Source organism: Protobothrops mucrosquamatus, unplaced genomic scaffold (assembly GCF_001527695.2).
Source record: "Protobothrops mucrosquamatus isolate PMUCROS unplaced genomic scaffold, P.Mucros_1.0 scaffold_168, whole genome shotgun sequence".
NCBI lineage: Eukaryota > Metazoa > Chordata > Lepidosauria > Squamata > Viperidae > Protobothrops > Protobothrops mucrosquamatus.
The window spans coordinates 1,275,959-1,414,487 of NW_015386244.1; the positions used below are offsets into that span (position 1 = coordinate 1,275,959).

At 38.1% G+C, this 138,529-nt stretch overlaps 3 protein-coding genes across 3 annotated transcripts; 2 read left to right on the plus strand and 1 right to left on the minus strand.

Annotated features, from left to right (window-relative positions):
* Positions 1 to 29,839: 29,839 nt before the first annotated feature.
* Positions 29,840 to 50,830, plus strand: LRP12 (LDL receptor related protein 12). Its single transcript, XM_015821835.1, has 7 exons — positions 29,840 to 30,020; positions 34,900 to 34,980; positions 41,439 to 41,574; positions 42,777 to 42,979; positions 44,396 to 45,494; positions 46,301 to 46,433; positions 48,342 to 50,830. Exons 1-7 carry the CDS (start codon positions 29,840 to 29,842, stop codon positions 49,200 to 49,202), a joined length of 2,694 nt encoding a protein of 897 aa, XP_015677321.1. The 3' UTR covers positions 49,203 to 50,830.
* Positions 50,831 to 56,577: 5,747 nt separating this feature from the next.
* Positions 56,578 to 96,325, plus strand: DPYS (dihydropyrimidinase). The gene is made up of 9 exons (XM_029285200.1): positions 56,578 to 56,823; positions 64,770 to 64,928; positions 67,069 to 67,248; positions 70,029 to 70,218; positions 76,724 to 76,880; positions 83,844 to 83,985; positions 87,070 to 87,212; positions 95,453 to 95,660; positions 96,254 to 96,325. Exons 1-9 carry the CDS (start codon positions 56,578 to 56,580, stop codon positions 96,323 to 96,325), a joined length of 1,497 nt encoding a protein of 498 aa, XP_029141033.1.
* Positions 96,326 to 100,536: 4,211 nt separating this feature from the next.
* On the minus strand, positions 100,537 to 118,028 carry DCSTAMP (dendrocyte expressed seven transmembrane protein). Its single transcript, XM_029285208.1, has 3 exons — positions 117,015 to 118,028; positions 101,143 to 101,469; positions 100,537 to 100,623 (listed from the first exon to the last, which is right to left on the minus strand). Exons 1-3 carry the CDS (start codon positions 118,026 to 118,028, stop codon positions 100,537 to 100,539), a joined length of 1,428 nt encoding a protein of 475 aa, XP_029141041.1.
* Positions 118,029 to 138,529: the final 20,501 nt, after the last annotated feature.

Below are 138,529 nucleotides of genomic sequence, written 5' to 3' on the forward strand. Positions count from 1 at the left end.
TCTATGGAGATTTTCAATCATCCAGGTCATGATTGTCTCAAAGGTGATTTTCCAAAAGGCAACTGGACTTTCTTGTTCTTTTTTCCTTGAAAACATTTTGCTTCTCATTTAAGAAGCTTCTTAAGTTCTCCTTCAGCTTCTTAATAACAGAATAACAGAGTTGGAAGGGACTTTGGAGGTCTTCTAGTCCAACCCCCGCTCAGGCAGGAAACCCTATACCATTTCAGACAAATGGTTGTCCAATGTCTTTCATATTCTATCGGAACCATGACAGTCTTCTTAAATGTTAGAGCATTCACAACTTCTGGAGGCAGGTTGTTCCACTGATTAATTAGTTTTAGGTTGCTTCTCTCCTTGTTTTTTATCTTGCCTTCAGGTGCTTTGGAGAATCGCTTGATTCCCTCTTCTTTGTGGCAACCCCTGATATATTGGAACACTGCTATCATTTCACCCCTAGTCCTTCTTTTCATTAAACTAGACATACCTAATTCCAGCAACCAACCAAAACTGGATGCAGTATTCCAAATGTGGTCTTACCAAGGTATTATAAAGTGATATTAACACTTTACATGATCTTGATTTTATCCCTCTGTTAATGCAGCCTAAAATTGTGTTGGCTTTTTTGGCAGCTGCAATACAATGCTGTGATTGTCCACTAGGACTCTAAGATCTCTTTCAAAGTTACTATTATTAAGCCAGGTACCACCTTTACTATACCTGTGCATTTGGTTTTTCTTGCCTAAATGTAGAAGCTTTTTCACCATTGAATTTCATTTTTTTAAATGGCGACCAATGTTCAAGTCTGTCAAGGTTCTTCTGTATCTTAAGCCTATCTTCTGGAATGTTGGCTATCCCTGCCAGTTTGGTGTCATCTTCTCATTCATCTCTTGGATGAGAAGCAAAATGTTTTCAAGGAAAAAAACCAAGAAAGTCCAGTTGTCTTTTGGAAAAGCACCTTTGGGTCTTCATATAGCACATTGTTTTTATCCATGTGAGATAGATGAGGTTGAATTGATTACCCATTATTTTTTACTGTAGATTTTGTTAGAGAAGGTGTCAATATCATCTTATCCATCTTCAACAGCAATCTCCAACCATTCAGTTTACTTCTATATTGATTCATTTCTTGCAGACAAGATTTTGTATGCATAATGTGTAACTTCAAGACTGCATCAGGGCATCTGCAGTGAATAATAAGCCTAAAATGTGTATATACTTGCAGTGTATTTTATTGTTTGCTTTTTTTTCCTTTGATCTTTCCATGTTTTTGCATTTAGTTGCTAGCAAATGGCCATAATAAATTGAAACTGAACTGACCATCAAGAACATTTTCCTTGTGTTTAAATGAAAATTAGGTAACCAGAATGTATTTAAAATACTTTAAGATGCTTAAATTTTAAACCTATCCTTAAGAGCACTTTCTGTAGACCTCTGGTATTTGCACCATTTGTTCTGATATGGCAATATATATGAGAAAAAAGCTTTTCTTTGGGGAATCATTTGCCCAAAGGGTTACATAATCCATCCACAAGTGAATATATCTTTAATTTTAAACATGTTTTGATTCTGTTGCTTCATTTTGTTTGCTAATTGTTTGGGGCTTCTTTTGTACTTTCCTTTTGCTGGTTTTTAAAAGACTGATAATTTTGTTTTAATGATGGATTAAAGCTGCTGTAATCCAGGAGCTGCTTAATTAAGTCTGAAACTAGAAATGCCAGCTGCTAGATTGGCTCTCATAATCAAAACTTCTACTTTATATTCCTAGTTCTAACCTGCTATATATAGATTAATTTATAAAGATTCTTCCTGTCAGACTGATGATTTTCAAAATTTGTGTATATTCAGAATTAATGCGAACCTTACTATTGATGGAAATTACAAATGTTTGGTTTTGTGCCCTAGACTTAAAACCTGAATTTCCCTGTATTCAACCAACATTCTCCTTAGGCAAAACCAGCTCCACACTATTGGGCATAAATCATGGCAATTAAAAGACCCGGAAAATTTCCTTTAAAATCCAGTGTTAATTTGAATTTAAATAAAATTGTTGACTAACTGGCATGAGGGTCCTAATTACAGAGGTAATGTGTTGCTCTGCATTAATTAAATGACTTACCTAATGTCCTTCGGCAACTGCAAGGCTCATTTTTATATGTTGCTCAGAATTCACAAAGGATCTTAGTTGCTGCGTTGTCCTTCTTTCACATCAGGAGAGCCCATTATTTTCCAGCTGTCATAAAGGTTTTTGTTGCCAGATCTTTGGCATAACTCTCTTGTGATGGCACTTAGCCTAGAAAGTAGGTCTGTGTCTTGGAGGTCATTCAGACCAAGTTCCTATGCAAAGTTTTTAAAGTCTTGCATTGTTCCAAGTGCTGCACTCTGGTAAGAAGCTGTCTACGCCTTCTCTACTAGCACTTTAAGCTGACTTTTTTCCCTACAAGGTCTTGGTCCCTAATATTCAGATGCAGGAAAAATCAATTCCCTTTTGCAAAAACTAAAAAAAAAAAAAAATTCTTCTGTGGACTAAGAATGGTGGTCTCTGTAATTTGTTGTTCAGTTGCTAAATTGTGTCTGACTTTGTAATGCCCTGGACCAGGGGTCTTCAAACTTGCCCCTTTTATGACTTGTGGACTTCAACTCCCAGAATTCCTCAGCCAGGCACGCTGGCTGAGGAATTCTGGGAGTTGAAGTCCACAAGTCATAAAAGGGCCAAGTTTGAAGACCCCTGCCCTGGACTGTAGCAAGCCAGGGTCCCTCCTCCATTTCTTTTGTTATGGATAGTTGTGAAGACATTAATTCCTACAGTATAATGTCTAAATTCATTAAAATTCTGATAATTTTTATGTCAAATACCTGACAACAAGATCATAATATTATATCACAACTGGCAAAATTTTGTGAGACCACTGCATAGAAGGCATGATAAAAAATAAATGAAAGAAGACTGCTGTATAGAATTGGCGTGGTAGTTTTCTAGTATTTTTGTAGTTTAATATGACAGTAATTTAGCAATTTAGATTGTATTTAAATTCTATTCCATCCTGTCACTATTAATATTATTTTTTTATTTTTTCTTCTGGAGGATTAGTTATCCACCTGATTTTTTTTCACATGCCATTTTGAAGCATTTTTTCTGTCTTGTCATTTAAATAATTAAAGTGTCAAAGAATAAAAGATCCAGAAAATTGGTGCAGTTTGATGAGAAAAAAACTGATGAATACTATTTGATTAGTTGTCATACCATCCAACCCACATCTAAGTACAGTGCAGCAGATTGACCAAATGTCATGTATTTCTGGAGAATTACTTTGCTAAAAATAAAAATGTCCTAAGCATTCTCATAATAGTATAAAGAAAATGCCTAATGAAAAAAGGAGATAAGGTGAGCTGTTGGTGAAGATTCATGGTGAACTAGATGTCCTTGAAGGAAGAGGAACAGCACTGCAGCAGAAATGGCAGCCAGATTTTGAATTGTGGTTAGCAAAGTCTCTCCATGAAAGAGACAGATCATGAGATCACCCACTTGCACTCCAGACAGCTGCTCCTCATGAGTAGACTAAAGTTTTTGCAGTTGACTCATGAGTTGAGCAACTGACAGTTGAGGCATTTTAATGTAGCCATAATTCAACCTATATGAATATAAGGTTTACACAAACTTCATTTCTTAACCACTTTCAGATATAACTAATTTACAGCTAAACAGATTTTTCTGAGCAAAAGGATAAGAAAATTCCACTTTGTGAGGGTTTTTTTTCTGGATTACAAAGGAAATAAAGAAAAAAGGTTTTAAAAACTTTTGTGAAAAAGCTTAACAAAAAGTAAATGTAAGAAACCTTTTAAGGGGACAGTTAATTTGAAATTTATTTTCGGTGAAAGTGCTTTTGAAAAATCGAAATTAAATTAGACAAGCAAACTGAATCTTTATGGAAATGTTTTTGTTTACTGTTAAAGAGTGCAGACAATAGTGGATTTTATAAACACACCCCCCAAAAAATAAAGGTAATACGAGCCAGATTGTGATGCTGACTATATAACTATGGAGTTTCATTTCTGATTAAAGAATTAAGGGCATAGAAAGACAAAGTAAAGAGGGAAGCTTCCCTCCCCCCCCCTCTTATTTGACACATTTTCAATTTTGGATTATAGCTTAATGGCAACCACCAGAAATGTGGCAAGAATGGAGGGCGGGAGAGGATTGTTGAAGCAACTGGCAGAGTGAGGAATCACACCAGCTTTGCTTCGGAAAATGCATGAGCAACTGGGCAGTAAGTTAGATGAATCACTTGATACTAACTTGACAGCTTTTGAAAAAAGTGGATGAAAGACTTTTAAAGATGAAAGAAATTAAGAAGATGGGAAGCCCTGTAAAACTAGAGTCTGGAGATGTAAAACAAATTAATGACAAAGTGGAAATTTTGGAGAGTAAGACAGAATTTAAAGCCACAGAATTGGAAAGAGAACTAGATACTCTGACTCTGCTGGAATTGAGGGAGAATGATTTTTGTTTGAGATTTAAAGAAATCCCAGAGGATTCTAGTGAAAATAATAGAGAGGAGATTATTAAAGTCTTAGCAAATTTGCCTTCTTTCTTAGCAAATTCTTCTTGGACTGGGGTGAGAGAATATAGAGGCAGAAATTGACGTATAGAATAAGAACAGAAAATGTTCCAAGGAATGTTTTGGTATACTTTGCCATGGAAAAAGCAAGGGGACAGATATAATTATTCTTTAAAAAATTCCTATTAGAATTTTGCATAAAAGAAAATAGTTTCTTTTTTGACTAAGAGATTACAGCAGAAAGATCCTATTTTGATGAGAGAAATTGGAAAGTGTGATTTTTTCTTTTAAACAGCAGAGGTTTTGATTGAATACTGTCCGGAATGCAAGGGAATTTCTAGAAAAATTCAAAGAGGAATTGAAGGAGATTTAAATGGAGGTATCAGAGGAGGTTATTCAAAACTGCAACAGGTGCAACAGGAAACAGAAATGATACTGAATTAGGCACTACAGGTATTAATTTTTCTAAACTTTGGACTGAATTATGGATTACAATTGCTTAACATAATATATAAATGATCCCTAAAACAGAAAAAAACAATCATTATTTTAAAAAAATGAAAACAAGTTATAATTCACCTATAAGAGACACATATTAGAAAAAAGGGCATGAAATATTTGAATTATACAATAATTTTGAATAATTTATTTCAACATGTACAAAAAAAGAAAGAAATTGAGTTATTTTGTATATAAACCCCCAAATAAAACCAGAAATTGTACTGAATGATGCACTTAGTAGATTTGTTGGGATTAAGGCTTTGATAAGGGGAATTTATGCCCCAAATATCTAAAGAAACAAAATTTATCAAGAATTACAGAGGAACAGAGACAGAATATAGATAGACTAACAAGTAATCCTTGATTTACAAGCATTCGTTCAGCTACCATTTGAAATTACAATGATGCTGAAAAAAGGACTTATGACCCATGCCTGAGGTTATGGCCATTGCAGCATATCTGCAGACATATGATCAAAATTGGACACTTGGCAGCCCATCTGCAGTTCCAATCAAAGGGGCACAACAACTTCCCCATCTACCTATCTCCAATGATCTTTGCCCTTTTGGCCACCCTGACAGCGGCACTTGGTCGCAGGAAGGGGGCAGAGGCTAAAGTCCAAGGTTTTCTGTCCTTAAGCCTCTACTTCAGTTCCAGCACTGCTGGTGCCACCGCCACTGAAAAATGCCACCTCAAGCCCCACACTGCAGCCAGCCATGCCAGCACCATTGTGCAAACCCCCTGCTGCCCTGCACTCCCAAGGATCTGTCACACCCTACTGAACTTTGCTGCCTCACACCCACACCTTTCTCCAAACCTTCCATCCCATTCTCATAATCCTTCAGAAACCTTCCTCCCCAGGTCTCACAAAAATAGGCCTGCAATTTGTTCTTGCAGTGCTTTGGAAGACCTCATTCTGCAAATTCTTCCATTTCTTCTCCAAATAATCAGTCTATTTGGAAAAGGAATGGTACATGCAATTTGAAGAATCACAGATCACAGCAGCACCTCCCACACCTTGCGCACAGTCTCCCAAGGATTCCCCACCACCCACAGCCCCCCCCCAAGCTCCTTACATAGGATTCTTTCTGCTTAATGACCCACAATTTTCTTGGTTAACAACAGCAGCCAGGACTCCTGGGATTGCAGTTGCTAAATAGCGTAGTCATGTGATGTCTCTCTTTATGTCACTTAGTGATCAAAATTCTGGTCCCAATTAAGTCTGTAAGTCAAGGACTCCTGTATAACACTAACAAAGTTTCTGAAGCTATAAAAATTAAACTAGACAAGTTCCTAGGCCAGATGGAATATCAGGGTCTTATTATAAATGTTTTGAAGGTGAACTTTTGCATACTTTACAAAAATTATGAACACAATCCTACCTGGAGGAAATATATCAGAGAGCTGGAAGAAAGCCAGTAGCATTAATACTCAAAGAGGGACAAGATCTGACTTTAACAAGAAACCATAGACCAATATCATTATTGAATAATCATTACAAGTTGTTCACAATTATTCTAGTTGATAGACTGAAAATAATTTTGCAAGAATTTATTCACGAGGATCAATGTGGGTTTTTACCTAAAAGACAATTAAAGGGCAGTGTTAGAAATAAGTTGGACATTTTAGAATATTTGGAGCAACATAACGGAAAACAGACTGTATTGATCTTCTTAGATGCAGAGAAGACCTTGGATAATTTGAACTGGGCTTTCTTGTTCAAGGTTTTGGAAAATATGGATTTTGGAAAAAAGTTTATAAAATGGGAAAGATTGATTTACACGTCACAGAAAGCACAAATAATTGTTAATGGAGATATAACAAAACCCCATGAGATACAAAAAAAGGAACAAGATAGTAATACCCACTGTCTCCTCTTTTATTTTGCTTCTTGAATTACTGAATAGAGATATAAGACAATATTTATTTATTTGTTTATCTTATATGGCCGCCCATCTCCCCATCAAATTATTTTGGGCAGCATACTACAAAGTTGAAAACAATACATATAAACTTTAAAATTATAAAAGGCACAAATCAAGATAAAATCAGATTGGGCAAGGAGCAGATGTTAATATTTTGCCCATCACAATATTTTGCCCATCCCTTAGTGTCTCCAGGCTGGATCACATAACTAGGTCTTGAGGGACTTCCAGAAAGTTAAAAGGGATGAACCCAGTGTCACTTTGGGGGAGGGGGAGCATGTTCCATTAAGTGAAGACCACAGGAGAAAACACAGATATACAAAAAATATGAAAATTGACATTAATTAATAAATATTATAAAAACAACTATACAAACCCTAGGTAAAGAGAGCAGAAGAATGGCCATCTCAACATTGGATCATCTAAACACATCTTGGAAGCCCCAAGCCTAATGTCATAACCAGGTCTTGAGGACCTTCAGGAATATCAAATATCATGGAGCTAATTTAATTTCATGGGAAAGAATATTCCATAATGAACACCACAGCAGAGAAGGCATGGGCTGATGTAACTGGTGAGAGGCAGTCTTTCAGGTAGCCCAGTCCCATGCTATGAAGGGCTTTAAAGTTTAAAAAGCAGTGCAACCCCATCTAACACCAAAAATGGCATAGCTATGGAACTAGTAGGCCACCAGATCTAAAGCTACTCAGTCTTGCCAGGACTCAGCTGAAACTCATAGATTCCAGACACTAGGATAAAATGTTCAAGGCATCACTTTGATTCTACTTATCATGACATTGAGTTCATTATAATCTGCTTTTTAAAAAAAACTAAAATTACATTCAATTACATTTAGTTTTGTATCTCTTAAAATCAAGAATTCTGCCATCAGATGGTAATTTCCCCCATGTTTATTACTTCTGTCTATTAACTAGTATCAATCAAGGACAGCTGTTTCCTATTGTGATTTTATATTCATTGTATTTACCTACCTTTTCTTTACTCTCCTGTTTCTGAGTTCCCATACTCTGAAGATTAGTATATAAATCACAAAACAGTAGATTTCAGAAACCTATTAATAGTGATGGCTTAATAAGCCCTTCTACCGCAATACTCCCCTTTCTTTCTATAGCACACAAATCTTACATCAGAGTTTTGATGTCCAACCTCCATAGGATTCAGTTTAAAAAAAACCTCAAAATCAAAGCAAACAGATTTTTTGCCAGACCTTATGAAGATCAGTTCATTTACCCCAGCAATCCATTATCCAGTTCTGTCAGACCACAGATCCAGAAACAAAGCTTTCCTATCTAACACAACCTATCATTTACCTACAGTGTTGTTGGTTTTTTTTTTACCCTTTCCAGTCCTCGGCCAGGCAATGCAGGAGAATACCAAGTGAACCCCCAGGATTTTCAGCTTCTTTCCTAGATCTTCAATACCCTTATATAGCGATATTACTGTACAAATAATCTTCACCTTATGGCCACAATTGGAGCCAGAATTTCAAGGCGGTTGCACCCAATTTTATGACCTTTTGCGCCACAACATTAAGCAAATCACTCTGGTTATTAAGTGAATCACATGGATGTTAAGTGAAAATCTGGCATCCCCCATTGATTTTGCTGGTTAGGCATCCCTTTAGGAATGATGATCATATGAACCCAGGATGCTGCAATTGTTGTAAATACATGCTGGTTGCCAAGTGGCAGATTGACTGTGGGGATGCTGCAATGGTCATAAGTGCGAGGACCGATCGTAAGTCACTTTTTCAATGCTGCTGTAACTTTGAATGGTCACTAAACAAATGGTTGTAAGTCAAGAACTACCTATATAGTTGCTTCTCCAGTATTAATTGTCCCCATTTGGGAAGAATAATTGTCAGTGGACTTAATAAACCTTGTGTGTTCTTTTGCTACTTCCCTGATGCATACCTAGTAAATGATTCTGGCTGGTACAATTTGTTGAAGTTCCTCATAGTAGGGAGTCACTAATTGCCAGAGCTTTATTGTCTTCTTGCACAGTATAGCTCCATCTTCTCTATTCTTTCCCCTGTTCAACAATGTGTCTTTTTCTTCTACTGAAGACAATCGTAATTACCAATTCTCAGGACACCCACCCACTGCAAACAGAGCTCTTCAAAATATAATCTTTTCTTCCCACACAACTGAGCTCAGTTGTTCAGAACACAATTCCCTAGTCATTCATTTGGCTTCTTGACTCTTCTTCCTATTGAATTCTGTCACCAAAGTCCTGTTCATTTGGTTCGCTTCTTCAGAAAGTTTGCTGCTGGAAAACTGTGTGAATTTGGCTATTTTTATATACATTTTCCCCTAACATAACCCTTTTTAATTGTTAGTGAATTGCATTGAAAAATCTAAAGAATTGTGTGTCTTGCTTATGAATTGGCTTGAAAATATAAAATTAAGGAGATTCCCATTAAATTTAAATTAAATGAATTTCTCCTGATTTCTATTATAGAAAGTCTATAACTGTCATCACATTTATTGCTTAAATAATACAGATGCCACATTTTATATTTTGTACATTACTACAGTAATGAAAATTGCATGCTTCAATTCCTGCCCTCCCATGCTCTCACCAGACTAACAAAAGTGATGTTTAAAAATAACTATACAGAACTCAAAGCAAGAAAGCATACATACCAAGTGAGTACATGCCTCAGAGCCTCTTAGCAATATATTCCTCCCTGTTGTTTAAATTGTCTATATGTATAATGAAAATTCAGAAATAGCTTTCCAAGAAAATGAGACATGAAATGATTATATCATCAACACCATCTATAATACTGTTCATTTAGCACCAAATGGCCATGAATTTCAAAAAGATGCTATTGTTTGAATTACACAGAGACAGAGTCCATATAAAAAGGAAACCAAACACAAAATGCTACTTATTTATACTCTGTCCATCACAAGATTTTATTTCTCTTTTACTTCATCATCATCAAATAAAACAGTTCTTCTTCAACACTATTTTTTCTTGATTTCAGTAATATCCAGAAAACCATAGAAAATAGAATGGGATCCACTGATAGACCTCTTGATGATTTGCATATCCAGGGATTAGATTACCATAATGTAGTCTTTATCAACCTGAGGAATCCTTGAAATAATTTTCAAGTCTCAGAGACCACCTGCATAAAAATTGCACACACACACACACACCAAAACATCATGATGCAAGTATCTTCTAACTTACACAATCTGTGTTTTTCAATATTTATAACAACAGCCAAATGGCAGGTAGTTGTGGTGCATAAAAAAATTCACTATTGTGTTAGTAATGTGCAGTGCACAAAAACAATACTTTGGTTGTGTAATAATTTCAAAAAACAATAATTTGGTTGTGTTTATTGTTGACTTCATGCAGAATCCGTAGCAATCTCCCTTGGATCTTTACAGCACTAGGGAACCCTCCACTAAGAAAGCTTCTGTGATAGAATCCCCAATCTATCTCAGTGACTTTTTTTTTTCATTTCTACATCTACATTATCACAATCATGGGTTCTAGCCCCTAATTTGTAACTTGTTAATCAGAATTATCATGGAATGGAATGGAGTGGAGTGGAGTGGAGTGGAGTGAAGAGAAGAGAAGAGAAGAGAAGAGAAGAGAAGAGAAGAGAAGAGAAGAGAAGAGAAGAGAAGAGAAGAGATGATTTTGTGATCCATTTTAGTAATTCCTCTGTCTTTTAATGCCACTTAAAATTAAAAAGATGGTTAGTATATCATCTAAATTTTAGAGCCAAAAGTAATCTATTTTCCATCAAAATTAGGTCTACTAGTATTTTGGATACCACAGTTTCCAAAAATATTAAAACTTTTACCAAGAAGCTGAGTCACTCACAGAAGAGCTGCTATTAGTACAATATGAAAATGCTAATTCTGATCAAACAACAATTTCAGGATTAGATTTGCAGCAGGAACAGAACCAGGTTTACCAATATAAGCCCTAAGAAATTCATCTGGAACCAATTAAACCAAGGTCTCTCATTTTGCCTATGTTTCCATAAAAATAATTTGTTGTGGTCACATTGCAAATCTGCATACCACGTTCATTTAAGGAGCGATCTTTATTTGCTTCCGTTCTGTACAGCAGCTGTGAATCATTAAAGTTGTTTGCATCATTAACCCAGACCTGAAGATTTGGATTTAATCAAGTGATATATGCATGTGAAAACTTGAGAAGTGTAGTGCGGGAGTAGTATTTAGAGACAAAGATGTTTAATTATGCCCCACTATTGTGATGCCAAAGATTACAGCTGAATTTTTGGTCCACCTGATCTGGCAAAAATTACAAAAAAAGAATAAAGGTTTATATTAGTTCATAAAATGAGACTCACATTTAGAATATATAGACACTTACAAGATCTATAAATGATACTTAGACCTTTTGTTCAACCTAAGTTCAAAGACAACTGTAACTGTGGTCTGGATCTGATACCAACTCTTATCCTATCTTTAGTACAGGTAATCCTCAACTTACAACAGTTCATTTAATGACTATTCAAACTTACGGCACTGATAAAAGTGACTTATGACCATTTTTCACACGACCATTACAGCATCCCTGTGGTCACGTGATTTACATTTGGATGTTTGAATACTGACTCACATTTATGACGGTTGCAGCATCCCAGAGTCATGTGATCACCTTCTATGACCTTCTGACCAGCAAAGTCAGAATCAGATTCACTTAACAACCATATTACTAATTTAACAACTGCAGTGATTCACTTAACAAACGTGGCAAGAAAAGTTGTAAAATGGAGCAAACTCACTTAACAAATTTCTCAGCAACATAAACTTTGGGCTCAATTGTAGTCGTAAGTTGAGGACTACCTGTAATGGCTTCCATGTTTCTTCAACTTTCCAAGAATTTTTACGAATAGATTTTCCTGTCTTTACCTTTATTCTGAATAACTTCTTTTATTGCATTTTGGCAGTTGTTTAATCGATATCATAAGTGAAAACTGTCCTGAACTGTGCTAACTCAGCAAGAACCTTCCTTTGCTGTTCTTAGCATTTCTATTGAGGATTGTACTTCGTTCGGCTTGATTGCTTTTCTAACTATTCACCATTATTAAACCCCTTTTCATTTTGGTTATTTGTGTGCTTTCTGTCAGACTAAATTAGCTACATACGTATAAATAAAAGCTCATTCTTATTTTTAAAATAAAATGTTTTTACTAATAAACAACATTCTTCATAGGTGCTCTTTCTTACATTATTTTATTTTTAGAAACAGAGCGTGAAAAGGACTTACAATCTCCTGTTGGCAGTCATTTGTACAGAAACAGATAACTCACTTCCTGGTCTTTGGGTAAAATCCAAGGTAGAAGATTGATCCTTCCCCCATCTTGTTCTTGGTTCCAAAAACCATAAAGAAAAACCTACCACTATCTTTGCTGTTTCCATCCCAAGCAGCCACAGACAAAAACAATTCAATACTAATCAGCTAAGCCAGTATTTGGATACGAACAAGGCAAAAATGCTTCATATCTAACATGGGAATCCTCACTGTGTGTTTTGAGGTTCCTTGAATGAGCCATGCCTATTCCTAAGTTCATACAGTACTTATGCAGATTTCCAACAATAGATATTTAAGAATGTTTATGGAGATTCTCCATCATCCTGGTCGTGGTTGTCCCAAAGGTGCTTTTCAAAAGGCAACTGGACTTTTATTTTTCTTTTAAAAACATTTGCTCCTCATCCAAGAAGCTTCTTCAGTTCTGACTGAATGATGAAGAAGAGAAGGATTTTATATTCTTTCCAGTCATCTGGTTGTTAGCACTCTGAGAGTTGTTGTGGCCACTTGGGAATTTATCTGTACCCTCAAGTTCATCTGAATCAGAGTGCAGATGGGCGTGGAAGCTTCTTGGGACTGCTGAAAGGACTGTGTTGTAGACAGGAAATATGCCTCCGCCTCCGGTAGTGTCATATGCCTCCGTCTCTGTTGAATTTTAACATAGATGGCTTTTTTGACTCCTCTTTCAAACCAGTGGTCCTCTCTGTCCAGAATGTGGACTTTGCTGTCTTCGAAAAAAATTACCTTTGTTTTTCAGATGCAGATGGACTGCTGAATCTTGTCCTGATGGGTTTGTTCTCCTAAGTTGTGTGATGCATTTGTGAAGTCGTTGTTTGGTTTCCCCAGTGTAGATGAAGTAGTTGTTTTGTTTTCTCAATGTAAATGTGTAGATCTACATTGCAGATCTCTACATTTGGGATCAGAATAGCAGATTGTTTTATTTCATCCTGGGCTCTAACATATACATTGTTAGCAGAACCGCTAGGTTTATAGATAAGGTGAGAAACCATTATATTGAACAGATCAGGTTATCATATAAAGGCAATGTATTTATCTGAATGTTGATTCTTTGTGTTTAGCATGTATGTATTTTATTACTGCATTTTCGTTTACCTCTTTTATCCTGGAAATAGATCTTGTATTTTACCTTTATTTTTTTAATATGGTTGTAAGGCTAATCAACCAATAAACTATATATTCCTATTTAATTTTAAAATATTGCACAGAATTTAAGCATGACTTTATAATTTGATTCTATTTTGAGAACTCTGGAACTAGCCGTGTCTTATATAATTAACTAAATCCTCCTCTTTATCCACATAAATCCTTGCCTGGAAAATCTAAGGCAAAGATCTTGCACTCAGTGATATATAAGACCAATTTAATTCTATAGTGCTAGAAGGAGAAATATCTTTCAGCCAAGTACTTTATTTCTAATACAGACAAGATACAATAAATGTTGTGAAAGCTACATCCTCAAGGTTTCCTCAAGGCAGTTGGAGGCCTCTTGTGTCCTATTTCTTGGAGACTGACATGGAGATCCTAAAGGCTTTCTAAACACCCAGTGCATATTTTTTTGTTATTGTAAAGAAACTGTCAAATGAGGGGAAAGCCTTATCGTTGAATTCTGTGAGCACAGGAATGAGAGAGGCAATTTGCAAAATATTGCAGGGCCATAACACTTATATTTATTTTCTTTATCAGATAAACATTTTTTGCCCTGATGCAGATGGCTTAAGAGAAAAGGAAGTCTTCTCTGAATTAATGGTGAAAGCACCAGTAGTTTTTGAAGCACTTGAATCAACGTATAGGCAGAAACTGCTTAAATCAAAGGATTCTTCCTGATTACATTTAACTGATCTGAAGCCAGAAATCTAGATAAAGATTGTCGTCTTCACCACCATCACTTCTGTTACCTAATAATTAATCTTGGATACTTAATGGACGTGCTGGTCATCCAAACTAGGAGACAAGGTTAACCTAAAACCTGATCAGATTGCTCGAGACGGACTGGACATTAAAAAAAACTTCCCTGCAAAACTGATTCATATATTTGCTTATAGGCCTTTGGTAAGGAAGAAGGAAACTGAGTCATTTTATTAGTCTTGCCATCTTTTACCTTTATTATTTATGGTTGATTTTATTATGACTTCTTTGTTTGATTGTTGTAAGCCACTTATAGTTGTGAGTCAGGAGCAAACAAATTTAAATAATAATAATAATAATAATGGTAGTAAAATATATATTAAAAGAGCAGGCAATATCCAAAACTCTTTTTTTTAAATCTTGCATGAAATTACTTTGCAGTGACTGGACGTTCCTTATCAGCTAAGTTCTGGATATCAGTAGGACTCCTCTGGTTAAGTAACTCCATACAAAGTGTTTGCTTTTTTTAAAAGAAAAACTTATTATTTACTGAGTTCTCTTAATACTGTATAGTGAAAGTCAGAGAATACAGCAACAATGAATCAGCATTGCTATATGAAGTAGGTGAATGGGGAGTGTGGCGACTGACAAGCTGTCACAGTAAACAAAATTTAATTCTAGCACAGGGTGTTTGACCTGTATAGCCTATACAGCAGTGGTTCTCAACCTTTTTAATGCTGCGACCCCAACCAGTTGTAAGTCGAGGACTAAACCGGTTGTAAGTCGAGGACTACCCAACCGGTCATAAGTCGAGGACTTTCCCTGCCCGGGAGCGCCGTGCATGCGTGGTTCCGCTCCCTGCGCCGGCCGAGGCATAGCTGGCAAGCGGCAGAGACGGAGCAGGCCAACCACCAGCTGGCCCAGCCCAAGGGAGGTAAGGCACCCGCCGGAAAAGGGGAAAAAAATGGCGGACAGCCTTGCTTGGCGACCCCCGTGAAATGGTTGATCGACCCCAAATGGGGTCCCGACCCACAGGTTGAGAACCACTGCTATACAGGTAGGCCTAAGCGTACGATCACAATTGAGCCCAAAATTTCTGTTGCTAAGTGAGATATTTGCTAAGTGAGAATTTTGCCCCATTTTACGATCTTTCTTGCCACAGTTAAGTGAATCACTGCAGCTGTGAAGTTAGTAACATGGTTAAGTGAACCTGGCTTCCCCACTGCCTTTGCTTATCAGAAGATCACAAAAGGCTATCACATGACCCTAAGACACTACAACCGTCATATGAGCCAGTTGTCAAGTATCTGAATTTTGAGCACATGACCATGGGGATGCTGTAATGATTATATGAAAAACGGTCATAAGTCACATTTTTCAGGGCTGTTGTCACTAAATGAACTGTTGTAAGTTGAGGACTGCCCATACTTAAGTATTTTACCCCCCAAAGGATGCTTTACACCAGACATGTCAAACACAAGGCCTGGGGGCCGGATGCAGCCCGCGAAGTGGTTTCATGTGGCCCGCGAAGCCATCCTGGAAACAGTGAGGGAACGGCCCCCCGCTGCCTTGACCCTGGCCCAGGGCAGCCAGGAGCCAATGTACAATTTTGTGGTGGCCATCTTGGCACTTGCCCCGGTGGACCATGCCTTGGCACTTGCCCCGGTCCCACCCCCTTCTGCCAGAGACCCTCAGATCTGTCCCACTCCTGCCCAGGCCTCCATAGGCACCCTTGACACAAATGATGTAGAACTGGCCACACCCACCCAGGCCACACCCACTCCATCCATGCCCACCCAGTAGGCTGCACCCACTCTGGCCACACCCACCTGCCCCCCCCCAGGGCAACCGCAATGCTGATGCTGCCCTCAGTGAAATTGAGTTTGACACCCCTGCTTTACACAGAAATGACAAACTAAGCCAGGGAAGTTAACTGTAAGGATGTTATGTATCTACTTATACAGACTTACAACAGTTTATTTAGTAACCGTTCAAAGTTACAATGGCACGGAAAAAAGTGACTTATGACCGTTTTCACACTTACAACCATTGCAGCATCCTCACGGTCACATGATCAAAATTTGGACACTTGGCAACTGAGTCGTGACAGATTGCAGCGCCCCGGGGTCACGTGACCACCGTTTACAATCTTCTCACAAGCAAAGTCCACAGAGAAACCACATTCACTTAAGAACCAGGTCACCAACTTAATCACTGCAGTGATTCACTTAACAACTGTGGCAAGAAAGGTCGTAAAAATTCACTTCACAAACGTCTCACTTAGCGACCAAAATGTTGGGCTCGATTGCGGTCCTAAGTCGAGGATCACCTGTATTTAATATAGCAAATTTGGAGACTGCCCATCTCTCCCTCGGTGAGCCATTCTTTAGCTTTTGGGAAGCTACTTCAAAGTAATTCCTACGACCTGGGGACAATAGAGGGAGAGGGGGGAAGGATGACCTACGCTGAACTCCAAGCCATCTGGAAGGAACCCGGAGGCGAAAGGCTGCCGCAGACAGAAAGAAAAGGGCTCCCTTCGAAGGAGCAGAGACCGAGTGCACAGGCGCGGGAACAGCATGGCATGCCTGCCCTCCGGGTGGAAGGGCAGGTCCAGGCTGGCACCTCGGGCAGCAAGACAGACGACCACCACCCACAGTGAGGCAGCTGAACGGAGAACCCAGACACGCGCCCTGCTCGGCGGCCGAAGCCTTCATGCAGCTGGCGCCGCTGCTCCTCCTCCTCCTCCTGGGAAAAGCGGGGTTTCCCCCGCCCCGGCCGGCCCTTCGGGAGGCAGCGGCTCGGCTTTGTCATGCGCAGCTGCGCCGGCGGAGCCCCTCCCGTCCGTCGGAGGAGAGCGCTCCTGAGACGGGCGAGGAGAGGAAGCCAAAGAAGCCGGCGGGGGGAGCGGCAGTAGCGGCAACGGCGGGCAGCTCATGGCTCCCGGAGCGGCAGGAGGCTGAGGCGGAGGGGGAGGAGGAGGAGGAGGAAGGCGGGGCGCGCGCGCGGCGGCGGCGGCGGCGGGGGGGGGGGCTGCTCTTCCCCGGCCAGGCGACGGCGAGGCCCTCCCGCTGCGGGGCTCGCGACGCAACTCCGGCTGGTCTCCTCCTCCTCCTCCTCCTCCTCCCCCCTCCCCCGCGCGGCGGTGTTATGGCCTCTTGCTGGGGCGCAGAAGGGTCCCTTGCTTGGAGGTCAGCGCAACTCCTGCTCCTCGTCGCCTCCTGTTGCGGTAGGTGATGTCCTTTGGGTCCGCCCGGGAAGCCGGCCTGCTGGGTTGTCCCTGAAGGAAGCGCCGCTTCTCTTTCGGCGATCCCCCCCCCCCGCTCCTCTCCAAGCCGGCGGGACGAGACTTCCTGGCCCGGCTTTTGTTTCCGAGGAAGTCTGGGACGGCGGCGGCTGCCCTGCCTCTCGTGCCCCGCTCTCCCCGTGTTGCCAGGCGCAGGAGTCGCGGGCCGTCCCCGACTTTCCCAGGAACGATGGTTTTTCGCTGTGAATGAGTCAAAGCCTCCTTGGGTTAAAGCAGGGCCTGGCCGCGCTGGAAGAAGACTTCCCTTCTTCTCCCTCTTGAAATGGGGGGGGGGGGATCCGGCTGTCTGAGATGCAAGCCATCCATTGTTAGTGCTAAGACAATGGGGAGGACCCCTTAAACTTCGGGGGGGTCTTGGTGCTCCCCCCCCCTAGACCTCTGTTTTCTGAACTGATTTTCGTTATCCCATAAGCGCTTTCATCCCATTTGTGTCAGCAATTACAATGCAGTACCGGAACTGTCTCTCTCTGGTGCCCGTTAAGTTCAGTGGAAGTTAAATCTAGAAGTATATCTAGGGCACCAGCCTTTGCAGCCTATTTTAAGATCATTATATATAATCCCTTCTCTGAGTGGCCGAATTTCCTCAGGTTTTTATATTCTGCGGGGGTGGGGTGGGGTGGGGGTGCTAAATGTCAAAACATTTGTTTGCATCCTTAACAGAATAGCTGTTTTTAGTTTAGAAAATTGCCTGGGAGGTGTATAAATGATCTCTAAAATATCTGGTTCTGCATCTTAACTTGGTACCGGTATTTGGCAGGAATAGACCTGGTGTTTTTTTACAGGTTCTGCGACAGGAAGCTCTTTCTGAGTAAAATTTTCAGTATTGCATTTGGAAGAAAGTTGATACTATATTCTTGAGGGTGGTCTCAAGGGAAGAGGCTGTAAACACAACTTTACTTTGCTAAATATTGAATTGCAGTTTTTAAAGAAACACTACAATCTAATGAAGCGGCTCCCAAGGTTTTCTGTACCCCACATCCCTAGAATGCTTCCGATATATTCTCGCATCCCTTGCAAAAGTTCGAAATAAAGGCAACATGTTATGCAAGTTTTTGCGCCCCCTGGAATATTGTCTCACCCCCAGGGGGTGCGAGCATATCCAGTTGGGAACCCCTGATCTAATAGATTGTAGCAGGTGACAGCAGTTATAGCTTGAACCATTGAAGGAATTGATTTCTGTTATTAGGAGGTCAAAGGAAATATGTTTCAAAGCATGGCCTTTCTGTCAATACTGTTTTCACCCAGTAGATCTGACATAAAATATGACGTGACTGAATAATTAGAAACTACTCTTATCTGAGTTTTTGGACATCCTGTTTGTTTCTCTTTATGAGTAATAAATGATTTAAATCTTGGGTTTCCAGGGTGTCATTTGTGCCTTTACAGAATAGAACTGTATATTAATTGGCTGCTATAACAGTTAACATGTTAGTTTTCCATTGCATAAAATCTGTATCCTTCCAGGGAATGTAATCTAAATCCTGTGATGTTTCCTTTTGTTTTGCAACTTAATTACATCAAGATGATAAGACAAACAACCTTGAGTGCAAGACATGGATAGAAACTGAAAATGAAGAGATAATTATTTCCCCTTGGGTCTGTGCATCACAGTTAGACATGGTTAGTTTTAAACATATTCTGTTGCAATAGAAGAGTTCACTTACTGTATTAAGCCAAAAGTAAGCTAACCACATTATGGATTAATGTGATACATGGATTCAATCTTGTCTATCATTTTCTTGGAAGCCAAAACCCACAGACCAATACATTTAATTGGTGGGTTGTGGCCAAATACATAAAATCAGCTTCCTCAAAATGGTACAAATAGTTGCATTGAATTCAATCCTGTTAATTCCTAGGCAGTAAATTGGGGAGATCTGGCCTAGAATTTTGAGTAAGACTATTGCTTATAGAATTTAAGTATACGCTAAATATAGAATTAGTGTTCTTTGATTAGTTGAAAATTGTTCATGCTGTCTCATTACAGCTAAAAACACTGATATATTGAACTATAATATTCATTATGCTTACCTTTATTTTAATGCTATAGATTTTACACCAACATCCTTTAATGTGCTTTGAACTGTCAAAATTCTGTTTTAAAAGTCATTTATTTCATTCTCAAAGAAGGATGTTATTAATATTTTAATCTTCTTAATTTCCAATATTTCTGCTTTCAGATTATGGAGGGGTGAATTTTTTCTGTGTTCATAAATATGAAGTTTTTGGCTCCTTTAAAACATCTTTATGCAGTATGTAAATATTTCTGTTACTGTAGTTTACCAAATGATTAAAAGTAAAGGGTGTATTGTATGTGGTTGGCTTTGCCCTCTGCTTCTTAGGACTGCCAAAGTCTGGGGAAGTGGAAATAGTGGGCCTCTTGTTTACACATTTGCAAAAGATCTTATGTATTTACATGCTAAATTGGCTTAATAGTAATTACTTCTTCTCAGAAAACACTCATGTTTATAGTAACCTATCAAAAGGGCAAGGCTGTAAGTATCTCTTAACCTCTTTGTTTCTATTTATCAAAAAAAATTGAAAGCATTCTTACTGTTAAATCCAACCTTGCATATTTCTGCAAATGATTTTTTTTCCTGCAGGGAACTTATTGTGAAACCTTGGTTTATTCTCCACAAAATAATTAATGTAATTGGCAGATCAAAAGAAATCCAACAACTGCACTATGATGTTCAAATAATGAGTGAACCATAAATCATATGATTAGAATTGGGGGGGAGGGAATTGTAGGAGTAATATTTGGGTAGAGGAACATTGTAGTCTACTAATAATACCAGCTCTCCAAACTAAGACCCAAAACATGTAAATAAATTGCCAAAGTGGGAATAATTGCATGGGACAAAATAGATTAGAAATTAGAAAAGATAGGGAAGCAACACTAGCCCAAAACACATACCAATGTTGACCAATTACAAAGACCATAATCATAATCTAGAGATCATCAATAAGTAAGTTATCAACTATTGTCTTTCTGGAAGTAGGTAATGAAAGTTTTAGGTTCTCTGCAGCATTGAATACAAGCAGTATATAATGGCATTGTTGTTGAGCTGTGATTCATTTTAACTCTGAATAAGCTAGCAGAATGACTACTGACACATCGACATGTATTTATTGTTTCACATGATCTTACCCAGAAGTTATTATTCTGATGCCTAGAACAGAAGTCCCCAATCTTTTGGGCACCAGGTTACATGGAGAAAGGTTTTTCCTTGGACCAAAGGGGGCATGGCTTTGTGTGCTGCCTTCATTCTGGCTTTCCTTATTTGTGTGGACTGGTTGCTAGCATGCCGTGGCCCGTTACTGGTCCACGCACCGGGGGTTGGGGACCCCTGGTCTAGAATGTAGATAAAATTGTCCAAGATTTCCTAATTTTATACTACTAGTACATCTGATAAGTTTACAGATCATTCTTTCTTTCAAAATCTTACTATCTAGGCTGCTTTCTCTTTTTATTGATCCAAACATTCCTTAATACAATGAAAGCTTGTTTATGGAGTTCAACATGGTGAACTTCACAAGCAGTGAAACGTCATAAAATGATGCATGATGGCAACATTACCCAGACAACATAAATTACTATGGTGGTGGTCTCTCCAGTTTAACATATTGTGAATAAATAACATCCCCTCCTATAACAAGATTTAACTATAGTGTTCTTTGGTAAATATCCAATAATTTAAATCTTTGCTGGAAGATTACACTCAATGCTTTTATTAAAAGGTTTGCTATGAATCCTTAAGATAAAGAAGTGAGATACCTCCCAGTTATCTTTATAAACCTGTATTGCTTTTGTAATAATAATTCCAATTTATTTAATGTATTAGATAGTCTAACAATGATTAAAGCTAATTCTGAGTCACGCTTTTCAAACGTTTTAGTCACCAGTATTATAAATGACATATGCCACTTGTCAAATATTATGGGGAAGGTGGATGGGTAGGTTGAAGAAAAGCTCAACAGCTGCTTTTGCTCCATGGCAATACTAATTATGTCATGCAGTGTGGCAGAGATTGCATTAAATGCCTTTTCAAGTTGTCTTGCCTTACCGCTTTCAGTGCTGGTGTTCTGGACGCTAAACAATGGAACAGCATGATGGCACACTTCAGCCATGGCTATATGGGCCTAGTGTTCCTTTTCTTTAATGTTCTTTGTCCTCCTCTATTTCACAATACTTAATATGCACTGTACCTCTTTCAAATAATGAACTGTAAGTCTGTCATGCTTTATCAGTTCCTTTTGGCCATGAAAACCTGCTATAAAGACTGTGAGCCTAGCTATAACACAGTTAACATGAAAATTATCCTCAGAAACCTCAGTAAAACTGCACAAAAGGTAATTTCTTTTAAGGCTTTCTATTTTAGATCACATTTATGTTAGAGCTTGCGTGGTTGTCTGTCATAAATAAAAGATCAAGATATAAAACTTATTGCTGTTCACAAATAGCCAGTATTTTATAATTACTCACAAAAATAGTAAGCAACTTTGGGGACAAAGGGATACTGTACATCAATCATCTCTCAGGCCTTCAGAGTATATCTGCCAGGGCACAAAGGAGTATGTGCATACAAAAACATCTTTCTATATAACCATGTAAGTATGAACACATATTTATACACCCTGATTTCTTTGGAGAAAAAGGAATATAAAATTGCCATGTTTTTCTCTTAAAGCCTGGAAAAATAAGAGCAGCAGTATTCTTCCCATGTTTGGATTCCACTTTTCCCCCCTCTACTACCCTTTTCTTTACTTCCCTTACTCAGTGTCCTCTTTTTTATACTTTTCTCCCCCCCCCCCATTCTATACTTTTGTTTCTTCCTCATTTAAACCCTCTTCCTGTTCACTCTATGCCTTTTCATGCTTGTTGCCCTAGCTAACCAAAATTTCAACTGAAGGCACCATTTCAAGATAGCTTGCATTTTCCTTGTTGGGGATATATTATTATTATTATTATTATTTATTGAATTTATATCCCGCCCTTCTCCTTGCGGACTCAGCCATTTATTACTCTTGAACTAAGAAAGATCTGCTCCAACCTTGCAGAGCTGCTAAGGATCTGTAGGATGTGTAAGCTTTGGGTGTTCCATGCCTCTTGTTCCACCTGTACCATGTTTGCTTGGAGCAGAGACCTGGAGCATTCATGTTCTGGGCATAGGACCAATAAAGAGAAGCCAGCAAATATAAGGAAGGTGGTAGAATCATTTAAGTAAAGGGCAGGTGGGCCGGTTGGCTTATACCCCATTTAAAATCAAGCTCAGAAGCAGAAGAGAAGGCAAGTTCCTGGGAAGAGGCAAGTGGGCATGGACCAATTGGATTTGACCCAATTTGGGGAAGGGACCTTCTGCAAAAATTGGTGGGTGGATTGACCCAGAGACCAAACGGAGGAGGAGAGAGACATGAGGCACATCAGATTTGCTGTACTCAAAGTTTCCTAGAGGCAGTTCAGCTGGAGAATGACTTGTTGGGAACAGGTCTGGTGAACCCCTGCTTCTTTGTGCATGGAACAAAACATATTTTCTGTTTTCTGCCATGTTCCGGTTTAAGAGTCTTGCATACAGAAAAGGGACCTTGTGAATGTTCATCTACCCTACATTATAATTTCATCAGTTGCATTCTTCCACAAATTTATCCTCAGCTTTTAAAACATGTACCACCTGTGGATATGTGATTGATTCCTGTTCCCACTAAATCTAATTAAAGATTTTTGTAATCTGTCATTCAGTGAATGGAATAGGTTGTTCTTAAAGTTGGCAAGGATATGGCAACAGGAATTTTCATTTGGGATGGGAGAAGACTTGGTGAATGAAAGCCAACTAAGTGCTTATAAATGCAAATATTGGTGAAAATATTTTATTACAGTTTCCTATAATGAATTAGAGTTTGTAACCTTTTATGTAGATAGTCACCTAAAGGCAGAAAACATCAAGAAATATAATTGTTTTAAATTTTAATTGTTTTAAGTTTTAAACAGATTTGCCATTGAATCTTCAATTCTGCATGGATGAAAGATAGAAATCAGGAATGCCATTCTAGTATTTTGATAAAACTTAACTATATTATCTAGTTAAAACTACAACTTTTTACATCACAAAAGGAGTCAGAAGTGCTTTGATTGACATCTACTGTGTTGCTCTTGATTGGTAAATTTTTGAGGAAAGAAGTGGAGAAGCAATTTTGCAAACAGATTTTTAAAAAATTTCAAAATATCTAAACATATTAGAAATTATTAAGAGACAGAGTGATAAAATGAGAAGGTACATCAGAGATCATTTAGCCCAATGTTTTGCAGATATAGGTTGCCAACCTGCCTTGGCTTATGCATCACAAGTGATTAGTAATAAAGCTATTGCTAATTTCTCCCTTTAAAAAAAGAAAACATCTTAAGTGCCTTGCAAATTTCTTTTTCATCGTTCTTGGGCAACACTCATTTTCTATATAAGACTTTGTATAATTTTAGCTACTTCCATTTTCTAAAACTAGCATACAGAAGAATCTAGGCTACCTTTCTTGTAGAAACCTCAGTTTTTCCTTGTAGCTGTGATTAGTGTTAAGAATTTGGACAAATACAGATCCTAAACTGAAAACCAAAAACATTTCCCACTTTTTCTTAAGTGTTCAACAGAGTTCCTATTTTGGTATACATAGTTTGCATGCTAATATATAAAGTATTCTGTAGGTCTAAAACCTAATGTCTGTGGACAGAATCTGATTTTTTTTTATTTCAGACTTAAAAATATAATACCTCTGAGCATAACGAACTGGATAATTTGGTATTAAATTCAATAATAATAATTTTCATCCTGTACTGTAATAGAAGAGACGTATTTCAATTCTTCCCTCCTTAACAAAAGGAGCTGCTTTAGTAGAGGTTAATAGTAGCACATACATGATTTGTTGTTCTTTCTGAAAGAGAAAATTGGGGCGTGCTTGAGGGTCGGTGAACTGTGGTTTTAGTTTGATAATTATGTGTGGCAAGGTGTGTGGACAAAGATTTCATTGAAATGCATCTTTGTCCTGATAGACAGTCTTAGATATCAATTCAAGTATACATAATTTATTTAAGAGCAGTGCCTCATTGTACAGTGTACCTAATGTATAGTTTACTTGAATGGATGCACTAGAAAACATCAGTAACTTTATAAATAAAATATGTTTGTCCTGTGTGGAAAAGGAAAAAAAAAACATCCTGTAGTTCAGAACTTTAAATGTTAGAACAGCAGTAGCAGATAATAAGAATTAACGGTCATCTTCTATATTCACCTGAGTGAAATAGGCAAAGCAAAACCAAGATTTCTTTTAGAGAATATCCTTGTAATGCACGATAATGCTACATTGCAAATATCCATCATATCCAACCATGACTAAATCTTATATTTTCAGATGTTTTCTTATAAATTACACTGAGTTTCTGAAAAGAAAAGAAATCGTTATTCTGGGATCTAGAATTCATCAGCTGTGTCTGTCTGATATAGATGCCAATATGTGTTCTAACTTTAATACCCAAATACAGATACCAAATCAATATTATATGCAGAGAGTATATACAAATATTGCATAGCATGGTATATTGGAAATTTAACATACTGAACAAAATGAACTGCATAATTGTATGCAGTGAATTTAACAAGTGCAGATTTTTAAGTGTTAAAAGCATTGCAAAGACTAGAATTTTTAACAAACTTAAACTCAAATTGAATTGGAGAAATTGTAGAAGGAGTGTATACTAAAATATTCCCTATTATTTTGTTTACTTAGTAAATTGAAGGGAAATGAACTTTTGAAATAGTATAGTATGGTTTTTATTATGAAATAGGGGTCAAATATGATATCCAAAGTTTTATGAATTTCTTTCTATAATAACTGCAGTTTGAAGGGTCCTGTTATCTGTTAAGACTAGTGGTGTTGTAAGAATGGCAAAATTGGAAAAGATGACCACTGGAATCAGAACTAGAAGCTGAAACAATAACATCTGAAATATAAAGATGGAACCCTGCTGAAAGCAAAGAAGACTTAGAAGAGCTCATTATGGAAGCTTAAGATGGGTTGAATGTCTTCTTAAATATTAAGACAAAGGTGACACCAACCTTCTTGCTTAGTGAATTTGATAACAAAGAAATGAATGTGGCAGATAGATTTTCCTTTTTTTTAGAATAAACATGAGGATCCTAGAGAAGTAAAGAAAAAAGGAAGAGAATATGTAAATGTAGACAAGTTTACAAGGGATTAGGACAGTTCAGTGAGCAAACCTCAGAATAGTTGAAACAATGATAATGCATGGATGTGGAAGGTAGACACTTAAAAAGAAAAACAACACAGACACCTTTAAATTATCAATTTGAAGATGGTTACTGAGAATAAGATGGGTAGCAAGAAGAACCAGTTCCTCAATCCTGATCCAAATAAAGACCAACTAATCTCTTGAGATGCTGTTGAATAAATAGAAACTCATATGCTAAGTATGTAATGCAAGCATATGACTGTGCTTGCCAAGTTTGATGGAAGTAGAAAAGAAAGAAAACAGACAATTACTGAAATATCTTTGAAAGAGCTGCAAATTATTACTGGAAACAGGTAGAGATGGCAAACGTTGATTCATGCCATCACCAGTAGTCAGATTATCAATCTATAAAGAGACAATACCACAATGGAGGACCAGTTCACTTTTAGCATTGAAGGGATCCAATACAATCTATGGATTTATATTTTAAGGATTTTTATGTATAATTTAATAATAATAATAATAATAATAATAATAATAATAATAATAATAATAATAATAATAGAGTTGGAAGGGACCTTGGAGGTCTTCTAGTCCAACTCCCTGCTCAGGCAGGAAACAGACTTTTCAATAAGTCTGTGGGGCTCAGCTGCCTTTTGACCATGAAAAGACCTGAAATGGGGTAACATTCCTCTACATCCCCTCCCCTCTCAACCTTCTGGTTTTAACTCAAAATAAGAGTCTTATAAAGATATATATGAATGAACAAGGGCTACAAGCTAAAGTAAAGTTGTAACATGTGTTTTAATGAGTTTTAAATTGAAACAGAAAAATCGGTCAGCTTGAACAAACTGTATGAGTTAGTCATAGACAACTGGATTAGATAAAGCTTTGTGGGGTTAAAGTTTTGTAAAAAAAGAATAATTATTCCATAATAATTTTAGTGTGCTTATTTTTGCGCATACATTTTATGAATAATTCAATGCAGGCTTGCCTAAACAAGATATATTTTCAGCGCATGCATATCATGGACCAAGTGACAAAATCAGGGGCACATTTTCATATTGAAAAAATTAGACCAAGATCAAGGATAAATCTTCCTGAGTTGTCCATATTTGGACCATGAGAAATAAACAATTTCTCTCACATTATTCTTATAAGATGGACTATTGCTGATCTGCAAGTAGTAGTTATTATTTGCATATCTAATTTTGTTCATTCTTTAGAAATATAAGAGTAGTTTATATAGGGTTTACATAGGGTATCAGGTAGTCTCCTATCAAATCACAGTTCAGGTTTCTTATTTACCATACATCTTTCAGCAAAGCACATAATAAAGAATTCAGAAAACATAAATCAAACAACAAATCAGTGAAAACCTAGAGACAAATCATGACTAAAAGCCAACATGGGTTTGTCAAGAACAGATCATGCCAGACAAATCTTATTGCATTCTTTGACCAAGTGACAAAATTAGTGGACCAGAGGAATGCTGTGGATATAATTTACTTGGACTTCAGTAAGGCATTTGATAAAGTAGATCACAACCTACTACTTGATAAGATAGAAAAATGTGGGTTAAACAGCATCACTACCAGATGGATTCGTAGCTGGCTGAACGGCCGTACTCAATGTGTGGTCCTCAATGGAACTGCATCTACATAGAGGGAAGTGTGTAGTGGGGTGCCCCAGGCTATGTTCTAGGCCAGTGGTTCTCAACCTGTGGGTCGGGACCCCATTTGGGGTCGATCGACCATTTCATGGGGGTCGCCAAGCAAGGCTGTCCGCCATTTTTTTTGTCCGCCATTTTGTTTTTGTCCGCCATTTTTTTCCCCTTTTCCGGCGGGTGCCTTACCTCCCTTGGGCTGGGCCAGCTGGTGGTCTGCCTGCTCCGTCTCTGCCGCTTGCCAGCTACGCCTCGGCCGGCGCAGGGGGCGGAACCACACATACGCGGCGCTCCCGGGCAGGGAAAGTCCTCGACTTACGACCGGTTGGGTAGTCCTCGACTTACGACCGGTTTAGTCCTCGACTTACGACCGGTTGGGGTCGCGGCATTAAAAAGGTTGAAAACCACTGTTCTAGGCCGAGTGCTCTTCAACATCTTCATCAACGATTTGGATGAGGGGATAGACAGGGAACTCATCAAATTTGCAGATGACACCAAGCAGGCAGGAATAGCCAACACTCCAGAAGATAGGCTTAAGATACAGGAGGATCTGAACAAACTGGAACACTGAGCGCTATCTAACAAAATGAAATTCAATGCTGAAAAAAGTAAAGTTCTACATTTAGGCAAGAAAAAACAAATATACAGGAATAGTATAGGGGGTACCTTGATCAATAGTAGCAACTGTGAGAGGGATCTTGGAGTCCTAGTTGACAATCACTTAGATATGAGCCAGCACAGTGTTAGGCTGCATTAACAGAGGGATAGAATCAAGATCATGTGAAGTATTAATACCACTTTACAATGCCTTGGTAAGGCCACACTTGGAATAATGTATCCAGTTTTGGTCACCACGATGTGAAAAAGATGTTGAGACTCTAGAAAGAGTACAGAAAAGAGCAACAAAGATGATTAGACGTCTGGAGGCCAAAACATATAAGGAACGGTTGCTGGAATTGGGTATGTCTAGTTTAATGAAGAGAAGGACAAGGGGGGACATGATAGCAGTGTTCCAATGCCTCAGGGGCTGCCACAAAGAAAAGGGAGTCAAGCTATTCTCCAAAGCGCCGGAAGGCAGGACAAGAAGCAACGGATGGAAACTAATCAAGTAGAGAAGCAACCTAGAACTAAGGAGAAACTTCCTGACAGTTAGAACAATTAACCAGTGGAACAACCTGCCTCCAGAAGCGGTGAATGCTCCAACACTGGAAGTTTTTAAGAAGAGACTGGACAGCCATTTGTCTGAAATGGTATAGGGCTTCCTACCTGAGCAAGGGGTTGGACTAGATGACCTCCAAGGTCCCTTCCAACTTATTATTATTGTTATAATTAAAACATCAGAATATTGATGGCAACTAATAGTTATACATATTTACATATTACAGTTGAAAAAGCACAACAGCCTTCTTTATAAAAACTATAATCACTAAAACAATAAAAATAGCTAACATACAAAGAACCTAATTCAAATACATTTTTAAGGAAGTTATAAACATTAGAAAATCTCCTTTTTTCCTACTTGGCAGATATTTAGATTTTATAGTATTGTCCGGTGCAGTAGAATAAGGATAGTCTGAGTCTTCCATTTTCTTTCGACTGAAATTCCCCTATATTAAGGCTGTTAAAAGTTAAATTTCAAAACATCTGGAGGGAACCAGTTTTTTTTCTTTTCTTTTGGATTAGATATTTAAAACATAGTGATTTAGAAAAAAACACCAACATAAAATCTATCAATAAATTCCAGTCATGCCAGTAAAATAACTTGGAAGCATTTAGTTCAGTTTTTCAAACTTGGCAACTATAAGATTTATGGCCTTAAATTTCCAGAATTCCCTTGGTCACACATTTTAAAGTTGCCGAGCTCTTGAGGGAAGTAACAATAATAATCTAGCCATCATTCTGATTTTATGAGGAACTTTGTGGTTCATCATTATGTATATATATAATGCAGAACTAACCAATCATCATTTGATATCACACAGTGTGATACATGTCGAAGAAAGGATGGATTTTTAAATTGACAAAATAAATTATAACTTTACAGTATGTAATCTCTGTCTGGCAGGAGAAAACAAAAATCTGTTGGAAAGGATTGAGCCTTCTTCAATCTATCCAGTTTACAATTCTAGAAGCCAAATGTCAGTGTTTGAAAATCTGACTTAACTGAGGAATTATCTGCATAAATATTTATTTGGAATGCATTATCTGATTTGGAATAACATTGAATAATGAATAGAAAGGCAGCTGAGTAAATATTTATGATGTAAAGCAGGAGTGAATTGTTATACTGGATTCAAATAAGAATCCAGAACTTTCTTAGATCATTATAATGGAATACTGGTGGTTATGTTTGCTGGTATTTTCATATAGAAGCACAAATTCAACAGGTAGTCCTCCACTTACAACCACAATTGGGCCTAAAATCTCAGTTGTTGAGCAAAACAATTATTAAGCAAGATGCCACTTATTCACTTTGTGAAACATCCACAATCCCAGCTTACCCAGTTGCAGTCATTAAGCGACCACATGAATCAACAGAGTACTGAGAAGAGGCCATGGGACTCCTGGGTATGGTGCGGCAAGGAGAGGGCCCAGACTTCCTCCCCAGGACCTCTGAAGCCCCACCAGGATAATGATTGTGAGAACAATGTCATCCGCTAGTGCTTTGCCAATTTGAGATCTGTTCTTCCAGTAAGCTGAGGGATTTCTTTAATTCCTCAGTGCACAGGAGAAGTAGATCACAAATCTGGTGAAAAACACTAGCCAATACCACTGAAAGTCTCCGTACACTGTTGTTCACTAGCGTTTTCCCCTCTGAAGAGGCAGAAACAATAGCATTTGCTAAAGCAGAGGTCACCAACCTTTTTGGTTTGGCGGCAGGGAAAGGGAGGCAGGCACCATTACCCATGCGCATGCACACACAAATGGGCCACACACGAGCGCACATGCACGTGCAAACCACACGCGAGCACATGTGCACATGCAAATGGCAGTGCGAGTGCTGCAAATGGGATGGTGCTAGCACCAGCGGGATGCTCGGGGTGGCGCTAGTGCTGGCAGGACACTTTGGGGCGGGGCAGTGCTAGTGCCAACTGCTGTTGTGATGTTTGGGGGCAGGGCAGAGGTAGGACTGACAGGAAATTCGGGCAGCAGTAGCATGAGAGGGGGGGTGGGTACATGCACACGCGCATGCACTGGCCATCCTTTCACGTGGCCCGGTGGCCAAGAGGCCACGGCCCACAGGTTGGGGACTCCGATGTCAACACTGTAACATTGGATGTTCCTGGTCTGACAACTGATGAAAATTGCAGCCAATTTTACTTTGCTTTTAATATGCTTTTTCTTCTGTTTAGAAATTAAGTGTTGAAGGGAGGATGGGGTGAATGCTTGAGCTCAGCTAGCCATAATAACAATGCAGCTCCATGGGAACTCAAGGACACAAACCGATAACATTTTGGCGGGCTGAGGAGCTGGGGAGAGAGCCCGTGCTCCAGCTAATTGGAGAATGTGATTTATGACTGCTTCGTGGAGGTGGAACTTGCAACTTGTTACTTTGTATCTGGGGGAAGGGAATCTAGTTTTGGGTTCAACTATGTAGTGCTGATACTTTGTTTCCTGAATAAAAAGTTCTCTAAGGAAGAATTCTTGCCTTAAAGTTCTTTAATGGGTTTCATCTATCGGAACCATGACACCCTCTACTAAAGCATTCATGAAGGCCAGTGAGGCTCAGAATGATGGCATTTGCTAGCATTTTCACCAAATTTGAAGTCTATTCCTCCAGTGTATGGGAAGATTTTCCCTGCCTTGCAATCTTCCCTGCCATTTTCCCATTGACTTTCTGGAGAAGCCAGCAGAGAAAGTTGCAAATGGTGACCACATGATTGCGGGGCACTTGGCAATTGATTGAAAATACAAACAGGTTGCCAAGCACATGACATGTGATCATGTGAAGAAAATGGCAGTGATGTTTTACAATTGCCAGAAATGCTTTTTGGGCTGTTGTGACTGCAGGTCATAAGGCAAAAGTAAATGCTAAAATAGGTTTATTACAAATAATAACCTATTTATCAAATTTGTATTTATCTAACTTTCATGACTCTGGGCAGCTCACAACAATAAAATATAAAATAGGTAATATAGGTAAATTAACCAAGAGAGAGACAGAATTGCCTCACTCTCTAAAAAGAAAAGAAAATGATAAAGAAACCTGCTTACAGAACCTGTCCTAGCTTGCAATATTGTCTGCCCCCAATATAGAATTGCCTGTGCCTGCTGTTAAGTTTAGCAGAAACCTTTGATTTCACAAAATACAATAAAAGGTTTGTCTTCATTTCTATTGTTATAATGGGAAGCTTATATGATTTTTATTACTTAGCAGTCAAAAAACAACTACATTGTTCCAAAATGTTAAGATTGTTCATAAAAGGAAAATGGATCAGTGCTTAAACAGATTTTAAGGCAATTTGAATTATTGTTTCTATTTCTTTCCCCTTCTTTTAATATGTAGATTTTTCAGATTGTGCTGCAGTACAAACCCCAAGTCCTATCCTGACTACCTAAATCATTAATTTTTCCCCTAATCCACTGTGCCTGTAAGCTTTATTGTATATTTATAGGAATGAAATCTTTTAGGGGGAAAAGCATATTTTAAGAAAGCAATCATATAATATACATTTTTTGTAAGTTCACTCACCATCTCTCTCTCTGTGTCTTAGGAAGGAAACAGTGGCAAACCACTTCTGAAAAAACCTTGCCAAGAAACTTTGCTAGGGTCTTGTTCAAGTAGCCTCAAGAGTCAACACTGACTAAAAGCCATGCATGCATGCGCACACACCCTCACACACAGACACAAACTAATTGCACAGCAGCTAGAATTCATTGGCAAAATATAAAAAAGAAGCTTTTCTCCCCAATCCACCCCTCCATCAGCTTTATGTTACTGGAATTTATGGAAAATGGAAGTGTTTTATGGAAAAGAAGTATATTTTAGGAAAGTAGTCATAACACTGTACAATCTTTTCCATCTAGGTATGGGATTCGGTTATGTAGCTAAATATTTCTGAAGTAGCAGTCTTTCTTTTTCAAATAAAACTCATTGCAACAAACAACATTGTATCAGTTATGCTAATAAACACATGAAGTTACATTTCATTACATTTAAATTGAAGTTGCCTACATTATACATTTCTCAGCATAATACTTAATGTAGCTTGTGAATTGTATTGAGCAATTGTTGACAACTTTAAAAAAAGGTATTACAATATAAAATGTTCAATTTTAAGTAAGTGTTTACTGAGTGAAGGAGATCATGCTAAGAAAGATAGCTAGTTTTCTGCAGGTTTAGAGTCAACCAATGGTGAATGAGTTGTATTTCTTTTATAATACTTTTACAGTATTTTTAAAGCTTCTGTTCAGTTATATTAAATAACTTTCAGTACAATATTGTGCAGTACATCCTGTTTATGAGACCTTGTTTATGTAAGCCAAAGATAATATAGCATTCTCTAATGGACTCAGTGAGGATTATTTATTTTCCTTCTAGCATCTCTTCTGATGTTAGTGATCATTTTGAGTAGTTGCGTCAATTCTACATTATCCTTCCAAATATTATTACTCATTGCTAGCTCAAAGTTTTTTCCTTTATATCACTTATCTAAAAAGCTGCTATTTTGTTACGGTTTGTCATGATTTATTTATGAGCAGCTAACATAATGTTTTTGCTGTTAGATTTGGTCATGAAAATTGTTGAAAGTTAACTGAGAATTACATTTGTTTAACTAAAACACCTCAGATTCTTTTTAGCTAAATTATCATGTTTTTTCCTCCTATATCTGATTTTCCCAGCATAGTACCTTGAGTGAGGAACCACTATATCTGCTCAAAATCTCTCACCATGTAGTCATGAAATGAGGACAGGTTTAATTCAACTCAGTTTTTTCATCATTCATCTTGTGCCCTTTCCTTCTTCCCCCAAAATAATTCTGCTCTGGGAAGGTTGTAAGTCTCTCAAGCAGTTGGTGGGGGGTTTAGAGGACCAAAAGTTCTCAAGAGGTTTAGAGGGGTATTAGATTTCATCTGTTTTACTAAGCACTAAGTGCTTTCTTTATGCCTCCTTTTTTTTAGATTTTGAATTTTTTTAAGATTTACATATTGTACTGTGCAGTAATGTTGGGAAGAAGGACCAATGTTGAAGTCCAGTTTGCCAGAGATTTCAGTTCTGCAGTTTCAGACAGAATACAGAAATCCATAAATATTTGGAGTGTGCCGTGAGGTTCTTTTCTGGCATAGGATAAAAAGGTTGAAGCAAATGTTTTCTCCTTAACTGTAATAAATATATTATTCCTAGGTTAGCTGCTGTCTTGCTGGACAAAAATCATGTTCACAAGAACATCCCCTCACATTCATGTATGTAATAATAAAAGAACATTAACAAGGGGGGGGGCGACCCAAAAATAGTTGTTGTTTTTTTAAGGCAACTGGACTTTCTTTTTTTTCCTTTGAAAACATTTTGCTCTTATCCAAAAAGCTTCTTGAAATTCTTCCTGAAAAACTAAAGAAGCTTCTTGGATAAGAAGTGAAACATTTTCAAAGAAAAAAACCCCAAGAAAGTCTAGTAGCCTTTTTTAGGGTGGGGGGGAAGAGTACCTTTCAGACAATTATGACCCAGAAGAATCGCCATAGACATAGGGGGAAAATATTTAGAATCCATGGCCATGGGAACACAGCGCCTTAGGCAATAGAAAATACTACTTTAAATTCTGTTTGGACGGGAATTCATATTCTTACTGTTTTTATGTAATAAATATTATTTACTTACTCATTAAACTTATATGCTGCCTGATTATCAATGGTGACATGATTTATGTTTTTGGTCACTGAAACAAACCACTCCGCTTGTTGTCAGCCATCGCAGTGTGATATGTGTAGCTGCCCATCTAAAAATGGAACTGAGATGCAGTGTGTACCTCAATATCATACAGATGATGCTGTTAAAGCACCTGGCAACCTTTTTTTTTTTAACTTGGCAGATGCTAGCTTATTTCAAAAGCAATTAGTATCTGCTTGGTCTGGGTTCATATACTGGCGCCCTAGAAGAAAAAAATCTGAAAAAACTTCAGCCATTGAGGTTTTTCATTGTATTATCTTTACGTGTCTCATTATATTCTTCCCTTAAAAGCAGGAAGGGAAGTATAAAAAGAGCGAAAGAGCACTGGAAGACTAAACTAAACCAAATAGCTCAAATCCCTTGTCTGTTGCAAGCTAACTTGGTTCTTTGTATAACCTATACATTGTATAACACAGATCCCTTTGGTTCTTTAATTATATCATCATTTTATTCCCACCCATCATTTCTTTTTCTTTTAAAAATACAGCACAAGAGACCTAGGATTTGCAGTATTTGAAAATTAAATGTTAACGTAGTATTAAATTAGAATATTAAAGTAGTTCACTTTTTTGTTCTTTTCTGCAATACTGTATCTGAATTTTTTTTATACAAATTTTATCTTGAAAATTAGTTTATTCATTATGTTTAATTTTAGGAAACAGTGCTCTTGCAGAACGTTCTGAAAATGTGCATATTTCAGGAAGCTCAACTGGTAAGTCTCTCTTTTTTGTAATGTTTAAATTTCATGCATGACTTAAATAGTAAATATTGAAAGCCACCTGGTATCTTATGAAGAGATATTTGGCTATAAAAATTATTACTGCCTTTTGCAGCATGTAATAAGGAGTGAAGCAACTGGAACATGGAAATTTTTTTTCATAAGATAAATTTGATACCACTACCATGGTCACAAACAGATTATTCTTCTCTGTTTAATTATATTTCCATAGAAACATTAAAAAGAAAAGTTAGCTAATTTGATTTCTTATATCAAAGTTTTGTACAATTAAATGTTTTGAGTCTTTTTAAAGTGTGTATTACACATCTTAAAACAGGATGCAACATATGAGTATGCTGTTCATTTGACTGCACTACTATCTACTCTACAGAATAATAGGGTGAGGTCCTTAAGGTTTGTCTACTTCTTTGTAGCCCAAAAGGAAAAAAATACAAAGAATTCCTGATGCTTGGTTGTATTGTTCTGTGCATGTATGTGTGTACTTAAAATAGTAAACTTCCTGACAGTTAGAGAAACTTCCTGACAGTTAGAACAATTAACCAGTGGAACAACCTGCCTCCAGAAGCGGTGAATGCTCCAACACTGGAAGTTTTTAAGAAGAGACTGGACAGCCATTTGTCGGAAATGGTATAGGGTTTCCTTCCTGAGCAGGGGGTTGGACTAGATGACCTCTAAGGTCCCTTCCAACTTTATTACTACTACTACTACTACTACTACTACTATTATTATTATTATTATTATTATTATTATTATTATTAAAGCCATCCAGGCTTCTTGCATCCTAAAGAGCAAAATTAATAAAGTATGTTAAAAGAGCAGTAATAAACATTCCTATTCATAATTAAATAATTGAAGGAAATTTCCTTTGCCAAATAAAACACAGCAAAAGAAAAGAAAAAAATAGAAGGGTATTCAAAGATTTTTTGAAAACCTATAATGATTGGCTTTAATGGACTTCAAGTGGGAAACTGTTGCACAGCTAGGCTATGACTACAGAAAAGGCCATCTTCTGTACACTTGTTATTTTAGTTGTCTCAAAATGTAGACAAGCAAGAAGGACCTCTACACAACACAAACAGTATAAACAGAGTGAAAACAATCATTGAAAAATTTGCTTTAAAACCAATCAGAACACGTTTTCAAAAAATTTCTGAAATGACATTTTTTTTAACCTTTCTTGCTTGTCTACCTGATAGATAAATAGCATGGACATCTGCAGCTTCAGCTTTATATTAATGATACAAGCATAGTCTGGTTGCTATGAATAGAATCTGAATTAAGACTAATCTTGCATAGTGAATCAATTTCACCTAAATTCTAAGAGAGTCAGTGGATTTGGTGTAGTGGATAAGGTGCCAGGCTAGAAACAGTAGACATGAGTTCTAATGCTTCCTTTGGAACAAAGCCTGCTAGGTGGCCTTGGTCCAGTTACAAGCTGTCAACTCTAGGAAGTAGACATTGGCAAACTTATTTCTGAAAGACCTTGCCAAGGAAACTTGCAAGAACATAGCCATGAAAAACTGACTTGAAAGTACAAAAACAAATGCTATTATATATATGAAATAAAAAACCAAGTGGCAATCCAATTGTCTTTAAAAGAAAGCATAAATATTGAGGATGAAGCAAAAACAATTGTGCAAGGACATGCTCCCTGGACATCAGCAGGAAGATGTATCATAACATAAACCCTTCAAGAGGAAACAGAGTGGAGAGTGCTGGAAAAGGGCTGACGAATGATTTGTCCAAACTTTCTATATTTAAATTTTGTGTATAATAGTAATAATAATAATAATAATAATAATAATAATAATAATAATAATAATAATAATAATAATAATAATAATACTTTATTATACTTTATTATTATTATGGAGCTACTTCTTCTGTACTTTGACTTTTTTTAGATAGTGAGCAAACATAGGAAAAAATATATCACCTTTTAAACACATAAAAGTGTAGCTTTTTTTGCTTCAAAATCACTCTCAAAATCTACAGCTGACCCAAATTTGTTTATTCATTCAGCCAAATCTCTTCAAAACAGTATGACAAAGTTGAAGGGGATCTTGGAGGTCTTCTAGTCCAACCCCCTGCTCAGGCAGGAAGCCCTATACCAGTGATGGTGAACCTTTTAGAGACTGAGTGCCCATTTAGATATGTTTTTAAAAGTCATAAGAATTCTGGGAGTTGAAGTCCATATGTCTAAAATTTGCCAAGGTTGAAAAACACTGACTTATATGAACATAGAACATTAGAGTTGGATGGGACCTTAGAGGTCTTCTAGTCCAACCCCCTGCTCAAGTAGGAAATCCTATACCATTTCAGACAAATGGCTTCCAGTAATGGAGTACCCAGAGCTTTTGAAGGCAAAATGTTCCACTGTTCTCACTGTCAGGAAATTTCTCCTTAGTACTAGGTTGCTTCTCTCCTTGATTAGTTTCCACCTATTGCTTCTTGTCCTACCTTCAGGTACTTTGAGAATAGGTTGACTGGAGAATAGGTTAATAGTTCTTTTAAGTTCTGGAATTAAAGTTCTTCCAAACCAAATGTACATTTCTACTTTAAAACAAATATATACTTTATTAATTCAATGTATCCGGTGTGCATTCACTGAACTATGTTCAAATTGCCAGGAATATTGTATGACTGGAAATCATCATGATTCTACAGAATTTAATAGTATCCATCCTAATTTAGTGGGGCTCTTTCATTTTTTCCTGGTAATCTTACATTTTAATTATTATAGCTGATACTAGCCTCTGGCATAAGCATTGTGCCACCAACCCCTTCCCATATATAATATGGAGATAATAATGCTGACTTACTTCACAAGCTATAAAAAATTGAGTGAACATACGCTGAAGGCATTAACAATCTGAAAATTCCATAGAAATCAGGAATTGGGAATACTGGAATCACTGTATACCCAAAGTATTTAAATATTTTGGGCTTTAATTTTAATAAAGATAGAAAGACGATCCTATAAGTGTTTTGTGAATATTATTCAAAATGAATAAAGAACAACCATTAATAGTAGAAAAGTGGGGAATATATTTTTCCTTGGTCTTTTTCTTTCTAACAAAAGCATGAGGCGAGCAAAACAGTATATAGTAAAGAACTGCAAATGAATCACAGTGTTTGATAGTACTATAATCAATTGTCCACTCCATTAGCTTTATTGCTTTCAAATCCTGTATTGTAATTTTGGGGTTATGAGTTATAACCCCCCTAGGGAGTTTCGAGCAAATTTGCAGGGGTCCTATCTGATTTGTCTGTATAGAATAAGAATCCTATCAGACTACATTCTAGCACTGAATCTATTTGTACTTAGAATTCTTCCTGCCTTGTTTTGCTCCTGTGTTCCTAAAACTCCATCCCAAGATCCTCAGTCCCATATTTTCTTTATCAAATTTATATAGCCACCCATCTCATGAGAAATTAGTTTATGCAGTGCCCAATAATATTGCACTTGTTGTAGAGAGCAGTTTGTCCCACTAAGGCAGCGGTTCCCAACCTTTTCTAGATCCCGCACCCCTAGAAAGCTTCTGATATATTCTCGCACCCCTTACAAAAGTTCGAAATAACGGCAGTGAATTATGCATATACACTATAATTTTGAAATTTCTAAACCCAAGTCTTTGCACCCCCCCCTGGAATATTATCTCGCACCCCTGGTTGGGAACCCCTGCACTAAGGAGATGGGCAGAAGTGAGTCAGCATCCTCTTTTCTATCTCAGTGGCATTAGTCAATGCCTACTCTTAAAGGCAGACAGGGAGATTTTAGTGGCAAAATTCCTGGGTAAGTTCAAATAGCATCTGGAGGCTCAGATGTCTGATCATTGCTACCCCAGATGGACTTGGATCCCAGAAAAAACATAGTGATGGCTTTAAGGGTCTATTGCCGTGGTGGCGAACCTATGGCACGCGTGCCACAGGTGGCACGCAGAGCTCTCTCTGTGGGCACGCACGCCGTCGCCCCAGTCCTAGGCCTTCAGCTGGGTTTTATAAAACCTTTTCGCTTTAGGCCTCCGCAAAAAAAAAAGGTTCAATCAATCAATTTCAACTTCTCGCGGGAAAAAAAAAGATCTCGCAAAGTTGGAATTGATTGATTGAACTTTTTAGTCCCACCCAGTCTGCTGTTACTACTGCAGCCATGCCTACCCAATGGGCCATGCCCATCCAATGGGCCACGCCCACCTGGCACCCGACGATACATAAGTGGGTTTTGGGTTGCAGTCTGGGCACTCGGTCTCTAAAAGGTTCGCCATCACTGGTCTATTGCTTTAGGGTCTTAGTGATGTCATGGACTTGCAATCTGCCATTAGCTTCTCTCAGGGTGTTTTCTCAAGCCTACGTTTGGTATTTCCTATAGGAAGCCCATCCGAAGCCTAACAAGTTCATTTAGCTTCTGAGTCTAGACGAGTTCAACCATCTGTTGCCCTCAACAGGCTGAAGGATCTTCCTACCAAAAGTTTTATCTAAAGCATCTAATATTCTGGCCATATTGGGTTTCATAAGCAAGTAGCTTGAATTAGACTTAGGGGTTTTACAAAACGAGGGATAACTTACCATTTAAAAGATAAGAACAAAATAAATAATTTTGAGTTTTTTTCAGTGTTTCTATTACTAAGGGTCTGTTGGGAGAATGATGTTTGAGAAACTTCTGTTTTTGAACAAATTGCATTTTTAAAACAACTAATATTAATGATATAGCTGCAGTTTTTAAATTACAATTTCAAAATTCTTTGGAAGGGAAGTGATTTGTCTTGACGTTTGTTGACCTTTATATGAAGATGAAATCATCTGTTCTAGCTCATATCATGAATTCCCAAAAAGATTAAATATATGTAAATAAATATAGAAGTTCCCCCAAAATGGTGGCATAAGAGCACCACCTATTGGGTAGTTAAACAAAAAATATATAAACTCAAATCATTGCTATATATTTTTGGAAAATCTGAATTCTAAATTTTGTAAGGTTTGCATTTTTAAAGAAATCCCTGTAATTATCATATTTGATGAGCATAAACTTCTTTACTTTATACCATGTGCCTATTTATAAGAAAACATTTTTCTAGAGATTTACCTATAGCCTGTTATCTTTATCATATTACATTTGTGCATACTGTATTTTCCATAATACGGTGTTGGATCTTACGTTGTTCATACGTAATAGGGAGATGCTGCATTTATATTTATTTTGTTAACAAGATTAATTTTCACTCCATTTTCTTTTTCTTTTTATTCTTTTATCATATAGGTCTTGTATTTCTTTTCTTGTTCTCTTTAGAATAAATAAATGAAATATTAAATGTATTTCACTATTTTTATCTCATTTCTGAGCACTTGTTTATGTGAGTTTGTATAAAGTTTTGGAAAATATTTGCAAAGGCTATACATTGTACTGACATTTAAAAGATAAATATCATTTAACTGTTGCTGCCTTCTAACAATATCTCTTGACATATAGATCTGGACAAGTGGCATTTTTAGCTTTAGAGACACTTAAATTATTAGAATCAGTCATTTAAATGATACCTAAATTAGTAGATGTAATTATAAGATATTTAAAAATCTGCAATTAGTCATTATAAGTACTTGTTATTGATTAAGCAATTTGATGCAAAATTTTTAAGAACTGAATGGAACATGGAATTGGAGATCCCATTTTTGTCAAAACAATGCTGTATATCTTAGTGTTCAGCCTGTTTAGCAACAAAAATAATAAAATTTCAGAGTTACTCAGATTCTATTACACTATGGAAAAACTATGAATAGTTCATGTTGTTAGAGATACAATGAAAATAATATTAAATTAAAACATGTTTTAATGTCCTACGATTAGTTTACATACTGGATTGAAAATCTGATACTATTTGTGACTTACAAACAACTTCTTTACCTATGTAGATTATATGGATTATTATAATAAAAGCTACTTCTTTACTGAAATTAACTAAAACATTTATATGAATTTATATATGTGCAAGAATATACTCCAATGTATAATATAATAATTGTTATTTTGCTTTCTCTTTTTCATTTTTCATCTTTATGTTTTGTTTAAATAATTACATATATGTTCCTTTTAAAATTATTATAATATGCTGACATTTCATCTGAATTTTAATGATTTTTTGTAAAAAAAAATTTAGCTTCATTTCTGTGAAAATCAAAAATGACCATCTAAATATTTATGAGTTTTATTCAGTTGTGATAATAGTGGAAAGTGACCACCAGGGGACAGAAATGTTATTTTTGGTAACCTCCAGTTCTGTATGACAGATCTGGAAATATGTGTTTGGCTTCAGGTGGCAAGATGGTGTACTAGATAGAAGGACCATTATTGGGTTCAGCTCCAAATGTTCTTTCACTTAAACTTAAGTAACAGAATGCTCTATGACTAGTAACATCAACTCTACATATTTTTTCAGGTTGTGGAGATATTCCAGAACAAATTAAAGGCCCAAGTGGGATAATTACAAGCCCAGGCTGGCCTCTTGAATATCCTGCTAGATTGAATTGTAGCTGGTATATCCAGGCAAATCCAGGAGAAATTATTACAATAAGGTAACTCATATATATTTTAGGGATATAATGTGAAAAGTATAAATTAAACTTCTTGGTTAGGTGCTTCTCTACTGAAAATTAAGAGCTTTACAAATACTTTGATTAATTGCATTTATCTTCAGATTTTATCAGTATCGCTTGATTATTTTAAAAAAGCATCCTTATGCTAGACTTTTAGATAGAAATCATTCCATTGTTAAGACAGAATGTGGAATCCTAAAGTAAAAATGAAGCCCAATAACATTTCCCATAATTTCACATATTGGGTTCTGTAGCAGAGTTTAATAAGCCAAGAAGTAAAATTTACAAGGTAAATATTTGTAAAAGGTCAAGCAAAGCTGGTCATCATGTACTTCTTTTGCTTTTTCTCCATGTCCCATCACAATTTTGTTTTGAAAGCAGTTTCTTTGTGGCTAGGAGTCTATTTGAACAAACTACATTCAATAGGCAAAAAAAAATATTGTAATTATACTGAATATATTTTCCATTCTTGCGTGTGCTTATTTATTGGACCATTGTATAAATTTTTAACTTGCTGAGGAGAGATGTGACAAGTTTTCAAAACTTACAAAGTGAAACAAAATTGAAAAATGTTTCCAATTTATCTGTCTTGTGCACAAGAAGGAATATAAAATTTGCTATGGTTCTTAATAATAGTCTATCCAGCTCTGACATAGATACAGATTGCTTGCTTAGGATGGATAAAACAGAGAAAGGAATATATTGCCTGACATCTTGCTTTTTTGACAAGTTAATTTCCCTCATAAACTCTGTTTTCAATTAAGCCAGAGAAGTGGAATAACTATATTTTTATAATGATAGAAAAAACTGATAGATGCAGATAGTTTTTAGTTATTATAGCATGCAGTTGTTTAGTTTAAAAACAGGTAGGGCTTTCCAAGGTTTTCCTTTCCCTTCAAAAAATTGGCAAAAGGTTTAATAAGGTAAATGTATTAATTATTTTATAGAATATATGTAAATAATTAAATTTTGTAAGCCACCCAAAGTCACCTATATGTGAGTGGGCAGCTATTTAAAGTTGCTTAATAAAATAAATACATAATCTTGTGATAATGTTATAAATATTTCTTTAAGCCTTGTTAAACACTGTCATGTCAAAGGTTTATCAGAAATGAGTATGAAATTGCCTTTTAAATAGTGATGGTAATTCTTAACAAAAGAAGATTCTTTTTTTTTCATAGTTTTCAGGATTTTGATGTTCAAGGATCACGGCGATGCAGTTCAGATTCCTTAACAATAGGGACCTACAAAAACATGGAAAATTACAGAGTATGTGGATCCTCTGTTCCATCTCCATATATCTCTTCACAAGACCACGTTTGGATCAGATTTCATTCAGATGATATCATATCACGAAAGGGCTTCAGATTGACTTATTTTGCAGGTATGTTTAAATTTAAAAATGGCATAGTCAATATGTTACCCATTTGTGTAGAATGTGGGCTCAGTATAGTTTTATATGGAAAGTGTAATGACTAGAGTCAAACAAGTCACTAGGCCATGATTTTGTTTAAATGGCATTTATCAAATTACACAACATACAAATTCATAAATTGTGATTTACAAACAAAAATGGTTCAGTTAACATGAATGGCTAGGTCCAAACCCAATGAATTTCGTTATCATTGGCTTTAGTCTATATATAAACCCCCTTTATGATAGAAATCTATACTTTTTTTAGTATTTAAAATACAAAATCTGCTAACAAGTAATTATTATTTTTTTACTTTTATTTTAAAAACATTTGAGGATTGTTAGGCATTTTTAATAGTTGATCTACAACTCAGGAAGAGTACCTAATCTTGGCAATATTGTGAAGATATTCTCTGAAAAATAAAGTAACTGAACTTACATTATATATCAGTAGCCAGCACTATCAAATTGCTTAATGCAATTTCCAGATCAATCATTCCTGTATTAATTAGTGAAAGTTTTATTAATTATGGATATTTTATTTCTTGTGCCTTTATGTCAATTTTGACTCTTGATGACTGCCTCAACTAGTCCTTGCAATTTTATTGGCAAGGTTTAAGAAATAGTTTGCAATTGCCTCCTTTCTAGGGCTGAGAGAGAGTGACTGGCCCAAGGTCTTCCAGGTAGCTTTTTGTCTAAGACAGGACTAGAAGTTACAGTTTCCTGTTTTTTAGAACGATTCCTTAACCATTACACCAAAAGCGCTCTTAATTATGTCAAAATTAAGTTACAGGATTGTTCACATATGAACAGGAATAAAGTATTTAGAAACAAAAGTGATTTTTCATTCTGAGATCTCCTCTCAATGTGTAGGGAGCCTTAGTCCCCTTGGAGAAACTGTTAGGAAGCAGGAAGTGCTGAAGCATACAGTAAGCAGTAGAGGGGAAGAGTAGAGCATTTGAGACACAGAAGGCCCAATCTAGCTCATACTTGCTAGATTCTGTGCTATAAAGTTTACATTCAATAAAGTACAATTCTACTCTTCACATAGAGTCAGTTTCCTGATTGGATATACCTTGTAGAGCTGACAGTTGGTGCTAGTTTCCAACCCCTCCATCTGGCCAAAAGTCATGAAAAGGATTCTATTCTTGATTTTATTACATCATGCATGCAAAAGTTTAGGGGAACCTAGTTATTTTAGGACGGCCTTCCAAACCTCAGATATCCACAGAAATGTGAGTAAGCAGAAACAAAACCAGGTCTTTATACTCCAGTTCCCTTTTCTACAGTTTATCTTATAGACACATGGAGCTAATGTAAAATTAGAAAGTAGTAATGGTAGAAAGTGGTTAAATAATTAAACGTTTCTTAAATATATCGGTTTCAGGGAAATCCAGTGAATTGAGTTGTGACTGTAACCAGTTCCACTGTGCTAATGGGAAATGTGTTCCGGAATCTTGGAAGTGTAATGACATGGATGAATGTGGAGATAATTCTGATGAAGAAATATGTCCCAAGGCTAGTCCACCAACTGCTGCTCCCTTCCCACCATGTGCATACAATCAGTTCCAGTGTCTCTCACGTTTCAATGTTTATACTTGCATTCCAGAATCTTCAAGATGTGATGGAAACCTTGACTGTCTTGATTTAGGAGATGAAATAGACTGTGGCATGCCAAGTTGTGGGCAGTTACTAAAATATTTTTATGGTACTTTCAATTCTCCTAATTATCCAGACTTTTATCCACCAGGGAGCAATTGCACTTGGCTGATAGATACAGGAGATCACCGCAAAGTTATTTTGCGTTTCACTGACTTTAAACTTGATGGTACTGGTTATGGGGATTATGTCAAAATATACGATGGACTAGAAGAAAATGCACACAAGCTCTTGCGTGTTTTAACTGCCTTTGACTCTCATGCACCTCTTACAGTTGTTTCGACTTCTGGTCAAATCAGAGTGCATTTTTGTGCTGACAAAGTAAATGCTGCAAGAGGGTTTAATGCTACATATCAAGTAGATGGTTTTTGTCTGCCGTGGGAAATACCCTGTGGTGGAAATTGGGGATGTTACACCGAGCAGCAGCGTTGCGATGGCTACTGGCATTGCCCAAATGGAAGGGATGAAACCAACTGCACCATGTGTCAGAAGGAAGAATTTCCGTGCTCCCGAAATGGTGTCTGTTACCCACGCTCTGATCGCTGCAACTACCAAAATCATTGTCCCAATGGTTCTGATGAAAAGAATTGCTTCTTTTGCCAGCCAGGGAACTTTCACTGCAAAAACAATCGCTGCGTGTTTGAAAGCTGGGTGTGTGATTCCCAAGATGACTGTGGGGATGGTAGTGACGAAGAGAACTGTCCAGTGATTGTGCCCACCAGAGTAATTACAGCTGCTGTCATTGGAAGCCTTATCTGTGGGTTGCTTCTTGTCATTGCATTGGGATGTACTTGTAAACTGTATTCATTAAGAATGTTTGAACGAAGGTAAGCAACCTGTTTAAAGTTTAAACTGCTGGGTTTGTTTTTTCTTTGTCGGAAAATATTATACAGGTAGTCCTTGACTTAACAACCATTCATTTAGTGACCATTCAAAATGATAATGGCACTGAAAAAGTGGCTTATGACCGTTTTTCACACTTATGACCGTTGCAGCATCCACGTGGTCACGTGATCAAAATTCGGATGCGTGGCAACTGGTTCATATTTATGATGGTTGCAGTGTCCTGAGATCATGGATGACCTTTTGCGACCTGACAAACGAAGTCAATGGGGGAAGCCAGATTCACTTAACGACCGTGTTACTAACTTAAGGACTACATTGATTCACTTAACAACTGTGGGAAGAAAGGTCATTAAATGGTGCAAAACTCACTTCAAGGTGTCTTACTTTAAGACAGAAATTTTTGGGCTCAATTGTGGTTGTAAGTCGAGGCCTAACGGTAGTGTGTATATATATATAATAGCTTTTATCACTGATGAATTCTACATGTTATTTGTTAAAGAAAAAGTAAAAAAAAACTTGACTGCTTGAAATACATGAAAAAATAAGACATTGACGTTGATAGGCTTAACAGTTCTTCCTTTGATAAAATTATTATTGCTCTCATAATTATTTTTGCACCATCAGTGTGCAAATATGTCTTAGATTAAAAGAGGACAGGTCTCTATTCTTGGCAGTTGCAGTCTAAGAGTAGCACAAAGGTACTGTATAATATAAAATGTTGTTGCTGTTATATGAATATTGAAACAAGTGAGTTGGACTCCATATAGCATGTCTCTATTTGTGACAGGTCATTTGAGACACAGCTGTCAAGGGTTGAGGCAGAATTATTGAGAAGAGAAGCACCTCCTTCTTATGGACAGCTGATTGCACAAGGCCTAATTCCACCTGTCGAAGATTTCCCAGTTTGTTCACCAAATCAGGTAAGAACTTCTATGGCAGGGATCTTCAAACTTGGCCCTTTTATGACTTGTGAACTTCAACTCTACGCTGGCTGAGGAATTCTGGGAGTTGAAGTCCACAAGTCATAAAAGGGCCAAGTTTGAAGACCCCTGTTGTATGGTAACTATAAATTGGTTGCTCTGGAAAATCAAGCACTATTTTATTTAGTTCAGCTCCTTACTACAACAGGATTCTCTAGACTCAAATGATATTTATTTACATTTCACATTTCTGAACACCCCATCTCCCTTAAAGAGAATAAGATATATAATTTGCCAGATGTATAATTTTTGACACACTGGATCCTTTAGATCCAACCCAGCATCTTTTTTATCCTGTCTTTCCCCCTCTCTTCAAAATAATTAGTTTGGGAATATTTTTGCTAAATCTAATTGCCACAAGATTAGGATTTTTACAGAGATACAAAGTTGGTCAAACAATTTTGGTCATAAAACTCAGGCTGCTTCAGTTTAATATGTGAAAAAACAGTTACATTTCATGGGTTCTTGAAATATTTCTGAAATAAACCTGAAAAATATTTCAGATTCGTAAACTGCACCTGGATGCTACCTTGTGAATGATTATCCTATATACACTACATATATGAGTAATGGTTCTGCTCATTATACACTAACAGTTGTTTTTTGATTACTTGTATTTCATGAGTGCTTGCTTATTGTGTTTCAGTTTCCATTGAAAATTCTTCCCGTTTTCAAAAAATATTCCATATAGTCCTGAAAGCATGTTGAAATAACTTCTTTTCTCTGATTACTAGTTTCAGTATAAATTCTGTGGAGTCTTTGGGGAAAAAATATGAAAAGCAGAAATCTATCACACACTAGTTTTATATTTCAACTCAGCTACTGCTTAACTATCTTTCTGTGCCAAAGTCCTTAATTGTTAAAATTTGAAATTCAGAGATCTGTGTCTTTCAGAAAGCCAAAGCACAGTGATTTTTCTTCACTTTTCTGATTTTGGTACTTGTGTAAACAGTTCAATGTATGTGAAGTGAATAAAGATAAAGTCAGTAGGAACTGTTTGTCATCGTGTAATTATACAGATTTTCATATGCATAATATTTATATTATCACTGTAATGATTTAATTGGACGCATGTTATTGTTGACAAAGTATTGCACCAAACTCCATGCCAGGAATTTCTAAGTAGTTCTTCAAATATTATCAGAACACCATGTCAGTAATGTCTAAATATGGAAAATAATAACAATTGCACCATTAATTAAATCCACTACCAAACCTGTGTGTGTGTTGAACTAAAGAACTGAAATAATAAGGCTGGGACAAGTCCATGTATCTTCTTGCCTCTTTCTGGCACAATGTTTAGTGGGCCTGTATTCTGACTTTGAAGATTGCCCAGTATCTTGGAATACTGGTGGGCCTATCTCAAGGCTCTTGAGATTCCACTTGACATCTTGGAGGCCTCGTCTAAAATTATCTTTCGTGGTCCACAGTGGGGCTCTAAGAGTTCTATTTGTCCACGCCTCACTCAAACATATGCTTTGTTTTTTCAAGTAGATGATATGTAGGATTCAGGAAACAATCTGGATTGGGTTTCAAGCTGCTTATGAAACTAAAACTAATGCAGCATGAAGTCCACTCTAGATTGTTTGCCTATTAACGAGTAGGGGATATTTTCTTTTGAAAGACTATACTTAGATGAAGTAGAAGTTCAAACTTCAGCATGACTTTAATACTTTTACTCATGGCATTTTTAGTAAAAGCAGGCTTCTTGGCTGCCTCCTTTCTCTTTTGCTCAGATTCAGTTATTAGTTCCATGTTAGTGGAAAGTGACTTGCAGAAAAAATAAATTAAAACCAATATTACATTCATGTTTACCTTTTTCTTTATGGCACTATGTTTGTTTTTCAGGCCTCGGTCTTAGAAAATTTGAGACTGGCAGTGAGATCTCAGCTTGGATTTACATCTATTAGATTTCCAATTGCTGGCCGTTCAAGTAATATTTGGAACCGAATCTTTAATTTTGCAAGATCCCGTCATTCTGCATCCATGTCATTGGTGTCATCAGATGGAGATGATCTTACCAGCCAGAACAGTAACAGAGAAGCAGAAAGAAATAGTTCACACCGAAGCCTCTTTTCAGTGGAATCTGATGATACTGATACAGAAACTGAACGAAGAGACACAACAGGTGCAGTTGGTGGTGTTGCTGCTACATTGCCTCAAAAAGTCCCTCCTGCAACAGCCGTGGAAGCAACTGTTTTCTGTGGAACTTCCTCAACACAGAATACTAGCAGTAGTACAGACAGTGGAAGAGAACCAGCAAGCATGGAACCTCCGAGTTCTAGTCCAGGACGCCATCAGTTTTCTAGTGCGTTAAGTCGAATGACTCAAGGGTTACGTTGGGTACGCTTCACCTTAGGAAGATCAAGTCCAGTTAATCAGAACCAAAGCCCGTTGAGACAGCTTGATAATGGAATAGGTGAAGGAAGAGATGAAGATGACGATGTTGAAATGCTAATTCCAGTTTCTGATGTAGCATCAGACTTTGATGTGAATGATTCTTCACAACCTCTGCTTGATCTCACTTCAGATCAAGGACAAGGGCTTCGACAGCCATACAGTGCAACACATAATGGAGTACAGTCCTCTAATCGAGATGGCCCCTGTGAGCGCTGTGGAATAGTACACACTGCTCAGATACCTGACTCGTGCTTAGAAGTTATGTTGAAAAATGAAAGTAGCGATGATGAGGCTTTGTTACTCTGCTAAGTATTGAATGAGTGGAAATGTCTGCAAGTTGGAGCAATATGGTGATTGGTTTTTGTACTTCTTTAAGGAAAAAAAATAGATTTTTGTTTCAAAAAGATTCCAGGGCAACTCACACGACTTCCAAATTTGATTGTGCATGACTGAATGAATCTGTTGCAACAAAGAAAGATTGTTACCAGTCTACATACATAATGTATGTTTGTTGCTAGGGTGGTTGTTTTGTTGTTGCTGTTGTTAACTATTACCCTTTAAGGGTCTTTTTCTTGAGAGCTTTTCCTAGTACTGCTTTTTCTACTAGACTCCTTAAAGCCTGCGCAAGGAGTTGACAGAGTAGGTTGTCTCAAATTTATAAAACACGTCACCAACTGGTGAACTTGGTGGAATTTTGCAGCATGCAAGTTTCTGGCATACCTGTACGTGTGCATTTTCAGTGTTGTAAAAGCATGCATCTATCGCCAGTTCCTTACTCATGCTTTCTGGAAGAAAGAAGAATAGAGCTATCTAGGAAGTGGTCCTTGATTTCAGATAGTTTTAACATTATGTAATTTACAGTAGGAACATGGCTGCTCATCCACACTTTTGGCTGCCTACCATTCACTCCCATTTGTCAGACTGTTTTGTACGTAATATTTATTTCATGTTAAAATCAAACCCAGTGTAAATTGCCAATTTAATTTAATACAATATACTAAATGCTAATTATTGCTGAAAGTATTCTTATTTTTTCCTCTTGTGGTTTATATTGTCAAATTACTGAATGTTCTCTAGTTAACTTTCCCCCCCCAAAGGATGGATTTTCTCCAGTACACTACACTGTATTTGTTTTTTTCTTTTTCTTGTAAATGTTAAAATGGCAGAAACTGATGGCAAAAAAATGTTTTGTAGCTTTTATAACATTAACTTTAATAAGTTGGTCTAGAATGGTACAACCAAATAAGGTGTAAAAATTCAAAGAAATTTTTCATCTATCTTTGTAGATAGATACTTAAAGCAGATAAATATGCATTTGATTCTTGTATATAATGTGTTTTTTAAGAAGCTGAAATAGGTACACATAACCTTAGAAAACTTCAATGGATCTTTCCCTAATAGAGTTTAAATTTGTTCAGTCTAAAGGGATTTGCACTAAACCTGTATTAAGGTCTCTAAAGAATTAGTGCACATGCACTATAACTTTAAATATTAGCCTCTAATGCAACAATGAATATATATTTCCATAAACTCTGTTCTTGGGTTCTAACTTTCTTTGGTTTGTTGATACAATTGAATTTGCTTTACTAACTTCCTATTTATTCACTGTATTTAAAAACTAGTTTACGTAGTATCAGTACTTGCCTTAAAACAACAAAAAGTTCTAGGTTTTTATTTTATTACATCCCATTGTTAGTGCAAAATATATCAGCAATAGAAAAAAAATGAGTTTCCAGTTTAATGGCCAGTTGGTAGTTGTTACTTCTTGATGATACCAAGAAATGAATCTTTTGAGAAGATAAAGGTTGTGAATTGCTGTTATGTTTATACTTGGGCAGTCTAAGTAGGCTTACTGATTTATTATGAAAAATGTATTTGTGTATGATTGTGTCCTATTTATTAAATTTTACATACATTACTGAATGTCATTTTAAAGCATGTTTAAAGACTTGTGGAATTCTTGTTATGCTATCAACACAACCCTCATGTTTTAAGATATATTACATTAAAAAACTTGTCATGTATTGAGATACTTTTTAAAGAAAAACCAAAGTATCTGTTTTCTGCTAGTGTTTTTTTTAAGAAAACACAAGTAGAAAGATTTATATATAAAATTAAACTAGAAAGTGTGATCATTTTTCAGTAAGTTGAAAATTTTGATGTTATCATATGATTGAATGATATATTTTCTCAGTAAATGAGAAAATTGAGAAAATGCGGATTTCTCTTTTCCCAAAAGTACAAGGATAGGGCTCATACAAGAAGATATCAGTTTAATTAATTCCATGCTCCAAAATAGCCAGCAAAAGTTTCTACCTCAGTTTTTAAATATGAACAGGACATACAGCAACAGTTACCAACCTTTCTAGCTTGACGGTCTGACGGGGCAGAGGATAGTTCCCTGGGAGTGGAAGGTGGGCGTGTGCAAGCAAGCACAGCTCCATTTGTGTGAGAGGGGGTGTGGGCACTTGCCACTCATGTGAGAGGAGCATTGCGCACAAGGGCAGATGGCTACTGCTCGCGTGAGAGGAGTTTGTGCACGCACACGGGCTTGCCCTCCACTTGCGCAGCCCAGTTCCAAACAGGCCACGGCTCGGTAGTGGGCTGTGGCCCAGGGGTTGGGGACCCCTGACAGAGTACTCAAAATGCTTCATATTTGGGGGTGGAGAGTGGTTTCTTGAAAATCAAATTCAAGATTTCTAATTGCAAAATTGGCTGCTAAGTTTCGAATATTATTTAATCTTCGAAGCTAAATATCAGGTCATTTTTACTTAAACTTAACACAGAATTAAGCTAAAATAACTTAAAAACATAGAAACCTATCGCAAAAGAAGAATGCCTAGAATAAAAACATTTCATTTTCAATGATTTCAAGAAAATAATCAAATTATTGGCTTGACTAGACTTACGACTTTTGTTTCTAAGAATAAGACATTTGTTTTATCCTGCATTGTAAATAAGTTATTCAGTGCAATCTTACACATGTAAGTCCCTTCCTGTTGTTTGTTTGTTTAAGCAGCTTCACACTAAGTAAGTATGCATAAGATTGCAACTTTAGATGCAATCACACATTCTAGATGTGGAAAAATAATTTTCCATCCTATTTTGCGGAGAAAGACGTAAAGCCAATGGCTCTCCATCCTCCACTACACCAGTAAAGATCTCAGATTAGTCTGGTTTTGTAATATCAGATCCATCTCATTTTGGCTTTTCTCTTTCATTAACTTGCCTCTTTCTTTAAGTAAAAACGTATCTCACAGGCCTCTTCTGTTGTTAGGCTCTTTTTTTTCTAACTTGCTAATAAAACATTTCATGAAAGACTTAGCATGCCTCTACTCTCCAGTGTCTCTACTTCTGGCCTGGAGCTTCTTTCTTGCTCTATTTTATTATTGAAATCCTTTTGAGTTTGCGGCTGCCATCCCAAACCCCTCACCAATGGAAATGCAATTTTTGTTGTAAGTTTCGCTAGTTGAGCTGGAGAACTTTGCTCATTACAAAGTTCTTGATTTGAAGATTTACTTCTTTCCAAGGTTGGACTTTACCTTCCACCTGAATTGTGATTTATTTCCTGTATTTTTACCAATTCCTTAACAGCAATGGAAACATTGCTTTGTTCCCTGGATGTCTTATTAAACTCCTGCCTTTTGCTTAGATTTTATGGTATCATTTTGCCAGGACTATATTTTACTACTCACCAGTGTGTGTTATTCACAGAGATGATTAAAAAAATTTCCAAAGCAGTATTAGAGGGTCTCCTTTAACAAACTCCAAAATGTATAGACAACATTCCACACTTAAGCAAAGAAATGAACTGTATTTCCTGGGCCTTTGGATGTTAATCTGTGCATTCACATGACCTATAATGCTAACCCACTTAGTCTCAGGACTTCATAGCGTCTTCAACTCTGCTGTGTTTATCTTAAAAACAGCATTTAGCAGAAGCTGACCATAATTTTATGGTATGCTTGGGGGATGATAGGGCTCCTGTCATTTAGTCCTGTAAGGTTTCTAATGGGCCTTTTAGATGTCTCACCAGTGAGCATGAATACTTGAAGAACTACATTAGGTAAGAACCTGTTCTTGATTGTGCAGCACATGTGTATGAAATTGTGTGTTAATTCTCTTATAGCCTTATAGCAGAGGGTCACATTAGGGAGGGAATATTTCTTTGGATGGACCCTTTACCCAGTTCTACCATGCTATGTTCAGAGTCACTTGTGGTGTCATAATCATTATTCACCTGCTTAACTGCTAACTTCTCCATAAGAGTCAACAACAGATCCAGTTGGGTCTAGTGGTTAAGACACCATGCTAGAACCAACACCATGAATTCTAGTTCCACCTTAAGCATGAAAGCTAGTTGGGTGGCCTTGGGCCAGTCATTCTCTCAACCCAACCCCTCTCACAGGGTGGTTGCTGTGAGGAAAATAGGAGGAGGAAGGAGTATTAGGTATGTTCATCTCCTTGAGTTATTTATAAACATAATAGAGGCAGGAAATAAATTATTTATATGGCTTACATAGAATAGCATTATTTTTCTATGCATAATGTATAGTAATTAAAAGGGAAATGATTGGTCAAAAGCAGACCATTTTTGTGTACTGAAGAAGTTGAAAAGAGTAGAAATAAAATTTCCTTCAAACAAATTGAGAAATTTTTCAGAAAGAGCAAAGTACTTTTCAGTCATAGATAAGGTTTGCCAAACTAGCTGCATTCTTTTCGATGACCTTAATTTAATAGCCCAGCAATGTGAAGTAAGAGGGAAAATACCTGCTTGCAGAAATAGAGGTGACTTACCACAAATGCTTTGATTGCAATTATAGTCCAGGGAGGGAGACAGAACTGTTATAGATTACCATAATTTTATTACATTATTACAGATTATATATTATGTGATATATAATTCTATATTACATATTATTACAGAAATGGCTGTTTTAAGCAGGTCTGTAAGAAAGTGAACATTTGGGAAATGTACTGTTAAATGAGAATAATTTTTGAACTGATTTGAACCCTATTTATTGTAGCAAAAACAAAATTTCTTATTTATGTATTCAATTTATATGCCTTCTGTTGTATTTAATTTATTTACAGTTGGCATAGAAAAGCCACTCTTCCAAAAGCATATAAAGAGATAGGCCTTCCTACCATAACAATAAAACATTTAGAGATTTCTCTGTTTTTATCTGGTAGATAATAGGCCATCCTGAGCTGATACAGCAAAAGTTGGTATGATTTAGTAGATAATTAAGTTGTGATTATCTGTAGAAAACCAAATTAAAATTGTTGGCCATTTCTGTAATGATACTATATGGGTAGTCCTCAGCTTACAACTATTTGTTTAGGGACCATTCAAAGTTACAGGGACATTGAAAAAATGAAAAAAATGGCTCATAACCAGTCCTCACACTTATGACCATCACATAGTCACTTGATCAAAATTTGTGGTGCTTGGCAACTGGTATATATTTACGACGGCTGCAGTATCCTGAGGTCATGTGATTGCCCATTTGCCACCTCCCTGGCCTGCTTCGAACAAGCAAAGTCAGTGGGGGAAGCCATGTTCATTTAACCACCATGTGATTCATTTAACAACTACTGTGATTTGGTTGACAAACATGACCAAAAAAAATATTATAAAATTGGGCATGACTCACTTCACCACCACCTTGCTTAGTAAGAAATGTTGGTTCAAGAACTACCTATAATTCTATTTATTAATTAAAAATGCTTACACTTTGGCCATTGTAAAATAACCATAGGATAGTCATAGTCCACACATTATAAAATTACATTAAGTAATTAAAGTTAGGGGAGGCAATAGAGAGCATCACTGCAGGCGGAGAGGTCTAGAGGCAATGGTAGGAGGTAGCATTATGACAATTTGATATTTTGTGAATAGACTTTTTTTCTTCCTCACCTCTGCTGTTATTTCTCAAGAACATCGATTCATTTTCCTTTATCACTTGGTAAATGTCATTATCTAAGAGAAAAATGTGTTTGAGGTCAAGGCCACTGAATCTCAAAAGCGCTTTTTTCAAAAGGCCACTGGGCTGTTTTTTTCTTTGAGAAAGAAGAAGACGATGTTTCGCTCCTCATCCAAGAAGCTTCATCAGTTGTGACAAGCTTGATGAAGCTTCTTGGATGAGGAGCAGAACCTCAAAGAAAAAAACACTCCAATTATCTTTTGAAAAAACACCTTTGAGATAGCTGATGTGGATGACCCAGACTATCCATAGACACAAGGCCACTGAATGTTTGCAGACCAAACATTAAAAGTATTTAAATTTTAACTTCTTATCAGAAAAGTAAACAAACCAAAAAGAGAGAAAAAAAAGTTCAGTGACTCAGCAGATGGTAATACAGTATAGGTTAACCATATGTGAAATGGGAAATTAGGTTTGGGTGGGTTGGGAATATTGTTCCTCTGGGGTAGTGTTACTAACAGTCAACAGCCTTATCATATTACTCCCACCAACACTGACAGGGAAATCCACTGGAATATAAATTGGGAGCAAATCCCACTTCCTTATAGCACTGATTATGTTTGGGTAACGTCTGCAAGAAAACAACCAAACTCAGAAAGCATTAAGAACCCCTTACTTCCATATTGTTACCCAGACAATTACATTGAAAGATCTACAATTCACCAGGAGTCAAACCTCACTCAAAGGAGGAACTATTCTACGTTAAAGGTATTTCATAGGCTAGAACACCTTCCCCTTCCCCTAAAATGTGTGACTTCAACAGCTGTAACCCCAAATTTAGGACTATCTCATCTCGGCTGCAAAAATCTGGATCACCACTAGTTGGCAATAAGGAAAGAATGGCCTTTGCCTCCATGTAGTGGTAATCCAACTCTAGTTGGCAAGCCTGGCTAGCAGTTATGGAGTTAGAATCCAGGACAAAGTAGGAAAACTAATTTTACAAAAACATTTTTTTGCAAAATTATGCTTTAAAAAAAGGGACTATCCCAAATGTGCCATTTTGGGGAGACGGGGGGGGGGGATAGGGTTGCCAGGTGTCCACTATTTGAGTGGACAGTCCACTATTTTCACATTATGTTCACTATTTTTTTTCACAAAATAGTGGACATTTTTTTTTATTCAAAAGCTTTATGATGAAATGGTACGTAATCTAAAGCTGTACAGTCTACTTTTTTTACTACTTAACACACACACACACCCCGCTTGTCCACTATTTTTTGGAAGCAGACCTGGCAACCCTACGGGGGGGGGAAATGTCTCCATGCCTTCCTTCACTAAAAAGCTACCAGATTCAGTAAGAAATCACTGGGCAGTAATGCCAATTACTTGATGTCCCTTATTTATTCTTATTCCACAGTAATTATTCGCGGGTTTAGTATAGTGGTGGCGGTGGGGGGGGGGTCTTTATTATTACGAGACCTTTACTCCTCCGGACGGCCATCAACTAATGACCCGGGATCGATTTGCGCCCCGAGAGCCAGCCCCACTTGTGGCGCAAGAATGCGCCAAGTGGCCTTTAGCAAGGACGCAGGGGCGAATCTGAGTCCCTTCTTTAGAATAGGCCGCCAGGGAGGGGAGGTGGCGGGGAGCCCCTCCCTCGGGGGCGGGGCGGAGTCGAGAGGGAACCTTAAAAACGCGACTCCGCGGAACTCTCCCCGCGGCGACTGTCCGAGCAGAAACTCCCGCAGAACTCCATCATGCAGAAACTTTTGATCCGTGGTGGGAAAGTGGTGAACGCGGATGTCTCGCAAGTGGCCGATGTGTACATCGAGGACGGGGTGGTGCGGGCCGTGGGGCCGCATCTCCAGCCTTCTTCCGATGGAGTCCAAGTGTTGGATGCCACGGACAAGCTGGTGCTTCCCGGCGGGATCGACCCGCACACGCATATGCAATTCCCCTTCATGGGGTCGCTGACAAAAGACGACTTCTATCACGGAACGAAGGTAACGCATTCGAGGCAGCCTCTCCCGCCCACCCTAGATTCCGTGAGGTCCAGCTAGGACAGAGGTAGGCAACCTTGGCTCTTTTATGACTCGTGGACTTCAACTCCCAGAATTCCTGAGCCAGCCATGCTGGCTCAGGAATTCTGGGAGTTGAAGTCCACGAGTCATAAAAGAGCCAAGGTTGCCTACCTCTGCCCTAGGAACAGTAGAGCCGCTGATGCAGATGTGCTCATTCCCACTTCCCTTTACAGGACCCTGCAAATCTTGGCAACAGCAGCTTTTCCTGGTTGGGTTGCGCTCTTTTTCTGAGATGGAGATGGCTAACAAGGATCCTCCAGTTTCTTCCAACAAATTGTGCAGATGGTGAAACATTGCAAAACATTTGCGTAAAGATTCCTTTTAAGGCTAACAAGGATCCTCCTCTTTATTCCCTCCAGGCTTTTTCAACAACTGATAAATTGTGCAGATGATGAAACACTGCACACCCCCTTTAAGAAGATAGGAGTAACTAAGATAACACTCTTAACAACAATCTTCTCATATATTTCCCTATTATCACACTCGGAGGCCACATCTTTTCCTTTGTGAGATTCTGCTTGGCAGTTTCAGGTCATGTCCAGTATTGACCAGTAGAGAAGATATTTTCAAGCATTCTTGCTGCTGTCTGGTGACTTCCTTTCTCTTCCTTATTCAAGAATAGGGCAGAAACATGGATCCAGCCAAACTGCCCAGGGAAATGTTTGAAATCTGGCTAGAATGGAGGAAGAAATTGCTGGGATAAGCCTAGTTCAATCAAAGATCACTTAGAGCAGAAACAGGCAAAGCAAGTAAAGGCTTCCAGAGAAAGATGACCCACTGAGATGGTCTTACCCTCAACCTATTTGCTTTGAAGAGAGCAACTGCTGTGGTTCAAGTTACCTATCTTCCATTGTTCCCATTCCTTCCTCGGCTATCACCAACCAGGTCTTCTTACCCCACCTCCATCATGCATACATACACTTTTTTAAACAACTGTTTTATGTGTATTAAGAACACATTCTTTCATTCTTTACATACCCAATACTTTTTAAAATGTTTCTTTCCATTTTCGTGCTCCAAAATCCAGTTGTTCCATGCACTGAATATTTTGGGTAGCACCTATGGCCACCTAAAGAAATAGTCACTATAGCTGGTATATGTTGCCATCAAACCTATTTTCCTTCCACAACTGAATTATGAAATACGATTTCTATTTTGCATGAGTTAATACAAACCAACAAATTGTCTGAGTTCAAAAGTATAACTCCAGGGATATTGCTCACAATGCCAATAATAATCTGGGGCTGTGAATAATGGAATAATGAGAGCCACTTTATGAAAGGGGCAATGTTTAGTTCTCCAGATATTGTTAGTCTATAGCTGCCATCATTGTTGACCATTGATTATGTTCACTAGGGTTAATGGAAGTTTTAATTTCATAATCAGGAGAGTTGGCTGTCCAAGGTGAAGAGGACAGAGCTGACACAGCTTCTGTTCCACTTGGAAAAGGTGACAGAACGAGGTTAATCTACACTGAAACCTGGGGACCAAAATTGAATTAGGAGTGCAGAGCAGGTCATGTGGAATCCAGCTCTCTCCTCTAACACTTAGCCTCCCAAACTGTTTCCTGAAAACCAGTTTAATGTTTGGATGATCACCACCCACAACTTCTAGATCAGACATGTCAAACTCGCGATGTCACATGATGTCACGCAACGTATCGAGACTGTTTTGCCATTGCCGGCAATGGGGTGGGTGCGGCTTCCGCGTGTCGTGTCTGGCCCACGGACCGGCAGTTTGACACCCCTGTTCTAGATGGTCAGGAGATAAAGTCTCATAATCAGCTTTTATTTTTAATTTAGTAAAGAGGAACAATCATTTGACACTTTAATTTGGAAAGAAGCAAAGGTCTGTATCTATTGGTTGAGGCTCCTATCACAAGTAAGTTATTACCATTTGAGTTCATCACATCGCCTTGAAAATACATTAAAGAACAATGCAATTTTAATTCAGAGACCAGGAGACTATGAGTTCTAGTCCCACTTTAGGCATGAAAGCCAGCTGGGTGCCTTTGAGCCAGTCATCTCTCTCAGTCCAATCTAACTTACAGGGTTGTTGTGGGGGAAATAGGAGGAGGAAGAAGGATTAGGTATATTCACCACCCTGAGTTATTTATGAAAACAATAAAGTCAGGGTAAAAATAAATAAGTTGCACGAAGTGTTATTGAACTGTCATAATGAACATACATAGCTCAGGGTGGAACTATGGAGACCTTGGTGCTCTCTAAGCTTGATTCTTTGCTTACAGACATTTCATTACCCAACTAGATAACATCATCAGTGCTAGTGAGTGTGGGGTTTGTAGTTTGCCCTGCCAGTGTTGATGGGAGTAAACCTACCAAGGTTTTCTCCTTGGTAGTTCCTTGATTAAGGCTTTTTTTTTTTTTTTGCTTGATTGCTTGTCTGGTTCCATGCTTAGGAATTCCTGGAAACATAGACACATCAGCCATCACTAAACACATATAGATAAACCACATTTACATACCTCCAAAGAGACAACAAAAAAAACTAAAAAGGAAACAAAAAGATTAGAACACATCTTCTTCAACAGCCAACACCCAGATAAACAGGAATTAATCTGCTAATGGGATCAGTTCTATCCCTTTGATTTTTCATAAGGCTCTCCAGACCTGGTAATACTGCCAGGCCCAGGGGACCTGAGAGAGCCATTTTTATCCTCCCTTTTGCCTAGGGTTAGTATTTTTTTTTTAATGTTACTTTTGTGTTATTAGATTTTTTTAAAAAAATCTATTTTATTTATTGTGTGCTGCCCAGAATCCCCTTTGGGAAAGATGGATGGCTGTATAAATTTGGTTAATAAATATAAATAAATAAGTAATGATACAGAAATAATTATTTCAATTCCTGCTGGCATATGTGAGACAATGTGAAAAACCAATTAAATAGCCCTTCACTCATTGCTCTTTTTTTTCTTTTCTTTTTTTATAAAAGTTTTATTGGTTTTTTCCATTTTTTTATACAAAAGCTTAGGACACAATGTGGTGGTCAGAGTGTCAAATCATTCAAAAACAAAGTCATAATAATATTACTTATTAAAATTAAAATTAATACAATTTTAGATAAATTTCAATCAAACAAAGATCCTCAATCCCCTTGCAATTATGATAATCTATATCCTGTTTTAAGCTTTACTAATTGCAATCGTCTTATTCCAGTTACATTTCAATAGACATATAGTTGGGAATTCAGGTATCCTTAATAATAGATCGTTCATTAAAACTAATTTTTTCCCTATCACAAATGGCTCTTACTCTCTCTCTATTACAGCGTATTTTTCACGTTTAAAATAATAATATAAATCCAACAAATACAGTTCTATTTTTTAAAATATATTCTATCATTTCATCAATCCACATCTATAAAAAATCTCTTTAAGCCCTTTTGTAAAGTTTACACCTTTAAATACTTATCAAGTATAATGTCAAGAAATTCCCTGCCTTCATTCATTATTAAATCAAACAGAAATTCTCTCTCTATTTCAAAATAATTATCATATTTAAAATAATAGTATAGTTCCAAAAAAAACACATATCTATTTTTAAACACGTGTTCTATCATTTCATCACTCTACGTCTATAAAATCTTTTTAACTCCTAAACAAGTTTGTTCCCTAATAATTATCAACTATGATATCAATCAATTCTCATCCTTCTTTCATTATTAAATCAGACAAAATCTCTAAAGCCTTTTTAACCCATCAAGTAACGTTTTATATCANGGGCGCGGCGGAAGGAGGGGAGATCCGGGATCACCCGGATCTCTGGGGGTAGTTCGTTCCAGAGGGTGGGGGCTCCCACCGAGAAGGCCCTCCCCCTGGGGGTCGCCAGCCGGCACTGTCTGGCTGACGGCACCCTGAGGAGACCCACTCTGTGGGAGCGTACCGGCCGATGGGAGGTAACCTGCGGCAGAAGGCGGTCCCTTCCAACTTTACTATTATTATTATTATTATAAGTAAGTTATTACCATTTGAGTTCATCACATCGCCTTGAAAATACATTAAAGAACAATGCAATTTTAATTCAGAGACCAGGAGACTATGAGTTCTAGTCCCACCTTAGGCATGAAAGCCAGCTGGGTGCCTTTGAGCCAGTCATCTCTCTCAGTCCAATCTAACTTACAGGGTTGTTGAGGAGGAAATAGGAGGAGGAAGAAGGATTAGGTATATTCACCACCTTGAGTTATTTATGAAATAATAAAGTCAGGGTAAAAATAAATAAGTTGCACGAAGTGTTATTGAACTGTCATAATGAACATACATAGCTCAGGGTGGAACTATGGAGACCTTGGTGCTCTCTAAGCTTGATTCTTTGCTTACAGACATTTCATTACCCAACTAGATAACATCATCAGTGCTAGTGAGTATGGGGTTTGTAGTTTGCCCTACCAGTGTTGATGGGAGTAAACCTACCAAGGTTTTCTCCTTGGTAGTTCCTTGATTAAGGCTTCTTTTTTTTTTTTGCTTGATTGCTTGTCTGGTTCCATGCTTAGGAATTCCTGGAAACATAGACACATCAGCCATCAGGTATCCTTAATAATAGATCGTTCATTAAAACTAATTTTTTCCCTATCACAAATGGCTCTTACTCTCTCTCTATTACAGCGTATTTTTCACGTTTAAAATAATAATATAAATCCAACAAATACAGTTCTATTTTTTAAAATATATTCTATCATTTCATCAATCCACATCTATAAAAAATCTCTTTAAGCCCTTTTGTAAAGTTTACACCTTTAAATACTTATCAAGTATAATGTCAAGAAATTCCCTGCCTTCATTCATTATTAAATCAAACAGAAATTCTCTCTCTATTTCAAAATAATTATCATATTTAAAATAATAGTATAGTTCCTTTTTTTGTGTATAGATAAAAATTTGTGCACAAGATAGTAAAGTAGTGAGATGCAGATATTTTAGAAAAATTGAGGATTTGTTCAAACAAGGGATTATTAATAGTTGATACTATAGTTAGTTAAGAGTAGGAAGAAAGTAATAATTTAGTCTGTTTTAGAGATTTCGGAAAAATTGGGTAGTTCATTGCAAAATATAGTCATTTAAATCTGACTCTAGCTTTCTTTCTAGGCCAAGTTGGTTCCCATTGCTCTTAACAGGATGCAGTCAATTCCATTTACAAGCTGTTTTCTTAAAAGTACCCTCCAAAGCAGGGGTCTTCAAACTTGGCCCTTTTATGACTTGTGGACTTCAACTCCCAGAATTCCTCAGCCAGGCAAACTGGCTGAGGAATTCTGGGATTTGAAGTCCACAAGTCATAAAAGGGCCAAGTTTGAAGACCCCTGCCCCAAAGCAACCTTAAAATTAAGAGCACATATACACTTAGCTATTCTCTAACCAATGAAGACAAAAGCCAATATGGTTTCCACATATAGCAGTGATGGCGAACCTTTTAGAGACCGAGTGCCCAAACTTCAACCCCAAACCCACTTATGCATTGTTGAGTGCCGGGTGGGTGTGGCCCATTGGGTGGGTGTGGCCCATTGGGTGGGCATGGCTGCAGTGGTAACGGCAGACTGGGTGGGACTAAAAAGTTCAATTAATCAATTCCAACTTTGCAAGATCTTTTTTTTTCCCGTGAGAAGATTAAATTGACTGATTGAACTTTTTTTTTTTTTTTGCACACAGCGGCGGAGGCCTAAAGCGAAAAAGTTTTATAAAACCCAGCTGAAGGCCTAGGACTGGGGCAACAGCGCGCGTGCCCACAGAGAGGGCTCTGAGTGCCGCCTCTGGCACCCGTGCCATAGGTTCGCCACCACTGACATATAGCATCAATAGCACTTTGTCAAGGCTATTTCAGTTCTGCTTCTTTTCTTCTATGAAGCAGTTTGATTAGAAAAAATACCAGAATTACACAGTGCCACCACTCATCCTGGAGGGATGTGCACCATTAAGAAAGCAACTGTCCTTTTCATCCGGGTGCCTTTTTCAGCAATCATGAACTGCAAGCTTTGTCTGCCTTGGTATCTTATTCATTCCATTGGCTTTCTTCTCTCTGGTGTTCTTGAATCTTCTCTGCCCATATTAATGTTGGGGTCTAACAATCTACCTTCCCTTCTCTGGTTCTTCAACTGATATATTTCCCTGAGACCGGATAAAGGTATTTCACGTGAAACCCTCAGAGCCCCTAAGGGGCTTTGCTTTACTCTTCTGGGTCGCAACTGCCATATTTCAAAGTCATCATTTCCACTTCTGTTATTGTTCTGCTGAGACACAGATTTATTTTTCCAGCTCAGCAGTCACTCGGAAAATAGTTCCCACTAATTGTGTGCCTTAGGTGCTTCTGGCTCCCTTCTTCCTTATCTGCAGACCATCTGGCCTGGTGAGGCTCAGTAACACATAAATGCTGCAGAAATTCCCAGGCAAAGCCTTTGACGCCACACATAGTCTTGAACACATGCATGGATATTCATATGAAAGCATTCCGGTGTGGAGAACTTTGCTTTATACCCGGTGCATCTTTAAAACATTTCCTCACTTAACTGAGGAGATGCTTTTGCCCTTGAAGAGTATTTCAAAGCTATAGCTGGTCCAGAATGCAACAGAACAACAGAATGACGAGTTGGAATGGACCTTGGAGATCTTCTAGTCCAACCCCCTGCAAGGCAGTTGTTAAATGGATTGCACCCAGTTTTACAGCCATGGTTTTTGCCATAGTTATCAATCAAATCACTGCAGTTGTTAAGTGAATCCAGCATCTCCTATTGACTGTGTTTGTTCAAAGCAGGCTAGGAAGGTCGCAAATGGTGATCACATGATCCCAGGAGGCTGCAACTGTCATAAGTGTGAGGACCAGTGGTAATCACTTTTTCAATGTTGTTGCAACTTCGAACAGTTGTTAAACAAATGGTTGTAAATCAAGGACTACCTCTATATCAAGGGCCCACATAATACCTTAGCTTTCACAGCTGCACTTTTGGCCAGTCATCTTCTGAGTGCAATTGAAGGTGCTGGTTGCTCCCCCTTAAAGACTTTTATGTTTTAGTAGCCCCCAGATGTGTGATCGGTCCCTTTCCAGCTTTTAGGAAAATTAGTGAAAAATTGGTTATTCCCTCAAGCCAGGGAGATTGGCTTATCACATGTCTTTTAGGTTTCTTAAAGTTTTTTTCTAGCTATTTTTTAAATTGACTGCATGTATGATTTTAACTTTTTTTGTACTCTAGTGTACTGTATATTACTTACATATTTTAATGTTAATATTATGATTTATATATAATAATTTTAGTTCTATGGTAATTTCATATTGTGTTAGAAATTCTGATTTTTAACTTTCTATAACTTTTCATAAATTTACATGTATACTACAGAATTTTATATTATATTAGATCCACCCAGTCACCCTAACTCTACCCTGAATTAATGGATTACTGGGTCATAAAAAAGAGACATTATATTCTTAATGTGGACATAAATTCCAGTCCAACACTGGAAATTTTTAAGAAGAGAGTGGACAGCCATTTGTCTGAAATGGTATAGGGTTTCCTGCCTGAGCAGGAGGTTGGACTAGGTGACCTCCAAGGTCTCTTCCAACATTATTATTATTATTATTATTATTATTATTATTATTATTATTATTATTATTATTATTGTTGTTGTTGTTGTTGTTGTTGTTGCTGTTGCTGTTGCTGTTGCTGTTGCTATTATTATTTTACAATCTTTATATATAGATTTTAGTGATACAATAATATTATAGCTTTGTATCATTAATTTTGCTATTTTTTCATAGCTTATAGACAGGTTCCTTTCTTGTCGGGAATGCTTCTAAATTGTTGTAGTTCTAATATTATTCATTGCTCAATGACAAAGTAAATATTTAACTGCAACCTCTCCTTTTCAGGCTGCCCTTGCAGGAGGTACCACTATGATAATCGATTTTGCAATCCCTGACAAAGGCTGTTCCCTCATTGAAGCCTATAACCAGTGGAGGAGCTGGGCTGATCCTAAAGTCGTCTGTGATTATGCACTACATGTGGCCGTCACATGGTGCAGTGAGCAGGTAGGGTAGGCAGAACATCAGCTTTACATTCATTTCTTTGAGGAAGTCCAGCATGCAACTTGGATGGTACAGTGCCACAGAAACAAAAGGCTTGCCATTTTCCTGGGCACAAGTACCAAGAGTCATTGGCTTGACTCAAACATATGAGAACTGGAGCATACAAGTGCAACTCTCTCAGCCTTGAGGACAGTTTATTGAGTGTAAGGCTGTGATTCTCAACCTTGGTAACTTTAAGAATTTCCTAGCCAGCCAGGATAGATTGAGGTCTGAAAAGTACATTGCAACATTCAAAGAGCTGCAAAAACTAGAACATTTTTTTTAATTTGCATACAATATTAATGTGGGATTGTGGGTTATTTAACAATGTGGACAAAACCCAATCTTTAAACTAGCCTTTCCTAATCTGGCCTTCTTCTGATGGTTTATGCATAAAATCATCCGTAGGACCACCTTTCCCTAAGGAAATCTACCAGGTCAGATATGGCAGGCATGCTCCTAAGCCAGGGGTAGGCAACATCGGCTCTTTTATGACTCATGGACTTCAACTCCCAGAATTCCTGAATCAGCATATTCCTGAATCAGGAATTCTGGTAGTTGAAGTCCATGAGTCATAAAAGAGCCGAGGTTGCCTACCCCTGTCCTAAGCCCCTAAATATTGCCCTATGATGGCAGCTAGGAAGCCTGCCTTTTCCAAGATAGCCCCTGCCCTATGGAACACTCTGCCCCTGAAGTTTGGCAGACCTCCACCCTTCTAGCCTTCCATAAAGCTTTGAAGATCTGGTTTTTTCCTCACACATCGGGATAAAGTTGGATAACTGGACATTAGAAACCTGTCTTGGTGACAGGTTTCTGTTATTTTTAATGTTTTTGATTTTATAATTTCAATATGGTTTTGTATCCTGTTTTAACTTTTGATTGGGAGCCACCCAGAGTTGGTTAGAAGATAGACAGCTATATACATTTTTTAAATAAATAAATCTCCTAGGATTGTTCAGCCAACAGTTCCTTGGAAACTCAAGAACATATAAACGAAGGCAGGGCTTTCATCATCTGGTCACATCTCCCATTTCAACATCATCAAAGCCCTTCCTGGATTGTATGGGATGTTGCAATCCCAAAACATCTGGAACTCACCCATTTGGAAATAGTTAAATGCTTTTCCATAACTATTGTTTGGAATTAAGACATGATCTGTCCTAGAAATGTTCATTGCAAGTTGGTATATAGCATGTCACTCATGAAAAACTGCATACTCTTAACAGAATAATAGAGTTGGAAGAGTCCTTGGAGGTCTTCTAGTCCAACCCTTGCTCAAGCAGGAGACCATATACCAGGGGTAGGCAACCTTGGCTCTTTTATGACTCGTGGACTTCAACTCCCAGAATTCCTGAGCCAGCTGTGCTGGCTCAGGAATTCTGGGAGTTGAAGTCCACGAGTCATAAAAGAGCCAAGGTTGCCTACCCCTGCCATACACCATTCTGGAAAAGGGTTGTCCAATTATTCTTAAAAACTTCCAGTGCTGGAGTACCCACTTACTGATTTTCACGTGGATAACCCCAGATAATAATTTCCCAAGAAATGTAAGGGATTTCTACACTCAACTATAAAAATAATTAATGTCACTAAAGGGCAGTGCTTAATCATACAAATGTTTTAGGAAATGTTTCAACAAATATATCTATTCTTCTTAAATTTGTCTAATCCCCCTTAAAGCCATCTTAGCTTATAGCCTTCAACATACCTTCTGGTGATTAAGTCAATCTAAGATACCAATAATTGGTTGATGCAGGAAGAAATGACATGTCCCATGTGAGTTTTTTTTCTTCTTATAATTAAAACTGAATTTCTCAGTAATTACAGTTTTAATAACTCTTGGAAGCCTTTTCTACAATCAGTGGAGCAGTCTTTCTTTTCCCCACCTTATTAAGGAGAATTACAACTATATTTTACTGCTGTAGATGATTTTAAATGAAAAATTACTGTTACAGAAATGATTATGGGAGTAACAATGAAACAGGAACGATCATAGTTAGATACGTTGATTTAAAAAGAACTAGAAAAACTTTCAGTACTATGCATAGAACAAATTGAGGAGTTGAATGCCAGAGACATTTAAGGTATTTTTTACTTTTTTTTTCAGGTCAAAGAGGAAATGAAAATTCTTACCAGGGAAAAGGGTGTCAATTCATTTAAAATGTTTATGGCATATAAAGATCTCTATATGGTTGGAGATGTAGAATTACACACAATCTTCAGTCAATGTAAACAAATTGGTGCAATTGCTCAAGTTCATGCGGAGAATGGAGATTTGATTGCAGAGGTAATACCCATGTTAAAGATGATCTCGTCAGTAGCCTGCAATTATAATCTACTGTATATGTGATATATTCAGCAATTACTGGGCCTTTGTGAGATGGTTTTGGATTCCTCTTGCTAAAGCAGTGGTTCTCAACCTTTTTAATGCCACGACCCCAACCGGTCGTAAGTCGAGGACTAAACCGGTCATAAGTTGAGGACTAAACCGGTCGTAAGTCGAGGACTAAACTGGTAGTAAGTCGAGGACTACCCAACCGGTCGTAAGTCAACTTTCCCTGCCCGGGAGCGCCGTGCATGCGTGGTTCCGCCCCCTGCGCTGGCCGAGGCGTAGCTGGCAAGCAGCAGAGATGGAGCAGGCTGACCACCAGCTGGCCCAGCCCAAGGGAGGTAAGGCACCCGCCGGAAAAGGGAAAAAAATGGCGGACAAAAAAAATGGACAAAAATAATGGCGGACAGCCTTGCTTGGCGATCCCCATGAAATGGTCGATCGACCCCAAATGGGGTCCCGACCCACAGGTTGAGAACCACTGTGCTAAAGGATATTGTTCCATGGGATGGTACAATTCTTTTAGTTGAACAGGGTACTGATAGATATTTGTAGCTCAGGGTTGAATTGTGGGAGCCTTGGTGCTCTCTGACCTTGATTGTTTTCTCGTAGACGTTTCCTTACAAACTAGATAACATTGTCAGTGCTCATGTTGATGTTAGTTTGGTAATGCACAGTGGTAAAATACACTGATAACGTTACCTAGTTTTGTAATGAAACATCTGCAAGAATACAATCAAGATCAGAGAACATCAAGGACCCTATAGAAGCATCTGGGGAAGGGTGTGTTTTAAAAGGTCAAGATGGTGGCTTGCAACTACATGATTGAAGCTCCACAAATTGTTTGATAAGGCATTAGCCTCACTACACAGTCTTGCCCTGCAATGCTCAGTGGCAATTGAGGCAATCAGAGAAGGTGCATCCTGATCATTTTAGTCTTGGAGATGGGATCTCCGTCAAAGCAGAGCATCCAAGACTTCCACAGCCCTAATAGTACCCTCTCATGCATACAGATATTTATACATGGAGGGGCAAAGAAACCCGACACTCCAATGTCTCCAAGTTCCTTCTTATTCCCTTTGGGGTGTTTATGTCTGCTTGAAAAAAGCAGTCCAATTTCTATCTGTACTTTGCTTTATTCAATCAGGGTGCCTATACAGGTCAACGGCCACAGTTCGCCTTGCAATTTCTCAGGACTTCTTCTACTGCAAAGAACTTAGGTTGTTCCAACTTACACTCAGGATGCCTAAGGATCTCTTTTGAATTTCTCAGGTGTATTTCCAAGCTTGTTTTATTGTTGGATGCTGGAACTACAATATTCTATTATATAACTTCCATCACTCTGGGTGCCCAAATTTATCAATCTCAAAGAATAATAATCCAATGGATGAAATTTGCTGAAAATGTATTTGACTAAAATGCAGGAAACCATGGAGAAGAGAAAAATTAGCACACATACATACTCCTTAACCACCCTAATTCCACTACATGCACCTGTCACAATGTATGTATGTGCATGTAAACTAAGCACTCAGCAGTTACAAATACATCCATTATGTTCATGCTTTGCAAATGATTTGGAGGAAGTATTTAGGATCACAAGAAAGGGCACTTCATCTCTGCCAGCCATTAAAGGAGTCTGTCTTTTTCCAGTTGTCCATCATAGCCTTAAAAAGAAAGATGCCAGTGCTTTAAGAAATCCACTAATTAAAGTAATTAAATAATGACTTTATTTTTGGATTTCTTAAAGGAAATAAATGTGTACTTATTTCCTTTAAGGAATTCACTAATTAAAGTCATGGGATTTTTTTCCCCGTGCGTACTTATTTCCTTTTATATCAGTAATTAATCTTTCATTCATCCAGAAAGAACCAAGCCAAACAAAAAGCTAATTACATAATTTGCTCTTCAGAAATAGCCAGTAGGAATAATCTTTACTCTAGACTGAGATACTGAATCTGTCATAGGTGCAACTGCAACCCAAAACCCACTTATGCATTGAGTGCCGGGTGGGTGTGGCCCATTGGCGGGGTGTGGCCCATTGGGTGGGACTAAAAAGTTCAATCACCAGTTCCAACTTTGCAATATCTTTTTTTCCCGCGAGAAGTTGAAATTGACTAATTGAACCTTTTTTTTTTTTTTGCACATGGCGGCAGAGGTCTAAAGCAAAAAGGTTTTATAAAACCCAGCTGAAGGCCTAGGATTGGGACGACGGCACGCGTGCCCACAGAGAGGGCTCTGAGTGCCGCCTCTGGCACCCGTTCAATAGGTTCGCCACCACTGACCTACAGGATCCAGCTGCTGTTGTCAAAATAATGAAAACAGTTTTGGGCTGCAAGCTCTGCCATTTTGGGATGTGTGTGACAGCCCATACAAAAGGGTAGGGTTTGCATCAACAACAGCACAACAATGCTTTGGTACACCTACTCATTTGACACACACTCAATCCCTATAAACAACACTAGCTCATTCATTCTGACTTTTCTTTGTCAGACAAATTCTGCACTTGTTCGTGTAACCTGTAGCTTGGACCTAAGTAGTTTCTCACCTAGAAGTCGAATATAATGCAATTGGTTTACTGGATTCTCAGTATCATGGTATAATCAGTTTAGTTGTTGGGAAACTTGGAGTAAAACTTCCTGTTCCATGGCAAGCAAATGAATGGGACTGTAATGTTTACAGACATTTGTTGACCAAATCTGGTAATGTATTCACTATGGCTGGTCTACTACATATAGGGTGAAAAGAAGATGCTGGCTTTGGGAATAACTGGTCCAGAAGGACATGAAATGGCCCGACCAGAAGAAGTGGAAGCAGAAGCCACATTGAGAGCAATTACTATTGCAAACTCAGTGAATTGTCCTCTCTATGTTGTACATGTGATGAGTAAGTCTTCAGCCAAGATAGTGGCAGATGCCCGCAGGGAAGGTAGGTTCTTGTTAAAGATGCTTGAATGTTCTTATTTGGTTAGACCTGGGATTCCAAATATGATTCTACAGTCATCTCCAGTGGAGGCTGCCTAGTTGATTGCCCTACCAAATTTTAATTTCCCCCTCCCACCCCCACTCCTTATAGTGTCTTTAATTAAACAAAATGAAGTGGACAAGTTGCAAAACAAAGTCCCAACTTTTTGCCACTATATTTAGAAAAATGCCTCAGGTTCCTCATAATACCTGCAGATATTAATATGAAAAAAAAATTATGGGTTCTTGTATTAGGATTTTTTTTTTTTGTAAATGTGCTCATGGGATAGGGAATGTTGAAGGTAAACTTAGAAAAGAATACATCCTGTGAGCTAGAAACTCTCGTGAAGAACCACCTCACCATTTTGTCCTCATTTTATCCCTCATTAGCAGCCATTTTGTCTGAGTGTCCAGAATATGCTCTCAGACAAGCCTTAGATTAATATTCAGGAGGTCAAGTTCTTGTATTAAAAGCTTGACAAGATTTGGAGTCCGGGTTTCATGAAGATATGACTATGAAACATTGCATTTTCTTTTGGATGAAACTGCTAGCTCTTGGTGATTAATTGTTCAGCCAAATGGAGGCTGTCTTGGGTTTAAAGAACATTTTCTACTTACTTCTGCAGCTTAGGCTTCAGTTCTTTTCCCTGTAACTAATCAATATTTAATTAACCTAAATATAAGGCTGAGCCGAGTTCCTTTTCTCTTTATTATTAGGCTGATTTCTTTGTCCCCTAGATGACCACAAGATGTCACTGTTGACAATACAATGAGTTTAGTTTGCCGTTGGAATAGCTATTTTTCCTGAAAAATGATGTGTTTTCAGAATCAAGTGTAATAAACTGTATAATCAGCTAAAATATGTAGGTCAGAGCAAAATTTCCCAAGGCTATCCTGAAGCTTCCAAACTGCAAGATTAGAGTGTTTTGCCGCATCATGTAAGTATATACATTCGGTGTTTCTCAACCTTGGCAACTTTTAAGACATGTAACCTTTGCTTCCAGCATTCCCCAGCCAGCATAGCCAGCAGGGCAGTTCTGAGAGCTGAAGTCCATACGACTTAAATTTGCCAAGGCTGAGAAATACTGTTCTACACAGAGCTCACCTGCAAAAATTTTTTTTTTCTAAATTAATATATTTTATCATATTTGTACACCTTAGATCAGCGGTCTCCAACCTTCCCAGTTTGGTGGCCCGCCCAGCACAGGAGAAGCATGTGAGTGGTAGGCGCATGCGCACAGTTCCATTTGTGCAAGTGGTGCATGCCTTCCACTCTCACAAATGGAGCTTAGTGCGTGAGCAACAGGCACTCACACGAGCGAAGGGCGCTTGTGCTCGCACACGAAGCTCCACTTGCACGAGCGGAGGGCACTTCTGCACAAAACTCCATTTGCGCAAATGGAGCTTCTCGTGAGAGTGCAAGTGCCCTCTGCTCATGTGAGTGGAGCTTTGCACATGAGCAGAGGGTGCTTGCACTCGTGCGCAAAGCTCCACTCGGACGAGCATTAGACACTTGTGCTTGTGCATGAAACTCTACTCGTGTGAGCAGAGAACACTTGCACATGAAACTCTATTTGTGGAAATGGAGCTTCGCATGCAAGTGTAAGTGGTCATCTGCTCACTCGAGTGGAGCTTCGCGTGCGAGTGCTCTCCTCTCACATGAGTGGAGCTTCGCCCGTCAGCATAAGTGGTCTCTGCTTACATGAGTGGAGCTTCACATGCACGCTTTTTCTGCAGCCCAGTTGCGAACAGGCCGCAGCCTAGGGGTTGGGGATCCCTGCCTTAGATCATGCTTCCTCCCTGTCCTAGCAGGGAGATGATCTAACAACTGGAAGAAACCAGACTGAATAATGTGGTGACCATATAGATATGTCCAGTGGTGGGATTCAAATAATTTAACAACCAGCTCTCTGCCCTAATGACCATTTGAAATAGCACCTGTCACTTAAACGGTGCTTATTATATTAAAACACTAAACTAAGGTTTGATATATGAAATTGAAATTCTGCTATTTAAATTTAAATCATAGGTCTTGGTATAAAATGGGAAAGCCCATTCTGCTACAAAGAACTACACTAGAGTTTAATATATGAAATCACAGAACCCTTTAAGAGCTTTCCCGCTCATCATTAGTTGCGCTCTATATAGCTAGACAGGAAAAAGTTCCAGAGCCACAGCCCCAGCTAATACTTGATAGCCTCACTCCCTTTCCCATATGCACCAATCAGGAAACTAGAGAGATGAAGCCTCTATTCCTGAAATTACCTCTGAGAAAAACTACCTAGTTTTCCCCTGAGTGACGTGATCGAAGGCGCTGTGTCTCCATTTGGTTTCCGTTGCTCCTCTCGGACTTTTGGGGAGGGTTTTTTTCCCCCTGCCTGGAAGGAAGTTGAACAAAAACCAGATGTGTTCTGGAAAACACAGATTTATCATAACCAGTTTGCCGAACTCAACAAAAAATTAGGTATCGGTTCTGCTGAACCGGTGCGAACCGGCTGAATCTCACTACCGGATATGGCCATGTCTTACCATAAAAATTTTCTATTGCCTTTTCCCAGAATGATTTTTGGACATTCCAGATGACTAAGTCTGACAGCACTAGACAACTCTTAACCATGTCTGCTCTTGAATAACTTTTTTGATATGGGACCAGACAACTTTAATGGTATTGTTCATCACCCCTATTCAGCTATATATGAGTTCTGGCCAGGTAGAAAATATTAATGTACATCTCTTAACACTCATCTGATCCCACAAATGTATATTCATATAAATTCTTGTTGGGGATTATGTCATTACTTTATTTATTTTGGAGTCAACATTATAAGGCTGTTAATCAATTAAGTCAATGGTTCCCAACCTTCTCCTTAATGTGAACCATTAATCATCATCACATGTTTTTGCAGACACCGCCTAAGCACATAACCGACTCTCCTCAGTCTGAACTTGTAATTCTCCGTTATTTGACGTCGATAAAGATTCGTAAATAATACTGGTGAACGTTTGTATAACATAAGTCACGTCATGTAAGTGATGACCTCAAAGATCCTTTTTAATGTAACTCTAAGTCTATTGAAGTCCGTCACCGTGAGGTGGTCTACTCGGTCTCGTCCTTTAGTTGACCACAGGAAGGCTAAAACTATGTTTATTGGCTATAATAACAGAATATTGCTACTCTGATTATAGCAATAGCAATTAGTTAGAATAGAATAGAATAGAATAGAATAGAATAGAATAGAATAGAATAGAATAGAATAGAATAGAATAGAATAGAGCTGGAAGGGATCTTGGAGGTCTTCTAATCTAGCCCCCTGCTCAAGCAGGAGAACCTATACCATCTCAGACAAGTGACTGTCTACTCTCTTCTTTAAAATCTCCAGTGATAGAGCGCCCACGATTTCTGGGGGCAAGCTCTTCCACTGGTTAATTGTCCTCACTATCAGGAAGTTTCTTCTTAATTCCAGCTTGCTTCTCTCTTTGATCAGTTTCCAACCATTGTTTCTTGTCCTGCTCCCTGGTCTTTGGTGAATAATGTGACCCCCCTTCTTTGTGGCAGCCCCTCAAATACTGGAATACTGCTATCATGTCTCCCCTATTTCTTCTTTTCTTTAGACCAGCCAAACCCAAGTCCTGTAGCCGTTCTTCGTATGTTTTAGTCTCCAAGCCTTTGATCATCTTAGTTCTTCTCTGAATTTTTTCCAAACTCTCAACATCTTTTTTGTGATATGATGACCAAAATTGGCTGCAGTATTCCACATGTGGTCTTACTAGGGTTTTATAAACCGGTACTAATACTTTGCGTGATTTTGATTCTATGCCTCTGTTTATACAACCAAGGATTGTATTAGCTTTTTTGGCTGCTGCTGCACACTGCTGGTTCATGGTTAAGTGATCGTCCACTAGGACTCCAAGGTCCCTCTCACAGTTACTGTTTTTAAGCCAGGTCTTGCCCAATCTGTACTCGTACCTTTGTTTTTTCCTACCTATAATTTGTATCCATCAGTCCATTCCATTGCTGGGTTTCGTCCCACCAGGTTTTTGTAATGCCAACTATGTCATATCCTCCCCTGTGTACTATTGCTTCTAGTTCGCCCTGTTTGTTCCCCATGCTTTGAGCATTTGTATATAAGCATTTAAGACTTTTATGCCTGTTCGTGGACTTGTCTCCTGCATCTCCTGATTGTTGTTTGGGTTTTTCTTTTTTCTCGTCTCTGCCTACCTCATTGTTTGATTTGTTTTCTTGGGATTCATGATTGGTTTTGGGTTTTAGAGATTCTAATGATTGGTCATACTCCCCCCTCAATTTTAGTTTAAAGTGGTCCTGATGAGTTGGGCCAGTCTTTTTCTGAGTATATTTTCCCTGTTTTTGTGAGGTGCAGCCCATCCCTTGCCTGTAACTACTTTTTTGTTCCAAACATCTATTTTTTTTGAGTCAACCAAGTATTGTTCTATTAGTTGTAGGAATTGAACAAATGGCTTCTCTTCCAAGCTTAATGCTGTAGACTGAGGCCTTGTGGCAGAATGACTGGCCCAAAGCACCAAACCAACTTCTATGCGAAAGACAGGACTGGAACTCACAGCCTCCCAGTTTCTAGTCGTGTACCTTAATATCTAGACCAAACTGGTTCTCTTTTTTTTTTTTTGTATAACATCTGGGTTGCAAAAGTAAATCAGACAATCACTAGGTAACACCAAAAAATTAGCTTTCAGTGTTTCTTTGCTGCCAACTAATTGTCTATGCAACCTAAGTATCGTAGTACTGTAATCTGTACACTGAAATCTTTTGTACATAACTCTAGAGATTTCTTTGTTGTCAATTGTAGTTCAATAGCTACAGCCTTTGTTCAAAAATATAGCAGTCAAAGTTTTACTTGGTTTTCTGGGACACTATGCTGCCAATTTTGCAAAGTGTCTGTTGGATAGATTCATTTTTCAATTTTTGTAGCCTTCAACAGCCTAGGATTCAAATATCAAGTTTTCAAAGGGCTGCTTTAATTTGAATTTAAATTCTTTTTGTGGTTTTATTTTTTATGATAAATGTTATTGTTTTGTTTTGCTTCAATTTGCATGGTAAGCAGCCCTGGGATAAATAATATGAAATGCAGTTTGCAACGTTCTTAAATAAGTATCAGCTACTGAGTAAACATTCTTAGTTTTTCCCTCTAAACCTACAAAGCAGCATTATTTTCAGCTGCCCCAAAGCTTTTGCCTTTATAACCATAAATGGTTATTCTGTTTTGTTTGATCTCTCTGTCAAAAGTAGATGGGCTGAGAGACCTAAACAATATTGATTTAAACATTCTGCAGATGGTGGGTGGCTGCATGTGAACATGTAATATTATCTTTTATTGCATAGTTACAACCAGTAGCTTTAAAAACAAAACAAAAATATAGATATTTTTTTTAAAAAATGTGTGTGATTATTAATATAAAGATCACTCGGGAGACAGGGAAGGATAGGAATGATCACAATTAATCAGTGGTAAATTGGAGTAGTTCCTCTAATTAACAGTCGTGCTGCAGCCCAGTTACTGATTCTACATTAATAGATTATTATTTCATCGTCCTTTCCTCTAGAGCAGTAATCCCCAACCCCCGGGCTGTGGCCCACCTCTGGGCCTTGAGCCATTCGGAACCTGTCTGCAGAAGTGGTGGGTGGGCGCGCATGCGTGCATCCCCCCACTTGCACAAACAGCAGGCGAGCGTGTGCACGCTTCATTTGTGGAAGCAGTGGGTGGCGTGCCCATGTGCCCACTCCTCACACATAACCATCCCGTCTCCCTTCCCTCCCCACTGGTCCACAAAGCCGAAAAAGTTGGGGACTCTGCTCTAGAGCAGTGTTTGTCAACCTTAGCAATTTTAAGATGAGTGGAATTAGGGTTTCCTTCACAGAAAAATGAACTGAGAGGGATCAAAAAGATGTATGCCATGGCCTACCATATTCTTGGCACTTTGCTACTAAATTTTGGTCTACCGAGTTATCTTTCTTCATTATTTTATTTAAGAAGACAGACATCAATCCTTTTTTTTAATTATTATGTGAACCACAATGTAATATTTAACTTCTAATCATCTTTTCTAAGCCTTCATCATCATTTTGCCTGTCAGATCACTTTTTCTACATGGGCTGATTCCAACATGCACGCATATATTTTGATTTTATGTGTACACATAATTGGAAGACCAGTCTGCACCTACAATCATTGAGATGATTTACAAAAACTAATAATTTCTGTCACAAGCTTCAGTGACCACAGAAAAACTGGGAAGGGAATGTACGTGTGTTCCCCAAAACTGCCCACCCCATCATTAGTTTTTCCCCCAAACATCTGTTCAGCCCCTTAGGTCACACTTAGGTTACATGCATTGACTATATTATACCTGATCCAATCCATTGATGTGGAATTGCAAGTTAGTAATATTAGTTTTATTCTTCTTACCATTAATTTGCCTCGTTCTTGTCTTCATAGGCAAAATTGTGTATGGTGAGCCTATAGCTGCAAGCCTTTGTACAGATGGCACTCAATATTGGCATAAGGACTGGTCTTGGGCGGCAGCTCACGTCATGGCTCCTCCACTGAGGCCTGATGCTTCCACTCCAGACTTCCTCATGAATCTTCTAGCAAAGTAAAAAAAAGTTCATCATTCACAAGAGCCCTTTAATAAATGGATCCTAAGTGGCTGTTAAAACCAGCATAAACAAAAAGGCAAAATACAGTAATGTGTTTCGATGGATTTTGAAGAAAAATGTAAAAAATGTGGAAAGGACTTTTAATGTTCCTTTTGGGGAAAAATAATTATGTTTCTGGTGTATATATATATATATTTGTCACCTTCAGTGTGGCTTTCCCAGTTTGTTTGGAAACTGCTAAATATTGAATAAAAGTCATACACAGCTTATTTTGAGAGGATATCATGGACCCTCTCAGAAAATAGCTGATTTTGGAAGGGAAACTTCACCAATCACAAAGATAAAAAATGAAAGAGTTCTTTGAGTCAAGCTTGACCTTAGAGACATATCCATGTTGTTTACTTAGCAAAACTATAGAAATGATTTGCCATTGCTGTATCCTGAGATGTTTTTCAACTTCCCATCTAGCTTCAGTTCAGGTCTTTCTTTGTGGCATTCCAGGCAAATAATAACCAGGTCTAACCCTGCTTAGCTTTTCAACATCAGCCCCTTGGATGAGCTATTGCCCTCTAGATGGCCATATTGTAACAAGTCTCTATTTACTAGGGGCCAATTTCAATAGGTTGCTTTCTTTATCCTTCTCTCCTCTTCTAGCCTGACTCCAGCTTCCTCCTAATTTGTCCAGCTTATCTTGGTCAATTTCCAACTATTTGGAACGCTTCCATAGAAAGCATTGGACTGCAGCCACTTATCATATCTATTTCCTGAAAGGATTATGTGGCTCCAAGGCATTGATACCCTTTCTACTGCAGCATTCCAGGTTTCCTTTCATTGGTTAATGAAAGGAATCTAAGCCTGCCCCTCATCTCCCCCCTCAAAATAGTACAGGTAGTTCTCTACTTATGAACACTACTGAGCCCCAAATTTCCATGGCTAAGTGAGACAGTTAAGTGAGTGTTGCCCAATTTGATGACCTTTCTTGCCACAGTTGTTAAGTGAATCACTGCAATCATTAAGTTAGTAAAGTGAATCTGGCTTCCCCATTGACTTTGCTTGCTAGAAGGTCATAAAAAGTGATTCCATGACCTCGGCACATGCAACCGTCATAAATACGAGTCAAGCCAAGCATCTGAATTTTGATCATAGGATCATGGGGATGCTGCAACAATCGTAAGTGGGAAAACTGTCATAAGTATTTTTTCAGTGCCATTGTAACTTTGAACACTAAATGAACTGTTATAAGTTGAGGACGTGATGACCCGTTGCCTGGAGGCCGTACGGGTCTGGATGGGGAGGAACAGACTCAGGCTCAACCCTTCCAAGACCGAGTGGCTGTGGCTGCCGGCGCCTCGGCATAGTCAGCTGACCCCATCGCTGACTATAGGGGGTGAAATTTTGGCCCCCTCAGAGAAGGCCCGCAACTTGGGAGTCCTCCTGGATCCACGGCNTTGGCTGAGAGGAGTCAGACTTGAACATTAAGAGGCAATAAACTGCAGCTATTTCTAAGCATTTATTATGACCACTTGCAAACATATTGTATTCAGTGCAGTACATTCACTACTGGAGTTTCTAGGAAAAATTACATTGAGATTCAGATAACTTCAGGCAGTGGCACTCCACCAGATGAGCCAGAGCAGGAAATCAACTGCACAGGAAGGCTAAAACTATGTTTATTGGCTATAATAACAGAATATTGCTACTCTGATTATAGCAATAGCAATTAGTTAGAATAGAATAGAATAGAATAGAATAGAATAGAATAGAATAGAATAGAATAGAATAGAATAGAATAGAATAGAATAGAATAGAGCTGGAAGGGATCTTGGAGGTCTTCTAATCTAGCCCCCTGCTCAAGCAGGAGAACCTATACCATCTCAGACAAGTGACTGTCTACTCTCTTCTTTAAAATCTCCAGTGATAGAGCGCCCGCGATTTCTGGGGGCAAGCTCTTCCACTGGTTAATTGTCCTCACTATCAGGAAGTTTCTTCTTAATTCCAGCTTGCTTCTCTCTTTGATCAGTTTCCAACCATTGTTTCTTGTCCTGCCCTCTGGTCTTTGGTGAATAATGTGACTCCCTCTTCTTTGTGGCAGCCCCTCAAATACTGGAATACTGCTATCATGTCTCCCCTATTTTTCTTTAGATCAGCCAAACCCAATCCTGTAGCCGTTCTTCGTATGTTTTAGTCTCCAAGCCTTTGATCATCTTAGTTGTTCTCTGAATTTTTTCCAAACTCTCAACATCTTTTTTGTGATATGATGACCAAAATTGGCTGCAGTATTCCACATGTGGTCTTACTAGGGTTTTATAAACCGGTACTAATACTTTGCGTGATCTTGATTCTATGCCTCTGTTTATACAACCAAGGATTGTATTAGCTTTTTTGGCTGCTGCTGCACACTGCTGGTTCATGGTTAAGTGATCGTCCACTAGGACTCCAAGGTCCCTCTCACAGTTACTGTTTTTAAGCCAGGTCTTGTCCAATCTGTACTCGTCGTACCTTTGTTTTTTCCTACCTATAATTTGTATCCATCAGTCCATTCCATTGATGGGTTTCATCCCACCAGGTTTTTGTAATGCCAACTATGTCATATTCTCCCCTGTGTACTATTGCTTCTAGTTCGCCCTGTTTGTTCCCCAAGCTTTGAGCATTTGTATATAAGCATTTAAGACTTTTATGCCTGTTCGTGGACTTGTCTCCTGCATCTCCTGATTGTTGTTTGGGTTTTTCTTTTTTCTCGTCTCTGCCTACCTCATTGTTTGATTTGTTTTCTTGGGATCATGATTGGTTTTGGGTTTTAGAGATTCTAATGATTGGTCATACTCCCCCTCAATTTTAGTTTAAAGTGGTCCTGATGAGTTGGGCCAGTCTTTTTCTAGTATATTTTCCCTGTTTTTGTGAGGTGCAGCCCATTCCTTGCCTGTAACTACTTTTTTTCTTCCAAACATCTACTTTTTTTGAGTCAACCAAGTATTGTTCTATTAGTTGTAGGAATTGACCAAATGGCTTCTCTTCCAAGCTTAATGCTGTAGACTGAGGCCTTGTGGCAGAATGACTGACCCAAAGTCACCAAACCAACTTCTATGCGAAAGACAGGACTGGAACTCACAGCCTCCCAGTTTCTAGTCGTGTATCTTAATATCTAGACCAAACTGGTTCTCTTTTTTTTGTGTGTATAACATCTGGGTTGCAAAAGTAAATCAGACAATCACTAGGTAACACCAAAAAATTAGCTTTTGGTGTTTCTTTGCTGCCAACTAATTGTCTATGCAACCTAAGTATTGTAGTACTGTAATCTGTACACTGAAATCTTTTGTACATAACTCTAGAGATTTCTTTGTTGTCAATTGTAGTTCAATAGCTACAGCCTTTGTTCAAAAATATAGCAGTCAAAGTTTTACTTGGTTTTCTGGGACACTATGCTGCCAATTTTGCAAAGTGTCTGTTGGATAGATTCATTTTTCAATTTTTGTAGCCTTCAACAGCCTAGGATTCAAATATCAAGTTTTCAAAGAGCTGCTTTAATTTGAATTTAAATTCTTTTTGTGGTTTTATTTTTTATGATAAATGTTATTGTTTTGTTTTGCTTCAATTTGCATGGTAAGCAGCCCTGGGATAAATAATATGAAATGCAGTTTGCAACGTTCTTAAATAAGTATCAGCTACTGAGTAAACATTCTTAGTTTTTCCCTCTAAACCTACAAAGCAGCATTATTTTCGGCTGCCCCAAAGCTTTTGCCTTTATAACCATAAATGGTTATTCTGTTTTGTTTGATCTCTCTGTCAAAAGTAGATGGGCTGAGAGACCTCAACAATATTGATTTAAAGATTCTGCAGATGGTGGGTAGCTGCATGTGAACATGTAATATTATCTTTTATTGCATACAACCAGTAGCTTTAAAAACAAAACAAAAATATAGATTTTTTTTTTAAAAAATGTGTGTGATTATTAATATAAAGATCACTCGGGAGACAGGGAAGGATAGGAATGATCACAATTAATCAGTGGTAAATTGGAGTAGTTCCTCTAATTAACAGTTGTGCTGCAGCCCAGTTACTGATTCTACATTAATAGATTATTATTTCATCGTCCTTTCCTCTAGAGCAGTAATCCACAACCCCCGGGTTGTGGCCCTCCTCTGGGCCTTGAGCCATTCGGAACCTGTCTGCAGAAGTGGTGGGTGGGCGCGCATGCGTGCATCCCCCACTTGCACAAACAGCAGGCGAGCGTGTGCACGCTCCATTTGTGGAAGCAGTGGGTGGCGTGCCCATGTGCCCACTCCTCACACGTAACCATCCCGTCTCCCTTCCCTCCCCACTGGTCCACAAAGCCGAAAAAGTTGGGGACTCTGCTCTAGAGCAGTGTTTGTCAACCTTAGCAATTTTAAGATGAATGGAATTAGGGTTTCCTTCACAGAAAAATGAACTGAGAGGGATCAAAAAGATGTATGCCATGGCCTACCACATTCTTGGCACTTTGCTACTAAATTTTGGTCTACCGAGTTATCTTTCTTCATTATTTTATTTAAGAAGACAGACATCAATCCTTTTTTTAATTATTATGTGAACCACAATGTAATATTTAACTTCTAATCATCTTTTCTAAGCCTTCATTATCATTTTGCCTGTCAGATCACTTTTTCTATATGGGCTGATTCCAACATGCACGCATATATTTTGATTTTATGTGTACACATAATTGGAAGACCAGTCTGCACCTACAATCATTGAGATGATTTACAAAAACTAATAATTTCTGTCGCAAGCTTCAGTGACCTCAGAAAAGCTGGGAAGGGAGTGTACGTGTGTTCCCCAAAACTGCCCACCCCATCATTAGTTTTTCCCCCAAACATCTGTTCAGCCACTTAGGTCACATGCATTGACTATATTATACCTGATCCAATCCATTGATGTGGAATTGCAAGTTAGTGATATTAGTTTTATTCTTCTTACCATTAATTTGCCTCGTTCTTGTCTTCATAGGCAAAATTGTGTATGGTGAGCCTATAGCTGCAAGCCTTTGTACAGATGGCACTCAATATTGGCATAAGGACTGGTCTTGGGCGGCCGCTCACGTCATGGCTCCTCCACTGAGGCCTGATGCTTCCACTCCAGACTTCCTCATGAATCTTCTAGCAAAGTAAAAAAAAGTTCATCATTCACAAGAGCCCTTTAATAAATGGATCCTAAGTAGCTGTTAAAACCAGCATAAGCAAAAAGGCAAAATACAGTAATGTGTTTCGATGGATTTTGAAGAAAAATGTAAAAAATGTGGAAAGGACTTTTAATGTTCCTTTTGGGGGAAAATAATTATGTTTCTGGTGTATATATATATATTTGTCACCTTCAGTGTGGCTTTCCCAGTTTGTTTGGAAACTGCTAAATATTGAATAAAAGTCATACACAGCTTATTTTGAGAGGATATCATGGACCCTCTCAGAAAATAGCTGATTTTGGAAGGGAAACTTCACCAATCACAAAGATAAAAAATGAAAGAGTTCTTTGAGTCAAGCTTGACCTTAGAGACATATCCATGTTGTTTACTTAGCAAAACTGTAGAAATGATTTGCCACTGCTATATCCTGAGATGTTTTTCAACTTCCCATCTAGCTTCAATTCAGGTCTTTCTTTGTGGCATTCCAGGCAAATAATAACCAGGTCTAACCCTGCTTAGCTTTTCAACATCAGCCCCTTGGATGAGCTATTGCCCTCTAGATGGCCATATTGTAACAAGTCTCTATTTACTAGGGGCCAATTTCAATAGGTTGCTTTCTTCATCCTTCTCTTCTCTTCTAGCCTGACTCCAGCTTCCTCCTAATTTGTCCAGCTTATCTTGGTCAATTTCCAACTATTTGGAACGCTTCCATAGAAAGCATTGGACTGCAGCCACTTATCATATCTATTTCCTGAAAGGATTATGTGGCTCCAAGGCATTGATACCCTTTCTACTGCAGCATTCCAGGTTTCCTTTCATTGGTTAATGAAAGGAATCTAAGCCTGCCCCTCATCTCCCCCCTCAAAATAGTACAGGTAGTTCTCTACTTATGAACACCACTGAGCCCCAAATTTCCATGGCTAAGTGAGACAGTTAAGTGAGTTTTGGCCCAATTTGATGACCTTTCTTGCCACAGTTGTTAAGTGAATCACTGCAATCATTAAATTAGTAAAGTGAATCTGGCTTCCCCATTGACTTTGCTTGCTAGAAGGTCATAAAAAGTGATTCCATGACCTCGGCACATGCAACCATCATAAATACGAGTCAACCCAAGCATCTGAATTTTGATCATAGGATCATGAGGATGCTGCAACAATCGTAAGTGGGAAAACTGTCATAAGTATTTTTTCAGTGCCATTGTAACTTTGAACACTAAATGAACTGTTGTAAGTTGAGGACTACCAGGACTACAGTAGAATGATGACTCTAGCGCCATTAGGGAGCAATATCGTCTTTGGGAAGCAATAAATGAGGGCTATCAAGATCTTAGGAGCTTCCTGAGGTAGTTGAATAGGACGTTTGCCTTGGTCTAGCACAGTGTTTCTCAACCTTGACAATTTTAAGGCATGTGGACTTCAACTCCCAGAATTCTGGGAGTTGAAGTCCACATGCCTTAAAATTGTCAAGGTTGAGAACCACTGGTCTAGCAGAACTTTATTTTCATTGATCTTATCCCATTGTTCCAACTAATTTGGGGGTATAGTTGAATACAAGCTGATATCTCCACAAATAGGGTTTTATTGGTTTGACTTGAAGGTGATGGGATTTCTTTATAGGTCATTCATTTTTTATTTTCTTACCATTTTTCAGCAAATTTCTTGTTACTTAAATGTTTTTAAGATTTAAACAATGAAGCAAGTAGGATGTATCATTCTGAATTGGAAGGTTGGTTGGAGCATATAAAATTATCTTGCCCTTTATTGCCACTTCAGTAATAATATTTTTTTTACCTTATTTTTTTAAGTGGTGACTTGACTGTGACTGCAACAGATAATTGTACATTTGACATCTGCCAGAAGGCTGTGGGGAAAAATAATTTCACGAAGATCCCAAATGGAGTGAATGGAGTGGAAGACCGGATGTCTGTAATCTGGGAAAAAGGAGTGGTAAGTAGGATTTCAATTCATTCTCTAATACAATAGTAAAGACAAGAACAAAGAGTCCTCATTTACAGCAGCTACATCTTTCCCTAGTATTGCATGATTGCCATTTCAACTATGGTGAAGCCCCAACAAAAGACATGCTTAACTTCAGGAGCTGCAGAAAGGTGCTTCATGAGCACCCTCTGGATGCACTAAAATATTTTTTTTCCTTTTAAATCTAAAGTATGCGCATGCACTCTCAAAAATGGTTGCTCCTTTCTCTAGCTTTCTGATCTGAACTAAATGCTTTCAAAGGTATGCTTGAATATATAATTATCATTGATTTCTCTTTCCTGGAAGATAGAAGTTTTGTTACTGTACTTATTTTGGTAATATTTCTGATTTGACTATATAAATTGCTCTGAGTTGCTCTTGATACGGTATGGCACCTGGAAATGATCCCGACTGTGACAGGTAAATTCTTAGAATTAGCTGCCTGGAAAGAACATTAGAAATCCAACTTTATTTGAACTCCATTGTTGAGAAAAAAAGTGAGTTTTACATAAATTCAAGGAACTGGGGTTAATATAAATGTTTGTCTTAGATCAGACATGTCAAACACAAGGCCCGGGGGCCGGATGCGAAGTGGTTTCATGTGGCCCGCGAAGCCATCCTGGAAACAGTGAAGGAACGGCCCCCTCTGCCTTGGCCCTGGCCCACGTCGGTCGGGAGCCAATGTACAATTTTGTGGTGGCCATCTATGCTGAAACGCATCTCATCTTATTGCTAAGGAAGCTTTGGATACAAAGCTGGGTCTACTCCCATGGAGAGGGAATGGGCCTCCCTCTGACTTTGCCATCGTACCCATCATGAGTAACCTGGCTAAGGAGAGCAATTACAGCAGCAGCAGCCTTGAGGAGGAGATAAGTGCAGCTGGGCGCCCCCTTGGGGAAGTGGAGCTGGGCTTGGTATCGTGGGTGCTCGAGGGCCAGGCTGGGTGTTTGACCTCTGCTGCCCAGGGCTCCGGGCAGCCCGCACCACCATCCAGCCCCCCCCGCATGTCCTGAGAGGAACAGTGAGGCTCCTCCAGTGGACCATGCTTTGGCACTTGCCCTGGTCCCATCCCCTTCTGCCAAAGACCCTCAGATCTGTCCCACTCCTGCCCCACAGGCACCCTTGAAGCGAACGATATAGAGCTGACCATGCCCACCCAATAGGCCACACCCACTCCATCCACACCCACCCAGTAGGCCGCACCCACCCTGGCCACACCCACCCGGCCTCCCAAGGGCAACCGCAATGCTGATGCGGCCCTCAATGAAATTGAGTTTGACACCCCTGTCTTAGATGCTTAAATATATTTCTATCATTATGTCCTTTCTTAATCCTTAACATCTAGTTAGATCAAGCTAAGTCACTTTAAATGCCTTTTAAGAATACAAGTAGGATAAAATATTCTAAATAACTAGATCATTGTCTACTAAGGCTACTCAAATATAGATTTTGAGCAAGGAGATAAAAAGATTTTTAAAATAGACATAGGAACTCAATCTGGATTGGGACCTTTGTGGGGATTAAAGAGGATTCAGTTATTTGATAATGTCTTTATTCTTGTCCCATTATCAATAGGAATGTCATCTTTCTATGCACCAAAAGGGAACATCTCATTTGTACCACTGAAAGTTATTCTTCAAATACAGTTAATAATTATAAGGAACCAAATCAGTTCCATAGCAGAAGAGTAAAAACCTTTTTACCTGCTTGGAATTGAGTTCCTATGTGTGTTTTTACTTTAAATATGCACAGGATTGCTAAATTTGAGAGTAATCTAGTATTTGATTTGCACCTAAGTTCCACCTTTTAAGAAACGGCGAGAGCTTTCTTGACAGCATATGCAAAATTATTGAAGCAATTTATATTAATATCATCAAATTTAGAACCTTAGCAATTCATTTAGGCAAGCTTTCTGTTTAGGCAGGAATTTTATCTATAATATACATATTCAGTTTTGCTGATTGCTGCAGTTCCTTTCTCTATATTTTCTCTAAATTATTGCCACCTTTGAAAAGACTTCTTTTGGTTTTATTTATTTATTGGGCTCCCACTTCAGAATTATTATAGTGATAAGCTGTATGAATTTTAAGAATGTGTGCAGGTTTCGTGTACTGTATTAGTCTGTTTGATTTCCCTGAAGCCAAATACCAAACAATTATTTTAATTTATCCAGGTTATAAATTTGGAGCTGTTTCCAAACTATGTGTTTCTCTTAGAAAATTATTACCTTGGTGCTATGTTTTTGATTAGCTGTTGGGAGTTGAAATTTGATGTCTTGAAATATTCTGTCCAGGACCAGATGATCAACGCAAAGGTGGTGTCAAAAATTCCAAAGTGGCAACCACAAATATACAATTAAAGCTGTGCTCCCTTTTTATGGACATAAAAATGAGTGGAGTCCTGACTGCTTGGCCGTGGCTGCCATCTTTACTTTTTTTTTTTTTACACCCCCACCACACTGTGAAAGTCCTGGTACAGTACCTTTGGTATATGGGAATTATTTTCCCCAGATTAGGAATTTTATTATTTATTTATATATATACAGGTAGTCCTTGACTTACAACAGTTCATTTAGTGACCGTTCAAAGTTACAACTGAAAAAAGAGACCTATGAGTGTTTTCACACTTACTACCATTGAAGCATCCCCATGGTCATGTGATCAAAATTCAGATGCTTGTCAACTGACTCATTTGTGATGGTTGCAGTGTCCCGGGGGCCATGTGACCCCCTTTTTGCGACCTTATGACAAGGAGTCAATGGGGAAGCCAGATTCACTTAACAACCGTGTTACTAGCTGAAAAACTGCACTGATTCACTTAACAACTGTGGCAAGAAAGGTCATAAAATGGGGCAACATTCACTTAACAAATTTCTCACTTAGCAACAGAAATTTTGGGCTCATTTGTAGTTGTAAGTGGAGGACTACCTGTATAACATTTATTTGCTGCCCATCTCGTATCCAATGACAAAATGGGGTTCACTTGCACTAAGCTTATGAATATTTTTCCTTCTTCGCATGTTTTTATTAAAAATCTACTCATACTGTTTTACAGCACAATGGCAAAATGGATGAAAACAGATTTGTAGCCGTTACTAGCACAAATGCAGCTAAAATCTTTAACCTATACCCAAAGAAGGGAAGAATAGCCGTGGGCTCTGATGCGGACATTGTCATTTGGGACCCCAAAGCTACAAGGTAAGGCCTGACCAATCCAACCCCATTTGTCCATCATGTCTCTGGGTAAAGCAAAAAGAATACATTTCTAAGACATAAATTCTGGTGAACAGAAGACATTTGATTTGAACTATTTGCAAGATAGTTAGTCCCGGGCACAGTACATTCTATGCAGAGGAATATCTGCATAGTTGGACCTTTCTTTTTAAAGAAATCTGTCTGAACTGCTAATCAGATAGGAAAATAACAATTCCCTTATATAAAACCCCCCTTTTATGACCACGTAATCCCTTAATTTGGGGTAGAGTCAGGGCAACTGTGTGGAGCTTAGCTGAGCTGATATACAATTAAGAAATGAAATAAATGTTTATTTATTTTAGGTAAATTTTTCATTTAGTTTTTTTATTGTTATACTGTTTTAATATGTTTTTATTGTTTCAATTGTATTGTTATTTTTTTTAATTGTAAGCCTCTCAGAGTCACTGATTGAGATGGGCAGCTGTAGAAATTGAATAAATTAAATTAAATTAAATAATGGTCGCAGTCTGTTGCATTCCAGATATATTGTTGGGGATTATGATAGTTGAAATCCAATATATCTGGAGGACAACAAGTTGGGGATGCATACCAAGTGAAACTACAAGCTATTGACACAACTGTTTTGCATCTTTGAGTAATAATCCAGGTATTCAAAGAAAATGGTGTACACTTGATTTGTGTGCAAGATTTTGTGTTTAATCTCTGCCAACTCTAGGCAACAGATCCCAAATATCAAACCTAGGGATAAGTATTTCTTGAAACCATAACCCTTCCTCAACTTGATGCAACCTAACTGTATTGGAATTGGAAATTCTGGAATTCCCCAATCATATTGGTTAGGGAATTTTGGAAGCCTTTCTGAATATACTAGGTTGAGAAAGGCTGAGGCATAGCCTCAGTTCTGCATTTGAAGGACTCATGACACAAAGGCTATACTAAGACAGTCTGGGAATCACTGACTTAATACAACAGGAGGGTTGAAGAGGGCTAACATAATGCTGTAGCTATTTATCTGGACATACTGTAAATAAATCTATAAATCCTGTTTTGCTTTTCAGAATCAGCTTGTAAGTCAAAGTAGTTTAATTCTCCCAGTTTTTCGACAATACACTCAAGGTTTATTTGTTTTTCGGACTCATTTTATATCTTTTCTGAATCCATAAATTTAACATGCCAGCGCTCTCTTCCCTGAGGATGTAGCAGATAATTATACTTTCCTCCTTAAATTCTAGCATTATTCACTGTTGTGACAACAGCAAGCAGCCTGGATGAATTTCATAGTCATAGTGAACCAGCCTCCTTCAACTTGGCACCCTCAAGATCAGGCACTCTAACTCCTATATTTATAGCATGCATAAACCCTGTAAATGAGCTCTAGGGCATTTGGAGAGCTTCATCTGAGACAAGGCTAGTTTTCATAAAACTACCTACCAACAAACCAACTTTGACAGAAGGCAAATATACATATCCCAGGATAATGTCGCAGGATCCAATCTCGATCGGTCATCAGGGCCAGCTCTGAAGACTAAACCTCTGGTCCTAGTTTTTTCCCTATTTTCTTCATTTTTTTTGAAGAACAGGATTTTGAGATCATGTACCAGATAGCAGGTGACAGATCAGACCGATTTTATCTGCACTCAAAAATGAATCGTGGTTGGGCTTGGTTATTACTATTAGTTTAAACCTCAGCATCAGAGAGTTCTGAGATTGCAAGATAGACCAAAACATTACCTAGGAAGAATATGGGAAAGCATTTTCATGCTGTAATAGAATAGAATAGAGTTGGAAGGGACCTTGGAGGTCTTCTAGTCCAGCCCCCTGCTCAAGCAGGAGAACCTATACCATCTCAGACAAGTGACTGTCTAGCCTCTTCTTAACAATCTTCAGTGATGGAGCACTCACGATTTCTGGAGGCAAACTGTTCCACTGGTTAATTGTCCTCACTATCAGGAAGTTTCTCCTTAATTCTAGGTTGCTTCTCTCTTTGGTCAGTTTCCAACCATTCTTTCTAGTCTTGCCCTTTGGTGCTTTGGTGAATAACGTGACCCCCTCTTCTTTGTGGCAGCCCCTCAAATACTGGAATACTGCTATCATGTCTCCCCTATTTCTTCTTTTCTTTAGACCAGCCAAACGCAATTCCCGCAGCGTTCTTCATATGTTTTAGTCTCCAGGTCTTTGATCATCTTAGTTAATTTTCTCTGAATTTTTTCCAAACTCTCAACATCTTTTTTGTGATATGGTGACCAAAATTGGCTGCAGTATTCCAGGTGTGGTCTTACTAGGGTTTTATAAAGCGGCACAAATATTTCGTGAGATTTTGATTCTATGCCTCTGTTTATATAACCCAGGATTGTATTCGCTTTTTTGGCTGCTGCTGCACACTGCTGGCTCGTGGTCAAGTGATCATTCACTAGGACTCCAAGGTTCTTCTCACAGTTACTCTTTTAAAGCCAGGTCTCGCCCAGTCTGCCTTTGATTTTTCCTGCCTAAATGTAAAACTTTGCTTGGTTCAATATAAATTGTCCAGGTTTAATTAGTGGACCCTATCATCATGCAATATTTGATGAATGGCTTTCATTAACTTTTAATTCTGAATAAGCTATTTTCCTGGCTAGCTTCTTTTTAAATATCATTGTTTTACTTCTGTGACAGCATAAAACAAAAACGACATACTTAGTATGATGAACTTGCCCTTTATCTTTTATGAATAATTTACAATAATGAAAAAGTATGATGATGTTAAGTGTTATTGTTATTTTGGTTTGACTTTAATTCTTGCTGGAAATCTATTTTAATGATAAGTGGAAAAATGGATGAAAAATAATAAAAGGTTATTAAGAAAGAATGTCCATCATAAAATATATGCTGAATAGCAAATGGTCTCATTCACAACAGATAGATAAACTTCAATGCTATAGATAGAACAAAAGTGGATGTATTTTATTTATTTTTAATTTATTGTTATAAATTTATAACCTGGATAAATTAAAATAATTGTTTGGCATTTAACTTCAGTTGCACCCTATTTTTTTTTACACGTGCTACCATCTTGCCTTTTTTATTCATCCTGAAGATGCCCCTGATTTAGTCCTTGTTTTATGACTGGCTGTTTACCAACTATTTAAAATTATGACAGACTTCCCCACAGATACTTACAACCTGGTTTCAGAGTTACAACAACAACTGCCCCTCACATTGCAGTCACATTATCACATTTTGAGCACTTGGCAACCAGCCATTATGGCCATTTGCAGCATCCCATGGTTATGTGACTGTGATTTATTATGTTTTTTGCCCCAAACTGGTGTTTACTTCCAGTTTTCTGCAAAAAAACCCACCCATTGGCTAAAATGGATTTGCTTAATGACTACCAGGTTTAATTAATGACACAGCATTAATTTAATGATCAAGGCAAAACAGGATGCAAAATCAGGTGCAGTCACATAGTGATCCATTTAATGGTGGTATTAAGCCCTGGTGGCACAGTGGTTAAAGTGCAGTATTGCAGGCAAACTCTGCCCACAGCCTGGAGTTCGATCCTGACAGGTAAAATCTATCTAACGTCAGTAAAATGAGGACCCAGATTGTTGGGGGCAATATGCAAATAATGCTTACATTGTAAACTGCCCAGAGAGTGCTATAAAGTACTATGGGGTAGTATATAAGTATATGAGTCTAAATGCTATTGCTATTGCTATAAGTTATGACCATAATTCCAGGCTCAATTACAGTCATAAGAATTACCTGTACATTTTTGATCTACCTTTTCGCCAAAGAAATCTAGGCACCACAGTCAGCCTTTTCACCCTACCTTTTATTCAGTGGGATGCCTTATAAGGACCTCTCATTTGGAAACTGTCCTAGCCACATCCACTTGGCCTACTTTTGTAAAATCATTGTGCTCTATTGTTTGACTAGATTTTAACCAAACCTATATCTGCTTAAGTCCTTGTAGATGGTTTGCAGTATGGAAGGACAGGGAGGAAGAGAGAATCTGAACATGGGTGGAAGGTATCTTTTGTGGCAATCAACCACAAAGCTCTGTATTGTGACATTCAAAAGGAAAATGTTGCATAAATTTGTATTCTGGGAATGTGGGTTTGCTGGGCAGAGAAGATATATCAGGCCCAAAAGCTGTGGCTATTTCCTCTGCTGCTAAATATCTTACAGAGTTTGAGTGAGCTTAAGACAGAGCCTCAAGGGCCTCCCTGGAGGGTATGATTAAAATCTGCAAAATTGAAGGTGTAGTATTAAGTGACCAACTTTTTTACAATGAAAAGGAGGACACAAATAAATTGAAGAAAAATATATCGTAAATAAAAGAAACATTTTATTCATTGCAACAATAATACAGACAACTTGCATGTGCAAAGTTTGTCAGCCGGGTGTTTTGGCGCGCTCAGCAGCAAATCCTATTGGTTTTCGAAAGCCAATAGGAGGAGTAGCACAGCTCATGCAAAAGTTGAAAAGAAACCCATCAAAAAAAGGTGCCGGAACGCCGTTCTGAGTGTTCTATGAGGGAAAAAAAGCCCTGCAGATTAGTCTTCAAATATCGAAAAGGAGGACATGTAGGGGGACACTTTTCGAAGGAGGACAGAACTTACAAAAGGAGGACTGTCCTCCCTAAAGGAGGACAGTTGGTCACCTTAGTAGTATTAAATATGTGGTATTTCGGTAAGATGGTTAACTATGACAAAAGTAATGCAACTTCTACTTTTTGGAACTATTAGAATCCTGATTTTCAGTCCAAATAACAGATCTATATTGGCAGATGAAAGTCATCATTTCAGTGAATTGGGGAGGTGTGTCTGACTTTGCCTGCTGCCCTAACAAGCCCCGAATGTTCTGTTTTGTGTCACGTTTCTGTCCCTGTATTTTGTCCCTGGTTCCAGATAGGAAACCTTAGGATTCTAGTAATAGTTTGTAAAGTTGATATTATTGTGACCTTCAGCCTGCCTTCGAAGCATCCTATTTGATCTGGGCAAGTTTGTGGTGCTGAGAGTAAATTAGTTTTGCTCAGGGAAATTGCATTTTAGAACTACTGCATTTTTTATTTGTTTTGTTTTGCTTCATTTTATTGAGCTGGCTTGGAACCGCCGTCAGCTCTGATGGATATAAGAGAAGGCTGTTCGTGTTCTTTTACCTCTTTAGGCCTGAAGGAGTCTATAAGTGGTGTTCCAAGAGATGACTCTGACCCTGGATGCTGATTGTTTTGTGAAATTAGGATCATCTCCTATAAAAAGAGTTTCTACTACTGCATTACCAATTGAAGGGGGAAGGTATCGCCAAAGAAAAGAGAACAGAGAGTGGCATAAAACTTTCAGAGTTAATTTATAGACAGAGATGTTAATTCGGAAAGAATGTACTGTATTGCTATAATTTTAAACGAATCCTACATCTCATTACAGCAGGGAAATCTTGGGCAGTAGAATCTACAGATAGTCCTCAACTTATGACTGTAATTAAGCCTGCTAATTACGGTCATACCTTGTGACAGTTGTAAAGCAGGTCACCCTGTAACCAACCCAATTTTATAACCATTGTTTGTGGTGGTTGTTAAGCAAACCTGGCAGTTGTAAAGCAAATGTGACACTCATTAAGCTAAGCTGCGGTCAATAAGCAAAATGTTTGCTAAGGAGTATTTTTTGCCAGAAACTGTAGATGCTGGTTTTTAGCAAAAATGTTGTAAATCGCAGTCATGTGACCCTGGGATGCTGCAAAGAACCATAAATGGGGGTTGGTTGCCAAGCACCCAAAATGCAGTCACATGACAACAGGGAAGCCTGGCTGTCAAAACTTTGGAACCAGGTTGTAAATACCTTAGTATCCATATTAAGTGATCAATTGTAAATTGAGGACTACTTGTACAGTTCTGGATAGTGGTAGTTTCCCAAAATGTGGTATCTGATTTGAAGGTACATTTGTTTATTGAATTTATTTTAAAGATTTGTATGGGCACCCCAACTCACAAAAGTGCAACTCTTGGTGGCAAAATTTTTTACAATACAACAAAAATCCATAGAAACGACAACAAAAGACACACTTGGGGCACACGGGACAAGCTTCTCTAGCATCCTAGCTCTAATGCCTGTGGGAACCACCAAGTTTTCAAGGCCTTCCTAAAAGTTAAATGGCTAACATCTGCTGTATTGAGATGAGATGAAGTGTAACTGGCAATTATGGAAGAATAAGTAATAGATGCTTTTGGATAATCTATGGTTTCTGGCTTGGGCTTTGTCGATTTTTTGTCTGAAAATATGTGCAGGTTCAAGCAAGTATTTCTTTATTCCTGCATGTTTGATATCATTAAAGCAAAGAAAGAAACCAGGCCTTTCCTGGTTACCAATATCCTTTGTGAGAAGCAAAGATCTTGGTGACAGTGTTTATTCCCCACCTTCATCTTGGGGATACTCTCAGTCCCCTACCCTCATTTTGAGAAGTTTGCTCTTTCTACTTCATTTAACAAGCTGATCGTGCACTGAGTCATCTGCGCTGATTGTATCTCAGTTTGTCTAAAAGTCCTAACCTGGATTTACCCTTCTTACGTAAATAGCAAAAACCTTCTTAAGGCATTGTTCCTTAATCAAACTGAGAATACCCCTTTGAATTATATTATACTTAACAGGGTAAGAAAGCTGTATTTGTATGAAAAAATTATATTGGAAGCAGTGAGAGTGCAGATTTACAAGGGACAACACCATTGGAAGAGAAATTAGAATAGGTGTCATGAGAAAAAATATTATAGAATATTGCATCTATATATAACCCCTTATATACCAATATACCTGTCCGGCTTGTGCAAAGATGCTAATTATGAATCCATCTGTTCAGGATGTTTTAATATTGCAATGAACAGAGTTGGACCAGTGACCTTAATTACCTTTTCCAATGTTATGATTTTATGTCAAAACCTTTCTTTACCTAACTTGAAGGATATGGGTAACTTAAAGCACTTGGTATTGTGCTAAATGAATTCCTTTTTTCACTGATTTATTTACAGTAGCACTTCAATATTTGAAGTGTTCTATGGGATCATGGATATATGCCACATGTAATCTATGCTATGTGTTATTATGAACATGAATTGCATTTTATGGTCTCTTTTCTGAGAAATCAAGGCAACTTACAAAGATATCTCCTTGATTATTTCTTTCCTCTGCAAACACAGATAAACAAAAAAGGTTTCAAATTTGGAAGTTTTCAAAGTTCAAGATGGTTGTTTCAACCATTTAGGAAGTAATCCTAGCTCAAAATACATTCAGAATGATCAATCAAGCAGGGCCACATAACGAATGTTTTGCATGCCATCAGTCACAACATAACTTAGGTTGAAACCAATCCATAAGCATGCAGTGAGTTGAACGTCCCCATGAATACAGCCAGAAAGCATTTTCAAAATGTCTTATGGAATTCTATGAAATAAACTTGAAGTCAAAAGTATTTGAAGGGAAAATTCACAGCTGGAAAATTTCAAATAGTGTTTGCAATAGGAATTATAGAAAACAAATCTATTTGCACTCCTGCAGCCTTTGAGTACCTCCTTCTCATTCTCTCTCTGTATTATTCTATGTTGAGTAATTTCTTGGTAGTTGTTCAATCAGTCTGGGCCTTCCCTTTATCTTTGAGTTATTCTCCCTATCAGCTTTCCTAACTCTTACTTAGTTCCACCAACATTGATTTAAGGAGCTTCAGGCAAACAGTTCCTTAGCCATTTTTCAGACTCTTTTTTTTTTTTTAGTGTGTTGAAGCTTTTCCATTTGAATATTTTCAGTGATTCAATGAACTCTATTACTATTTCAGAGTTTCTTTCCTTTCAAACTGATGACTACATGAACGGTTCTACAGAAGCCTCTTCAGTGTTCATAGACATGCTGTACGGTTCCAAAATGGGAAGAGACTTTCCCTTCTTAGGAAAATATTTCTAATTTATTTTTATTAATATATCAAATTTAGGGACTGCCTATCTCACTCCCAGATTGACTCTGGGCGCTGTACACTTAAAAACCTAACAATCATATAAATATCAATATTAATTTTGTCTCAAAACTGTAACTTAGTTAAAACTCTGTCTGCTTCAGTAGAACTTCCAAAGGAGTATTTTTGACATTGCTGCTCTGTTGTTGTTGTTGTTGTTGTTGTTGTTTTGAGCTTTGAAAAGTTCTCAGAAGGTTTAAATTCTGGATTAAAACAGAAGACCCAAAATGTTCTTCTTTCAAATGCAGGACTATTTCAGCAAAGACACATCACCACGCCAATGATTATAATATATTTGAAGGAATGGTTTGCCATGGAGTTCCCCTTGTGACCATTTTACGGGGCAAAGTGGCTTTTCAAAGTGGAGTCTTTCATATCAAAGCAGGAGAGGGGAGATACGTTCCTTGTGACCCTTTCCCAGAATATGTTTACAAGCGAATCAGGCAACGGGATCAGGTCAGTATTTATATATTGCTTCTTTTCTTGATTAAACAAATATTTGAGGTTTTGTATGTTTCATGAAATGGGAGGTTCCAGAATGTTCCTTTCTCTTTCCTTTGACAAAAATAGAACAATCAAACCATAGCAATTTTTACTAAGTCTTTTAACTGAACTCGTAGTTGGATTATAAGTCTATAGTTGGATTATAAGTCTAAATGATTTCTGCAATTTCTATGATTTTATGAAAACAGCTTCAGAATTCTGTGTATGATGTGACCATTCTTGGAGGAAACCAGAATTTGATTTATCTCAACTCATTGATATGGTGCTGAAATTCTGCAGAACTAGAATTTGAGGGGTGGGTGGGGTGGAAGTAAGGAGGGGGAGGAGGTATTAGGAGTCTTTATGCTACCTTGATGGCCATGCAGCTGTCCCTCAATAATCTGGACAAGTAAAATTGACAAGAATTTTGTCCGTTTCCTCCTCCTTTTTAACATCTAGGCCAAGTTGCAAAACATCAAGACTGTTAGGTATTCTATTTTTTATGTTTTCACTTCACCATTAAGAAAAGAAAAAAAAAGTTTAAAAAATTAATTATATCGTTGCAGGAATGTCAGCCTATTGCTGTCAAGCGAGCACCTTATGTTGGAAAAGTGGAGAACTTCCCTGAATCAAAATAACCTCATAATATAGTTAGTATTCTTCAGGTAACTGTCTCATTTATTCATTATTTGCTTGAGTCCAAGCTTGGCAGACAAGCACAAATAGGCTCAAATCTTCATCCAGTAATTTCTTTATTGGACTAAAAGTATGTTGAATGACATACTGAGATCAGTTTTAGAACTTTGGAATTGTGAACCATTTCGACTAAACAAAGTAAGAATATGTAAGTCAGATAAAATGCAGAAGATAGCACAAAACCTTCCAGAAAGGTCACTTCTTATGATTTGGGAGAACATCACAGAAGAGCCAAAATCAAAATATTTTTAAATTAGTATTGTGTCATGGGATTCCAAGGATTATTTTCCTAAGCTTTGTGTCAAGCTGAAGTACACATTATCTTCCCTCTTCTTCCAAAAGATTTTGATTATTTTGACAAACTGGAAGATGTTTTGGTATAAGTAAGATTCTTCCCATTTCCATTTGTGTATTCTCCTGAAATCTCTCACTGCCAAACTATGACACTATGATATAGACTTGAATTAATCATCTTTTTTACAAATGCAATTCAATTATTGCTTTCCACCTTGGGGGTTTAGTACTCAGTTCTTCTAGCTTCTAAAGACCAGGGCCTAATTAATTTAGTCACGTTAGTTCTGAATCCTGTAAATCATTTCAGCATTAGATGTTCTTGAGTATTCTAAAGCACTTTTATAAATCTCTCCTAGTTTTGGATCTGTTCCTCCTTCCACTCAGGAGATGCCAACAGGAGATATGTTCTTATTATACCTTATGAAAGTAACTTTGACAAACAGTTGACCTAGCCCTTTCCCTTGTGCAAAATAGTCACGATCACACCTTGGTCCCTAAGGGAGGTTGGGCAATATATGCAACATGCACCAGATCCTAGATTTTTCTAGCATTATAAGTGGATGGCTCCTGATATGGATCAGGACCAACCTGTGTTGATTTGGAAGGGGTAAATCTTCCCCACCCATTTGCAACCACTGGAGTGCCCTTCCCCTTTAGCTCATGGTGTTTGCAACAGGATTTTAACATCAATGGCAAGAGAGGGAAAGCTTAACTATCCTTAGTGTAGGTACAGCAGAATATGGTGTCCTATCCCATTACTAAGCTGATTTGACCACACTTAGCTTTTTGAGATGAGCTAAGGTTATGTGAGTTGATAGAGAGAAAAAAATGGAATACAAATTACAGGAAAGCTGAACTAGAAAAGTGTTGGGTACAGATCCTGTACATAATCTGAGTGGGGTGTTAAAAAAAAAAAGCTTCATAACACAATCAAAATCTTTTGAAGAGGCAGGAGAAAGTCCTGAATTCCACATGTCTTAGGTAGTAAATACAATATACTATAAGTATTGGCCTATTGATTATTGTACTTTATTCAGGTTTAGGATTTGTGTGCCTTCAGATAATACAGTTGTCCTACACTGTTTCTTTCATTAGAGTACTTCTGTAATAGACACCCTTTCAGATGTGGGCTATAAGTTTTCAGAACCTAGTGCAAGGGGTTAGGCTAAAACAATCATCTAATTGCATTTTGCGTTCCTTTAACAATGCTGTAGAATTTGTTTCAGCCAGAACATGACTGGAATAAACTCCTAGAATTGCAGAGATGGAAAGACTTAGGGGGAATCAATGATTTCCCCATTATGATTAAGGAAGGCATAGTTCTGACCAAGGAAAACCTGAGGAATATATTATCATCCTTAGAGGGATTTTTTCTTAATAATAATAATAATAATAATAATAATAATAATAATAATAATAATAATAATAATAATAAAGTTGGAAGGTACCTTGGAGGTCATCGAGTCCAACCCCCTGCTCAGGCAGGAACCCTACACTCTAATTTTATATTGCCTCACTAGGTGACAAATTGCAAAGCAGAAGAGTGCTTTATATATATATTGGAAGATTTATATCATATTATTTCCCTATTTCTCTATAGGTCAAAAGAGTTGCAATTCTTAATTTGTGTGCTTGAAGATTTCTCGATGATATACCAATCTGGTGAAACTGCACTACCCATTGATGTTTTAATCATTGCTATATCTTGAAAAATTACAGCAAGATCCTCTCTCTGTTCATGTACTTTGACTTTTAGAGAAATCACTGTTGTTTTTCCAGCACATGATAATCTCATTCTCAGATCTTTTCTTAGTGCCGGATTTATAGCAATTAGAGCTATCTGATTAGATGACATAGAGCACCTGCCATGACTGTCTGCTAGAATAAAATCTGGAGAGGATGAATTATTATTTGATTTGAACAGGATGCAGCTTCTTAAGTGCTATTTAACTCAATAGTCTTTGAAATAAATGTGTATAGCTTTAAGGCAGACATGTCAATTTCACGACGTCACGTGATGTCGTGCAATGTATCGAGACAGTTTTGCCATTGCTGGCAATGGGGTGGGCGTGGCTTCCATGTGACGCGTCCGGCCCATGGACTGGCAGTTTGACATCCCTGCTTTAATGCATGAATTAATCTTAACAATGAACTGATTTAACTAGGTATATCACTTGATATCTGTATTTGAGAGCTAAGTGATGGGCTGTCCCTCCACAAACCATTTTGGAAAACCCTAGTTAGATCCTCTTACTGCACTACCTTTCAGGATGTGCCCATCCAACACCTTTGCAGCATTCCAGAAGCAATCTGCTTCTCTCTGTTCACATGGTATTGAATCATCATTTGGATCTGTTCTTATGCATTTAATAAGATTTTTGGGTTTGCTCTGGTTTACTGAACTTGGAACAAAGCTGGATTATCCCTAAGGACTGTTTGCAATGCTTTTCAATGACCTGTCTTGCCTCGCCATCTGAAGACAATTGAACCAGGATTTTACAGTTTTAAGAAAATACAATGGATCTGACTTGAGTAATTTTCCACAGCAAAGTAAATGTCTTTTTTCCTTGCCTCAAACAAAACAAAAGGGGGGGGGGGGTTCTGGGTTTTTCTATGTGCATTTGTCATTATTGGTAGAAGAACTGAACTCACCTGGTGATGATATATATCAGAAAAGACAATGCCCAGCCACAAAACAGTATAAGGCAAAAATCAAGGAGAAGAGATTGGGCAAATCTTATAGAAGGCATAAGAAAACAAATTGAAAACACTATTGAAATAAATTGGGCAGCCTATACATTTAATACATTATAGCTGGTTGCATAGTCAGCCAGATGTTTAGACTGAATTTGCATTTTTGTCCATCTCTTGAGTTCTTCCCAAGGACATAGCCTAGGTCCGTGGTGGCGAACCTATGGCATGGGTGCCACAGGTGGCAGGCAGAGCCTTTTCTGCAGGCACGCGCACCATCGCCCCAGTCCTAGGCCTTCAGCTGGGTTTTATAAAACCTTTTCGCTTTAGGCCTCCGCCGCCGTGTGCAAGGTTCAATCACTCAATCAATTTCAACTTCTCGCAGGGAAAAAAAAGATCTCGCAAAGTTGGAATTGATTGATTGAACTTTTTAGTCCCACCCAGTCTGCCATTACCACCGCAGCCATGCCCACCCAATGGGCCATACCCACTCAATTGGCCATACCCACCCAATTGGCCACACCCACCCAATGGGCCCCACCCACCCAGAACCCAACAATACATAAGTGGGTTGCAGTTTGAGCACTCGGTCTCTAAAAGTTTTGCCATCAGTGGCCTAGGCAGATGTTATTGCTTGATGATATTAAAGATATTGTTTCAGGATATAAACTGTTCCAGCTAAAGTTGCTTTTTACAATTGACCAGTAGTAATTTTGTCAATGCTGATATTTTCAAGTGGTGCTCTACATGTTTTGGCATTGCATCCAAGGCACCTAATACTATTGGAACTATCTTTGCTTTCTTTTGTCAAAGTCCTTCTACTACTATTTGCAAGTCATTGTATTTTCTCATTTTCTCCACTTCTTTCTCTTTTCCTCTGCTGTTTAATAATTATTATGATGTATCTGGAAAGGAAATGATGTTTTGATGGGGTGTCAAAAATAGTCTGCTCAGCTGAATGATCTTAAGCTAAATGGCACAATTCTGCAGTCAAATGTGAACCAGTATAAACAAATAAAGCAAATGTTTTTAATTTATTTTTTACTAATCGAGCCTTGCATTTCTTTAATGTTTCCAATTTCATATTAAGACAAAACACACACAAACATTTAAAGTTCAGGAGCTCTTCACCAGGCAAAATGTTGAGCTTGAGAACCTGTGGCTAATGCTATAAAACAGGATTTTCGTTTTCCACATTTGTTTCTTTCTTCCTGGCATTTCCCAGTGCCTGGAGGATGGGAAACCAAAAATGTAACTGTGAGGGAAGAAGGAGGAATGAGAAATAGAAGATTAGTTTTACTTATTACAAAACAAGAAGTTTTTATTTGGTATCTGTTTCCTAAGCAGAACTGAAAAGCTAATGAAGAAAGAAAATTATGAGTGGACCCATTTCAGGGAGGATGAATTCTAAGCATTTCTTCTCCTTCATCCTCCTGGTATTGATGGAGGAAGCAGGAAGAATAACCTCAGACACATATGCATTTCAATAATGGCTATAGATGTTTGTGCAGAGACAATATCTATGTGAGTCAAAACATTACTTTTACAATAGAGATATAACCAGTGCAATGTGGGTCTATGACCTGAGTAGCTTCCATATTTATTGAAAAATATGTAAAGATTCCCTTTAGGGCAATCTTGGGGAGAGAGAGTAGTATTGATCCTGGCTTTATAGATAAAGTTTTGAGGTTGCTTATTTTTGATGGATTCTACAATTACATTCTGAACAAAGTTGCACCAACCAGCACTGCATTTCATGTTATTTGCCGTTTACCTTTGCAAATGAATTAAGTTTCCTTTTCATGTTTTTCTTGGAGAGCTTGGATCTTCTGTTTAATAATTTTGTGTGCAGATACTTTATCCGTTTCATGTCTGTGCTTGGAAAGAATGTAGTTGCCACTAATATTTTAAGTTGTGTGAGTGTAGAGGTCAGAAGCCCCAACACTATTAGAAAGAACAAAATAACTCCAAGCTGGATCCATGTAGTAGAGAGGGATATCTCTGGTTTGGGAATGCAGTTCTCCTCAAAAAGAGGCATCTTAAAGTAAATTGTCTTGTCAACAATCTCCCCATTGTTCAGGATGAATTTAGCTGCATTTTTCTGCATAACGGAAAATAAAAGATAAAAGTTATGCCAAGATCTATGCTGATCTTTGAAATGGCTACTACAAAATAATTTTAAATAAATTACAATGCACTAATAAAAGAGAATATTTGTAGCTCAGGGTTGAAATAAGAGCGATCCTTGGTGCTTTCTGCACCAAGTTTTTTTGCAGCACTAGCACTGATGATGTTACCTAGTTTGGGTAATGAAATGTCTGCAAGAAAACAAGTAAGCTCAGAGAGCACTAAGGACCCTTCAAATTACAATGCAATGAGGAGGTTTCCTCAATAAGATGTTTGGTTTATTTTCCTGCAACAGGATATTAACAGTCTCTTAACTGTCTGGCCTATGGCCTAGACCATACTAATGGCTTATGGCCTAGACCATAAGCCATTAGTATATCTTTCACATTTGGCAGTAGATGCAAGATTTGGCAATGCTAAAAGCATCATCATCTGAATTATGACCCTGAATAAGAACAGAATAATGATGCAAGGGATTAAAGATCCCACTTTCTTGCCCCCTTGATTCAGGAACGATCACCTATGTGCTTTTGAATACAATAGGCAAGAACCTGTGAACAAACTCAAATGGTTTCAGGAAGGAACAAGATTATCAGAGGGCTAAAATAGTGTTGCCTAAAGAGATTGAGGGATGGCTGGTGGGGGAATTCTGGGAATAGATTGTCTATTGGTGATGTTGCTTTGGCACTGCCAAATCCTATACTGAATCAGGAGGAAGGAGACCTAAATTGCTTATTTTTCCACACAGTCCCCCTCAGTAAATATTTGCTATCATACTAACTCTGGAGTTAGATGCTCTGTTCTGTGATTAGAAGCAGGATCTCCATAAATTTGTAAAAGGCTTCTACATGACCCTCTAAATTAAGATGGTTGGATAACCATTTTTGAAGGAGGTTTCCACATAGAGTCTCCTTTCTGTTATCTTGAGCCCATAGCAGAAATCTATGATTTCCATTTTTTCAGAACTGAAACTGACCTGGCATTTTCCACTTTTTCTTGCAGAAGCCTATCTATTTGTGCAATGTCACACTTGGGCCAATGACCTAATAGAGGTTTGAATCTGCCTGGCTCCTGTCAGTCACCTCAACAATATGACTGCTGGTCAATACACCATGCAGGGTGTTCTGCCAATGTAGCCAACAGTGTTGCTGAAACATTTCTGGCAGGGAAGGAAGAACACTCCCAATTCACTCATATGCCAATGTGGTTCTGACATGTCACATAGATGTCAGTCTCCAAAACCCAAGGAAGACATTGCTGAGGTTTTCTGAACAGTTTCCTTTATTGTTTCTCGCCTATAGACAGAAATCTTACCAAACTAAAGAAAACTACTTGGATCATTAAGTATATACTGCGAGAATTCCTAGGGAGGGGCTGCCTTAACTCTCTTTCTCCCAACCAAATAATCTAAACTTCACTGTCTCTTATTCCTCAGCACTCCTTCCCACATGGGAATCCAGACNATATATATATATATATATATTTGTTTTTTGAGGTTTTCACGGGTGTTTATATGTGAGTCTTTGGTCATTCGGGTTTTCTGAGAAGCACAAAGCTAAAAGCACAAGCCTGATGATGATGAATGTGATTTCATCGAAACGTCGCTATGATACTTCTAATCTTACACGGGAGAAAACCCGAATGACCAAAGACTCATATATATATATACAGTATATATATATATATATATATATATATATATATATATATATATATATACGGTATACATATGTATATACAGATTCTATATATACAGTTAATGCTGCCAATACATGCACATGAGGCATCTGTGACAGTAAGAGCATAATGACAATGGAACCAATTAACTGGAATAATGTTGAATTGCTCTTCATTAATTTTTCAAACAAAGGCTAGACTGCCATCTCCTGGGGATATTTTAATTTGGATGTCTGCATAGAGCAGGGAGTTGGATTATAAGTCTAAATGATTTCTTCAATTTCTATGATTTTATGAAAACAACTTCAGAATTCTGTGTATGATATGACCGTTCTTGGAGGAAACCAGAATTTGATTTATCTCAACTCATTGATATGGTGCTGAAATTCTGCAGAACTAGAATTTGAGGGGTGGGTGGGTGGAAGTAAGGAGGGGGAGGAGGTATTAGGAGTCTTTATGCTACCTTGATGGCCATGTAGCTGTCCCTCAATAATCTGGACAAGTAAAATTGACAAGAATTTTGTCCGTTTCCTCCTCCTTTTTAACATCTAGGCCAAGTTGCAAAACATCAAGACTGTTAGGTATTCTATTTTTTTATGTTTTCACTTCACCATTAAGAAAAGAAAAAAAAAGTTTAAAAAATTAATTATATCGTTGCAGGAATGTCAGCCTATTGCTGTCAAGCGAGCACCTTATGTTGGAAAAGTGGAGAACTTCCCTGAATCAAAATAACCTCATAATATAGTTAGTATTCTTCAGGTAACTGTCTCATTTATTCATTATTTGCTTGAGTCCAAGCTTGGCAGACAAGCACAAATAGGCTCAAATCTTCATCCAGTAATTTCTTTATTGGACTAAAAGTATGTTGAATGACATACTGAGATCAGTTTTAGAACTTTGGAATTGTGAACCATTTCGACTAAACAAAGTAAGAATATGTAAGTCAGATAAAATGCAGAAGATAGCACAAAACCTTCCAGAAAGGTCATTTCTTATGATTTGGGAGAACATCACAGAAGAGCCAAAATCAAAATATTTTTAAATTAGTATTGTGTCATGGGATTCCAATGATTATTTTCCTAAGCTTTGTATCAAGCTGAAGTACACATTATCTTCCCTCTTCTTCCAAAAGATTTTGATTATTTTGACAAACTAGAAGATGTTTTGGTATAAGTAAGATTCTTCCCATTTCCATTTGTGTATTCTCCTGAAATCTCTCACTGCCAAACTATGACACTATGATATAGGCTTGAATTAATCATCTTTTTTACAAATGCAATTCAATTATTGCTTTCCACCTTGGGGGTTTAGTACTCAGTTCTTCTAGACTCTAAAGACCAGGGCCTAATTAATTTAGTCACGTTAGTTCTGAATCCTGTAAATCATTTCTGAATCCTGTAAATCATTTCAGCATTAGATGTTCTTGAGTATTCTAAAGCACTTTTATAAATCTCTCCTAGTTTTGGATCTGTTCCTCCTTCTACTCAGGAGATGCCAACAGGAGATATGTTCTTATTATACCTTATGAAAGTAACTTTGACAAACAGTTGACCTAGCCCTTTCCCTTGTGCACAATAGTCACGGTCACACCTTGGTCCCTAAGGGAGGTTGGGCAATATATGCAACATGCACCAGATCCTAGATTTTTCTAGCATTATAAGTGGATGGCTCCTGATATGGATCAGGACCAACCTGTGTTGATTTGGAAGGGGTAAATCTTCCCCACCCATTTGCAACCACTGGAGTGCCCTTCCCCTTTAGCTCATGGTGTTTGCAACAGGATTTTAACATCAATGGCAAGAGAGGGAAAGCTTAACTCTCCTTAGTGTAGGTACAGCAGAATATGGTGTCCTATCCCATTACTAAGCTGATTTGACCACACTTAGCTTTTTGAGATGAGCTAAGGTTATGTGAGTTGATAGAGAGAAAAAAATGGAATACAAATTACAGGAAAGCTGAACTAGAAAAGTGTTGGGTACAGATCCTGTACATAATCTGAGTGGGGTGTTAAAAAAAAAAGCTTCATAACACAATCAAAATCTTTTGAAGAGGCAGGAGAAAGTCCTGAATTCCACATGTCTTAGGTAGTAAATACAATATACTATAAGTATTGGCCTATTGATTATTGTACTTTATTCAGGTTTAGAATTTGTGTGCCTTCAGATAATACAGTTGTCCTAAACTGTTTCTTTCATTAGAGTACTTCTGTAATAGACACCCTTTCAGATGTGGGCTATAAGTTTTCAGAACCTAGTGCAAGGGGTTAGGCTAAAACAATCATCTAATTGCATTTTGCGTTCCTTTAACAATGCTGTAGAATTTGTTTCAGCCAGAACATGACTGGAATAAACTCCTAGAATTGCAGAGATGGAAAGACTTAGGGGGAATCAATGATTTCCCCATTATGATTAAGGAAGGCATAGTTCTGACCAAGGAAAACCTGAGGAATATATTATCATCCTTAGAGGGATTTTTTTCTTAATAATAATAATAATAATAATAATAATAATAATAATAATAATAATAATAATAATAATAATAATAATAATAATAAAGTTGGAAGGTACCTTGGAGGTCATCGAGTCCAACCCCCTGCTCAGGCAGGAACCCTACACTCTAATTTTATATTGCCTCACTAGGTGACAAATTGCAAAGCAGAAGAGTGCTTTATATATATATTGGAAGATTTATATCATATTATTTCCCTATTTCTCTATAGGTCAAAAGAGTTGCAATTCTTAATTTGTGTGCTTGAAGATTTCTCGATGATATATCAATCTGGTGAAACTGCACTGCCCATTGATGTTTTAATCATTGCTATATCTTGCAAAATTACAGCAAGATCCTCTCTCTGTTCATGTACTTTGACTTTTAGAGAAATCACTGTTGTTTTTCCAGCACATGATAATCTCATTCTCAGATCTTTTCTTAGTGCCGGATTTATAGCAATTAGAGCTATCTGATTAGATGACATAGAGCACCTGCCATGACTGTCTGCTAGAATAAAATCTGGAGAGGATGAATTATTATTTGATTTGAACAGGATGCAGCTTCTTAAGTGCTATTTAACTCAACAGTCTTTGAAATAAATGTGTATAGCTTTAAGGCAGACATGTCAAATTCACGACGTCACGTGATGTCGCGCAACGTATCGAGACAGTTTTGCCATTGCTGGCAATGGGGTGGGCGTGGCTTCCATGTGACGCGTCCGGCCCATGGACTGGCAGTTTGACATCCCTGCTTTAATGCATGAGTTAATCTTAACAATGAACTGATTGAACTAGGTATATCACTTGATATCTGTATTTGAGAGCTAAGTGATGGGCTGTCCCTCCACAAACCATTTTGGAAAACCCTAGTTAGATCCTCTTACTGCACTACCTTTCAGGATGTGCCCATCCAACACCTTTGCAGCATTCCAGAAACAATCTGCTTCTCTCTGTTCACATGGTATTGAATCATCATTTGGATCTGTTCTTATGCATTTAATAAGATTTTTGGGTTTGCTCTGGTTTACTGAATTTGGAACAAAGCTGGATTATCCCTAAGGACTGTTTGCAATGCTTTTCAATGACCTGTCTTGCCTCGCCATCTGAAGACAATTGAACCAGGATTTTACAGTTTTAAGAAAATACAATGGATCTGACTTGAGTAATTTTCCACAGCAAAGTAAATGTCTTTTTTCCTTGCCTCAAACAAAACAAAGGGGGGGTTTCTGGGTTTTTCTATGTGCATTTGTCATTATTGGTAGAAGAACTGAACTCACCTGGTGATGATATATATCAGAAAAGACAATGCCCAGCCACAAAACAGTATAGGGCAAAAATCAAGGAGAAGAGATTGGGCAAATCTTATAGAAGGCATAAGAAAACAAATTGAAAACACTATTGAAATAAATTGGGCAGCCTATACATTTAATACATTATAGCTGGTTGCATAGTCAGCCAGATGTTTAGTCTGGATTTGCATTTTTGTCCATCTCTTGAGTTCTTCCCAAGGACATAGCCTAGGCCCATGGTGGCGAACCTATGGCACGGGTGCCACAGGTGGCAGGCAGAGCCTTCTCTGTGGGCAAGCACGCCATCACCCCAGTCATAGGCCTTCAGCTGGGTTTTATAAAACATTTTCGCTTTAGGCCTCCGCCGCCATGTGCAAAAAAAAAAAAGGTTCAATCACTCAATCAATTTCAACTTCTCGCAAGAAAAAAAAATCTCGCAAAGTTGGAATTGATTGATTGAACTTTTTAGTCCCACCCAGTCTGCCGTTACCACCGCAGCCATGCCCACCCAACGGGCCACACTCACCCAATGGGCCACACCCACCCGGAACCCAACAATACATAAGTGGGGTTTGGGTTGCAGTTTGGGCACTCGGTCTCTAAAAGATTTGCCATCACTGGCCTAGGCAGATGTTATTGCTTGATGATATTAAAGGTATTGTTTCAGGATATAAACTGTTCCAGCTAAAGTTGTTTTTTACAATTGACCAGTAGTAATCAATTTGTCAATGCTGATATTTTCAAGTGGTGCTCTACATGTTTTGGCATTGCATCCAAGGCACCTAATACTATTGGAACTATCTTTGCTTTCTTTTGTCAAAGTCCTTCTACTACTATTTGCAAGTCATTGTATTTTCTGATTTTCTCCACTTCTTTCTCTTTTCCTCTGCTGTTTAATAATTATGATGTATCTGGAAAGGAAATAATGTTTTGATGGGGTGTCAAAAATAGTCTGCTCAACTGAATGATCTTAAGCTAAATGGCACAATTCTGCAGTCAAATGTGAACCAGTATAAACAAAATAAAGCAAATGTTTTTGATTTATTTTTTACTAATAGAGTCTTGCATTTCTTTAATGTTTCCAAATTTCATATTAAGACAAAACACACACAAACATTTTAAGTTCAGGAGCTCTTCACCAGGCAAAATGTTGAGCTTGAGAACCTGTGGCTAATGCTATAAAACAGGACTTTCTTTTTCCACATTTGTTTCTTTCTTCCTGGCATTTACCAGTGCCTGGAGGATGGGAAACCAAAAATGTAACTGTGAGGGAAGAAGGAGGAAGGAGAAAGGAGAAAGAGAAGATTAGTTTTACTTATTACAAAACAAGAGGTTTTTCTTTGGTATCTGTTTCCTAAGCAGAATTGAAAAGCTAATGAAGAAAGAAAATTATGAGTGGACCCCTTTCAGGGAGGAGGAATTCTAAGCATTTCTTCTCCTTCATCCTTCTGGTATTGATGGAGGAAGCAGGAAGAATAACCTCAGACACATATGCATTTCAATAATGGCTATAGGTATTTGGGCAGAGACAATATCTATGTGAGTCAAAACATTACTTTTACAATAGAGATATAACCAGTGCAATGTGGGTCTATGACCTGAGTAGCTTCCATATTTATTGAAAAATATGTAAAGATTCCCTTTAGGGCAATCTTGGGGAGAGAGAGTAGTATTGATCCTGGCTTTATAGATAAAGTTTTGAGGTTGCTTATTTTTGATGGATTCTACAATTACATTCTGAACAAAGTTGCACCAACCAGCACTGCATTTCATGTTATTTGCCGTTTACCTTTGCAAATGAATTAAGTTTCCTTTTCATGTTTTTCTTGGAGAGCTTGGATCTTCTGTTTAATAATTTTGTGTGCAGATACTTTATCCGTTTCATGTCTGTGCTTGGAAAGAATGCAGTTGCCACTAATATTTTAAGTTGTGTGAGTGTAGAGGTCAGAAGCCCCAACACTATTAGAAAGAACAAAATAACTCCAAGCTGGATCCATATAGTAGAGAGGGATATCTCTGGTTTGGGAATGCAGTTCTCCTCAAAAAGAGGCATCTTAAAGTAAATGGTCTTGTCAACAATCTCCCCATTGTTCAGGATGAATTTAGCTGCATTTTTCTGCATAACGGAAAATAAAAGATAAAAGTTATGCCAAGATCTATGCTGATCTTTGAAATGCCTACTACAAAATAATTTTAAATAAATTACAATGCACTAATAAAAGAGAATATTTGTAGCTCAGGGTTGAAATAAGAGCGATCCTTGGTGCTTTCTGCACCAAGTTTTTTTGCAGCACTAGCACTGATGATGTTACCTAGTTTGGGTAATGAAATGTCTGCAAGAAAACAAGTAAGCTCAGAGAGCACTAAGGACCCTTCAAATTACAATGCAATGAGGAGGTTTCCTCAATAAGATGTTTGGTTTATTTTCCTGCAACAGGATATTAACAGTCTCTTAACTGTCTGGCCTAGACCATAAGCCATTAGTATATCTTTTACATTTGGCAGTAGATGCAAGATTTGGCAATGCTAAAAGCATCATCATCTGAATTATGACCCTGAATAAGAACAGAATAATGATGCAAGGGATTAAAGATCCCACTTTCTTGCCCCCTTGATTCAGGAACGATCACCTATGTGCTTTTGAATACAATAGGCAAGAACCTGTGAACAAACTCAAATGGTTTCAGGAAGGAACAAGATTATCAGAGGGCTAAAATAGTGTTGCCTAAAGAGATTGAGGGATGGCTGGTGGGGGAATTCTGGGAATAGATTGTCTATTGGTGATGTTGCTTTGGCACTGCCAAATCCTATACTGAATCAGGAGGAAGGAGGCCTAAATTGCTTATTTTTCCACACAGTCCCCCTCAGTAAATATTTGCTATCATACTAACTCTGGAGTTAGATGCTCTGTTCTGTGATTAGAAGCAGGATCTCCATAAATTTGTAAAAGGCTTCTACATGACCCTCTAAATTAAGATGGTTGGATAACCATTTTTGAAGGAGGTTTCTACATAGAGTCTCCTTTCTGTTATCTTGAGCCCATAGCAGAAATCTATGATTTCCATTTTTTCAGAACTGAAACTTACCTGGCATTTTCCACTTTTTCTTGCAGAAGCCTATCTATTTGTGCAATGTCACACTTGGGCCAATGACCTAATAGAGGTTTGAATCTGCCTGGCTCCTGTCAGTCACCTCAACAATATGACTGCTGGTCAATACACCATGCAGGGTGTTCTGCCAATGTAGCCAACAGTGTTGCTGAAACATTTCTGGCAGGGAAGGAAGAACACTCCCAATTCAATCATATGCCAATGTGGTTCTGACATGTCACATAGATGTCAGTCTCCAAAACCCAAGGAAGACATTGCTGAGCTTTTCTGAACAGTTTCCTTTATTGTTTCTCGCCTATAGACAGAAATCTTACCAAACTAAAGAAAACTACTTGGATCATTAAGTATATACTGCGAGAATTCCTAGGGAGGGGCTGCCTTAACTCTCTTTCTCCCAACCAAATAATCTAAACTTCACTGTCTCTTATTCCTCAGCACTCCTTCCCACATGGGAATCCAGACTATCAATGATTTGTACATTTCTTCCTGTGATTGCAATTGGCTATATAGAAAGTGTCTGTACAGTGCTACTCTCTGTCATTGTGTGGGTAGGTCATGAGATCTGGAAGATCTGGGAGCTTCACAGTAAAACCTCTCCTCCTTTACTGAGAATCTAACAAGCACAATTCAGAGGGTGCTGCCTCTGGTATGTTAATCCAGCATACCAGATGCTTTAGGAGAAGAGAGGGAAGCATCCTCACAGTCAGTAAGTCAACGGATATAACTCAAGTCCCAGAAACTAAACATTTAAACCCCAAATGGTGTGTGACCAAAATATAAATAAATGGTGATTTAATTATTCCTTGCCAAGAGATCATACCAACAGAAAACAAGGAAATTGGGGAGGCTGGCCTCAATTTTTTCTAGCAAGCAAGGAACACAATGTGATTTCACAGAGTTTGAAGACATGCAAGAAGGTTGTGATGTACCCTGCCCACAATGACATCATGACATAGGCCAGTGATGGCGAACCTTTTAGAGACCAAGTGCCCAAAAACTGGTCCCGCCCCCTGCTCCACCCCCTGCCCCGCCCCCGCCCCGCCTGCCCATAGGGCCACTAACCGCCTCCAGGGCCCGCTGCAGATTGCCCAGGCAGCCCAGCAGCACCATGGTGGCCACGCCCTCTGCCCGCGCCCCGCAGCATCAACTGTGCGTGATGGGGCATGAGGGCAGAGTCTTGACTGCTGTCTGGCTGCCATGTCCTTGGCTGCGCTGCTCCGCATGGGCCACGCTCAGGGGCAACTCCTCCAGGGGGGCTGCTGGTGAGGAGAGGGTCACAGGGGGAGGCAAGGCTGGGGCAATGGCACATGTGCCCACAGAGAGGGCTCCGAGTGCCACCTCTGGCACCCGTGCCATAGGTTCGCCACCACTGACATAGGCATTTAAAAGAGGGGCTTGTGCGGTAACATTAGTAGTAGGTGGGGCTTGCCATATTTTGTCCCACTTTGTTGCAGATATCTCAGAGCTTTTCTTGCTTCACTGCGAGCTCATCCAGATCAGATTATGATGGATGGTTAAATCCCCCCACTCTCGCCATTGGTCAGACCTTGTCTCCTCCTCTCCCAGTTCCACCCCACATGAAGGATAGCAATTTGTAGAGTTTTTTCCCACTGGGGATCAACCAAGGCTGCACCTAAACTGAATGATGATTAGATATCTATAAGAAGTCAAATCTGCTGAGATGGACAACTTAACAAAAGAGATAAAAGAAAAGGAAGACACAGAATACTATTTAATATGGAACAAGTGGTATGACTGGCTGGAGAGTAGAAATAAGAGAAAATAAATGTGGAAAGGTTAAAAGTGGAAAATGTGTGTATAATAATGTATGAAGGAAGAAAAATGCAAATAAGAAATAATGGGGCAACAAGGACAAATATTCTAAAGAAGAATAAGGGGGGGAATGTAAATAATAGAAGATTACTGTTACGAAATTGCTGTTAAAATATATACTGTGTATATATGTGTGTTATGTTTTGTTTTGTTTTGTTGGTTTAAATAATAAAAATAAAAAAAAATAAAAAAAAAAGAAGTCAAATCTTCCTCAGACAAGATCACCATTTTATTCTCTTTGAGTGCCAAATGCCCTGTTGAAAAAAATCCTTGCCTGAATATATGAGGGCTGGATAACCAGCACACTTCTCCAGCCTTGTGCCTTACAGATACTTTGGACATTTGGATTAATAGTATGATTTCCCTTGGATAACTTTGTGATTTATAGCATTTTCTAGCATCACTCAACCATAGTTGGGCTAAAATAACAGTAATGAGGGCAGGTGGCGTGTGGGCTGAGCAAGCAGTTATAAGGTCCCAAATGAAAAAGAACAATTGCACTAAGATATGAAAATAGAAAGTAGCATTCTGGCAAAGAAAAGAGAAAAGGCAATTGCCAGGAAAGATAGATATTCCTTTCCCATCTTCTCCCAACTGCTGTGAAGCAGTAATGGCTGGTACTTACAATGAGGTATCATATCTACTGAGAGCCAAAGGTTTGCTTTTATATGTATAATTTCCAGTGTCTGAGATTCAGAGGCTGGGATGATGATATCATGCAGAGCTGAAGTTTTCCCCTTACTTAATTTTTTAAAGCTTACTAAAATTGCTGTTTTATCCGTGCAAAGGCTCTCTGAAAGCTTCCCAGACCTTATTTCTTTGGCTTTCTGTCAGAAATCAATGGGAAATTATGCCATCAATATTTCATGATTTGCTGACCAATTTATATAGCAGAGTCTGGATGAAGTGAGGGCTGAGCGCTCCCACCCCCCACCCTCCTGCACACAAAAGGCAGACTGAACGGCAGAAGTTCCTAAATCTGGGCTGCCCTGATTAAGAGACTATTCTCTGTCTCCGGGCTTCTTAATAGATCCATTTAAGTGGAACTAGCTAAGAGATAAGACCCAAACAGCACACAGAGGGTTGAGTTTCGAGTAAGTGCAGCACAAATGGGCCTCTTAAAGTTTTAATACAAACATAACCCAGATTTGAACAGGTACTATTCACTTTTCAATAACTGGTATTTGAAAGAACTAAGAATTTTCAAGTTGCTCATTAATTATATGTCATTGGGTGAACAAACAACTCAACTAGTTAACAATATATTTTTGTTCCTGATGATGATTTCCTCCCCCTCAGCAATTTTAGGAGGTAGGTGTTAAAAAAAACACCCTGTTAAGGAACATTTTACCCTTTGGGTGAGAATATAATTGAACCCTTCTATGTTTCTGTTTTTCCAAGGATCCTTGCAACACTTTGTTATGTTCTATGATTTCCAAAATTGTGGACAGCTGAGATGTTTACCACTTGTGGATCAAGCTTTCAGAATGAGATGGCCAATGGTCATGATTTTTGTTGAGTTTGGTGATATTCTAAAAGAAGAATGAGAGGTACTCAAAATATTTTAGATGGTTATTTATGGATACATTGATTGAATTTTATATCTTTGGGTGTGTATGTATGTGTTGGGTATGTGGTGTTGGGAATGTGGTGAGCATTAGATGGAAACAAACTGAATGTGGTGAGCATTAGATGGAAACAAACTGAATGTGGTGAGCATTTAGATGGAAACAAACTGAAGAGTTCCAATAGAGTCACTGTATCAATAAGATGAGCACAATAGAAATAGGTTAGCATGAGCCAGGTGAAGAGAATCAAGAATGTTAGACCTCCTACAATCCCACCAACACCATCAATGCACACATATACTGTTATTATCTGATCAATATGATGGTCATAGAAACTTGCAATATCCTAGCATTTCTTCCTTCATTGTATTAGACAATTCAATGTCTAATTAAACATACATTGGACAATGTTAATGGGGTCATTTATTTTGGGCTACAGCTCCATTCAATTCCAACAGCAGAGCCATACTAGGCTGATCTAATTCAACATCTCAATATTATCATATTGGAGAATAATTTAAATAAATGTTTAAACAAAGATTTTAGTTCACAGCTTAATTGCTTATTTTTTCTGGCAACCAGCCACTATTCCCATTCATTGTAGGTATACAAAGATTGTTTGTGATTGATCAGTGAAAAGGAGCAAAGACTTGTTTACCTCAATAATTGTCTCTTGCAGGATGTTTGCATTTATGCTCCTCTCCTCTAGCTATATGCTCCAAAATTTGTCATACAATGTCTCAAAGAAAATCTTGGAAAGAAACTTCTGCTTTTCTGTCTTGAATAGGTGTCTTTAAACCTACTTCAGTTTTCCTTGCGTGGTGTTTTGAGTTTATTTTTTTGTTGGAAGCAGGCCATTTCTCTTATTGCTACTTTCTCGTACATTTCTTTGAAATACATTTCTCTTCACTCTCAGAAAAGCCCTTTGGAGTAGGGAAAGACAGAGTTTTCAGAGAGATAATGAAAACCAAACAAATCCCTTGGCTATTCAGAATTAAACCTTTTAGAATTTCAGGGATGTCTGCAAGGTATGGTCAAAAAAGTTCAAGATCACACCTGCGATGGAAGCTTTGCCTGTTTTTTTATGAACAACACACAGTTTCATGGTCAACCTCTTCATTCTTTTGACCACACCCTACAGACAACTCTTATTACACTAAAAAACTTTATTTTTCACTGGAGATAAAATTAGCTGACATATACATGGAATAGTAGACATTAAGTTGCCTTGTCCCACTGTAAGGTAACATTTATTATATTCTTCCCTGTTTTATTGTAATTGGAAGATAAGAACCAGTTACATCAGTGAACCCAAATGACTTGTTTGCTGGAAAACTTACGTTTTTCATAATTGCTTCTTGTAAAATAATTTCCTCAAGGGTGGGAAGAAAAATTATTGTTGAGTGCTAATTCCTTTTTTTTTTTTCTGTTTTATGGAGTGCTTCAATATTTCAGAACTGTGTTTTTTTGGATCATAGTTTTATGTCAAATTCAACATTTGCTAATTTTACATATGTATTCTGAATTATTATTCTACTTTTTTCTGAGAAATCAATGCAACCTACAACAAACACCACAAACATAAGTATGCAAAACTGGAACTTTTCCAAGTTTGAAATGGTTATTCCCAACCATTTAGAAGAGTTTCTAGCTTAAAATACTTTCAGAAGGGTCAAAACAAGCAGGGCACATACCAAATATTTTGCATACCATCAGTCACAACATAATTTGGGCTGAAACTAATCCAAAAGCATGCATTAAGTTCAATAAACACATGAATACAGCTAAAAAGCATTTTCAAAGAGTCTTCTGGTAATCTATGCAATGAACTTGAAGTCAAAAATATTTGAAGGAAAAATTCCCAGATGAAAAAATTTCAAGTGGTGTTTCCAACAGTTATATTTTAAAAAATCTATTTACTCTCCTTTTAAAAAGCAAGAATGTGAGGTAACTTGCTGAGAGCAAAGCAAGTGAGCAAACAGAAAAATTCTTAGGTTGTGCCATTGTATCAGAGAAACATTTTGATGCCTGCTGAGAATTATTTAGCTTCCAGAGTTATGAAGTGATTGTGTGTCCTTAATATAAGGGGTTGCTCAATGTTCCAGTTTGCCCAATAATTGGCAGGAAATACAGGCCATAAATCTACTGAATGCTGAGTCACTCATCACTAGCAAGCAGATCTGAAAACCTCAGCTGAAAAAAGAACATTTCGAAGAGTCGTATGCCTATTGCCTCTTTGAGAGCTAGCAAAAGAAGATATATTTTTCCTTCCAGCACTTCCGGTAGCTCATGGGAATTAGAAGTAATCTGGTAACAAATCTATTGGGGTTGACTTTAGTTTAATATGAAAAAAGATATTCTCTTGAATATATGTGAGCCTTAAATGTTAGCTTTGTCTATAGTTAACATGGTTTCGGCTTCTTGGTCTCTGCTTTTTACAGTTCCAGCCTCTGTTTTATGGGCAAGGAGTTTATGTAGGTCACTTGGCTGACAATGAAGTTAATAAAATCAATGTGGCACAGTGGTTAAGGGGATAGGATTGAGACTGGTGAGATCCAGGTTGTAATCAGTCATGGAAACTTAAAAAAAAAAGTAATGGTTCTCCCTGTCCCGTCATGTCTGACTCTAGGGGGTGGTGCTCATCTCTGTTTCTTATCTGAGGGAGCCAGCATTGTCTGAAGACACTTCTGCAGTCATGTGGCCAGCATGACTATACGCCACACACAGAACACTGTTACCTTCCCACCCAATAGATAGCAATAAGTGATACCTATTTATCTACTCGCTTTTGCATGCTTTTGAGCTGCTAGGTGGCAGGAGTTAGGGCAAGTAACAGGAGCTCACCCCATTGCACAATGCTCGGGTTGTGAAACTGGGCTGTCAGCTTTCCAGCTGACAAGCTCAACATATTTAATTGCTGAGCGATCACACTGGCTAGGGAATTCTGGGAGCTGAAGTCCCCACATCTCAAATTTGCTAAGGTTGAGAAACACTACCCTACTCTCCTACCTTATTGGGGTGTTGGGATAAAATGAAGTTCATCCCCACACGTCACTTGAAAATGGATAAAATACAAATGTTAAGAAACAAATGCATACACCGGAAGAACGCTACACAAAAAATCTTTTACCCCAGTAAATCTCCAAATTTGGGTAATTTAAGAAATCACTTATTGAAGAAACTAAAAATAAGCAAAGTGCCTTTATATTGGCTGAAGTCACAGACCCTACTTAAGCCAGTCAGATAAAGACAATCCCATTGCATTTTCCATACCTTCTAAAATTGAGCTTATGATTTTCACTTTCTCTCCCTCAGGCACATCAAACATTCCTCATGACAAAACAATGGTTGCTTTCAACTGCTTTAAACATCAAGCTTGGTGTTGCTTTTGCTTTTGTTTAATGTTCAGGCCCTTCAAACCTTGGGTTTTTTTTTAATGCCTTGCCTACCCACCTCCAGGTTTTCAATCCTATTTTTTAGCATAATTTTATTCTGTAGAAAATCTGTATTTGAAGCAATATAAAAAGTGCTGAACTGTAGCTAAGATACTTACATGGTAATACAATTTGAAGTGGACCTCTAGCTCAGGGAAATCGTGGAGATGCTTGCTCACGGAAAAAATGAGCCTGTAAAGCAAATAATCTACTGCTGCAAACAGGACCCAAATGCAAAGGTTAGCAAGCACAGGGAGAAAAAAGTGTGCTGTGCATTTCCTTTCTTTAGGTGTTTGGCAAAAAGATGGCACCATCGAGTATACATTTTTTTCTTCTTTACTCAGGGGCAGCACTGAGATCTTTTGCTGCTGCCATACTTGTTCATTGTACTTGATGAGCCCTCGTGTAATGTACGTGTTCTTAAACTTGATGGTCTGTGGGCTCAGGAAGTTTCGGATGAAGAGATACGTCCCAAGCAGAACCAAAATTGTCCCCAAAAAAGGCAGCACTTTCTTGCCCAAAAAGGACTGTAGAGCTATTATGGAGGAGATCTGGCTAGTAATGTTATGAATGCCCAGTCTTGTTTTTTCCAGCTGCAACTTCAGGTTTTCATCTGAAACCAAGAAAGACACGTTTAAGCTGTCACGCACCACAAACAGATGTTCCGTAATCTTCAGTTGACTGTAAATCCACCGAATTGCTTTAAGATGGGTGAGGTTAAGGAAAGTCCAATTCTGGGAATCGAGAGTACAAGTCACACTATCTGCCAGCTGCTTCAGGTTAAAAAAAATATTTTGGATGTTGCCAGCAACCACCATAGCAGTTCCAGCAGCAATGAGAGTGTTTCTGCCTTCGCGCAATCCGCAAGAAAGGAAGAATACCACCACAAAGCAGCGAAGAGACCGGAAAAAGTACAGATTTACAGACAGGAGAATCCATAAAATATTGACTGTGATGATAGAAAGCATTGGATAGTCCAACAGGAAGGAATACCCAGGTAGAAGCAGGAACAGGTTTGCTATTAAACTGATGGAGGTGCAGAGAGCAAAGAGAACCAGATTATATTTCCAGCTCAGCTTCCTCTGGGTCACAAAGAGTTCCCATGATTGCTGGAGAAAAGTGACAAAATCCATTTTCTTTATACTTCAGAGATCCAGTACATTCACTTGATGGAAATAAAACAACAACAAAGGAAATTAATCCTTCAACATAGAGCTTTATTCAGGCCCTTAATAAGCATGTAGCCAAACGATTGCTATCCCTGGCATGATGTAGCAAGCAAGCAAGCAAGCAGCTCATCTCTATAGTTTTATCTTGAGGCAAGAAAATGACCTTGATTTCCAGGACCTTTGTTTTGATTTCGTTGGCTGAGGACAGTGTCTCTCAGCCTTAGTAATTTTAAGCTATCTGGACTTCAACTCCCAGAATTCCCTAGCTAGCATGCTGCTGTTCTAAATACAGAGGAACTGGCCATACAAGTCAAAACTAAAGCAGTCTTGCAACTTGTAATTAATAAAGCAATTATAGACATGCTTACAACAGAGTAAGCTTGATTAGGTCCACTGACCAACTGCAATTCACACTTGAAATTGTATTAATCTTTCCTAGAAAATAACCTACACTGCTCACAGTGGACCTTGTTTCAGTATAGACACACAAAGAAAGATTGTACAATGGAACTAAAAGAGAACCAAAATGTTACACATTACACATTAGTATTCCTGAAATACTGTACCTCAAATGAACAAAATCTTCATTGTCCCCCAAACAGCCCAATCTGTTTTTAATACCTAATACCATAAAGAAGTTTTTCTTAAATTTCATTTGAAAATTAATCTTCTTGAAATATTCATCTACTATTATGAGGTTTTTTCCTTCTAGGACCACATTCACAGTGCTTAGAGGAGACATACTTGCAGTTGTCAGACATCCAAATATGCTTTCACTTCATCTGTTTTTCCCAGATTAACATAACCAATTCTCTTAATTATTCCACATAGATTTGAGGTTTGGTCCCTCAACCATCCTGCTTGTCTTCCTCGGAACACTTCCAGAAATACCTGTGTTGCTTTTGAAATGTGGTTCCCCAAACTAGAAAAATATCCCATACATCTGATCCCCAAAGAAGAGGAATACAACATCCCATAGACTTCTAGAAGAACCTTACAGCTAGCAAATACATTATGCCTAGCCAACTAATTCTAAAGCTTACTCACAAATTTCTCCACTACAAGCATCCTGTTAAATTCTTTCATGTGATGTTTCTTAATTCTGATGAGAAAAAATAATGGGTGGCAATAAAAGAGTTCATTATGAATCACTCTGCTCATGGAATCCACCCATCGAATGCGTGGGACAAATGACACAGCAGCCGAAATGGTTCTGTTTTTGAAGGTGATTAAATGTGGAACTGTTTGCAAGACAAATTACTAATGATCTGGGCACGACAGTAAATATTGTTAAACAAAGATTAGCTACAGACTCTTTAGGGTCCAACTATCAGGGGTAGTCAACCTTGGCTCTTTTATGACTCGTGGACTTCAACTCCCAGAATTCCTGAGCCAGGAATTGGCTGGCTCAGGAATTCTGGGAGTTGAAGTCCACGAGTCATAAAAGAGCCAAGGTTGACTACCCCTGAACTAGATGGACCCTGAAATATATGAGTAGCCGTCACTTGTTCTGCTGCAGATCGCAAAAAAAAGAAAAAAATGTGGAAACTTGCTGGAATCCTGGGCACTTCTGTAGGCTCAGCCTGGATCACAATTCAATGTGGTTTTTGTCCACCAGGGAGAGAAGCTGCTAGTGGTGTTAATAGTTGCTATCCTGGGATAATAACAAGTTGCAGGATTTGAAGAGTGTTAACGGTCCTTCATCCTGAGCACCACATTTATTAACAAGATGCCCACTTGTTGAAAACAACTTGATGAAAACAAACAATAAAGATCTGGAATCGTCAGATCTTTACTATTATTTATTTATTGCCTTTTAATGATAAAAAAGGGAAAGAGAAAGAAAAAAATACAAGGATGACAAAGATGGAGATACATAAATTGTCAAAGAGAAGAGAGAAGGTAAAGAAAAAAAACAAAAACATCAAAAAGGCTTTAACGAATCAGTGAAAGAAATACAAAAGAAAACTGTATTGTAGTATGAATATGTAATATGAAAATCAGAGCTAACTGTAAGAAAGAACTGCAACTATTTCATAATGGCTTGCAATGGTGTTGAAATCTGTCTGAAAGAACAAGTTCAACCAAAGTCATAAAGACATGTGGTAAAATAATTATCTGAGTATTAATGTTCACACATTACCAGGATAATCAAATATGCTTTTCTCATTGAGGACAGCAGCTAAAACTTAGGATTGTTTCTGCAGAACTTCTATGTCTCATTGCATGTTTATGTCTGCACTTAAATAAAGTATTATTGGATTCAAATCTAGAAAATGTTCTCTGATGACCAAAATCTAACTTGATTTTAAAAGTACCAATATTCATCTGACTGTGTACCAGATTGCAGTTGTTGATGAAGTGCCTTAAAAATGGCTTATTTTTAATTATTATTAATTTATTTCTTATAGTCTACATCAGAATGTTACATCAGAATTCTATGGATCGATCACAGGATATTTGCAAGCTTAAAAAGCAAGCACAACAAAAAGATCAAATAAAAAGGTGAAACAAGTAAGGTATATTAAGAAATAGTAAGGAGAGATTATGAACATACAAAAATTTAAACTGAACATCCACAACAATCACTATTCCACTGGAACATAAATAGTGAAATGCAAATGTAATTTTAAAATGCCTGGAGGAAGACAAATATTTTAGCTTGATTTTAGAAATACATCAGTGTAGGTACTAGGCGGGCCTCTTTAGGGAAGGTAATTGAGTTACTTACAAAGTAATAAAGAAGGGATAAAAAATCAAATAAATAAACATTTGCATTGCTTTAAAACGATCATGTTAATAAACTTATTATGATATAGCATTTGAGGAAGATGGATACATGATTGTCTAAAGGAGAAGGCGTGGCAGAACCTGGAGGTGGAGTTAAAAGAGGAATCAGCCTAAAATCCCTACATAATCATAAGCAAAATAAGTGCAACCTCCCTCCCTTGAATTCCATTGACCCTTATCTAACCCCAAGTAGGTGTTAACTATCAGTTGAGAATATTCTTGTGCATAGGCATGATTAGCAATAAATCAGTTTAATTGAACCTTCACATGTGGACCTGGTCTTTCACACCTGACATTGTCCCTGGGACAGAATTCTATTTGGCTGTAGTAAATCAACTTTCTCTTCAAATTCAGTCCATATAAAGTGAATAATATTGGTATAGTCACTAATAGGCATTCTGATTAGAACTGTTGATCATTGTGGGCAGCAAAATGGAACCCAGTCATCTACAGTAACTGTCTTAATCATTTCCAGAGAAAATTTTGAGTCACTGAGCTATGCTGACTGGGGAATTCTGGGAGGTGAAGTCCAACTATATTAAAGTTGCTAAGGTTGAGAAACCCTGCTAAAGATTACCAGTGCCCTTTCCAAAGCAATGCCAGGTGACCATACTCAGAAAGTGTCAGCTATAAATTGTAGTGCAGTAACCAAGATTTCTTAATAGTACTGTCCATTCTTTCAAGATACTGTGGTCTTGTGAATTCCCAGTAAGTCAGAGAATGTTGGAGGGCAAAACTGTCAAGTAAAACTTACTTAGGAGAGACTGCTGCACAGCGATTGGAGATGCCAACTCATTGCCCCACTTAACAACTTCCATAAATGATAACACACACACACACACACACACACACAGAGAGAGAGAGAGAGAGAGAGAGAGAGAGAGAGAGAGAGAGAGAGAGAGAGAGAGAGAGAGAGAGAGAGTTGCTGCTGCAGTGCAGATCTATTTTCATGGCCTGAAAGGGCTCTCATAAAAAAAGAAAAGAAAGAAACTGCAGAAAGAACTGCATTGTATTTTCATCTTTTCCTTCCATTCAATTCTTGAAATTCCCTGCCTAGCATAATCACAGCATATCTCCTAGTTGCAGAGCTATTCTGTATGTCCTCTCAACAGTCAAGTCTTGATTTATGGAAGATTTTCAATTAATGCGCAACTGATACAAGGTGATGTTTTAGCTCTGTTGTCGTACTATGCAGCATGGAATGCTTTCAGCAATGTTCTATTTTGTCCCCAGGAAGATTTTTGTGGCGTATCTAGCAGAGTATCAGAAACAAATAACAGTAACCTACCCAAGACTGTATATTCTCTTCCAAGCAATTACATTTATTGTTGTTATCCGCATGGGTCCATATGAGCAAAGTCAGCTAACTGTCGATCTCCTTGTTCAGCATTCTGCTTTCAGGGAATAAGCGCAGCCAAAAGATCTGCTTTGGGAATAGCAATTGTTGGTATTTGGAAACACAGCTTTTTTGTTTTTTTGCAGCCTCGGAAGAGGGTGCTCTGGAAAAAAAAGCAGGATGTACCCAAAATGCTCCCTGAGAACCAAGGAAAGCCACCACAGAGAGGGATTTAAACAAGGGGATACATATTCGACTTCATAGTCTCAATGCACAGATATCCTGATACAGAAAAAAATATGATCAGTTATGTGGTCCAGCTGCATAGGATTAGAAACTGGCATAGGACCACACGCAAGGGGAGTGCCAGGGGCATCTGCAGAAATGGGTTAAAAAAGTAAACATGGGGGCTATAGCCCCAGGGTCAATGCCCTACCCCTGTTTAATGTGTGTTGCTGAGGGCCTAGGCTACTACCTGCTAACAAACTATTAAGAGCTTTTATAAGTCATTAAGTTGATTTAGTCAGATCTACTGTATTTTAATCACCTTGGCCCTGCTTTTGCTTGATATAGCCATTGTTAGAATCAGCAGTTAGCTAACGTCTATCTTGACACTTATCGGAAGAAGAGATTGATCACAAATGCTTCAGTTATAGGAAGTGTGAGGCAAGCTGATCAGTTGTGGATTTGTAACTTTGCTAAAGAATTTTGTAAGTGGGGCCAGTAATGACACAAGGAAATGTAATGTGGTACTTTGTTGAAGCTGTGGTCAAGAATGACCAGGCAAAGGTCTGGAGGTAAAAAGTTCATTGTTAGCATGTTGAAAAACACACCCAGAGGTAAAGAGCTAAGCTAATTAAATGCAAACCCACCCATGCTTATTAACGGATGTTAGCCTAAAATGTGCATGTCTTCAATAAATCAGAAAAAAAGTGATGATATATCTGGAAATTCTGTGGCTTTATAGTATAAAACAGCTTGTTAAATATCAGCAGTCATGCTTGATTTGGACTTGGTTCCCAAGCATTCATCTTTACTTCTGTGCAGAAATAAAGCGTTGAACCCCAATTTCCTCTCTCATCATGATTATTGGCTCAAATTGCACTGGATAAAATGAACTCAGAGTTGGGCTGGGCCAATAATGCCATGCACATAAAAAGGGGCAGGGCTTTGATCCTATAGCTATGGCCACAATCTTCACCTTCACTCTCTTTATACAACTCTGAGTACTATCTACTCAATATCGTTTACCACTTTAGAAAGAAAACTCATCAGCACTTTTCTGCTTCCCCAGGAGTAAAAATAGAAAAATAACAAGCTATCTCATTAAAAACTTGTTACTTTTTCAGAAGATCCAAATCTTTCTCCTGGTAATGACTTCTCTTGGCCTATGGCTGAATTCTTGCTGGGTTTTGATTTGTGCAACTCAATTATGTACTTCAGAGGGATGTTTGTTGAAGGATTAGCAAAATTGTTTAATAACGTTATTAAAAATGGTTACATCACAGCTCAGTTTACTGCAGTCTGATCAAAGAGATATATTTCATTTAGATATGTTTTTAAAAGCCATAAGAATTCTGGGAGTTGAAGTCCATATGTCTAAAATTTGCCAAGGTTGAAAAACACTGACATATGAACATAGAACATAGAACATTAGAGTTGGATGGAACCTTGGAGGTCTTCTAGTCTAACCCCTTGCTCAAGTAGGAGATCCTATACCATTTCAGACAAATGGCTGTCCAGTCTCTTCTTAAAAGCTTTCGGTAATGGAGTACCCACAACTTTTGAAGGCAAGCTGTTCCACTGTTCTCACTGCCAGGAAATTTCTCCTTAGTTCTAGATTACTGCTCTCCTTGCTTAGTTTCCAACTATTGCTTCTTGTCTTGCCTTCTATGCTTTGGAAAATAAGTTGACCCCCTCTTCTTTGTGGCAGCCCCTCAAATATTGAAACACTGCTATCATGTCATCCCTACTCTTTGTTTTTACTAGACTAGACATACCCAATTCCTACAACCATTCTTCATATGTTTTAGCCTCTAACCCCCTAATCATTTTTGTTGCTCTTCTCTTTCCAGGGTCTCAACATTTTTTTTTATATCGTGGTGACCAAAGCTGGATGCGGTATTCCAAGTGTGGTCTACCAAAGCCTTATAAAGCGGTACTAACATTTCATGTGATCTTGATTCTATCCCTCTGTTAATGCAGCTTAGGACTGCATTGGCCTTTTTTGGCAGTTGCAGCACACTGCTGGCTCATATTTAAGTGATGATCTACTACAGGCATGTCAAACTCGCGACGTCATGTGACGTCGCGCAACGTATTGGGACTTTTCCCCCATTGCCGGCAATTGGGTGGGCGCGGGTTTGGCGTGACGCATCCGGCCTGCGGGCCAGCAGTTTGACATGCCTGGTCTACTAGGACACCAAGATCCCTCTCACAGAGGTAGTTAAGGTGGGATTTTTTTTGCTATGTTTGTTACTCTATAATTTGAATTGTAGGGTTTTATTGCTATTCTTTTCATTTTCAATAACTGTTGCTATTGTTTTGGTTCAGTGAACTGTAAATGGCTTCATGAAGAACAAAATGAACATAATGGAAATGTTAGTCCATTTTCTTTTATTTTTTTCCCACAACCAGAAGGGGAAATGTATCTTTCCCATGTTTCATTCATGCTTCCCCAAAATGCTAGTTCCCTATTAAACTTGGTCTTCCTTTCTCCAATGAATGATGTAAAAGACAAGATCTTCAGATGTGACCAGTGCTTCTTTAGGTTTGAGAAAAGGTCTTGAGTGGTATCGTATAATGCCACTTTTCCACACAGGGTATGAACGATTAGTTCTTTAGAACTGTAAGATGCATTAAAAAAAAACTTTCCATCATGTTATTTGAAACAGGATCAATGTAAAATACATTAATGGTCAGGAATTCATAATCTTGTCCACATTTTCTATTGGTGGCTTCCCTGCAATAAGTAAATCAACTTATGAGACAAAAACATTTGTAGACCATTACTCCAGTCCCTAGAGTACATCAGTGGATACAGAGGATACAAAAGCCTAAAAAATATAATCTCCACAAAGTGGTTGACTGCAATCTCTAGAATGAATAGTAGCACTTTTTTCACTAATAGTTGCTAAACTAAAGCTGGTGAATTTTATTGCCTGATCTAATGCTGAGAATAAATAAAATAGTTGTAAATTACTGAAGACAGACTGAAAAATAAGCTGTTGCCTTCTGCACACTAACTTGGGATGTGGCCAGAATATTTTTAAGTGATGCAAACTTGGAAGTAGATGCAAATAAGCAAAGCCACTTACTTAGCGGGTGATTTTATGCAGTCACAGTAACTGAGCATTCCTAAAGGACCAATATATATATTTGAATGTCTAGAACTCCATATTGTCAGCATTGCAAACTTTACACTAATAAAGGAGAATATTTGTAGCTCAGGGTTAACATGAGGGGTCCTTGGTGCTTTCTGAACTTGCATGTTTTCTTGTAGACGTTTCATTACCCAAACTAGGTAACATCATCAGTGCTAGTAAGGAATGTTGTAACACTCCTTACTAGCATTGATGATGTTACCTAATTTGGGTAATGAAATGTCTGCAAGAAAACAAGCCAGCTCAGAGAAAACCAAGAACCCCTCAAACTTTACACTGTTTGCAATACATTATATCAACTCTATAGTAATTGAGCCTGGAAGTTGGTACGCATCCCAGCTGTGATTTTGCAGAACAGGAAAACGGAAATTTTCCTACAATGCTGAAGGTATTGGTGGTTAGCTTAAGGGGGAGGCATTGATTCCCAAGACTATACTTGCACTGAATGTACACTTGCCCTAGAGGAAGCACCTTTGAATATTGTGAATTCCTGGTAAATATGCACAGGATTACTCTTTCACAAATAACAAGCAGTCCTTCTTTATGATGTCAAGTGACATCTTTTTTATCTCTGTATCTCTACTAGTCAGCAGCTTTAAATGATTCTATTCTATCTAAATAGTTACGTTTGATATGCAGTTGCTGAATATACGTGAAGCTGTTTTTTTCTGCATGGTCTTGGATTCTGGAAGAATCTTGCAGCTAACTTGTCTTATTGAATTCCCAAATATAAGTAGGACATTCAAAATGTGTAACACATTTTGATCACTCAGCTGTCCTTAAAGTCCTATATAGGAAGAACTACTCAGAGACACAAAGTCCCTGTCGCTCTGGGTGTGTAGAAACAACAGAACAAGCACTTTTCCAGTGCCTATATTATAAACATTAGTGCTAGCTTGATTTTACTATTATTGTATAAATATACAGGGTACATAGGAGAATTCTACACCTCCCTGCTGCTTTCAGATACCCAGCCCTGCTGCAGCATATAATATTGCCAGGTTAAGGTAGTAGCACTTAAAACTCTTCGGAAAATGGCTTGTGCCACAATCCAGTTTTAATGGGCACATACCTCATTATTATAAACTGTTTTATATTATCATAGATTCAATTTTTTTATGTTCATTCATTGGTATTTGCTTTAGATTTTTGTTTTTATATCTATTAGATTTGTATATAATTTTATTTTGTTGGGTTTGGGGTTTGTTGTTTTTTTTGTTTTTTACTTCTTGTACCCCACCCTACTTATGCTGGTCATTGACCATAATAAAAGCTTGATTTGATTTGATTTGATTTGATTTGTCCCAATAGCTCTCCAATAAGCAAGTGCCATTTTTCATGGGAAAGTTACACATCTTCTTCAATGCTCCATAACATTATAAAACCTTTTGAAAAGAAGTTTCACCAGAAGGCAAAGGTACCCAGGTTAGTTTCCTACAGTATTGGAATTTTGGGTCAGACTTTCAGAGAAGGAGAGATCCAATTCTATTATTATACAAGCCCAGAAATCTGCCTTTTGCCTGAACTAATCCTGTGCCTGGTTATAAACTGTTTCCATGAATAATTCAAAGCTTGGTACTTTGTAGAAATAAAGCATTTACTGACAATGAATGGAAATGTCAAAGTGAGTAATTAAGCAGCAAAGGCTAAAAATACTTTTTGTTTCCAAGGGATGATAATGACTGGTTCTGAACCATCATACCAAGACTTCTTCTTTTCTTTTTTAAGGGAACTATCATAAAAGGAAGCCCACTTAAGGGACTGCTACATCACCCATGATCTTTCATAATAACAGCTATTATAAAACTTTGACAGATTTAAAAGACCAGAAACTGTCATGCTTTCATAGTCAAGGTGGTTGGTCTGGGCCAGAATTCATAAGTCTGGATAAAGGCATATGTCAGAGAAACAAATCACTTGGCTCCATTTCTTGTCAAAGACAAGCCAATTAAAACTAATTGTTGCTTGAACCTACTTCAAGAGAAGGGCTGGACAGAAAAGGTGACCAAAGCTATGGTGACTGAGCAGCTTGACCCAACATATGTATTTTTTTTTTATCCTTTGAGATCTTCAGTCCAATGGAATCCATAGTTATATGTTGTCAGCTATGTAATCCAAGCTTTGGTTCTTTGTTTTTAAAGAATAGACAGATATTCCTCTTCATCTGACTCCTGCCCCCTTTGTTCTATAGAAATGTAAAATGTTGACTATTTATTCTTAATATATTATTTTTCTTATTATTCTCCAGTTTATTTATGAAGGGTCTTGGAAATACAGGAATATAACAGGATCTAAATTTAATAACGCACATTCAGTGCTGATAAACCAGTGCTACAAAAAGTGCCAACAGTAAAAGAGAAAGAAGGATGTGTCCCTTGTCTTTATGGTTGTGAGGAGATGATGGAAGAGTGTAAGGATATTTTGATTCTCTCGTGGGATGGGGAAGTTGGCTAGGCTGAAACTCCCAAAAAGCCTGAACTGCAATTTTTCCTGAGGGGCCATCAGAGGCAGACTCAGCTTTGGAAGTGACTGACAAACTCTTCTTTGTCACCTAACTCCAATTAGGGATTATTTAGGCCAGACATATCAAACCCGCGATGTCACGATGGGGTGGGTGCGGTTTCATCATGACGAGTCCGGCCCTTGGGCCAGCAATTTGACACCCCTGATTTAGGCCATTGCAGACCTGTACCTGTTTCATACAAGTCATCTCAGATTATGGCTCACGGCAGACAAGTGGTTTCATCTGTTCAGCCACCATGATGAACCTGCATCTAGATTGTCTACCTCAAAGTTCTTGGAGAAAAATTGATTCCACAGGATTGAAAGTATAGGGGTTAAGGCAAAGAAGAACTGAAGTTTTAGCTCCCTTAGGCAAATAACAAAATATAAACAGCAGAGAAAACAACAGCCAGCTTAAGTTTTTAGACATTGCCAGAATGATGTGGAAAAATGTATAGATCTTTCTGTTGCTGGTAATAAAATGCATAGCTAATGTGTCTCTGAGAAACTGATCTCTTCCATTACCTGTCATTAATACAGCTACTTGACTGTCCTGAAATATTATTTCCAGAAAGCACTGTCTGGAACATCTAACATTCTCAGCTACCGGTACTTCCCATTTTCCATTATTTGTGCTACAATGTCAATGCAGACTTTTCTGGTCTGCTGTGAAGAGTCCACAGTTAGCATAATTTTGCTAGCCTCCAGCTGATTATTATATATTTTAGCCCAATGCATATCTGCTAAAGGTCTGGTTTGTAAATGATGATGTCTGCAGTTTAATTTGGCTTGCCAGCCACTATAGCCATTCACATCTTCTGAGTTTTATTTTTATTTCTTAAAAGAAACAAAATAGTGCCCATTAACATCAAATTTTTCTTTGCATAATGTCAAGTTTCCTGGTGAGGACATGGAAATGATTTTCTATTGCCTTCTTGAGGGATCTTCCCAGGCTAGCCTACAGCTCTAGTAATCCTGGTATTTCTGGTATTCTTCTAGTATGTCTTGCACTAAGTGCATCCCTAGTGAACTTTTGGGGTTCAATCAAAGTCGTTTAAGTGCCTCTACCCACAGGCCCCCTCGGCAGCACCTTAGGATTTTACTATTTTTATCAAAATGAGAAATGCAGTGTTGTGCATTGGACCACAAACTCCCTGGCCTTGGAGTAAGTTTGCAACTGTCAATTGTCTGACTAGTGAACTCAAAATCAAGGAATCTTTGAAATGCCATAAAAGATAAAACTTTACTGAGTACACATCTCAGAACTGAAGAAGTAAAACCAGCTCTGATTTTCCCACACAAAAATCTGCCTAGTTAACAATAGCTTCCCCTTAACCCTTAACACCCACCGAGGGTTCATGTTGCCCAATCATATATCTTTGGTTTATTATGAGAAGGTCCACTTCTCCATCAGACACCTACATTAGTGACCTAGGCATTCTTGTAGGCTCTCATGGTCTGTGGACAGCTTCTTAGACTCCTGTTTCCTCATGATGCTTTCTACCCCCACCTCCCTCTTTCTATGGCAAGTTGAGTAGCAATAGAAATTAGCAGGCATCTTAGCAATTCAACCTTGATAGCAACATTACATGGGCATGGGTCACAAGACAGCTTTTGTCACTCTGATCTCTTTTGACCCATCTCATGGATGCCACTAGGACTCTTTGAAATACAATTGCCATCTTCTCCATTAAAAAGCCCATTCTGCATTCAGTTCATTAGCATATATGATCTCAGTCATCTGAGGACCAAATCACCCTTACTACCACCTTCTTGATCATTTGAGAGAAGATGCTTACAAGGGCAACTTGTTCAGTTCTACTTTCTCTGACAGGAATACGAGTAATTTCTTTTTTTACTTGCATGTGCAAATTAGGAATCTTTGTTTTATGTCCAATGGTTGTTTCATTAATGACCCTGACTTTAAATAATTCTCTTTGTAGCTTATAATTCTCTTTATCTAATGTTGGCACCACCCCTTCTAATTCTTAGCAGGTCTTCCACAGGTTGGCAAGCTTTCTGGTGTGTCCTCTTCTCTGCTTGTGTCCCCATTTTGCCTCCTCTCCTCTCCTTTCCTCCTCTCCTCTCCTCATCTGTTCATTGTTCTGTGACTGGCAACAACTGCCACTTCTGCTACCAGCAGTATGATCAGCTTGTGTTGGACAGTCAGGTCATGCCATTGTAGCCCTGAGTAATTTTAAATAAAACATTTTGCTCAAGAAATAAGCCAATCGTGGCCTTGCTAGGAGAAAGGCTAATGACTGTGACTTATTTTCTTGTCTGCACATATTCAGAAGAAGAATTTCAAAGCTTCTGTATTTAGTCTTAGAATGCTGAGTAATTCCTTTTTTTCAATGAGGTTTTACTCCTAAGTACAGCACCTCATCAACAGTGGTATCAAGGAAAGACATTGCAAGGGAGGGAGGACCAGTTCATGTCCCAATCAAAACCCAGAATAGTTGTTCAGACCAAGATTATCTTAGTTCATATAGTCCAGTATACTACTTTGTGTCCTTCATACGTATTTGTTACCAACAGAACAGCTTAAAGTAGCATTTCTCAACTTATTACCCTTCAAATATATTACAGTGGAACTCCCATTATTAGCATAATCTACTGGCTGAGAATTCTGGGAGCTGTAGAACAGAACAGAACAGAATAGAAAGGGACCTTGGAGGTCATCTAGCCCAGCCCTCTGCTCAAGCAGGAGAACCTATACCATCTCAGACAAGTGACTGTCTAGCCTCTTCTTAAAAATCTCCAGTGATGGAGTGCCCACGATTTCTGGAGGCAAGTTGTTCCACTGCTTAATTGTCTTCACTGTCAGGAAGTTTCTCCTTAATTCCAGGTTGCTTATCTCTTTGTTCAGTTTCCAACCATTGTTTCTTGTCCTGCCCTCTGGAGCTTTGGTGAATAATGTGACCCCCTCTTCTTTGTGGCAGCCCCTCAAGTACTGGAATACTGCTATCATGTCTCCCCTATTTCTTCTTTTCTTCAGACTAGCTAGACCCAAGTTGTGCAGCCATTCTTCATATGTTTTAGTCTCCAGGCCTTTGATCATCTTAGTTGCTCTGCTCTGAATTTTTTCCAAACTCTCAACATCTTTTTTGTGATATGGTGACCAATATTGGCTGCAGTATTCCAGGTGTGGTCTTACTAGGATTTTATAAAGCAGTACTAATACTTTGCGTGATCTTGAGCCTATGCCTCTGTTTATACAACCCAGGATTGTATTAGCTTTTTTGGCTGCTGCTGCACACTGCTGGCTCATAGTCAAGTGATCGTCCACTAGGACTTTAAGGTTCCTCTTACAGTTACTGTTTTTAAGCCAGTAGCCTAACATATCTGAAAACCATTAAGTAGGCAACACCTGAGCTAATCCAATCTTGTTTATATTTACTGGCTAGAGTGCTTTGTGGACTTCAGTATCTATTTTTGCCACACAGCTGTATTCTAAGCAGAAGAGTCTAGAGTAGAGGTGTCTGATCTTGGCAACTAAGAGCCATTTCTCGTGCTAGCTGGGAAATTCTAGGAGTTGAAGCCCACAAGCCTTAAAGTTGCCAAGATTGGACACCCCTGGTCTCGAGGGAAGAGCACCTTCACACTCATAGATATATCTCATTGATCCCAGGCATTGGAAGGTATCTAAGAAGTCTTTGCTATTCAGATATTCCACCTAGACATTTGTGTCACGTAATTATTTTGTGCTAAAGTCAGTGCTCAACAGCCTTTTTCAGGACCAAATCAGGGAGCTGTTAAAGAAATGAAACACAGCATGTAGCTATTCAGCACAGTCCTGAAAGGTGAATCATACCATAAGAACATTTGCAGTTGTTTTGCAAGCAGATAGGAAGATGCTGCTACATTTTTTTAACAAACTGTCTTTGTAAAGAGGATCAAAATGAGAAAGTGGCTCCAGCTGTCATGAATTCTCTGATTCTGATGTTTTTTCTGTAATATTTTCTATAATGCAAAGATGTTTTCAGTTACTGCTTTAGGCAGGATTCCTCCATGATTATTCTCATCCACAGATGGAACAATCTTGATGCAATTGAAATAGTCCTTCTTCAGCACATTAAAAAAAACCCAGACAAATCTACTATGGCCACTGCATTTACTTTTTTGACCACGTCCTATGAACACCCTTGCCACAGTTCTAGACGGAGAGAGAACATGTTATAAATGGATGGTAGTTGATTTATCAAAGTTAGGGAGGGTAAGGTAAGGGATGAGGGTAAGGTGTAGGGTGATATGTGAGAAAAAATAGATGGGGAGGGGGGTCTGCTGTAATGGGTGAATGACCATGGGCCCACTGTAGTGACCCTAAAACCAGGTTATCATTAGCTTTGGGGAGGGGAATCTGTTTCAACTTTGAATGATTGGTTGTAAGTTGAGAACAACCATATTAGTCTTGGGATGTTAGAGGTTTAAGCCAGCTCTTCTACTCAACCTTTTCATCCAAACAGGGACAGCAGGGACCCTCTTAAATAAGAAATAAAGCAGGCATTGACTTTGACATAATTTAGGTGCATGTTGAAAATATTTTTATTCACCCAGCATATGAGCACAGCTAAACTGCTTGAAGCTATTGTTGTATTGTATTACTGTATTATGACTGTCACAGTACTCTATACTTTTATTCTCTCTCTCTCTGTGTGTGTGTGTGTGTGTGTGTGTGTGTGTATGCACAGAGAGAGAGAGAGAGAGAGACAGAGTCAACTTCACTCAGGCTAATCTACATTATGTTTGTTATGAGTAAAGCTATAGAAAGCTCCTAATGAAAAGATGGAATATAAACGCAAGAAATAAATATGTAGAATAATACTGAAACAGTACAGCTCTGTGCTAGCTAGGAATCATTGCCTGCAAGTGTTGTACAAGAACTACTTCAAGTAAGATAAAATAAAATAAATATCAAAAAAAATTGTGGTTTAATAGAAAATGGATAGGTTGCAAGATTTATCAACTTTGAATAGCTTAGTGCTAACTTAGGGCAGTTAGTTTGGATCAATGATGAATAATACGTTTGCTTATTTTTGCATGCCAAGGTGATCCTTATCATCATTATTGTTGCAACTAATTTATTTATTGTGCTAAACCGATGGCAGGAAGCCCATGTACAAGGCATGTAGGTGCTCCCCATGTGTTCTTGTACACCTGTACAGCAAGCCATAAATTAGATTGGTAGAAGATTGTGTCGAACACTTGGCTGTTGATTGATGTGTGACAGCCTCCTGCCCCCAAACACACATTACCTAATGGATTTTAGTTGTACTAGAAGACATTTAAATCCACCCCTGACATTTTATCTTTCTCACTCCCCTGCTGTACATGGTTATTTTGCAAAGGTATTCCTCCAGCTCCATACAAAACAATAAAGTCAGCTAGTAGAACAAATAACTGTAAAATGACCAACCTAGCATGCTTCTCAAGCTACAGTCTTGGAATGATAGTTCATATAAATGGAGATTCATACATAAATACATAAGGATTGTCTTGAAACTTGGGACCACTAGAAAAACTAAACAAGAGTGGAGATATCGGGAGATTGTCTCTTACTTCATTTTGTTTTGTTTTATGAAACTAGTTATCTATGTTATTGCTCCCTTTCTCTGTTGGGATATTTTATAGATTTTAATAAGAAAAACTGAGAAAGATAAGGTGTTATGTGTGTAAACAAAGTAAAAATTAATTCATTTCTGGAAAGGGTTCATTTTTCACAAAGTTTCTGTCAATCTCCAGTACAATAAAGCTAGTTCTAGGAGAAAAATTATTAGAGATATGGATCTATTTCAGTTTTGCAACTTCTATGGAAACATCATCCAATTTAAATTTATCAAGATATTCTTCACATAGGCACATCGTATGATTCATAATAAACATCCTCCTCATGCTTCTCATACATTCTTAAAAATCTGTATTAATCTAAAGTTCATGCTCTCTAACAACAAAAAAAGTCCAAGTTTTATTAAGACACGGGCCTTCTTTTAACCTCCAGATGGCAGAGTTACTTAGCTTAGCATTTTCAAAGATGTAGCATCTTTGAGTGAAATATATCACTCACTGCAATGAAAAAATAACATCCAGCATATTTCATCAGGTGCTTTTTGTAATAGTCAGTCAATCAGAAATGAGCTGAAAGGGACCTTGGCGTTCTTCTGGTCCAACCACCTGCTCAAGCAGGAGACCCTATACCATTTCAGACAAGTGACTGTTCAGTCTCTTCTTAAAAACCTCCAGTGATGAAGCACCTACAACGTCTGAGGGCAAGCTGTTCCACTGGTTAATTGTCCTCACCGTTAGAAAGTTTCTCCTTAGTTCCAGGTTGCTTCTCTCCTTGATTAGTTTCCATCCATTGTTTCTTTCCGGCCTAAAGGTGCTTTGGTAAATAAGTTGACCACGTCCTCTTTGTGGCAACCTCTCAGATACTGGAATACTACTATCATGTCACCCCTAGACTTCTTTAGATAGCCAAACCCAAATCCTGCAACCATTCTTCATGTGTTTTAGTCTCCAGGCCTTTAATCATCTTAGTTGTTTTTCTTTGCACTTTTTCCAAAGTCTTTTTACATCTTTTTTGTAATGTGGTGACCAAAACTGGATGCAATATTCCAGGTGTGATCTTACTAGGGCTTTATAAAGTGATACTAATACATCACATGATTTTGATTCTATGCCTCTGTTTATACAACCAAGAATTGTATTAGCTTTTTTGGCTGCTGGCTCATATTTAAGTGATTGTCCACTAGGTCCCTCTTATAGTCACTGTTTTTGAGCCAGGTCTTGTCTAATCTGTACTTGTACCTTTGGTTTTTCCTGCCTAAGTGTAAAACCTTGCTTTTATCCACATTAAATTTCATATTGTTGGATAGAGCCCATTGTTCAAGTCTGTCAAGATCTTTTTGGATCCTAAGCTTGTCTTCTGGGGTATTGGCTATTCCTGCCAGCTTAGTGTCATCTGCAAACTTGATGAGTTCCTCTTCTATTCCCTCATCTAAGTCATTTATGAAGATATTGAAGAGTACTGGGCCTAAGATGGAACCCGTGGCACCCCACTGCTTACTTCCCTTCATGTAGATGTAGTACCATTAAGGACTACTCGTTGAGTACGGTTTGTCAGCCAGTTACAAATCCATGTGGTGGTAATGCTGTCTATCCCACATTTTTCTATATTACCAAGAAATAGGTTGTGGTCTACTTTGTCAAATGCCTTGCTGAAGTCTAAGTATACTATGTTCACAGCATTTCACTGGTGTACTAATTTAGTCACTTTGTCAAAGAATGAAATAAGATTGGTTTGGCATGATCTGTTTTTAACAAACCCATGCTGGCTTTTTGTTATAACTTTATTTGTTTCTAGATGTTCGCAGATCTGTTTTTTGATTATCTTTTCCAGTATCTTCCCAGGTATTGATGTTAGGCTGATTGGTCTGTAGTTTCTGGGCCTGTTGTTTTTTTTAAGACGGGAACCATATCAGCTCTTATCCAATCTCAGGTCATTCCCTGGGGTTCCAGGATTTTTTAAGGATATGGTACAATGGTTCTGAGACAGCATCTGCCAGCTCTTTTAGAACTCTGGGATGTAAACCTTCAGGTCTCGGTGATTTATATTCATCAAGATCAGACAGGTGTTATCTAACCATTTTCTTGCTTTTTAAAATTTTTATTTCTAGTCTGTTTTTTACAGTTAGATTTTTGGTAGGTTGGGCTATAGTTTCTTTTTGCGTGAAGACTGATGCAAAGAATGAGTTAAGCAGCTCTGCTTTCTCTCTACTGCCTGTTGCTTCCTTGCCACCTTCTCTCTTTAGTAGACCATTTTCTTGACTTTTCTTTTTTGTTATTTATATGTTGAAAGAACCTTTTTTATCTTTGACTTTTGTTGCCCGTCTTTGTTCATTCTGAGCCTTACCTTTCCTGACTTCATCTTTGCAGATTCAGGCTATATGCTGGTATTCTGCCTTAGTTATGTGTCCCTCTTTCCATTTTTTGTACTTGTCTTTTTTGTCTGTCAGTTCTGTTTGTGTCAACCATCTGGCTGGCAAATTCAACATTGAAGAAACTCTATGACCTTGAGGTGCCATAAGAGATAATCTTTATTGAATACACATCCTGGCACTGAAGAAGTAAAATCAACTCTAGTTTTCCCTCATGAAAATCTGGTTAGTTAACAATAGCTTTTCATAACTCCCACCCACCATGTGTTCACATTGCCCAATCACATTCTTTCTGTTTGGGAATAGTCCACTTCTCTGTCAGACATCTGCTTTGGATAATCTTGAATCTCATGGTCCATGGACGTCTTCTTGAAACTCCTGTTTCTTTCCCAGGCTCTCCCTCACCCCTGTTTCTATAGCAAATTGAGTGGCAATAGAGGTTAGCAAGCATCTTAGCAATTCAACCTTGACATGCCAGCCCCCTGGAAAAGAAGATAGACATAAGGAAACAGTAAGGCCCCACTTTGCAGGGCCTCTCTTCTCCTTATCTTGCTGCTGAAGATAAGAAAATAAATTAAAGCTCCCCTTTGCACACTATACCTAATTGCTTTTCCTTCTAATTGGCCCATGAATCAGATTTTGTTGGGATGTGCAAAGTCTACCTAGCAATAAATTGGTTTTTTCCTGCACATACATACACATGTTTATATCAGCTTGATATAATGATTTTTACACCAAATTACTAGCACACTTCTAGGCAAAGCCTCTGACAGCTGGAGTGTGTCTTATTGCCAGCATGGAAGATTCATAATACAGGTTTGTTTTACTGCTGGGCTTCGTTTTGTTTTGTTTTGTTTTCTTTTTTTGAGTTTTTACATTGTCTGGCATTATTTGGTTCCATGTTTTTCTGAACTTCCTTCCAGATAAGGAGATTGGTAAAACATTACACAAGCTCTTGCCTGAAATAGATTCACAAGGGCAGTCTTTCATATAGATGTGTCTGTGAAATCAATTTTTTACTCAACTTTTGTGGCCAAGTGGCAACCAGTCTTCAGATGTGATATTTGTGCTGTTTACCCCAGCTTATCAGTAACTCTTTGTCCAGTGCGGAATATACACATTGCTCATCTTGCAACTGAATTCTATTCCAATGACCCGGTTGGCAAGCAAAATGTGTTAGTTATTGCCTCATTCGGATAAAGTTCTCTCATACAACTATATACTCTATACTCTTACTCTAGCATGCCTTGTTGTCAGGTGGACAAACTTTGGTCATAAACATGTGCATTGGTTGGAAAATGATTTTTTTACTTACTGTTTATTACCGTCATATTTGCAAAAGGGTCACTGAGATACAGATAGCTCTCGATATACAACCTTTTGTTTAGTGACCGTTCAAAGTTAACAAACTGCCCTGCAAAAAGGGAATTACAACTGGTCTTTGCATTTATGACAGTCGCAGTGTCCCCACAGTCACATGGGCAAAATTTGGGCACTTGGCAACTGCCATTATTTATAATTGTTGCAGTGTCCCGGGGATGAAGTTATTGCCATTTGAAACTTTCCTACCCAGCTTCCTAGAAACAAAGTCAATAGGGGAAACCAGATTCATTTAACAACCTTAACTACTGCAGCAAAAAAAGGTTGTAAGATAACTCATTTAATTGCCTTGTTTTGTAACAGAATTTCCTGTCCCAATTGTGATCATAAGTCAAGGATCACCTGTAATCACTAAATGAGGAGTGGCTATACTCTTTGTTACTAGCTACCTTATTTGTCAGGAAGCAGTGGATGAGTATAAGTTAGACCCAGTGAAAACAATACTAGAACTCACTTACCTACAAGTACGCTGGCTTGATAACACGTTCTTAGAGAACACCATATGTAATTCCAATCACCTAAGGGAGAAAACTGGGATTCCCACTGATCAGTCACCACCACTGTTGTGGCCTTTCCATTCTTTGGCATTGTCTTTCAGTTGCTACAGAAAGGAAACCAAAATATAGAAATGCCAGGCCGCCATTGTGGCCAGACAAGATGCTTTCAATTTACTATATTTTACTGTGGGGAAAGAGCTTTTGTTTTTTGGCATGAAACTGTAAGATGAGTCACTGTTATTGGAATATAGCTGAGCACTGATTAGCTGAGGCATTTCTACTCACCTAATAGCCAGAAAGAACATGGTTGTTCTGATTAGCTTTTGGTCTTAAGCAGCACTGCAGACTTGCAATAAAGAAGTGTCCTAGAGTGTCGTGATAAATTGGCAGGAATTGCCTAATCAAACCCTTCTTCCTTTTACTTTTATTTATTTATTTATTTATTTTATTTATTAATTACATTTATATCCCGCCCTTCTCCTTACGGACTCAGGGCGGCTGACAATTAGATAAAATACTAACATATATACATATTATACCTGATTAAAATTTGATTAAAACGAAATATTTAAATATGTCCAATTAAAAGTAATTAAAACCCCTTTAAAATCCCTTAGGCCAGTCCCGCTAGCTGGAACAACCA

Excerpts from the sequence above, each read along its gene's own strand:
- DPYS (XM_029285200.1), top strand. The coding sequence starts at position 56,578 with ATGCAGAAACTTTTGATCCGTGGTGGGAAAGTGGTGAACGCGGATGTC. Across the intron at positions 64,929-67,068 it reads TCACATGGTGCAGTGAGCAG|GTCAAAGAGGAAATGAAAAT; the intron begins GTAGGGTAGGCA and ends TTTTTTTTTCAG. Across the intron at positions 87,213-95,452 it reads TGGGACCCCAAAGCTACAAG|GACTATTTCAGCAAAGACAC; the intron begins GTAAGGCCTGAC and ends TTTCAAATGCAG.
- LRP12 (XM_015821835.1), top strand. The coding sequence starts at position 29,840 with ATGCCACTTATTCACTTTGTGAAACATCCACAATCCCAGCTTACCCAG. Across the intron at positions 34,981-41,438 it reads TATTTCAGGAAGCTCAACTG|GTTGTGGAGATATTCCAGAA; the intron begins GTAAGTCTCTCT and ends ATATTTTTTCAG. Across the intron at positions 42,980-44,395 it reads CAGATTGACTTATTTTGCAG|GGAAATCCAGTGAATTGAGT; the intron begins GTATGTTTAAAT and ends TATCGGTTTCAG.
- DCSTAMP (XM_029285208.1), bottom strand. The coding sequence starts at position 118,028 with ATGGATTTTGTCACTTTTCTCCAGCAATCATGGGAACTCTTTGTGACC. Across the intron at positions 101,470-117,014 it reads ACTTCAAATTGTATTACCAT|AAAAATGCAGCTAAATTCAT; the intron begins GTAAGTATCTTA and ends TCCGTTATGCAG. Across the intron at positions 100,624-101,142 it reads AACTTAATTCATTTGCAAAG|TTACATTTTTGGTTTCCCAT; the intron begins GTAAACGGCAAA and ends CTTCCCTCACAG.